At 41.3% G+C, this 144,179-nt stretch overlaps 2 protein-coding genes and 1 long non-coding RNA gene across 3 annotated transcripts; 2 read left to right on the forward strand and 1 right to left on the reverse strand.

Annotated features, from left to right (window-relative positions):
* The first annotated feature begins 39,810 nt into the window (after positions 1-39,810).
* Cep68 (centrosomal protein 68) lies at positions 39,811-65,407 on the forward strand. Its single transcript, XM_047523224.1, has 7 exons — positions 39,811-39,927; positions 49,191-49,568; positions 51,129-52,640; positions 54,011-54,133; positions 57,759-57,855; positions 64,022-64,195; positions 65,050-65,407. Exons 2-6 carry the CDS (start codon positions 49,233-49,235, stop codon positions 64,189-64,191), a joined length of 2,238 nt encoding a protein of 745 aa, XP_047379180.1. The 5' UTR covers positions 39,811-39,927; positions 49,191-49,232; the 3' UTR covers positions 64,192-64,195; positions 65,050-65,407.
* Positions 65,408-67,731: 2,324 nt separating this feature from the next.
* On the reverse strand, positions 67,732-97,246 carry Rab1a (RAB1A, member RAS oncogene family). Its single transcript, XM_047523226.1, has 6 exons — positions 97,013-97,246; positions 80,644-80,716; positions 77,258-77,353; positions 71,758-71,853; positions 69,802-69,933; positions 67,732-69,549 (listed from the first exon to the last, which is right to left on the reverse strand). The coding sequence occupies exons 1-6, from the start codon at positions 97,033-97,035 to the stop codon at positions 69,352-69,354; spliced, it is 618 nt and encodes a 205-aa protein (XP_047379182.1). The 5' UTR covers positions 97,036-97,246; the 3' UTR covers positions 67,732-69,351.
* A 254-nt stretch (positions 97,247-97,500) lies between these two features.
* On the forward strand, positions 97,501-120,355 carry LOC124963729 (uncharacterized). Its single transcript, XR_007104786.1, has 3 exons — positions 97,501-97,618; positions 113,571-113,679; positions 120,006-120,355. It is a non-coding gene; the product is annotated as an uncharacterized LOC124963729 (long non-coding RNA).
* The last annotated feature ends 23,824 nt before the right edge of the window (positions 120,356-144,179 follow it).

Consider the following 144,179-nt stretch of genomic DNA (forward strand, 5'->3'; position numbering starts at 1 on the left):
AAGCTCTCTGTGCTTTGGTCTGCTCATCTGTGAAGTGGGAATCATAACAGAAGCTTCACCACAAATGCAGTGAGGGTTACATGAATCAGCACATGCAAAGCACACAAAACCCTGGGCACCTGGGAAAGCACCTGATAGATAGAGCAAAGACATTCCTGCCAGGCTAGTCACAGGTGAACACAGGTGCCTGGCACCAAACTCTCAGATCTACCCAGGGTGGTTGGGTGGTTGGGATCAGTTTTTCCAACATAACACCCTCAGAGAAATGAGGGTAAAATGTCCTATAGACTCCCATTGTCCAGATCCTCCATTAGAAGAATCTTCATCCCTGAGCTGGCAACTTGGATAGGACCAGAGTCCTAGCAGAGACTCTTTCCTCATGCAAATGTCTCCGGTGGAAGGAGAAAGGCAACAGAGGGACTTGGCCAGGGGAGAAATAGGGCCCACACCAGCAGAGCCACCGAGACCATCCAGCCACCCATGCTCTCTGATCCCACATCCATGGCTTATGTCCTCTATTGCCCTCTGGGAGGATCACATTTTCTCCCCTCTCTTCAAAATGGGCCCAGTACCTTCTTTGAGCTGCAAGAACAGCAGGAATAGATATTGGACTCCTCTGTGGTAAATGAGCTTTTAGAAAGAATGGTGCTGTTGTTCTGTGGAAGGGTGTTGTTTGCCAGCAGCCATGGAATGCATGTGAGGGTCCCCAGCAGTGAAGTTAGGCCAAAATGAGAAGAGCTCAGTGTGACGCTGAGGGGAAGAAGAGATGAACCCAAAGCCATTGCTACTCTCTTCTCCCAGCTTTATGCAATTTTATATGCTGGTGTCTATTACATCTAAAAGACATTTGTAGAAAGATGTCTGGAAGGAACTACATCACAATGTTACTCCTGACTCATCCAGAGTTCTGGAATGTGGATAACTTGTTTGCTTCTTTATACTTCTCTTTTTTTCTTTTTTTTTTTTTGGCACTGGGTATTGAACCTAGGGTTGCTTAACCACTGAGCCACACTCCCAGCCCATTTCATTTTTTATTTTGAGACAGGGTTTCATTAAGTTGCTTAGGGCCTCGCTGAATTGCTGAGGTTGGCTTTGAATTTGTGATCCTCCTGCCTCAGCCTCCTGGGTCACAGGGATTACAGGTGTGCGTACCACACCCATCCCCTGGTCCTTTTTATTTTTATTTTGAGACAGGGTCTTGCCACGTTGCTGAGACTAGCCTCACATTTGCGATCCTCTTACCTCAGCCTCCTAGATTGTTGGGATTACAGACATAGGTCATCACTCCCATCTTACTTCTCTTTTTCCAGGTTTTCTTCAACCAGGGTCTGTTACTTTTATAGGAATAAATATTGTTCAAAGAAAATCAATTTGAAGTAAGACCCTTAGTAGCATGCCCTCCAGGAAACAAGGCTGCCCTCCTCATTACTTCCCCGGGGCCGTCCAGCCTGCCCGTGACAGGGCCAGCTCCCTGCTAGCTCCCAGTGGTGGTACTGGATGTGATGCTTGCCCTTTGCTTTCCCACCAGGGACCAGACCACCACCGTGGTGAATGTGGAAGGGGATGCCCTGGGCGCGGGCATCCTCCACCACCTGCATCCGAAGGCGATGAAGAGAGGGGAGCAGGAACTGAGCGAGGTGAAAGTGGAAGCTGTCCCCAACTCCAAGTCTGAGGAGGAGACGTCACCTCTGGTGACACACCAGAACCCTGCAGGCCCTGCAGCCAGCGCCCCAGACCTGGAATCCAAGGAGTCAGTGCTGTGAGGGGGCTGGCCGTGGGCTGGCCTGCCAGGCCGGCACCCCGCCCTGCTCCCCCTGTTTGACTCGGGCACAGCCCTCATGGACTTTTAATTTCCCCAGCAATGCTCTGGCCCAGTTGCTAGTCAGAGGAATTTCCTCAGCACAGGCACCAGGCTCCCCAGCAAGAACTGGCTCCCACGGACCAGGACACTGACGTTTGGCACCAAGGCTGTGTTTGGAAACACCCACTCAGCTCCCGGGCTTGGGAAGATCAGGGGCTCTCGAGGGCCTCTGGGTAAAACCTGGAAAAATGCAGACGTATTCTTCATTGCCCCCGGTCAGCCATCATCTGATGTTCTCTGAACAATCCAAGGACCTTTGTGGTCACCTCTCATGTTGCCACATGGACAGTAGTAATTGGAGAAATTCCCAAATTCTTAGCCTTGGCTGGAATTTGCTCAGCTGTGTCTCAGGTGTTTCAAGAGTTTGTATTCCGACTAGGTGTGGGTGACTTCTACGGGACCCGAGGCATTGCCAAGTGTCAAGTTAGAAATACTCCAGATGGGGGCTGGGGATGTAGCTCAGTGGTACGGTGCTTGCCCAGCCTGCACAAGACTCTTGGTTCAATTCCCAGTACCACAAAAGAGAAAAAATACTCCAGGTGGTGTTAGCACTGCTGGGGTCTCTGGTCAGTAGCACTAAGGAACTCATTTCATTTCCAAGGTCAACGAAGGGTGCAAGCAGCCTGAGGAGTGGGTACGGGGACCCTAATAAGAACAGGGCAAACACAGTTGTCCTGTTCCCATCCCAGACCTGAAATGCCTTTCTGCTTCAGAGGCCTGAGCCTCTGACATACTTCATCTCCAACCACTCTGATTTGACAATGGGCTAGAGGGACCTCTTTCTCTGGGGAGGTGAGTTGTGGTCATCACATTCACAATCCATGTTGGTTTATTAATCTAATTATAATTTAACTAGACCCTCCCTAAAATGCTGCTTGGCAGAAGAAACAAAACTATAAAAACAACCCCCCTCACAAATAAATCCATGCACTAATTGGGGTGGAGTGCCTTGACTCCCTGGTCCCCAGGCTTCGGCTGATTTCCACAGATGTGAACTCCTTTTCTGCTGGTGCATCAAAGTTTAAAATTATCAGCAAAATAGGCCATGTTCCTCTTGTTATGCCCCAGTTTTAGTCCAGGGAAGGGGTCTCTTAGAAGAGAGCATGCTGCTGGTAAGAGGGAAGACCCAAATCTGCTCCTTCACTGTGGCTATTGGTGTATTCATGGTGTGACCTGTGACAAGTCCTGGGGCCTCACTTTACCCCATTTATAAAATGGGGTTATTGTCACCTGCTTCTTACCTACCTCAGAGGTATCTGGTGAGGCAAATGAAATCTGTGAGAATGACCATTTCACCATTTTTGGTTTTTGGGGAGCAAATGCTAACCCACATGCACTTCTTTACCTAAGTGACAGCTTTCTTCATGGAGGCTCCTTCTGGTGGAGACAGTTCTCCTGAGCAGGGCTCTGTGCCCTAGAACCTCTATCCTGCCACCTGTTCTCTGTGTAGTTATTTGGTGACATTCCATGTGGCCTCTCCTGATGTCCTTTGGGCTGTGAGGAATTTGCTCTCCTCCTCCCACCACATTTCTGTGCCTGACTTCTCTGTGACCCCCAGGCCCAGGCACTGGTTTGGCCACCCCCCCACACACATATCAGGCCATTAAAGGACCCCAAGTGCTCAGTCTCATTCACTATTGGCTTTCCTGTTTGTGTCACCAGGGTCTTACAGGTAAATACCTTTATGATGCGTCTGACAATACCATGAGAAAGGCAGATGTACCAAAACAAGCACCCCTTGATTTTAGAATAGGGGGTCTGTGCCTGAGTGGAAAGGATGGGGAACGCCATGGGGTGCAGAGATGACCTGGTCAGCAAGAAGGCCAGCGCTCCTTTTTTTTAATATTTTTTTTAGATGGTGATAGACCTTTATTTTATTCATTTATTTATATGCGGTGCTGAGAATTGAACCCAGTGCTTCACACATGCTAGGCAAGTGCTCTACCACCGAGCCATAGCCCCAGCCTGGCCAGCACTCTTGAAACTAGCTAAACCACTTCAGTGTCCTGTGAAGCCAGGAGTGACCAGGAATTGAGCAGAGGCACCCCAAAACTTCTAGCCTGTGACTAGAGCTTGTTGCTAATGCCTTCTGTTTTCAAAGGGTCATGAGCACCTGTTGGATTCCATGCAGTAAATGAACATCTACTACCTTTCAGGCTTCAGTAAATCTTTTTTTATTCTATGTTTACATGTGTGTGTATACTAGTATTTATATATATATACTGTGTGTGTGTGTGTGTGTGTGTTAGTTTTAGCCCCAATCCAAGGTAGTTTGAGTTTGGATAGAGAACTAACCTACAGATATGTGTCTTTGGCTTCCTGATTTTCCATTTCTAAAGGTGAACCTTACAAAGTGCAGGGGTTCCAGATGGACAGTGAGGCCCATTGGTTGAACACTCATGTCCCAACCTGGCCCTGCAGTAAGGACAGTTCTGGAGAAGTCTGCTTCCATGTGATGAGCAGATGATCCCCCACTTGGAAGTTGGAAGATCAAAGAAGGTGCCATGTCTCCTGTCTTTCAGTCCACAGCAGAGTCAGCAGACCTGGGTAACCTACCAGGGAAAAATCCCACTGCACCCTGTCTGACTGTCTCCCCGGCCACTGTCTTTCTAACATGTCATAAATACTGTTTATTTCTGTTTTGTACATGTGACACTTGCCTTAAAAGCAGCACAGTCCTCAAAAATCAATACAGTATTTCTACTGGCATCTGCGAGTCCTTTGTTCCTGTCTTGTGTCTGAAGGGGCATTTGTTTTAGGGGTGCCCTGGAGTGACTGAGTGGAATTTTTTCCCGCTCCTTTCAGCCTGCATGAGCCCCTGAAGCAGGATAGGCTGGCTTAGGTGGGCAAAGCTTCAGAGATGGATGTCACTGATCCTTCCGTTACCACCAGCTTACACAGGTGAACGTCAAGCTGCCTGGGGCCTCCTGTCCACACTAGCAGGGTTCTTGCAAACCGTGTGCTGTCTTGCCACACGCCTCCATAAAATTATGTCTTGTCAGAACAACGAGGTTGACAGGTCTTTACTGAGCATCTACCGTAAGCCAAGTGCCAAGCCAGAAAAAAAGAAGAATGCCCCAGGCCTTACAGCTACTGAGAAAGTCCCTGAGGGTGGGCAGTGCCCATGCCTCTACCATGGTCCCCCCACACCCAGCCCATTCTTTTGTACCCTGTTTTCATGACACCACATTCCAGCACAATTAGAGATTCTAGGAGCCTCTAATAAAAGGATTATCCTGCCAACTCATACTGGAGCTATGGTTTCCGGACTAGGACTCTAAAGAAACAGAGAAACACCCATCACTGGATTGAGCTTCCAGCATCTTAATACCTCACAGTGAGGATCATATTCAACACATGAACTTTTAGGGGTCACAATCAAACTGCATCCCAAGCATAGCAGGCACAAGAACATTAGGCTGGATTCCAAGCAACTAAGATTATAGAACATGATCTTGGGAGTCTTAGGGTGATTTATAACAGGTAAATTTGTTCCAGGACCAAGGGCACGTCATGCCCAATATCTGCCTTTAAGGGAAGAGAAAACCATATATGAAGTTCAGAAGTGTTCCTTCTTTGAAACAAGAGATTCAGGGGTGTCCTAAGGTCAGTAGGTCAGTAAAGATTCAGTCTCTCTCTCTCTCTCTCTCTCTCTCTGTGTCTCTCTCTGTCTCTCTCTGTCTCTCTCTCTCTCTTGAATTTTTCTTTTTTTTTTTTTTTTTTTGCATGCTGAGAATCAAACTCAGAGCCTCACAGAAGTGGGGCAAGCGCTCTACCCCTGAGCTATATGCATAGCTCAAACTTTTTTTTTTTTTAACTATGGCTCTAATTCACATGCCATAAAATTCACCATTGTAAAATGCACGATGCTTGTAAGCAATTTTTTTCTTTTTTCTTTTTCTTTTTTTTTTTTTTTTTTTTGTGGGTTGGAGGTATTGAGGGTGGGGTGAGGTGGGTACTGGGGATTAAACCCAAAGGTGCTTACCCCTGAGCCACATCCCCAGCCCTTTTGAGAAAGGGTCTTACAGGCATACACCACTGCACCTGGCCTTCAGTTATGTTATAACTTCATTGATATACAATTTACCATACCATTTAAAAAGCATAATTCACAGCTCAGGAGGCTGAAGCAAGAGGATCACAAATTCAAGGCCAGCCTCAGCAACTTAGTCAGGTCCTAAGCAGCTTAGTGAGACCCTGTCTTAAAATTAAAAAAAAAAAAAAAGTTAAAAGGACTGTGGATGTAGCTTAGTGGTTAAATGCCTCTAGGTTCAATATCTGGTACCAAAAAAAAAAAAAAAAGCATAAGTCAATGGTTTTTAGTGTATTCAGAGTTGTACAAACAATAGGACAACAAATTTTAGAATATTTTTCTCAACTCCAAAACCAAAAACAAAACAAAAAACCCCACATCTATTAGTAATCATCCTTCATTCTGTCCTCTCCCAACACTCTACAGCATCAGAAATCCACTGTATACTTTTTTCCTCTAAAGATTAGCCTAGTCCAGACATTTCAAATAAATAAAATCATATGACCTTTTGTAACTGGCTTCTTTAAATTTACATACCTTGTAGCATGTTTTAATCCCTTTTTTTAAAAAAAAAAAATTTCTTTAGTTGTAGATGGACACAATACCTTTATTTTATTTATTTATTTTTATATGGTGCTGAGGATCAAACCCAGTGCCTCACACATTCTAGGCAAGTGCTCTACCACTGAGTCACAACCCCAGCACTCTCCCTTTTTTGGTAAATAATATTCCATTTTATGGACATACCATGTCTTGTTGGATAGTTATTTTCACTTTGGAGCTATTATGAATAATGTTGCTATGAACACTTGTGTAGAGTTTTTGTGTGATATGTTTTCTTTTGAGTATATTCTCAGGCATATTCCTAGGTTTTAATTTCTCTTGGGTATATAGATTCATAAAATTCCACCTTGAGTATAATTGCTAGGTTGAATGGTAACTCCGTGTTTAAACTTTTGAGGAACTGCCAGACTATTTTCCAAAGCAGCTACACTATTTTACATTCCCACCAGCAGTGTATAAGAGCTCTAATTTCTTTACATCCTCACCAACACTTTTATTACAATTATCCTAGTGGGTGGTACCTCACTCTGACATGAATGTGCATTTCCCCAATACCTAAAGATGCTCAGCATTTTTTCATGTGACCAATGACAATTTGCATACCTTCTTTGGTCAGCAAATTTTTTAGAATCATGTTATCATTTGCATTTTGAAGAGTAATAAATGCAAGATTGTATTTAATTTTTTTATTGATTGAAATTGGACATTCTTGTACTTTAAACTGGGTCCTTTTTTATCCAGTTCTGTATAAACTGATTGTAGATTTACACTTTCTCCTTTCAGAAGGTTAAAGTTCCTTTCACTGGCAGTCAGAATTGAACAAGTGTTTGAAATAATGAACTTATTCCTGGAAAACTTGTATTTCTAATTCTGAAATCAAATGTTTTTAAATTCTGATAGGTGTGATAAACTTATCATTTCAGCATGATAACACCTGGATCATCTTTTGCCATTGGTAGGGTCGACCTGGCAAAGATTCCAGACTCCAGAAAAAATTCCAACTCCCTCTGGAGTGGCCCAATCCTGAAACTAGTATGTCACTTACCTTATGATATTAATAGGCACAAAACAAACATCTAAAGAACAAGGGGAAGGACTGAGAAATGGATGAGAATTGGTCCCCACCCCCAGGACATTCAGATGATGCTAACAGGTGGCTTAAATCTAACAGTGGAAATTTGTGGAATAATTTCTGTTATCTGTTTTGTCCTCCATAAAATGAATCCTCTTCTACAAAATCAGGCAGTGAAGCTCTGATAGTACATTACTGGGTCTTAGGATGGCCATGTATAGTTGCAACCTTGCAGGGCCCCCCAGAGAAGCAACTGTCCCTAAACTACCCCACACCCCCACATGCATACATACAGGGAAGGGGTCACGTATCAGGGCCTCTTCTTCAATGTAATGCTAGTCATCATAAGAAGTTGTCCAGGATGCTCTGATCTGAGCACCTTCCACCTTGAAAGGTATAAGCCCCAGATATACAATATCTTGTACACATATTCCTGAGAAGATTTAAGAAATGAAAATAACAATAAACAGCTACAATACTTCCCTGGAAAGTCAAACCTCCATCAGAACCCCAATCCGATCTGCCTCTGACAGTGGGAGCCAGGGACAAGAGCACATCTATTTTTAATAATGAAACCTGGAAATAAATAACCAATTGCCCCTGGTACCCGGCATCCCTTTATAAATATGGAAGACAGTAGGAAGTTAAAAAACCAATGGGAAGCTTTAAAGATTCTGATGTTTTTTAGTACTTTGCTTTAGACAAAATCCCTTGTCTCCCAACAGGTGACATGGTTCAGACCCACGTCCTGCAGCTAACTCTGCTCTGGTTGTTTGTCCTTGGACTGTTCATCTGGCCTTCCTGGCCTCGGTTTTCTCATCTGTAAACCAAAGGAATTAGACTAAGTGGTCCCTGAGTTCCAAGTCTCTTCTCTTCTGCTGATGAAATGTGAAAGAAAATCAGCAAGGAAGACTTTCCAAGAGGAAAAAGGAGAGCTGGAATAAAAGTCTAAAGTAACATTTTTCTTGCCAGAGGTTGCCAACCCCGACTGCATGGTAGACTACTCTGGGAACTTCAGGAAATCTCCATGCCCAGGCCGTACCCCAAGCTAAATAATCAAAATTCCCAGGGAGTGGGGATCAAAGCACCAGTATTTATAAAACTGCCCAGGGATTCCAATGTACAGCCAAGGCTGAGAATCACTACAACTGGCTGTGGGTGGGCCTAGGAATTCTGCATTTAGCAAGCTCCCCACTTTGATCCATGGGCATGTGAATTTTGGAGAACCACAGGCCTAGAACCATCAGCATCTATGGGCACTTTTGGCTTGTGGTCTTTGCTAAAGGACTCCATTGCAGATAATTCCCCCCCAAAGACCCTTAAGTGAAGTGGCCAAGGATGACCTCATTTGAGGAGAAATCTGCTCTGGTTCACACTCTCACTGCTCAGGAGAAGATCTTGCCCTAGACTGTAAAGCAATTCGTATCCTGGGTTTTTGTGTGTGTTTCTGTGTTTGTGTTTTGAGGTACTAGGGATTGAACCCAGGGGCTTGCAAATACTTAACAAGTGCTCTACCACTGAGCTATATCCCGAGCCCTTTTCAAATTTTGTTTTGAGACAGAGTCTCACTAAGATGTTGAGGCTGGCCTTGAACTTGCCATCCTCTTGCCTCAGTCTCATGTGTAGCTAGGATTACAGGCAGGCATGCGCCACCACACCCAGCTCGTACCCTGGTTTTTATTATATGAACAATTATAGGATCATAATTTTCATTTTTCATTTTGCTGACTCTCCATGTTTCCACTAAGAGCAAAAGAGCTGGGCTGGGGATATAGCTCAGTTGGTAGAGTGCTCGCCTTGTGAGTACAAGGCCCTGGGTTCAATTCCCAGCACCAACCCCCCCCCCCGCAAAAAAAAAAAGAATAAAAGAGCTGGCACGGGGTTACACATCTATAATTCCAGAGACTCAGGAGGCTGAGGCAAGAGTTCAAGGCCAGCCTAAGCAACTTAGGGAGGACCTAAGCAAATTAGTAAAACCCTTTCTCAAAATAAAAAATAAAAAAGATTGGGGATGTGACTCAGTGGTTAAGCACCCTTGGGTTCAATCCCCAGTGCCAAAAAAATTTAAAAAATAAACCAGTGTGAATGAGAAGCTGCCCTTTAGCCACAGATGCTACTAACTAGGAAAACCTATGTGGTTACTTAGTCTTAAAACCTCAAAGGACACCTGCAAAGAGAGGAGAAAAAGCCTCATTCACAGGGATAAAGAGGGCAGAGTAGACAAACTCTACCCACGGTTCTTAACCTCAAAGGCTCATTAGGATCACCCAGACTCAAAAACTGTCTGAACCCCACCCACAAAGATTCTGATTCAATTGATCTAGGCTCGAGCATGGATATTGATATTTTACAAAAAGTTCAGGTGAGCCAGGCATGATGGCATTTACCTGTAATCCCAGTGACTCAGGAAATGAGGCAGGAGGGTCACAAGTTTGAGGCCACCCCAGGCAATTTAGCTAAACAAACAAACGAACAAATAAATAACAAATAAAAAAGAACTGGGGATGTGGCTCAGTAGTAGAGCGCACTTGGGTTCAATCTCTGGTACTGTAAAAAAAAAAAAAAAAAAAAAAAAAGGTCCAGGTTATTCTAATGAGCAGTCAAGGCTGCAAACCATGGACTTCACAGTCTTTCTTAACACAGGTGCTTCTCTCACTGTCTAGTCAGTGCTCTTGACAGGAAAAGCTCCAGATGGCATTCAATTTCCCTATATTCACATTTCCGGCCATTTGCCCTTTTTTACTTTGAAAGGGTACCACACTTAGTACTGTTGTAGCCAAAACTGACAGTGGCATTCACATGAGCGATTGCAGTACTGAGGAGTAGACTTGGCATGGATTTTTCAGAATACCCACCAGCCAGTACAACAAGCATTTTCAGATGCTGTCACCAATAAGCACTCTGGTGGCATTCTGCACCGTGGGCTCTGATTGACGTGTGTTTCATTCCCAGATGTCTGTGCTCTCATGGTAATAGCTGTCAAAAACATGCAAATGACGTTGGCAGCAGAGGAGCCACCAAAGTGCCAAGGAAGTATGTCAGGCGGGTATCAGAACAAACATCTCCAAAGAACTGAATGAGGAAATCGAGGATGAAGATCAACAGTCAAACAGGGAGTGCAGGAAACCCTCCAACTGAGAAACATCAGGGCAGTCCAAACAGAGGTCAAAAGCCTACAATATGTGTGATCAGAAAAACGAGAGATTACGCTCTATTTATGTCTGATTTATCAAAATGTATAAAAGCATTCTACTGTCATGGACAACTAAAGAGAACAAATAAAATTAAAAATTAAAAATAAATAAGTAAACTATGAACAAGACTTGAAGACAGGGTAACAGGAGATAGTCACTGCAGAGACATGTTTAAGCAGCTCTAAGATGGCGACTGGTGTTGAGCCAAGAGGTGGCGTATAATTAGTGTTAATATGGTGCGATCTCTTATGACCTTTTGCCTAATTAGTTAATGTCTCCTTTGTGCTAGTGGTCAACAGATGTTCCTCATTCTTTCTTGATTGGTACCGTGGGGCGTGCTTCAATTGTGCTAATCCTAAGCTGATTGGCTGCCTTAGGTATATAAGACATTCTCTTCACCTGGGTGGGGGTCGCAGATCGCAGAACGCAAGACTAAGCAGACACCTCTGGGTCGCAGGTTGCAGGACGCAGGTTGCAGGACACAGGCTGCAGGCTGCAGGCTGCATGCCGCACACCGCACACCGCATCCCACGCCCCGCACCCCGCACCTCCGAGAAGCAACTCACCTCTAAGAAGCAGACCTCTGAAAGCGTAGCCTCTCTGAAAGCATAGCACCTCTAAAATTAAGCAAAGCCTCTCTTCCTCTAAGCAAAACTTCTCTTCCTCTAAGCAAAGCCTCTCTTCCTCTATAAACTAACGAACAAGCAAGTAAGCAAGGAAGCAGCTCAGAAATAGAAGTAGTTCATTCCCAGTCCACCTCCAATAAATTCCTGCGGGATTGTTGCCGCGGGCGGCAATAAGTCACAACTTGAGATTTAAGGAGAATGATGTCAAAACATGTTTCCTTGTACTAGTGCCCAAGTCTGACTTGAAGTCAGGTGTATTTGCCTTAAATAAAGAGCTCTCTGGTAAGGATTTCAAATTGCAGACAACAGAATCCACTAGTTACCAAAAGCACAACAGCACTGATTATAGGGCACAACTAAGGAGCATATAGAACTTTGAGGAGGGAGAGGAAAGCAGGTGGGTTACTAATAACCAGGAATAGTGCAGCTAAGAGCTCCGAGTTCTAGAAGAACTACTCTAATGTCCATTCCACTGCTGCCACAGCCCACCACTCCACACCTGAGACCTTAGGAACCAGGCAGTGGAACCCACATCCCAAAGCTACTCCGGTGGGATTTCCCAGGGTAGCCCCACCCCATAATGCTCCTGTCCACCTTCCCAGGTCCACCTTCACACAGAAACCACTGCTTGACAGAACTGCTGGGCATCCTGGGAGAGTGGTGTCCTGGTTTCAGTCTTCCTAGTTCAGGAAGGCACAGCTGATGGGACCTGGACTGGCTTCGAGACGCAGACCTGCAGTGTCCGCCACCATTCCTATGGACAGGGCACATCCCTCTCTTCCCGACAAGGTCTGAATGCCTGTGATATGATAAATGCAGACTTCTGTGAATGACTACTTCAAGTCCTCTCATGGTGCTCCTCCTGCACACCAGCCAGTGGATCTACTTCTGCATTGCCACCATCTTTGTGGAGCAATATTTGTTTTACACCTCTTTGGGTGTTTTATTGTACTTGCCCTTGCTCTTCTCTCTCTTTCCCCTGAGTGGCAAACAGAGAAATGAAAGTAACGATATTTGTAATAAGAAGCATAGGTCCCATAAATTCAATGAAATGGAAATAAAGATTAAAATTATCCAGAGATGCAGGGCATGGTGCACGCCTATAATCCCAGTGGCTCAGGAGGTCGAGGCAGGAGGATTATGAGTTCAAAGCCAGTTTCAGCAACTTAGTGAGACCCTAAGCAACTCACTGAGACCCTGTCTCTAAAAAAATTATTTTAAAAATGGCTGGGGATGGTACTCAGTGGTTGCATACTCCTGTGTTTAATCCCTGGTACCAAAAAAAAAGAAAAAAAGAAAAAGAAATACCAGTAGAACCAGGCATGGTGACCCACAACTGTAATCTGAGTGATGCAGGAGGTGGAGGCAGGAGGATCACAAGTTTGAGGCCAAACTCAGCAACTTAGCAAGACCCTGTCTCAAAATAAAATAAAAAAGGGCTGTGTATGTAGCTCAGTGGTCAGGTACTCACTTAACATGCACGAGAGCTTGGTTTTAATCTCCAGTACTGAAAAAAAAAATTATCAGTAGTACCCTAAGCCTCAATAAGACTTTCACTGGGGTGAAAAATCTCTTCACATATAAACAGCACATCTATACTGCTAAGACGGTATTAATGGAGAATACGGCTTGTGAACAAAGTGTCTTTAGGAATTTCATAGTCTTTCTGCGAGAGGACCCCACCTTATAATATGGAAGGCTATTTTTAGGTTTTGTTCATTTTTACTTGGATGCGTTTTCAAGACTCCATCAATGTATGAGTCGGGGCTTCAGTCTGTAGGACAGGAGAAGAGTGCAAGGGGACACGGGAGGACCAGTAGGTTGGGTCCACTCCTGTTGCTCACCTCAGACAGCTCCCCAGCACTCAACCCCTGGGCCCATCCAGTTTCCCGTTCTCAGTACCAAGACCCTGCCAGGTACAACGGTCCAGGAAGGGGACATCCCCAGGCCCCCGGTCCTCCACTTTGTTGCTCATTCCTGCTTATCCTGGCCCCCTTGTCTGGCTGGTAATGAAGTGAAGACACTGGAGAGGGACAGCTGGAAGCTGAAGAGAGAGGTCCTCTTTGCAACAGTGGCAAGAGATTTGGAGGAACCTTCCAGGTGAGCAGCTGAGCCGTGCTTGGGGAGTATCCCTTGTAGGGCAGCAGGCACTCTTTGGGGGTGGGTATTAGTATTATGTGTAGCTCCTTCTTAGGTGGCTAAAATGAGACATTTCATTTTCTGATCTAATATCTTACACTTACAAACCTCCTTCCATGTCATTTCCATCTGGGTGGCAGTAGTGACTTTCAGCAGAGCACAGACCCACGTTGCTTGGGGAAACACCAGCATGTCCCATGAGGCTGCGAAGCTGCGAATGATAAATTGCTGGACTCAGACTACATTCACTGTTGTTGTTTTGTTTTTAAGAGAAATGGCTTGGAACTTCTCCAAATCACAAAAGATGTTTAATTGGAGACCAGTGGAATAATTACTGGAGCTAGAGGGCCACCCTGTGGTTAAGTGTTAAAAAATGAGGTCTGGAGTTCTTATCCTTTGCAATCCTTCAATCCTGCAATTAGAATGGTTTCCCCTTATCCCTGGTTTTGCTTTCCCAGGTTGCAATTACCTGAAATCAACCACATTTCAAAACAATTAAATGGAAAATTCCAGATATAAACAATTTATATTTTTGTTTGTTTGTTGCAGTACTAGGGGTTAAACCTAGGGGCACTCTACCACTGAGCTACATCCCCAGCCCCCCCCCCCCTTTTTTTTAAATATCAACACAGTCTCACTAAGTTGCTGAGGCTGGCCTCAAACTTGCATTCCTCCTGCCTCAGCCTCCCTGGTCACTGGGATTACAGGGGTGTGCCACTGTACCTGGCAAATGTGTAAGTTTTAAATAATTTTTTATTATAGTACATTTTGATAATTATTCTTTTATTAGTTATTGTTAACCTCTTACTGAGCCAAATTTATAAATTAAACTTTATCATAAGTATGTATGTATGGGAAAAAATGTAGTATTTGTGGTTTAGGTACTATCTGTAGTTTGGGGTCTTCACAGGAGGTCTTGAAACATCCCCTGAGGGTAAGGGCTACTATAATCTTTTCTCCCAAAGAGGCAGACAGGAACACTAAGCCAAATTTTTCCAATTTTTGGCTTAGAAAGGTCAATTAGCTTTCCAGACTATAATCATTAGGCCAAAGTACACACCTGGACCTTTACCTCACACCTACTCAATCAGATGCTCTGGGGTGGAATCCAACCACCTGAGTTTTAACTGAAGCTCACCAGTTTAGACCAGTTGGGTAACAAAAAATCTGCTCTGGGCTAGCATAACAGCCTAAACTAACTGAAATTGATTGTAATTATTGCAGAATTTATCCATTCAGCAACTACTGTATTTCTTTCATTTAACAAACATATTTTGTGCCCAGCTGGAAGGACTTGTGACCAGAGAAAAGTAGCAGGGGGAGAGAGTGGAGGAAATGAGTTCCGACCAATAGGCAGGGTCCAGATTGTATACAAGGAGAGCCTGATGAGGACTTGTATGTCACAGGCCATTGGACAGAACTGAGGAGGGAGCAGATATAAGACTGTCCTCCTATGAATAACCACTCCAACTGCTGCAGAGAGAACAGCCAGTGGTGGAGCAGGAGGCAGATGAGAGACCCACGCAAAGCTGAGGACTTGGCCTGGGCCTAGCCATGGATGCACCGAGAAGGCTGAATTCTGTGCAGATTTTGAAGGTAAAGCTAACTGGACTTACATATAGATTGGATATGAGATAAGACCAAGAAGAGCCTACAAAGACGCCGATGCTTGGAGCCTAAGCAAAACTATATTTAGGGAGACTGGGGTCATGTCTCAGTGATAGAGTGCTTGCCAACATGGTTGAGGCACTGGGTTCGATTCTCAGCACTGCATGTAAATAAATAAAATAAAGGTTCATTGATAACTAAAAAAAATTTTTTTAATTAAATTACAATTAATTATGGGCCAGGCACAGTGACGTATACCTGTAATCCCAGCCATTCAGGAGGCTGAGGCAGGAGGATTGCAAGTTCAAAACCAGCCTCAGCAACTTAGCAAGCCCCTGGGAAACTTAGCAAGACCCTGTCCCAAAATAAAAAATAAAAAGGCTGGAGATGTGGCTCAGAGGTAAAGTGCCTCTGGGTTCAATCCCTGGTACCAAAAAAAAAAAAAATAGGAATTAAGATTATGGATCATTTGGGGGTTCCACACAATTTGCCCAATTCTTTGTTTTTGTTTCAAACAATGGTTCATCTTCTGAAAAGGTGTTTGAACATCAGTAGATTGTTGAATTGCAGAGAGTACTTTCGTGTACTGGCACCCACAGTGAAGCGGGGGCTGTCCTGAAGGTCATTGCAGGTATTCCTCTTATAGATAGAGAAGTAGGATTCCTTGTTCAACTTGCTACTTTTATTCTTCCTGCTGTATAAAGGAGCAGCAATTATGCATGCCTGCAAATATACATTTTAATATATAGCAGAGCCCCACTCCCTCTTAGCAACCAGATTCCTGACATCCTCCACCTTTTGGAACTCAGGTATGAATTTCCAAGCCAAGGAATGTATCTAAAATTAAAGTTAATGATTTAACAAGTTTCATTATTTGGTTTCCTCTGGCAACCACCCAGATTTCCCCAGGTTGAATCTAATTCAGTATGTGGCCATTGAGTGCTCACTGTGTGCAGGGTACAACTGCAGCCAGCAGAGAGGACAGAGGAAGGTCTCCATCTAGAAGACAAAAGTCTCTGAATTTCTGAATTAGCACTGATAACACAAGACAATTAAATAGCCCCTCCGCTGGATTATGGCCAGGACAATGCCTAAATTACATAACAGTAACTCAAGTCATCAAATTAAAAAAAGGGAAAAATTTTTTTTAAAAAAAGTGAAGATGTTAGTAACTCTATTTCCTATGGCAGGCAATGGTATAAGACATTTTAGAAAAAAGTAATCAAAATAATTAGTACTTCCCTTAAAAGGGTTTTTGTTTGTTTGTGGTACTAGGGATTGAATTCAGAAGCACTCTGTCACTGAGCTTCACCCCCAACCCTGTTCATTCTTATTTTGAAACAGCGTTTCACTATGGCTTAGGTCCTCACTAAATTGCCAAGATTGGCCTTGAACTTGCAATCCTCCTGCCTTAGCCTCTGGAGTCGCAAGGATTTCAGGTGTGTGCCACCATGCCCAGCTACAGGGGTCATTTTTAGCAGTCTCAGTGATTAATTGAATCCAGATTATCTCATTTCCACAATTAACATGATGTTATTGTAAATGCGACTGGAAAGTTCCATTAAGAAAGAATTTGAGGCCAGGTGAGGGGGCACACACCTGTAATCCCAGCAGCTCAGGAGGCTGAAGCAGGAGGATCGCTGGTCCAAAGCCAGCCTCAGCAAAAGCAAGGCCCTAAGCAATTCAGTGAGATCCTGTCTCTAAATAAAACACAAAATAGGGCTGGGGATGTGGCTCAGTGGTTGAGTGCCCCTGAGTTCAATCCCTGGTACAAAAGCAAAAAAGAAAGAAAGAATTTGAAAATTGAATTTTGACTGGCCAAATAGACCCCTAGTCTTTGAATCTTTTTACATGAATGGGTTATCCTGAAGATGAGGGATTGGAAAGAGAATAATTGCTAGGTCTCCACTGCACCAGCCACCATGAATGCTCTCCTCTTCTTTTTCCTCCTACTTCTCTTTGTCTTCTTTTACTTTTTATTGAGGAAATTTTAAAATAGACACAAAAGAAAGCAAAATAGGATGAAAAAACTTTATATATTCATCACCCTGGGTCAGTCCTACCTCATCTAGACTCAACCACATCCCTCTCCTGAATTGTTTTGAAGTAAATATCAAACATCATATATTTTTGTCCATAAATATTTCACTATGTATTTTTAGCAACTAAGGAGTCATTTTCTGAAAGTCTCTCAAATTCCATTATTTTATCTAAAAAATTAAGATTTTTTTTCAGTGCTGGGGATTGAACCCAGGGCCTTGAGCATGCTAGGCAAGGACTCTACTACTAAGCTACATTCCCAGTGGCTAATGATAATTCTTTAATATAATCGAAGCTCTACTGAGTTCAGATTTCCAATTGCTTAATAAATTAAGCTATGAAAAAAGCTTAGCTTAAATTCTTTCAAATTCTTTCTTTATTTTGGCTTGTGATAGGTAATAACTTTTTCTAAGAATCAGACTCTGCCATTGAGACTTAGTCGACAAGTTCCCCCCAGTCCCTTAAAATTTTTTTCACTGGAATTAATTGGTTGAACTCGTCAGGGCCTTTGGCCTGGAGAATCCTCACAGTCTAGATTTTGCTGATTACAATTTCATGATGGCCTCATCTAATGTGTTCCTCTCGCCTCTCCTTTGAATAACTTTGAATTACTGGTTGGAACTAGTGGCTCTTTTTGATTCAGGTTCAGTGTTTGGGGAAGAATCCTTTGTGGGTAGTGATGTATTATTCTAGCAGGAGGCTCTTCGTGTCTGGTGGTCTCTCGTTTTGTTATGACAAAACAAAAAGATTGTGGGACTCAGAATCTGGGTCCTGAGACACAGAAGGGGTTGTGACACAGTGATAGTCTAATACCAAGTCCTTATACAGCACTTACAGAGGAAAGGGGCTGGGGATGCAGCTCAGTAGGTAACAGAATAAATGCTTGTATCTTTTTCTTTATCAACCAGTTTTCAAAATAATGAGTTGGCTTCCTAGCATTTTCAACAGGGAACAATACATTTCTTCTTAGGAATATCATTAACTCATGGCTTTAACTCTATTCGATGTGTTTTAATTCCTAGAAGTTTTATCCTCACTGATGCTGAAATCATCCTTCCTTTGTCAGTGGAGGCTTTCAGGTTGGCTCCTGAATTCTTTCGGCATGACCCTACTCATCTTTGAAAGCTTCCATACTCTCCTGTATGACAAGATCTTTCAGGTTCATCTGATATATTTCCTGCCAAAGACACAGACCCAAAGATTTCTCCCAGGGCTCCTGGTTTCTTTTGGTAGGAAATAATCATTTGGGTCCATAATGGCTATAGGCTCGATCATTGCTTCTAGGTCTGTTCCGATAGGGCCAGGAGATACATTCTGAACTCACACTGATGGTTTCCATTCAGAATCAGGACTATGGGGCTTTTACTTGATGCTTTTTCTCTTACATTCATATCTCCTTTCTCCTACACTGAAACTTCTAGTTTTCATTGACTTTGGGAATGACAGAATTATAAGGTTACAATAATGTGTTACCATTTGGGTTAAACATTAATCAGTGCCTAGGAAAGTTTGCAGTCAGAATTAAAAGGTCTTTAAAAGAATGTGGTAAGCCAGGCATGGTGGTGCACGCCTATAAGCCCGGGTACTCTGGAGGCTGAGTCAAAAGGATCACAAGTTCAAGGACAACCTTGGCAACTTAGTAAGATCCTAAGCATCTTAGCAAAGTCCTGTATGAAAATAAAAAATCAAAAGGACTGGGAATGTGGCTCAAAGGTAAAGCACCCCTCAGTTCAATTCTCAGTGCAAAAAAAAAAAAAAAAATTAGAAGTATGTGATAATGAGGGAGATGGAGAGGGGAGCTGGCCACTCCCTTATCTTCAATCCTTAGGAGAGGATCTGAATGAGTAACCTTGGTTGTGAAGTAAAGGAATGTACTCAAAACATCTGAAGACAGTCCCCTGCATAGTGGACATGCAACCTAATCTATATGTTCCCCCAGCTTGGTGGCCCTGTGGGGCCCTCCACTGTGGCCTCACCCCCGTTGCCAAGACGTGGATAAGTAATAAAATACCCAAACCTCTCCATTGAGTCCTCCAAGCTCTTTCTTTGGAATGGATAAAACAGTATGCTTGGGGTATTTGCAGGCTGGGGATTGAACAATTTATCACATATCAATAAAATTTAACAATCACGGAATAACACTTCTGAAAGCAAAAATATGATCATTTGATTTTTAAACATGTATTTTGTTTTGTTTTTCTGTCCTGAGGATTTAACCCAGGGACACTTTACCACTGAGCTACATCTCCAAATTTTTTATTCTTTATTTTGAGACAAGTTCTCACTAAGTGACTTAGGACCTCAATAAATTGCTAAGACTAGTCTCTAATTTGCCATCCTCCTGCCTCACTCTCCTGAGTCACTGGGATTATAGGCATCTGCCAATGTATCCAGCTGTTTGTATCCCTGGTACAAAAACAACTTTTTAACAACTCAATTGCATATTTGATAGACTTTTCTCTATCTCACTTTTTTTTACTTCACAATATATCTTAGAGATCCGTCCATGGTGTTATTTAGAGATATTCCTCATGTCTTTTTATGTGAATAGCTGCCAACTGTGATTGAGTGTTTGAGGTACCATATGCCAGTATTGTATCAAGTGATTTATACAAATTATACCATTTAATTTTCCTAACAACCTAGTGAGTTGAAACTATTATAATTGCCATTTTTCAAATGGGAAGTTGAAAGTTGAGTAATTTGTCCAAAGTGGCCTAGCTGAAAAGCTGTGAATAATATTTAAGATAGCAGGAGAAAAATGGACCAGGCATGGTGGCACATGCCTGAAATCCCAGTGGCTTGGGAAGCTGAGGCAGGAAGACTGAGAATTCAAAGCCAGCCTCAGCAACTTAGTGAAGCCCTGAGCAACTTAGCAAGATCCTGTCTCAAAATAAAACATAAAAAGGGTTAGTGTGGCTCATTGGTTAAGCATCCCAAGGTTTAATTCCTAGTACCAAAAAAAAAAAGAGAAAAATGGACAAATTTTACATTTTAATTTTTCATATGTTTCCTTATCTCTAGTTAGCAAAGTAATTTACACTATATACAATTAATAAACATCGGTGTCCCAGAATACTCAGAAGCCAGGCCTGATCACAAAGATTCCAGGAGAAGTTTCCATGGATGCACATGGCTGATGGAGCCAGCAGAACATTTAAATAGACACAGAAGGTAGTTTGAAAACCATTTTTAAAAGCTATTCTAGTATGTGAATAAAAAAGCAGCATAGATTAACTATACAAATGATGAGATGACAAGTACAAGGCCCTGGGTTCAATCCCCAGTACTGCCCCCCCACACACAAAAAAAAGTGATGAGATGACTTGGAATAAATGAGAAATCAAAGCAGGCACAATGTCACAGAAATCATCTGTGGGGTATAAACTCTTTGGGAACAGACACAGGGACATGTCTACTGATATGCTTCATCTCTTTCCCTACTTTGTTGTTCTTTTTTGTTTGTTTTTCCTTTTTTTTTTTTTTTTTTTTTTTTTGCGGTACTGGGGATTGAACTCAGGGCCTTGTGCTTGCAAGGCAAGCACTCTACCAGCTGAGCTATCTCCCCAGCCCTGTTTTTCCTTTTTATAGCAGGATCTCTTTCAGCCAACTTTCCACCCAGAGGAGATGGAAAAGTTCTAGACAGAGGGAAAGGCTGGTGGCCTGGGATGAGAGACCAAATGACATCTATTCCAGGCCTTATTATAATGCTTTTCATTCAAATTGCTTATATGCCTGGCTTCTCCTTTCTTTTATTTATTAATTTATCTAAGTACCAGGGATTGAACCCAGGGGACTTAATCACTGAGCCACATCCCCAGCCCTTTTTTACATTTTATTTAGAGACAGGGTCTCACTGAGTTACTCAGGACTTGACAGGCTCCCATAGTCTTTAAATATCCAAACTAACTCTAATCTAAGCTAGAAGTGCACTCTGATTTGATAAAGATGTTCTGCATGCTCTTTTTTGAAAATATTGTAGCAATGTAATTTTTTAAAAACTTCTGTTTTTTAAAATTCTACATTTTTGAGCTCATGATTTTATGGCGAATTCACATTTGATCTTGCATGCCTAAATTAATATATTTTTCTGATCTGTTTTATTTTATCTAACTATAAAGGTTTTTGTACTCTGTCTTTGTTCAGAAGCTAGATTTTCAAGGGTTAACTCTTAAAATACACTTTTAAAAAATCTCCTCTTACAAAATCTTAAGAAGGACATGGATATGGTGATGTTGGGAATAAATCTGATAGCCATCAAAGACAAATAGCCAGCTATCTGAAAACTTTGATTTCAGTGTTTGTCATGGGTATGAGAATTTACACCTGGCATTTCCAACATATTTAAGTCCTAATGTAAAAATCTGATGGACTCTATTTTAATTTCTAACAGGTTGAATCTAATAGAGCCTTTAACAAACATCTGTAACATTGCCTCCTACCTGTGGAGCACCACTTACAAAAAAGTTATAAAATCGTTGTTTCTTATCTGTTTTGTTTAATGTGTGCACACCTGTGTATTTTATTGTGTCTACATATGGGTTTCTAACATATATATTGTACATGGTGTCAAAATTGCCATATAGATAAATAAGTGCTCATAAATTAAAATTTAAGTAAGAAATGGATCCAAATATCTTTTAGTTTACATAACTTAAAAAAAGTTAAGAGACTGGGGTTCATAACTTAAAAAAAGAAGTTAAGGGGCTGGGGTTGTAGCACAGTGGTAGAGTGCTTGCCTAGCATGTGTGAGGCACCAGGTTCAATTTTCAGCACCGATATAAATAAATAAAGATCCATCAACAATGAAAAAGAAAATGAAAAAAAAAAAAGTTCAGTTTAAATTAGGTAAACAGATAAAAATAAAGATGTCCTTAAAATTACTAACATGAGTTTTTCTAGCTGGTCAGATGATAAAGTGTTGGTTTCTACAAAATGTAGTATCATTTATTCTAGGATTTTTCTTCAACAGGAAAGAGATGACTAATACTGATAACTACATTTGATCTTGGTTTTTGCAGTTGAAAATGAGTAAATTAGATTTATAAAAGAGATTAATCATAAATGTGTTTGTAAAGAAGACATTAATTTTCAAAGTTAAAGTGCTAAAATATCAACTACTAAATATAAAATGAATCACTCTTCTTAAATTCCATAAGAAAATATATTTAAACATAAAGTGTGTTTTTATAAATTGGCAAATGGAAAAAAGTTTCAGGTTCCTTTGTTTCTGTGTCTTCACTAATACATGATCACTAAAAGTTAAGATTCAGTCAAGTGTGATTCATATACAAAGAGTATAAGAGGATTCAGCTGGGTTTCAATTTAAGTACTATAAAAACAAAAGTAATTCATCTTACTAAGAAAATTTGGGGTTGGGTAGCTCAATGGTAGCATACTTGCCTAGCATGAGTGAGGCACTGGGTTTGATTCTCAGCACCACATAAAAATATATAAATAAAACAAAGGTATTGTGTCCATCTACAACTAAGAAAAAAATTTAGAAAGAAAGAAAATTACTAATCTCCAAACCTAAAAGCCTTGTATAGGGCCTCTGACATGGAGCATGCTTACAGAAACAGATAAAAAGAAAGGGCTCTTTTCGCAGACATCTATAACATTTCAGGAGAGAGTGGTCAGACTCCTAGGACAGTTATTTACAATCCAATAGGTAGGAACCCATGATTAATTAGGCTTCTTGAAAAAGGGCTGAGAGAGGGGCAGGGAACTGACCCTTTCCCCAGACACAAGTCAATATTAATGTACTGATGTAAACCAAAGTTTGATCCTCTATGTGTTAAAGTAATAAGAATTTCTTAAAACATTAATCTTTTCTTACTTATCAAGATAATTTCTTAGGTCTGTTAAATTTTGTTATTTAGAAAAAATAGTCTTAAAGGAATTATTTTTTGTCTAACTCTGGTTAAACAACTATTATTTTAGACTATTACACTACATTCTGGTTTCTAAATTTTTCTTCAAAAGCTAAATTTGGTTAGCATAAGAATATCAATGTTGGGGGCTGGGGATATAGCTCAGTTGGTAGAGTGCTTGCCTTGCAAGCACAAGGCCCTGAGTTCAATCCCCAGCACCACACATACACACACAAAAAAAAGCATATCAATGTCAGGCTGGGGTTGTGGCTCAGGGGTAGAGTGCTTGCCTAGCACGCATGAGGCACTGGGTTCAATCCCCAGCACGATATAAAAATAAAAAATAAGATAAACGTATTGTGTCCATCTACGACTAAAAAAATATTTTTAAAAAAAGAATAGTAATGTAATTGTGATGCTTTTACTGGCTTCTTTGTATACTGGATGTAGTCATATCTTCCAAGTGTACAGTCTTTAAAGTATGAGATTTAAAAGAACATTTTACCAAGCTGGTGTTCTCCAAACTAAAGTTCTCCATAACAGTGGTCACTTACAGACCTATATAAAAATAACAGATTTAGCTACACATTTATTTGTCATTTAATATTTTGCAATTAGATAAAAATAATCTGTCATCAGTTATAAAATTTTGTGTTACTCTTTACACTGGGATGGGAACTTGAATGTTTTCGAAAGGCAATAAGGAGAGCCTGGTTTATTTAAAGTTGACAATATGGGATGTAAAAACATGTTGCCACTTTCCCACAAAAGGGGGTTAAAACTCTCTTAACTTGTTTGATTCATGTTTCAGATATAATGTTAAATTATTTTAACTGATACATATAGACTCAGAAAATGATATACAAAAACTTTATAAAATAATATTTGAGAAAGAGACAAAGACCAGTTTCAGAAATAAAGTACCTTACCTAAGATTTGTCAAGAGGCCACCTCACCTGAGTTAAGACTCTGACTCTTACCTTATTCCATGTTAGGATAAGCACTTGAGTTCATTTAAAATTAAGCTCAAAAGATAGATTTTTGTTATAAGGATTATCATAATCTTAAACAGGAAATATAATATATATATATACATATTTATGTATATCTAAGTAAAGATTTGAGATTACAAAAAATTATGTTTCTTGGTTCATAGCTATTGTACAAACTAAATATGTTTTTACTCTCGTTAATCTCATTTTGTATTTTTCATATAAACTTTGTGACTATTGTCTGTTAGTGCCTTTCAGAAGTACAACTTCTAATGTAGCAACCTAAATGAATTTGAGATAATAAGACCATCACCTGTAGGACAAACAAGATGTATGGCTGACTTCCAGTACTTATACTGACCCCATTTCATAATTTCGTTGCTCAGCTTATTATTAAATGCAGAAGTCGAGTCATACAATTGGTGGGAGCTGAGCTTTCTTTCATTGTGGTACATTTTTCATTTCAACAACATTGGTTTCAGTAGTCCTCATATGTTTGAGAGGTGACTTTTGCTAATTTTCCCAGCCAAGTAGAAAACACACATCAAGTCATTTCTTGCCGTTTAGTTACTTTTACAGTGCCAGACCATCCTCTACAAATTAAAACTGGTAGTACTCTAGCTTATACCAGTTTTTCTTTTCAACAGTTTTATGACCAATATCATATTAATCACCAAACTGGTATTCCTTATCATCCCCAAGGCCAGGCCATTGTAGAAGGGGTTCACTTGTCCCTTCAGTTACAGTTACAAAACAAACAGGAGGAGATAGAACTCCACAAAATTGTTTAAATCATGCTCTCTTTGTTTTGAGTTCTTTTAAATGTGACACTGAGGGCGACACTGTTGCTGAAACGTGACTCCCACTGCAGGAGGCCCAGCAAGCCTGGTCTGGTGGAGAGACTCACAAGCAGGACAATGGAATGAAGCAGATCTGGTAATAATGTGGGGTACAGGTCATGCTTGTGTCTTTCCAGAAGGTGCAGCTCATCCTACCTGGGTACCTGAGCATGCTGTTCATCATATCTGTGGAGGATCTCAAGTCACAGTTCAAACAACTGAAGAACCTGACACATCAGGCTGAGAAATAGTCAAATAGCAGGGAGGTGCTAAATCTCCAGACACCATGTTTCTGGCTATGCTGGCTTTATCAAGCTGTCAAGGTAAGTAGGGTTCATGGGGAAACTTATTGGACTTATTTCCCAGATCCACCTGTAGTGTACACCCAGCTGTGTGGACTAGAGAATCCATTCCAGTATTTACAAATGATACACACATGATGGGAGTTTTTCAGATAAACATATTGTCCCTATTAATACAATTGGATTTAATTATAGTGGATATAGTGGGAGTCTACCTATATGTTGATCCCACAATGATTATGCTCACTGTTTATATATGACCCAAGAGAAAAAGTCAGCATATGGGGAACCCAGGGTAGCCATTATTGCTGGCCCCTGGGATTTAAAAATGTATGTCCAGACAATTACAAAACTGGGGCTCCCCAGTGACATAACTATTTTTCCCAAAGAACATCCCCCAGTACCTTACTACCCCAATCACACTACAACAGAATTGGGTGGAATGTGCCAATATTTTGCCAATGTGACATAATGTCTCTGGCAGTAGTGGATATATTTTGGACTGATATTGTAAATCTTATAAAAGGCACCCACATCAGGAATTTAAGACTCCTGGAGGATTCATTAGTAATGTTCTGACCTTCGGTGATAGTGGCATACAAAAAGATCTGTGGCATTTAATAGCTGCCCTAGATTTCATCAATTATACCAGGAGCTTCCTAACTTATATTATGGACAAGAGCTGTAAAGTAGCTCCCTGTTATGGCCTGTGGGCCTATGTACAATCTCCTTATGTTTTAATTTCTGGGACTATAAAAGTAAGTAGAACCAGAGGAAAATAGCATGTAACTTGTCAAAGTTGCAATCTGATCAATTGCATTACTGTGTATAATAAAGAACTAGGAATGCTTGTCTTACTCCAACCCTCCTTTATTTTAATCCCAGCTAACTTTTCAGAGCCCTGGTATTCTGATGCTGGAGTTCAAGTCCTACAACAGATTCATATCCAGCTGAATAGACTCCAGCATGCTCTTTGTCTTATTGCATTTGGAGTAGCCACTTTGATATCTGTCTTTGTCTCTCACATGACATCCACCATAGCCTTATCCAAAAGCATTCAAAATACACAGTTTCTTTTTTTTTTTTTTTTTTTTTGTGGGGGACAGGCAGTTACCAGGGATTGAACTCAGGGGTACTCAACCGTTAAGCCACATCCACAGTCTTTTTTCGTATTTTATTTAGAGACAGGATCTCACTGAGTTGCTTAACTCCTTGCTGTTGCTGAGGCTGGCTTTGAATTCACAATCCTCCTGCCTCAGCCTCCCAAGCAGGCATGCACCACTACACCTGGCTCAAAATGTACATTTTCTTAATTATTTGGTTCAAAATACTTCCAAAGACCTATAAAATCAGGTAAATATGGATGACAAGATAAAAACTAAAGTAAATGCCCTGGAATCTACAATATAGGAAATGAGATTGCTACTCTTGAATTCAAACAGTAGCTTAATTGCCACACTGGCTACAAATCTGTTTGTGTTACAGCAGCAAGATATAATACTTCTCAATGAAATTGGGAGAAAGTTAAAAATCATTTAGTCGGTATTTGGCAGATAAATAATGACAGTCTAGACCTTGGGGAGTTCCATCATCACATCCAGGATATTCAGGAGAACAGGAATGATCTTGTGGATCCCACATGGCTTGCTGAACAAATACTTAATGATTTAAATGGTTTTAATCCTTGGAATATGTTAAAACATACAATATGGTACATTTTTAGAATTATGTGTTTGCTACTAACACTCTTTTGTGTTATAATAATATGATGCCACATCTTCCAACAAGAAATCCAACTCCAGATAACAGCTCATCACTCACCCTCCAAAAATAAAAAAGGGATATATTGGGAGCAGTGATTCGAATCACAGTCCCTGACTCTCTGGAGTGCTCCTGTGCTAGGAATTCCTTGTGCAAAGGCACAAGTTGTGCCCAGTTATTATGGTGACACTTTGTTCAAAAGAGGTTCTGTGCATGGCAAGGCACTATCAGTCTTGACCCTGAATTCAGATACCAGCCTCCCAGGGTAAGAATTATGAGCACAAGTTGATAATTATAACTGGACTGCCCAGAACTTCATCCTTCATCCTGCATGCTTTAAAGAATCTTTCCCTCCCCCAAAAAAACACTTTTGGTGTTAAAATCTATATAATAAAATGCCAAGCTAACTCTGAGTCATTGTGTCTCCATCAGGGCATAATAATCCAACCAGTCTCAGTTTTTTCTCTGTCTGTTTATCTTTTCTGATTCTGCATCACCCCTCACTGGTTTTCTGAATCAACAGCTGTGCAGGTTTCTGCAAGAGACCAGCCAATGTGGCATGAAGGTGTATGCTCTAGAAGTGCTACAGACAAGCTCCCGGAAGGAAATTGAAGATACAGTCAAATCAGGCCATTAAAGGAGCAATTAATAAATGAACTCTACAAAGATGGGATTCAGATGCAGGGAAAACTCAAGGAATAGTGGAGTGTCTTAGGTCTATTACTGCCTTTGACCTATAGGGAGCAATTTCTGGAATCCAGAGACAGAGTCATGTATAGACATTCACCTCACAGGTGAGTCATCCACAAGAGTGGCTGTGTTTTGCATTGTGGAAGACAGAGGCTTAATAAGTACCCCAGTCTCTGCTGAGCTCATACTCCTCACTGGCCAAACCCCAGTGGAAGGCAGAGGGCAAGGGAACCCACCAACGTCATCCAGGTCAGCCTCCAAAGACACCAAGCAGGGTGGAAAAGAATGGAAAGATGAAAAGAGACAAAGGGAAGGTGTGGAACACACACCTACAACTGCTAGGAGAGGGCGAGGGAGCCAACGGGAGCATGAGTGAAGATAAGCTTGAACACAAGGACAGGAGCAGGGAGTAAAACCACATCACTTGGTTGGTTCACTGCCTGGACTGCTAGGTTGGACATCACCTGAAGCTAGATATTTCTCAGTCAATAGCGTCCCTTTATCAAATGTCACTTGAAACATAAAGGACCCTTGGGAGTCTTTGAGTATGGCTGAGATTTCAGCAAGCAGAAGTGTGTCTTTGAGTATGTCTTTGTGTCTTTGAGTATGGCTGAGATTTCAAGAAGCAGAAGTGGGGAAAGGACTTTCCAGAAATAAGGAGCAGGACTGGGGATATAGCTCAGTTGGTAGTGTGCTTGCCTCGTAAGCACAAGGCCCTGGGTTCAATCCCCAGCACCGCAAAAAAAAAAAAAACAGAAATAAGGAGCAGCCACACAAAGGCAAAGGGGGGAAAGGAGGAGAATGTCTGGAGATTGATCCACAAGCAGCTGACTGGGACATATAGACTAAGTACAAAAGCATGGAGAGAAGATACCAGAAAGCTTGGTTGGATCTGTGGAGTAGAGGTTCTAGCACTGCCAGGTCCCGGAGTTGGGAGCTCCTACCATAGGCAATGGGGAACCACGAAAACTTCAATGTGTTTATAATTGTTATCTCCTTTATGGTTCCTTCAGACTCCTGCGGGGTCTGGTATATCTAATAGTAATTAACTTGATAGATGAAAAATCAGTCACAAGGAGGTCAAGGTGAGAAAGACTCACCAGCAGAACTAGACCAAGGGCTCTGTGGCTGCAGCAGGAATCTGATACTGGACCCTGCTAAGCCCCTCTTCTACCCAGGGTAAGCCATTCCCACTTAATATGTCCTTCCGGGAGGAACAAATGGTTGCCCCCTGACAGCAAGGACAACTGTAACCATAACACCCAAGGCTATCCCTAGTGCTAAGGAAGTGCCCCTCGTGAACACTCATGGAAGTTGCCATCTAACCCTGTCTTACACTCCTTCTCCCAATAGCGACTCGACTACCTACTTCCAGGATTGAGAAGAAATATTCTGACCATCAAAATATAAGAGAAAAGTAATTAGAAGCTTTTAGTTTTTGGATATGAGGTGTTTGTTCCCCAAAAGCTCACATATAAGACAATGCAAGAAGGTTTGAAGGAGAAATGATTGGGTTAGAGTCTTAACCTAATCAGTTAGTTGATCACTGATGGAATTAACTGAGTGGCAACTGGAGGCAGGTAGGGTGTGGCTGGAGGAAGTGGTTCCCTGGGGGCGTGGCTATGGGGTATATATTTGTATCTGGAGAGTGGAGTCTCTCCCTCTCTCTGCTTTCTGATCAGTCTGTGAGCTGCTTTCCTCTCTTCTGCCACACTCTTCTGCCATGATGTCTTGCCTCACCTTGAGCCCAAGGAATGGAGTCTGCTGTCTATGGATTAAGACCTCTGAAACCATGAGCCCCTAAACAAATTTTTCCTCCTCTACAGTTGTTCTTGTTGGATCCTTCAGTCACAGTAGGGAAAAAGCTGACTAAAACAGAAGCTACTATCATTGTTGCGTTATTTCCAGAACAACCAATCCCTTAGAAACCAAACAACTCAAGTTATAGAATAAAACCATCAGTCTTTATTACCCTTCCCAGGTTGCAAAAACAAAATACCAGAAATGTATTTGGAAACACGGGAAATTTATTTCCTCACAGTTCCGGAGGCTAAGAAGTTCAAGATCAAGTTGCCAGCAGGATTGGTGTCTGGGAAGGACCCTCCCCTTGAGGGTGGCAGGTGTCTACCTTCTTGTTGTGCACTTACATGGCCTGTACTCAGTGTGTGGGGAGGGAACTCTTTGGTTCTTCTTTTTTTTTTTTTTTTTTTTTTTTTTTGCGCTACTGGGGATCGAACTCAGGGCCTTGTGCTTGCAAGGCAAGCACTCTACCAACTGAGCTATATCCGCAGCCCAGATTGTGAATATTAATGTGAGTTGGGAATCCTACCCTAGGATAGGACAGATCTGTTAGACAAATTACCTAGATTGAGAATCTGAGAGCACTGGCTGTCGGAAACAAAGACAGGGGGATGGCTGGAGCATTTCTTTGGAGGAATAAACAAGGTGTGTGCTGGTCATTAAACCATAAGCTTCAAACCCAACCTCTGCTGGGCCCTGTGGTTCTGGGGTGGGGACTCCACCAGCCACATTTTTTCTTTGCCAACAGGGGGCGATAGAGGGACATGACAGGGCTGTCTGTTTCAGAGCCCTGCCACCATCTCCCTAGCAACTCTGCTCCTTTTGGCAGGAATCATTGGCTATGGAAGCAGCAGTTGATTGTTGATTCCAATTTAATTTTTCCATCTCTCACGAATCCAACCTAATCACACCTAAAGGGCGTCCAGAACCAGTAGCTTGCCCCCCACCCAGGTCTGGTTGTCAGTTCTGCAGACCAGACTAACTGCTCCGCTTGTGCCCCAGCCCTAGGGGATATCACTGCTCCCTGCAGTTGCTAGGTCCATGGTACCTTAGTGGGGTTTCTTTTTGTGTTTGTTTGTTGTTCTTTTTGCCTTTTTAGTTCTTCAATGCCTAGTTAATGATTATGTTAAATTCTCAGTTAAAATAATTGATGTGTTGAGCTGGGGTTGTGGCTCAGTGGTCAAGTGCTTGTCTAGCATGTGTGAGGCACTGGGTTCAAGTCTCAGCACCATATATAAATAAATGAATAAAAATAAAGGTTCATCAACAGCTAAAATAATAAAATAATAATTGATGTGGTTTCTGTCTCCTTATGGCTTCTGACTGATGGGATGGGGTAGTACCCACCTTCACCCAACCTGAGAGGAGTGTTAAGATTTTGTTAAGATTTTCAGAGGTGAGGGGTGGGCACAGTCATGGTGGTACATACCTACAATCTCAGCTACTTGGGAGACTAAGGCAGAAGGATCATGTAACCAGGAGTTCAAGGTCAGCCTGGGGCGACATAGTGATCTCAAAAAAAGAAAGAAAGAAAGAGTCGTTAGAGACCCTGATTTAGACTGGGCACCTGCTCTGCCCTCAGCCCAATAGACCAAACCAATGTAGTTTTATCTTAGTAACAGCTTTAGCTGGTTGCAGTTAACTGTAAACAACTAGTTAAACTGTAACCAGTGGACCAGTTTATTCACAAGGCTACAGTCAATTTTCTATGCCTCTCTTCCATTTTTCTATAAATTCTGTCTTATTGAGGGATTGGTGGGAATTTTCAGATCCTGCTCCAGCCCTGGGAACTGCCTAATTTGTGAGTTGTGTTTGATTTTAGTTTTGTTCAAATAAATCCTACTAAAAGTTTAAATGGTCTAAGGAAGGTTCCATTTAATGAAGAATTCAGTCAGAGAATTGGAGAACTTGATATGTGTCCCCTACAGTTACTGGGATAGAGCAGAGTGTCCTTGTCCCCAGTCAGGGAATTCAGAGGTGAGGGGTGGGCACAGGAGCTGTGCAGGGAGGAAAGGGAAGAGCTGCCGGCACCTTGGAATGGATGGGCCTGTGCTCCTGGATTCTCAGGTCACAAGAAGTGAGAGTGGCTCGCAGACCCAATTCAAGCCACATTTGAGAAGGGAGGGTGGCAGAGATGGAGCCAGTGGGGTTGTCTAAGCCAACCACGAACAGGGCCAGCTAAAGGAGCAATGAATTCTCTGTCAAAAGGAGGCTGAAGTTGATTCTTAGGTCCTGTGGAGGGAGCGAAGAAATGACCAGCGTGTGAGTCAAGGGAACTCAGCGGGGCCCATCAGGGTTAGGGTTCTCAAAAGAAAACCCCAAGAGAAAATCAACTTTTAATACCTCCAAACCTGGGGAACACAACACCATCTTAAAATGGTACCAGTCAGGTGAAAAAGTTCCTGGCCCCCTCCCATTTTTACTTCCTCAGGGTACCATCCTGAAAGATTAGAAAATTGGGATAGAAACCAGGTGACTTGAGAGGCTGAGGCAGGAGGACCCCAAGTTTGAGACCAGCCTCAGCAACTTAGTGAGGCCCTAAGCAACTTAGAGAGTTCTGTCTCAAAATAAAAAACAGAAAGGACTGGGGAGGGAACTCAGTGGGAGAGAGTCCCTGGGTTCAATCCCCAGCACTAGGCGGGGAGAAAACGGGTGGAGGTGGGTGGACTTGAGCTGGAGACGGAAAATAGATTACACCTTTCCCCTTATCCCCATATCTCATAGCAGACCCTTGTAGGGAGAGGGGAGAAGGCTTGAAATCAAGTTAGGGCTTCTGAGTACTTCGAACAGACATAAGGGCTGAATTGAGACTGTGCTGATGACTTAAAGTGATGACCTCTTTTTACTTAAAAGTAATCAGAAAAATAATGGGCTTGCTGAGTTTAATGCAGGCAAAGGGAAAGAATTACTGCCCCACCCTGATGAGGGGATTTAAAACTAAAGTTAGGATTATAACTCACAAATCCTGCTTGTTCAACACACACTTAGATTAATAATATGATAGTCCTGTAATTTGTTAATAAGCACCTTATTTTTTGTCTGTAGAAGGTTACTGTCCCCCAACACTCTGCAGAAATTTGTGTCTTTGGTTAGCTTTGTCCTTTAAAATGTGTCAAGAGCAGGGTTTAGTGATACAAGCCTGCAATCCCAGTTACTCAGGAGGCAGATCACAAGTTCAAGGTCAGCCTGGGCAACTTAGTGAGAGCTGGTTTAGGATAAAAAGGCCCAGGGATGTAGCTTGGTGGTAAAGTATTGGCCTAACATGCAGAAGACCCTGGGTTCAATCCCTAGTACCATTAATAAGAAAAATAAAAGAAAAGTCAATGTCCTAATTTTTTTTAAAAAATAGGGCATCTCTCACAGACCTTCACTTCAAGGCCCCAGGAAATCTCTTGAACTTTGTTGAATGTTCCTTTTCACTACATGCATTTTCAGAAACAGAAAAGTATCTCCAACTCCTAGGGACCCCAGTTTTCAGCTGACTCTGGCACTGGTAGTGATCTACAAGAGATACCTGTGACCCTGCCTTCCAAATACACCATCATGGAAGGAAACTTTCCTGATCAGGTCAAGGTGTCAAACTCTGCAGCAATGCTAATAGAATCTGTCCTCCAACCCAACCATACAAGTCAGGGAACTTCTGGAAGGCAGAGTCTAACACAGAGATGCTCAGCCTATTTTGCAGATGAATACATTTCTACCATTTTTAAGTTAGTCAACAGTCTTAAGAAGCTCTTTAGGGCACAATGGACTCCACCTTGTGGTCATACTTGGGAACTGCACCACTATTGTTCATGATCCTATCCTTGAGAGCATGATTACCATTCACTCTTTCCTGGTCCCTCTCATACATTCAGGTCTCTTAAAAAAATAAAAACATACTAAGATAAAGTCTATTTCATGGGACCCTCACTCATCTTAAACATAATTGACCTCAAATCAAATATATATTTCCTGTACATACTCTTCAATCAAAATCCTATTTTCATTAATTTTTACAAAGCCACCTGGCCAGGTAGGTAAAACATTTTCACACTTAATCCTTATAGTAACTGGGAGACACAAATGTTATTATCCTCATTTCACGAATGAGGAAATTTAGCCCTACAGAGTCAGTGAGTTTCAGGAACTCACCCAAGGTCACCACACATTTTATTTTGGGGGAAGTAGAAACTTGAATGAGATCTAATAGGTCCAGAATACGGACTTTTCCCACCAAACCACACTGACTCTTAGTTGGGAATATTTGCATCTACTTTGATTTTCAAGCTGGAAAATAGTAAAGGGATCTTTTTTTAAGTTGGATTCTTTTGATTTGATCTTTTTAGTTGTACATGACAGAATGTATTATGACATATTATACATGCATAAAGTATAACTTCCCATTCTTTTTAAAGTTTTTTTAGTTGTAGATGGACACAACACCTTTATTTTATTTATCTATTTTTATGTGGTGCTCAGGGTCAAACCCAGAGCCTCACACGTGCTAAGTGAGCACTCTGACGCTGAGTCACAACCCCAGCCCTAATTTCTCATTCTTGTGGTTGTGGATGATGTGGAGTTACCCTGGTCATGTATTCATATATGAACACAGGAACATTATGTCCTATTCATTCTACTGTCTTTCCTATTCCCATCCTCGCCCCTTTCTCTTCACTCCCCTTTGTCTAGTCCAATGAATTTCTATTCTCCCCCTCCCACTGTGTATTTGCATTTGCATATCAGAGAGAACATTTAGCCTTTGGTTTTTTTGGTGTTGGCTTATTTTATTTAGCTTGACAGTCTCCAGTTTCTTCCATTCACCTGCAAATGCTATAATTTTATTCTTTATTATGGCTGAGTAATATTCCATCGTGTACATATACCACATTTTCTTTATCCATTCAACTGTTGAAGGGCACGTAGGTTGATTCCATAGCTTAGCTGTTGTGAATTGAGCTGCTATGAACATTGATGTGGCCATGTCACCATAGCATGCTGATTTTAAGTCCTCTGGGTATATGCTGAGGAGTGGGATAACTGGGTCACAGAGTGGTACCATTCCAAGTTTTCTGTGGAATCTCCATACTGTTTTCCAGAGTGGTTGCACCAATTTGCATTCCCACCAGCAATGTATGAGTGTACCTTTTTACCCACATCCTCGCCAACACCTGTTGTTGCTTGTATTCTTGTTGATTGCCATTCTGCCTGAAGTGAGATATAATCTCAGTGTAGTTTTTAAAATATTTTTTGAGTTGTGGATGGACACAATACCTTCATTTTATTTATTTATGTTTCTGTGGTGCTGAGGATCCAACCCAGTGCTCACACGTGCCAGCAAGGGCTCTACCACTGAGCCACAACCCCAGCCCTCAGTGTATTTAATTTGCATTTCTCTAATTGCTGGTGATGTTGAACATTTTTTCATATATTTGTTGACTGATGGTATTTCTTCTGCTGTGAAGTGTCTGTTCAACTCCTTAGACCATTTATTGATTGGGTTATTTGGATTTTTGGTGTTAAGTACACCTATCCTTTATGACTATCTAAATACTCCATATAGAATAAATTATTTAAATTAACTTAATTTCAACTCCAAAACAACAGGATTTTCCACCTCAGGCTATCCTTGGGAAGTCCACAGAAGACCATTATGGATCATCATTTGTCACTGCCAAGGTTATCCGTGTCCCAGTTTACCTGGTTCCCTCAGTTCTGGTAGCCCTTCAGCTTTAGTGCCACCCTTGAGAACATGGCTACTTGGTGAGTCTAGAAACAGCTGTGGAGACAGCTGTTCCTCTTTGAGGTCTGGCCACTCCCTTGGGATAGTGTCCGAAAGCCAGACATGGGACTCAGCTGTTGCAGGACGCTGGAACCACCACCTCCGCTTAAAGCAACATTTTAGCGTGGGCAGAATCCACCACCCCAGCCTGTTTAACTTCCCTTGAAGCCATTTCCCTCTCTCTCCATATACTCAAGGGGTTTAGATTTTTGAAAACAAAGCCAGGAAGGGAGGTGTTTTGCTGGCAACTTCTGCTTTCAGCCTGCCACAAAGCACCCCTGAGGAAAGCAAAACAAAGCCGGCTACCTGCTTGAGGAGGGGAAAGATATGGGAAAACACGGGGGGGGGGGGGGGGGGGGCGGGGGAACACCACATTCACAGCTCAAAAAATTACCACACTTAAAGAAGCCCCAGGATGATACAATTTCATAAAACGTTAGCTTAGACATGAAGTCTGTGGGTCACACATGGATGCTAACACAGTCTGGCACCATCAATGGGCAAAATTCTGTTTATTTTAGATGTGCATTTCCAAAGTTTTGGTGAAAACGGGTGAATGAGTAGACATTATTACAGCAACTGCCTTGGCTTTTCCAGCCTTACACTCTCTCCCACCCCTAGGGAAATCTCTTTCCTGACTGTTGTTTTATCTAGTACATCTATAGGATCAATCTGTTGCTGCGAGGGAGACCGAGGAGGTCCGAAGGAGATCTCTATTTGAACTTTTCAGGTCCATTGCAGAAAAGAATTTAAGGATGACTCAAGTTTTAGTAAAGCGAGGAAGAGCTTTATTAGAAATGAAGAGCAAAGCTGCGTGCTCTCAGAACAGAATGTGGGCGATCTCACATGGTGCTGGCCAGCTACAGTGGTGCACGCCTGTAATCCTGGCAACTTGGGAGACTGAGGCAGGAGGACTTACAAGTTCAAAACCAGGCTCAGCAACTCAGTGAGACCCTGTCTGAAAATACAAAATAAAAAGGACTGGTGAGGTAACTCAGTGGATGAGCACACTGTCCTCACTCAGGTCAGTTTCCTATGCACACATTTCCCTTTCTCTCAGTGAAACAGGAGGATAAGGGCCAAGCAAAGTTCATTCCTCTTCACTGTCCCCTTGTGCAAGTTTCCAAATGCCTGCTGAAGTCCTTGACATAGGGTTTCCTTTGCAGAAGTTGCCACTTGCTACTACCAGCTCACAGACAAATGGATTGGAATGAGCCCCCGTCCTATGTGCAAACATTCTATTGGCCAACTAGTCCTTCTGAAGTAACTTGGAATGAAAGTTCTGACCAGCAAGTCTATTAAATAGTGACCAGTTGAACAATCTGCTCATCTCTCCAAGGCTTTAAAGACACAAGGGGGGGTTGGGGATATAGCTCAGTTGGTGGAGTGCTTGCCTTGTGAGCACAAGGCCCTGGGTTCAATCCCCAGCACCCAAAAAAAAAAAAAAAAAAAAGACACAAGGGGGTTGATATTGAAGGAGGGTAAAAGCAGAGGTAGAAAGAAATAGTTTAGGTACCATACTGAGTCTCTAAGAAAGTAAATCAGGTCATCAGGAACTCTGTTGGTCTAATGCACTCCTATAGCAGGTGAGCGTTCCAGTGGTTGGGGAATAGATGAAGTAAGTATAGATGTTTTTTCTCTTCTCCCTCCCTTCCTACCACTCCCTCTTCACTTTTCTTTTTTTTTTTTTTTTTTTTTTTTTGTTCGTTTCTTTGTTTTTTGACGGTGGTGGTAATGGGGGGGCGAATGACCTCCCTATTTGAGTTTGAGGTGAATCCCCCACAAGAGTCTTGGCAGAAGGGAAGACTACAGTTCCCACTATGGAAGCTGAGAGGGTCAGGCACTTTCCAGCCCCACATCCTGGAAGTGGGAGCTTGAGCACATGATGATTGTGATAGCAAATCAGAGACTCAGAGCCCACTGAGAAAAACTTTACTACAGCAGCATCAAATGTAAACAGTGGCAGTATTTGTAGGTAGTGGCCATGATGCCAATCATAGTATGCTAGCCAGAGAAAAGCTGCAAGCCTATAGAAAAGTTGAAAGAGTATACAGTGATTAGTAAATAGTTATCTATTGCTGAAAAAAAAATCTCCAAACATTGTAGCTAAACAGAACAATGCTGGGGTATATATCTCAGTGGTAGAATACATGCCCTGGGTTCAATTTCCAGTACAAAAATAAAGTACATCATGATGGTTGACTTTAAAACTTAGTCTACACATTACAACATTAGGATGGGAAGGTTTTAGCTGAGTATCTTGCTGTCTGATCTCCCTGGGTTTGTTTCTAGGCCTGGTTCTCTAACTTTCCTGGTACAAGGAGTATAACCAGGCACAGTCTCCAGGCTTACTTTACCTGCACTTCCTTTACTTTACACTTACCAGAGGAAACAAAGAAGCTCTCTCTTCCTTCCTCATTCTCAGATATCCCTAACAAAGGCTCAAACCATATTAGGTAGGCTCATATACCCAGTCCTTGGGAAATCTTTGCAGACAAGAGGAAAGGGATTATCATTGGTTAGGCCTGGGCTCCCTGCTGCCCCTTCTCCATACCAGCCCAAAGAAGTGTCCTACTAAGGAACCACCTCAGTAACTGAATGCAGACAATTCCTCAAAGGAAAGATTACTTGTCAGGCAAAAACAAAAGATGCTCACAACACAAATTATAGAATTTCAGAGCTAAAAGGAAGCAGGGAACTCATCTATTTCTTCTTTCACAGGTGAGGAAGACATACAGGGTATAAAATGATAAAGGCCATGAGAAAAGTTGAGGACTACCAGAGGCAAAGGAGGAGAGAGAATGACTCTGATTGAGAATCTAAAGGAAGGTTAGATGAAGGTGGGGAGACTTGACTTGGGACCTGACATACACAAAGTGTTATGTGTTTGTCTTATACTTACAGCAGAATTACTAACTTCCTTTCTGGTCATAGTCTGTTTATCTCAAGTTGTTCCAGCATCCATAACTTCCTTGGCTTTTTGAGTTCTTACTCACTGGGCTTTGATTTCTCTTTGAAGTTCCCTTCATGACTTAGGGCCCCAGTTTCTACTGGCCAGACCTGGCTGCCTGTTTGAACTTGGTCCAGGTCTCTGTTCAGCCAGGGGTATTAAGTGGAAAAGTCCCAAATCTCAGCTTGTGGCATTAAATGACTCGCCTGGATGTCTTCCCTACGTGTACTGAGATGAAGGGTCACAAACACAAATGCCTTCAGGTGTCAGGAAAGTAACAAATGTGTGAAGTATCTAGCTGCTACTTAACACGCAAATGGTTTATTTATTTATTTATTGGCACTAGGAATGAACCCAGGGCCTCACACAGGCTAATAAAGTCTTACTTAAAAACAAAAGCAGCCAAGAAAGATTACTTGTCAGTGACTTGGGAGACTGAGACAAGAGGATTCCAAGTTCAAAGCCGGATTTAGCAACTTAGTGAGGCTCTAAGCAACTTAGATTCTGTCTCAAGACAAAAAATTAAGAGGGCTGGAGATGTAGCTCAGTGGTTAAGGCACCACTGGATTCAATTCATAGTACTAAAAAAAAAAAAAAAGCAAACAAAACCATCTGAGGGCTAATTGCCGCTTTTGCTATAAGAAGTTTGTGATTCTTGGACTAGATAAATTGATACTCTGAGTTGTAGTGACAGGTTCAAGAAAACCTAAGTCCTTTATCTCCTAACTGCATGGGATCAAAAGAAACTGCAAAGGAATTCCAATCCTGTCCAAGGTTTACATTTACAGACTGGTTTTATGAACTGTTGGGGCATTCTGTAGAAATCAAAAAATGTTGCTGGGAGAAAATCATAAGGGAGGGTCTGACATAGGTTACAAAGTGACCCCCTTCCCCACAACTGCCGGGTAATAGTTCCTCTATGCTTCAGGGGCTCAGTGGCAGAGCATTTGCGTAGAACGCGTGAGCCCCTGGGTTCAATCCCTAGTACCTTCCCAAATTACAAAAACCACCCTCTATGCTTCAGGATTCTGCTCAGCGGTAATGAGGCTCCTAGGTATCAGGGCTCCCACGTCCCCTCGGCCTCCATCACCGACTTCCCATTAGCCCAGGCTGCTCAGATGTTCATTTGTCCCTCCTCTCCCTCCTTTTCTGAGCCTGCCTGCGTCCCACCTCTTCCCTGAAGCTGTCCCCTGTCGCCGGGCCGAGCGCTCGCCCTGCGGCGCCTGCCGCTGACAGACCACAGCACCTGTCGCGATCTGCGTCAGGCCACCAGGTTTGGACGCGAATGTAAACAGACGCTCACTAAGCACGGGCCCGCCTCCCCGGCGGCGGCGTGTCCAGAGCACGTCCGCGCGCCCCGAGCAAAACAAATGAATGAACGCCTGACTCGCCGCCCCGCCGACAAACCAGGAGAAGGCGCCTCTGGCCTCGTAACTCCGGAGAGCTCTCCCGCGCCAGCCCCTAGTCCACGAGCCCTCCCACGACCCCACACGCCGCGAAGAGGTGAACCCGAGCTGTGACCGCCTAAGGCAGAGACGGCCGGCCGCCAAAGAAGACACGGTCTCCCATAGGCCAGGGCGATGTAAGGGGCGGGCTCTTTTCGTCGAAGCGGGCTGTGTATTGGTGGATTCTCCACACTGAAGGCTGGGATTGGCTGCTCGGGGGAGTGAGAGATAGCGGGCCGAAGGGCGTGGCCGGTGCGTGGTCCCGCCCCGCGTTACGGGCACTGGCGGGAGGGCCACGGTCGTTGCCGAGGACCCCCGCCTCGGGCTGCCGCATGGGACTGCGGGGCTGCTCAGGAGGTGCGAAGGTTCGCGGTGCGGTGAGTAGGCTGTGTCTGACGTACGTGTCGGGGTGCTGGTCGTTGGGAATAGCGCCCCGGACAGCCCCCCCGCGCGTGCGGTCCGGCTTCCTCCGCTCCCTCCGGTCTCTCCCGGGCGGCCTGCGAGGCCCGGGCCGTGCGGTCTGGAGGGCACAAAGGCTTCCCGGGGGTGGGGGCGCTCCCTGCCTTCGCCTCCATGTTGCATACCGAACCGGGCCGAGGTGAGGGGCGGGAGGCGCGCTGGGGAACGGCCGTGCGCGGCAAAGGCCTGCGGAGCGAGCGCGTGTCCACACATCTGGCGGCCGCGCGGCTGCGCCGGCGGTCGGCCTCCGCGCGGGGGAACCCTGCTGCGCGATCGCGGAGAACGCAGCCCAGCGTCGTTCCCACTGGAAAGATCGAGACGAACGATTGTCTCTCGCTCGCTCCCTGGGGATTGATGCCAGGGCTAGGAAGAGCGATACCTTCCTATCGCCGAGAAAAACAAAATGTCTCACTTTTTAGCTACCCTTTCCAGCTGTCATCACTAGAACTGCCCTTAGCAGCCCAGGGGTGCTCGTCCAAAACCTATTACAGACCCTTTATAATTACTAGGTTGGATTCAGTGTATTGTTTGTAATAAAAGTGAGCGGAAACCTGCCAGAGGCAGAGCCGATTGGACCTCCCTGGGAACCCGTGGTGGCGAGGGCAGGGAGGGAAGTAGTTTTGGCTTAACCCAAACAGCTCTCAGACGTTGAGGGATGACAAAGGGTTTGGGCCAGTTTGCTCTGGGTTTGGTTAAAGGAAATACAAGTCTACTTTTCACCTTGTTCCCTCCACGCCCTTTCTTCAACATCTGGGTAAATTCTGGTCCACTCAGTATAGAAAAGAGCAAGGGACTCAATTTCACCTCTTTTTAAAGTTCTTCCCCTTTCTGAAACTGGTAATCACTGCCCTCTTTTTGGCCACTTTTACACATATCTCTGTGTTGTGGTTTCCCCAGCCCCTCGGATGATGAAGGCACTCGGTAATGTAAGGAACCCGGTAGAAAATAAAAGCAGCAGTGGAGCCAAAAGTGGGTAAAACAAAAACTTTTATTCCTTTCAACTTGTTGGACCAATTAATTCTCTCAGGATAGGGAGGTAGCTGAGTTCAGGCTAAGTCAAATCAGACTAAAGCTCTGCCGATTTGCTGAGTTAACAACTCTGGGTAAATTAACTTCTCTTAAGCCTCAGTTTCCTCGTTTGTAAAATGGGAGTAGTAATAGTACCTATCCCGTGGGTTATGAAGATTAAGTTAAATACTGATAATAAAATGCCTAAGATAGTTCGTGGCATAAAGGAAATTTAGTAGCTATTAGCAGGATAAAAACAAACAGATACTGAACAGACTCACCAATACTAAATCTGTATAGTACTTTACCCTTCAGACTCTTCTTTTGGGGCTTTATCTGATCCTTGAATTAAAAAAAGAAAAAAAATCCCTTAAACCTTTGCTGATTCTCTCCTCGTGGTAAAAATATTCCTTAGATTATCCGTTTATGTTTCTACAGTCTTACCACCTACTAGAGATTGATTGGGTGCCAAATAACAGTTTGACCAAGTAACACAGTAGACTTTTATTCTTCTTATTATTATTGTTATTGTTATTTTGATATGGGAGATTGAACCCAAGGGAACTTATCCACTGAGCTATACCCCCAGTCCCTTTTTATTCTTTATTTTGAAACAAGGTCTTGCTAAGTTGCTGAGGCTGGTCTCGAATTTGCAATCCTCCTCCTTCAGCCTCCAGAGGCTGTGATTACAGGTGTGCGCCCCCAAGTCTGGCCACTGATGTGATCTGTTACTCGAATTGGTCGTGTGACAACAGAGGCGTGAAATAGATGGGTCCTGATGTGACTAACAAAAAGTCTTTAGGATGAGAGACAGAAAAAGTCTTTTTTTTATTTTGAGACAGGGTCTCACCAAGTTCCTTAGGGCCTTGCTAAATTGGTGAGACTGACATTGAACTTGCCATTCTTCTGCTTCAGCCTCCTTAGTTGCTGGGATTTCAGAAGTATACCACCACATCCAGCTAGAAAAAGTCTTTGGCAAGAGGCGAGTTTATGTAGGTGAACTTTGAGTGGCTTCCCTCCTGAGAACTAAATCTATTCTCATGAAGAAACTGCTTCCTGTCTTTAAATTTGTTCATAGACATGTGAAAAGTGAAGAAGTCTTCCTGTTGGCTTTAGATCTTTTGGCTGACCTGCAGGTGCCAGATGCAACCCATGGGGGGTACTACCCCTCTTCCAGGTTTTCCTGTACCTCATCTGTACAGGAAACAGGCTGAAGTGTAATTTCCTTCCAGCTGTAAGTCCCCCTTGGCATGTTGGCTTCTCTTTAAATTCTTTGGCATCTCCAAAACAAGTACCTTCTTTCCCCTTCTTTCTTGTAATTCACAGGAGAAGTTCAAATATGTGATTATGTTTTTAGTATAGCCACATGTATGTTTTTATATAGGCACAATAGTGTTTTTCTGGAAATACCCTTAAGCTGAGACATTTCATAATTAGCCATTAAAAAATTGCCACCAGGTGTGTGACCTTTTTCAAGTGCCTTGTTACAGAGGCCTTCAGGACAAGGACCATTTCCTTCTGTGTGCCTGGCATGTGTGTACTTGTTCAGTGGTTATAAAACCATTGTGCAAGACCATCCTACTTACCAGCCTGGTGTTTCTGAACCATTAGTGTGGTTAACAGGTCATCAGGAGATTCTGCTAAAATGCAGGTTCTGGTTCCAAGGCTGTAGGAAAGACCTGGCTGCATTTCCAAAAAGCTCTGAAGGGATATGGATGCTGCTGGTCCTGGATCACACTTTGGAATAGTGAAGTACTAACCTACGTATCTGTTTGCCTTTTTTGTGTGTTTAAAGATTGATTTTATTTTGGGAGTTCTCGAATTGGACAGCACTTCATTCCATAAAATAGAGTAAGTATTTCTTCTGTGTTTACCTTTTAGAAGGTAAATAGGTTTTATTGGGGTGATGGTGGTGGTGGCCATGGTGATTATTTGGAACTGGGGTTAAACCCAGGGCCAGGTACATGTGAAGCATGCACCCTGCCACCAAGCTACACCCCCAATCCATTATGGTTTTTTTGTTTTTTGTTTTTTGCGGTGCTGAGGGTTGAACCCAGGGCCTTTTGCTTGTAAGACAAGCACTCTACAAAGTGAGCTATATCCCCAGCCCCATCATGTTTTATTTTCTAATGGTATTGGAATAAAATCTTATACTTAGGATTTTCTCTTTATTGTTTTATTCTGTTCTTAGCAAGTCCATTATCTTGTTAAATGATTTGAGGAATTTGAGGTACTTGTATTATAACAGGATTTTTAATAAAAGTAATTGAGACAGGTAGGTTGAAAGGAAAGTAAGAGGAAATCAAGGGAGAGATTAGCACCAAAGGGGTGTGCCTCTGTCTTGTACATTTTAGTTAGATGGGACTGCCTCTTTAGCTCTGACCTTCCTGGCAGCCAAAGCAAAGAGGGAAATTTTTATACATTCTGCTAATACCTATAAAGTAAAAACTGACTGTTTCTATTATTGAGATCATAGAATTATTCTTTCATGGGTTCCCCAAAGAGGACATTATAGTACACTTAGTGGCATTCTTCATAGTATCTCTTGAGAAAATCAATATGATTCTTATTAGTCTTATTTGTGTAGCCTGATAGCCTCCTAGAAAACTGTCAGTATAGTAAATACAGTGGCCTGTGAAACACAGCCATGTGGTCCCAGTACAGCTCCTGACAGCAGGAGTGAATTGTGTTACAGGAAAGCTATTTTTCTGCTTGCTCTTTGGTGGGAAAAATTAATTTGAACACATTTATTTCAGTATTTAGTCCTCAGCTTCCTTGTTCTTTGAACTTTGATCCAGATACTCTACTGACTGGGGAGAAGGCCCAAGAACTCGGGATTGGGGGGTGGTGACTAGGAGCTCAGCCATGCTTCTTGTAGATACAGCAGTTGCATGTCTCTGAAGCCATTTACAGACCTTGGCCTTGCTGTGAGGCTGGCTGGTGGTTCTAGTCAGTCAGCCAAGAGGTGAGTGGGTGAGAAAGTGAGGAGACAGGCAGCCTGGCTCATGCCCTCCCCAGCATAATGATCTACAGGGACCCAGTGTCTCCTCCCATAGCTCCTTCTGTTCTGTGGATCCAAAGCAGAACTTAAAGAAGTAGCCTCAGGGAAGAAGAGAAGGAGGATATCAGTGCCTAAGGGTTCAGGAAGTGCCTCACTCTATCCCTCTGTAGCTTTGCGCCTTGTCTTCATTTTCACTGTGCTTTGATTTCACCTGCAGGGAAGGATGGGCTGGTCTGGAGGACTGAGGGATGGCAGCCAGGGAAGCAGCAGGTGAAACAGCAGTTGCTCTTGACTGTTGACCTCCATTGTCCAGCCTGCAGTCACAGTTTTCCTGGTACCAATTCTGCTCTGAGGTGGACCTCAAAATCACCTCTTGTGACTATTTCCCTTTCATGCTGCTATCCTGTCTGGATTGGCCTCTGCCTTGACACTCTTTTTTCTCCTATAAATCCAGTTCCCCCAGAAGTATTGAGCACAGCTACCTGCCCTGTGGATCCTACCTCCCACCTGTCCCCTTGCCTTTGTTCATACTCATGGAGGAGGAGGAGCAGGGAGAGCCTCTTCATATGGCTCATTGGCCACGTTCTGCCACTGTGTATTCATGGCATTTTTATCTATACCTGTGGCTCCTGTGAAAACATGTTAGGAGCCCAGAACTGGTAAGTCTTACTCTGTGAAGCAATACATGGCCCCAGCAAAGGTGGCCATCAGTTGACTCAGATGCACAGATAGACCCCTGCCGGAAAGGAATGTCCTGGACAAAGTTGGGATAAATGGGATTGTTATAAAGGGAGTTCATGATTGAAAGAATCCTTAGAAGAGTCCTATTTTGTTGTGAAAATGGCTCCCTAGTGGATTATTTTTCTATTTGAATGATCTAGTCAAGAGTGGATCAGCTTCCATGCCTCATTCCCAGTCCTCTTTTCTCTGTCCTGGACAGGAATGAGTGGGAGCTAGCCTGGCAGCTGTGACAGGACTGCCTGAGGGTGATTAGCAGATAGCAGGAAGGGTCAGATGGCCGGGCTTACAGAGTGAACGTTACCACATACGTGGTGCTGAGCGTTTTTTTACTGTAGGGCAAGAGTAAGCCAAGCCTACCTCACTCCTAATTATATCTTGTGGGTCATAGCCTCTGGATCCTGGAAACTAATGGAGGATTTTAATAGCAAAGTCCAGGTTGTCCCTAGAATATGCAAAGCTTATGTGGCCTGTCTCTTGGTTTGGAGAGGGACAGGGCAGTTGTAGTATGTTCATACATTCTCAGGTGATGGTGTGATTCATTGCTTATTGTCTGTATTCTGATGCCTCTTTGTCACTCAGCACCATCTCCTGAAGCTTTTCCACTAGGAAGGAGGCCAGATAAGGTCTCTGCTCCATCTTGGAACTACTGTAGTCCAGAACACTTTGAATTTGTGGCCTGAGAACACATAGACCCCACGCTAAAGCTGATCAGCCAACGTAGCAAGTGGTGCTCTTCAGTGTGAGCACTCTGTTGGGCTGCTCCAAGAGGGACACACTCTGTCTAGAAGGAGGGTCCAAGCAGAAGCCCCACCCCCATGCAACAGTTAATACATCCAGGACTTTCCCCTCATTATCTCTATCCCTGTCAGTTTCTCCCTTTCTTTGTTTTTAGTAGCATTTCATGTACAATTTGGAAGGTATACTTGCTTTTGTTCTTTTCTTTCACATCGTGTCTGTGTTCTGTTTTTCTTTTATAAGTACTGTTTTCATGAAAATCATTGAATTTCAGACCTCCTTACCCGGTTGATGAAGGACCTCTGGCCACACTGGTAAATCTAGTGTAGGTTTGTGTATGCCCTTGTGAACTACTTAAGGGTGTCTCCTGAACAGCTTAGAACAGTTACTATAGCTCTCCACGCTCCTTTCCCCAGGATAAGAGGGTCTCCTCTTTTGAACAGTGAGGTCCAGACAAGACAGTACATCCTCAAAGCAAAGTGTTCCCCAGCACTTGTCTTCCCCAGCTTCATCTTACTCGAGCACAGTCTCAGCCCTCTTAATGAAGGTCATAGGGTGGCCACATTGAGAGAGTTTTTAGGAATGGAGCAAGAGTAGCGATCAGGGCTTGTGGGTTAGATTCAGCCCGTCCCCTAATTTCTCCAGCTTGTGGACTCAGCTTATTCCCACAGTTGTGAAATCAGAACTTACCGGCAAATGTCTTCATGTGCAGTTTCTTGAAGAGCCACAAGGTGAGGATGTAGCTTCGTGAAAATCACTGTTTCAGCAGGGCTTGGTCCCTCTGTCCTTCTACCAGTCTTCTCCTCCTACTCTGTGCTTTTCTTCTGTCACTGATTTCCCGGTTGGTTCATAAAGAGCTTGAGTTCTGGAGTCAGACAACCCTGGACTTGACCCCTGAGCCTTGGTTTCCCCATCCATGAAGTGAGAGGACGCCCTGCCTGCAATGGAGTGCTGCGCTGGTGGGAATCTGGATTGACAGCACCCAGAGGCTCCTGGCAACGTATGCAGGTCCTCTGCACCTCAGCATTTCTGCTTCTGGCTGGCTGTGCTGTGGATGCACCAGCATGTGTGTGGATGATGTGTTATTCACGACAGCATTATTTGTAGAAGCAAAGATTCATCATAACCCAAATACCCATTAATAAGGGTCTGGTGAAATAAACTAGAGCATATCCTGTGCAGTGATGAATAAGAATAAGGAAGCCTGTGTGTTGATATGCAACAGTTTCCAAAATGTTTTGTTTTTGAAAAGCAACTAAAATAGATAATTATGTTTGTGTACACATGCTGCAGGAGTCATACAGAAAAAGCAAGATGGCTTACCTGTGTTTGTGGGAGTATCTAGTGATAAATATTTTGATTTATATGAAAGGTTGACTGCTCTTTCTCCTGGGTCACTCCTTTGTTCCTTCCTTGTAAAGTGACCTGTTAACACTGATTCTGCCAGTGCCCCCACGACACTGTTGATAGAGCTGACTCTTAGTGCATGTGCTGTGCCAGCCAGTGTTTGAAATGTTCTGCATGCACCAACTCATTGCAGTGGAGGAACAGGGGACGTGGGCAGAGAGAGACTGTTACATCTGTAGTGCATTTTATATTTGAGCCATGTATTACCTTTCCAAAACCAGAATTGGTTTTCTGACTAACTCCTGCCTTATCTGCTACTTATGAGCATTAAATGAGTGTGCCTGTGAAGTGCTTGCTCTTCTGAAGGGTCACTTCTCAAGTGGGCCGGAGCCTCATGTGCCTAGGAAGGACTCCCGTATCTCTCGTATTCTAGTATGGGGTGGTCTCAGGTGTATGTGGTTCTCACCCTTGTGTGTTTCCTGGCATGTGAGCCAAGCATGATGAACTTGCAGCTGTGGCCTCCTCCCCCTTGGCAGCCTCCCCTGCTGCCAGCAGCGCCTGCCCTTTCATGCTTTGCCTCCAGTCTCTGAGGAAACAAAGCTATTTCTGTCCACGTTTGAGCTTTGAGGTTGGTCTGAGTGCATTGCAGGTGGCTGCCGACATCCTGCGTCTTCCCAGTTACCTTACCTCCCTTCCAAGTCCTCCCAGATTTGGTCTTCTTTTTCAGCCCAGCACCATCCTACCCTAGCAGCAGCCCTGGCTGACCAGCTTGGACCAAAAGTTGTCCTAGATATCTTTTCATTTGCGGGTCCAGCTCCAATTTCTTTCCTTTTCCCTGAGTGCCCAACTTGTGTTCTTCTGCCCACCTGGATCTCCCTCTCACATGGACTAACCCCAGTCTCACCATTACCACCTGGTGTTCAGAGCTTCCATCAGCCATCAACATCAACCCAGGCTAGCTCTAGGCACAATGAGTGCACACCTGTAATCCCAGTGACTTGGGAAGCTGAAGCAGGAGAACAGCAAGTTCAAGGCCAGCCTCAGCAGATTTGCAAGACTTTCAGCATTTTAGCCAGACCTGGTCTGAAAATAAAAAGGACTGGGGATATAGCTCAGTGGTAGAGTGCTGGATCTAATTCCTAGTAACAATGACCAAAAAAAAAAAAAAAAAACAGGCTAGCTTGAAAAGCGTTACTGATCTCTACTCTAGGTCCCTGGCCATTCTTAGAATGAGAAGCCCAACCTGGTTCACAGTCTGGGCATGTGGTTCTATGCTCTGAGAGGGCCCTGCCTCCTCTGCCGGGCAGAGCTAAGCCCCATAAAAAGTATCCTTTCCTTGGGTCCAGAGTAGGGCAGGGCATGCCCTGACTTGCTATTCTCTAGGGTAGAAGGGCTAGAGATAGGCCCAACCGCCTGCCAAAGGGCAGACAAGCTGTTGTGACACAGAATCACTGTAGGGTTGTGCACCTAGAGGACCCAGCTGGGTCTCTGATTCACTGGGGTTGAGTCAAAGTGACTGCATGAAAAGATGACGTGGACAGGGCACTAACCTTGACTCTGACTTGGATTTGAGAAGCTGAGCACTCAGGCAGTATCCTCCAGACACCCTATCAAACTTCATGTGACCCCCACAGTAAACAGGTGAAGTATGTTTTCTTTCATTGCTGTGAGTTCGGTGCTCAGCAAGGGGGTCTGGGGCCGCTGCCCCCTCTAGCCTGTCCTTTGTGTAATATGTCAGGAACTGCATGTGGGCAAACCAAGCAGTGACAAGAATAGCCTAAGGAAATTAAAACCTTTGTTCTTTGTTCTTCAGAGTTGCAGAACTGAAGAAATGTCTAGTGATTAGGATAGGATTGTATCTTTTGACCACAAACCTCCACCTGTCTGAAGGCACCCACCAGCCTACCATCATCCATCTCCTACATAAGCTGCCCCTAAATCAGCCTCACAGGAGCATGGCATTTCAGGACAAGATGGTCCTCCATCTCCCGATCAGCTAGCTTATCATCATACATAAAGTTCCTTCTCTACCACTGCCCGACATCTCCACTGATCGGCTACTGTCGGGCTGCAGGCAGACCAAGCCTTTTGTACCTTAACACCTCTACTGACCCTCCTGGGTTCCTCCTGCTGGGGACAATAGTACCAGCCACTATAAAAGCAGAGGACAAAATGTGCTTCTATGTCCCCTTTGAAACTTCTGAAGCCGAGGAAAACCTAGCACTCCCTGTGGATGTAATCACCATTTTCTTTTTTCCTTTGGCCAAAATGTTTGCCTTAAACATTAAAAACCAAGGTTTCCTGGATATAGAAAAATCTGTTTTTCTCTCCTTTTGCCCTGTTCTGTAGGGAGTGGAAGGCTTCAGGGGAGCCCTGACCTAGGACTGCTCCATGGCCCTGGGTGAAGAAAAAGCAGAGCTGGAAGTATCTGCAGATGCCAAGGCCCAGTCCTGTGGGAGATGGAGCCATGGGGAGCAAACTGTGGATGTGCCGGGGCCCATGAACCAGGAGCAGCCCTTGTGCCTAGAGGCTGAGGGAGGGCCAGCCTCTCCTGTGTGGGGGGCAGAGGGACTGCCTGCCCCTGCTGGCACCTGCAGAGCTTACCTGCCACAGGCCAATGCTGCCAGCAGAGCCTTGGTAGCTGATAGGTCTAGGCCTGTCCCCAGTGGCCTGCTTCCTCCTGCCAGCCTGGGAACCGGAGACCTCTTGCACTCTGTGGAAAGCCAGGTAGGTAGTAAGGCAAACAGGACTGTGCACTGACACAGTGCTGTCCTTGGAGCGTGTGTGCCTTTCCTCACCATCGGACATCCTTTCCCAGCCATGGTGCAGGTTGGAGAGTTGGAGGAGCTGGGAATGAGGCTCACCGTCTCAGGCTCTCTTAGAGAGATGGGCCTCTGGGCCAGCAGGGCAGTTTGTCCATGGTGTCTCCTGTTCCTCAAGAACTCAACTGGTGATTTTTGAGGACTGGTAATGGTATGGCCAAGAACTTGCTACCCAGAGGGCTATGCCAGGGGACCTTTGACAGGAGGAGCCCTGTTGTGTTTCTGAGTTGGTGATTTGAAGGATTCAGGAGGACCCTGGGACATTTGGGCTTCTGAGGGCACTGAGACTTGAATTCCATTGGGACCAGGAGACTTGTCAGAACCTTGGAGCCCCGGTGATGGGCAGCACTCTGTGGCTAAGGAGAATCTCTTGGGCCTCTGACTACAAGGGACCCTAAGAGGTTACCTGGGACAGGGAATCCTAGTAGGTTCTGAGAATGTGGCCAAGTCACATTCAAGGCCTCTTTATAATTGGAAGGTGACCCCAATGATCTGTCCCTTCCAGTTCTGACATTCTATATCCTGCTTGCCAAAACCTTTCCTAGGAATGGCTTTGATGTTCTTTATGTCATTGTGACCTTGGCTTCTACTTGCTTCCTCCATGGGCCACCTACTGTGGTGGGACTCCCGAGTGTAACTGGGAGGAAACGAGGCTGGAAAGCCTGTAACTGGGAGCAAGGGGCTGGGAGCTGTAGGTACCTGAGCTGATGTGGTGGGACAGGAGGTAGGCCAGCCAGCCCAGATGTGGGCAGTTTCACCAGAGTGAGTTTGCTCACTATCATAGTGCCTGATGGCATTGGGTTCTTCCCGCATGCTTTGCTCCATGAAATCAGTGACCCTTTCCTCCCTCCCCACTCTACACACCAGAGAAGTGAGGCTCAGTCTTAGCTCTGGAAGGCGACAGAGTTTAGGAGTTGAGACTGGTTCAGGTCTGGTTCCAAAGCCCATCCCTTAAAAGCTGTTCTTTGAGGCCGAATTTCTCACTGAACTGATTAAACATACAAAGTGAAGAAGCTGAGGTGAGGGACTATTTTGCCAGAGTTCACTTACCACTGGGGAGCAAGTTAAGCAGGGTGCAGCCTGGTGGGGCCTGCTGGGTTTGGATCTCCTTAAGCAGCAGAATGATTGCCCAGGACTCAATTCACAAAGAATGGGCAGTGCTTTCCAGTATTAACATGACAGAGCTGGGTTTTGCTTGCTCACAAACTGGGTATCCATGGAGGAAGAACTGTTTGAAAGGACTAGGGACATGGATATCCACTGTGGGGAAGACTGCTTAGGGCAGGCTCAGTCTGCTAGGCCACTAGCAGCAGGCACTCTGCTTCTTGGCCACAGACTTTAACATTTTAAGATCTTCCCTGAATACCATAATGATCCACAGGAAGACTCCTGGGTGGTCATGTGAAAAGAAATTGGTTTTGATTATTTTCACCTGAGTGCCTCTTTGTCCCTCTTACCATTGCAGATGGAGGAGACCAAGCCTTCTGCCTCCCGGGAGCTACCTCAGAATGTTGACATCCCCAGAACTACAGCTCTTTGCTCAGGACATGACACTGATACTGAAGATGACCCTTCCCCAGTTGATTCCCCCTGGGTGCTCAGCCAACAGCCTCGAATCTCGCATTTCCCTTTCCCATCACGGTGGAAATCCGTGGTAAGCCCAGGGGCTGCTGCCCCTCAGCTGTCTAGCTACAGCGACTCTGCCTCTTCCTCAGGCAGCAGTCTCCAGAGTCAGCAGGAAAATGTGGAAACTCATGGTCTTGCCAAGACCCACTCCTCCCCAGAGCTGGCTGCCCCTCAGAATTCCCCTTCTCTAGCGGGGTCAGGGCCTCAGCTTCAGTGGTCATCACAGTCTGCGGCTTCTGGGTGTGATGCTACTGGCTTGGGCCGGAGGCGCCTCTCCTTCCAGGCTGAGTACTGGGCCTGTGTGCTTCCGGATTCTTTGCCTCCTTCCCCTGATCGCCACTCCCCGCTCTGGAACCCAAATAAAGAATACGAAGACCTGTTGAACTATACTTACCCACTGAGGCCTGGGCCTCAGCTCCCAAAGCAACTTGATAGCCATGTGCCGGCTGACCCTGTCCTGCAGGACTCAGGTGTAGACTTGGATAGCTTCTCGGTCTCTCCAGCAAGTACTCTCAAATCACCCCCTAATGTCTCCCCCAGTTGCCCACCAGCACAGGCCCCTACCTTGCCATTTTCTGGGCCCAGAGAGCCAAGCCTTAAGCAGTGTCCCTCTGGAGTGCCCCAGAAGCAGGGCAGAGTGAGCCTAGCATCTTGCAGCCCGCTTGCATCTACCCCTAGAGTCCCAGGAAGTAGAGCTGCCTCTTGGGAAAGCAGAGAGACAGCCCTGAGCGGTGTAAAGGACAGGCTTCCTGGGGGTAAACACCTTGAGTTGGGCTCTCCCCAGCTGAGGACAAGAGACAGAAGGTGGCCGTCACCCAGGCCAGAGAGGGAGAAGAAGACCAGCCAGAGTGTCCACTGCCCTAACTGCATGGAGTCTGGATGGAAACCAGAAGAAGAGATGGAGAGTGATGATGAGTATCTTGCCCTGCCCACTCAGCTGACGCAGGTTTCCAGTTTGGTTTCCTATCTAAGTGCCATTTCCACCTTGGTGACTCTGCCCACTGGAGTTGCTGAGGGGCAGAGCTCCCTGGAAGTATCAGATACTGATGGGCCAGCTTCCTTCCCATCGGACTCCAGCCAGAGTCAACTTCCTTCTGGGACTGTCCTCCAAGGACCTGGAGGTCCCAAGGGCCAGAATCACTGCTGCCTGCATAACTTTGTTCAGGCCCGAGACTCTGCAGGGGAAGGCAGTCTGGTGAGCAGCCAGGTGCTTGGGGTCTCCTCTAGACTGCTGAAAACACACCCCTCCTTGCCAGCAATGCTGGACAGGTGGCCATACTCAGACCCAGATGCTGAAAGGAAGGATCCCAGAAAAGAGCAGGAGAAAGCCTCGCTGGTGCAGTGTGTGCAGGTAAGGACCTGGGGCGGGGTAGGGGTCAGGGGGTTGTCTTATCTTCTTCCCCTGTCCACAAACTTCACAATAAAACTTGCTGACAGTGACTGGTACTTTTCATGTTCCCAGCACTGTGCTTACAGTTCAATAAGTACTGTTATCATTTTACTATTTGGAGAAGAAGGCAGAGAGTTTAGGACCAAGGCCAGGAATCAGACCCAGATGGATTCTGCAGAGCCTGACTCTTAACCACTAGCCCTGGCTGCTTTTTCCTCTCAGGTATTCTGCACAAAGGGTTCTTGTGCAGATACCCTTAGGAAACACTGGGCTTTGCAAAGGTAGTGGGTCTCAACTACAGGACTTCTCAGCGCTTCCTTTGCCACAGTGGTGTACTCCACAAAGTAAGGGGTGACCCATGTCCTAGACTTCTCTGCCTCTGAACCTCCTTTCATTAGCTGCTATTGGAATCTGAAGATGCAGTTAATCCTGGCTGGAATAGTATGGTCAGGTCAGGCAGATCTGGATTGTGAATCACGGCACTGCTACCTCTGGAATTTTGGCTCAGTCTCTTTTTGAGTTTGCTTCTTTGTGAAATGTGGAACCCTGCCTCTTTGGGATATTGTATGGATTAATTTAAATAATCCACATTAGGACTTTGCGTAGTCCTGACACTGGGTGAAGGTTCAGGAGTGTGCCTTTCCTCACTCTCAGGGCATCTACTGCCCTGCTTCCCCACCAAACAGCAGAAGAGCTCGCCCACCACGCATCCACACTGCAGCCTGGCACCCGGCCTGTGAGCCCATGCTACCAACATGTCCTAGTGTTCAAGGGGGGCTCTGACCTGCGTGAAGTCACATGGTTTATCTTTGTCCTGTGTGGCAGGTAGGACCAATGTTACCAGACATGCTATCTTCTGTGGTAAAAGATGGAATACCATGTGGTAAAAATTTTCAGCTATGGGTTCATCCGGGTCAGGATTTAGTCATTTATTTAGCCTTCTCTTTTCCCATAGAAACAGTTTGAAAGTAATGCTGCTGCTCCATGAATTGGTTTCCGTGACCCACATGCGTCTTCTAGGCTGTCCCAGTCCATTGCCTTTGCAGCTTCCACCCCGACTGCAGGGCTGGATTTTCTTAGCCTCTCATATTTGGTGTCACATCTGATTAAAAAAGAGACAGAATCAAGTGGGGCTTCTTATTCCCCTGGGGGGCAGAGGGAGGTCGGGTGTCATGGGATGGGAACAGGCAGGGGAGGAGGACAGAGGAGTCTGAAGGAAAGCTCTAAAAAGGTGTGTGCCACTCCCAGCATCATCCTGATATTTTTAACCTTTTGATTACAAACAGGAGTTTGGCTGCTAATCCCAAGTGTTCATTTATTTGTCTCTACAGACGTTTTGCTGTCAGCTGGAAGAGCTGATCCACTGGCTGTATAATGTCACAGATGTCACTGACCTTGGGTCTCCATCCAGGTCCAGTCTTACGGGTCTCAAGTCTTCTCTGCAGCTTTACCGGGTAATGTGTGGTCCTGGCTAATGACCTTTTCTCTCCCGAGAGTGGTTGCAAAAATACTTAATCACAAAACAAAATCTCAAATAACTGTAGCTCAATTGACTATTTTACCTGAAACTAATTAGAGGGGCTTTTCAAATTCTAAGTGCTAAAAACTTTGTAAAATGCATTAGTTGATTCCCAAGCCAGAGAGAATTAAGAAAATATACACTGTAAATATTTTAGGGTGTTCTGCATTATGATTTTCCAAATGTCTTAGGGTTTATAAGTTTTTAAAAAATTTATATATGGGTCTGAGTATCAAACTCGGTACCTCACACGTGCTAGGTGAGCACTGTACCACTAAGCCACAACCCACCGAATCCCAAGGGTTTATAATTATTGATCTGCACTGTTACAGAGCTACTAGTCATGTATGATTGTTGAAATTATGATTTTTCATTTGTATTAGCTGCGTGCCCAGTGGCCACAATGTCTAGTGGCTACCACTCTAAGCAATGCAGATATAGACGTTCTGATGGGCTTTGCTAGTTTTTAAGTGTCTGAACTGAAATTGTACTGACTTCAGAATGTCAACAGGGCATTCAGATGAAGCAGATTTAAATAAAAACCTGACATCAGTTTGCTTCTGTGTGTCTGTGAGCTTGGTTTTTTTTTTTTTTTTTTTTAATTTTTGGTACCACCTTTTCATTAAGGTTCTATTATTTTAAAAATACCTCTTTGTGAGAGTATTAAGCATATTGAATTGGATTAAGCGTATTGAAATTATGTAATTTTTACCCTGAAGCTGGTGGAGCAAATCAGACTCCACTAAAATTCAGGGGGAAATTTGGTGAGGAAAAAGCAGGTTTTATTCTACACCAGTTTTGTGGAGGTTGGAGGAGACCTTTCTGTCTCAACGTCCACCTTTGGAGAATGGAAAGCTTTTATGAGAGAGGAAGGGATACAGTGGGACAAAGGTCAGGGATCCCCTCTTCCAAGACAACCTGGCCTTTCTTATCTGAGTCCCTGTTGCCTCCTTATCACATCAAAGGGAACCTCTACCTCCTGGGACCAGCATCTGCATCTTTTTAGATAAACCTGTTACCTTTTGAACTGAGGGAGGGAGAGGGCTTTCTTCAGAATACCCATGAGAAAGAGAGGTTGAAGACTGAGAAATAGTTCAGGAAAAGTGGGGAGGAGAGGAGACAGTAGCTCCAAGAGAAAAAAAAAAAAAGGTAAAAGACCTCCCCAGAAAGTTCTGTCACAACAGCTAATACAGTTAAGCCTTTGTAACTTCTTCCTGAGGGGCAGAGACAGCATTTGTGGTCTGAGCCTGATGCTGGTCTAAGAAAGGGTTTTTTCTAAAATTGTACAACCTTAAAACCTGACCTTATCTTCCACAGAAGAGGGTGTGATTTACTAGTTCCTGGCACCACCCTGACTCAGAGCCTGTTTGGGACCACACCCAGGCTGGAGGGAGGGCCTTTGTTTTCTATCTCAGAGCCAACCAAAATCTGGCCTGGGCTTGGGCAGGCAGGCCAGCTCCCCACCTCAGGAATGCTGTTTGCTTCAGTATAGAGGGAGGCAGTCTGAGTTCCAGAAAGAGCTTGAGGAAGGCTGAGTCTCAGGGTCTTCTGTAAACAGACTCCCCCACGTGTGCATGTATCTATAGAGGAGGAGAGGAATTGCCCTTTGACTTATCTCAGTGACCTTTCCTAGCCTGTCGTGACAGGCACTGATAGGCTAACCCCATTCCCTCCATTTTGTCCCTCATGCCATCTTCTGTACCTCATCTTCCAGGCTACCCGAAGCAACTGTCTTGCTCAGATGAGATCTGAGCCAGGACTTGCTCCTGCAGATCAGTGAGGCCTAAGCCTATGTCACACAACTGTGAAAAGTGAGATAGCATCAATCCCTTCCCCACACAGAATGCCGCGTGGTTCATGCACATGTGTGAGTTAACCTTGGGTCCTACTTAGATCAAGACCTAGTATAACAGGGCTGAGGTGGTGCCTGCCTATAATTTCAGCTACTCTGAGGCTGAGGCCTTGAAAAGCTGGGAGGTCAAACCACAGTGGTGGGTCTGTAATCCACATGACTCAGGAGGCTGAGGCAGGAGGATTGTAAGTTTGAGGCCAACCTGGGCAATTTAGTAAGATTCTGTCTCAAAATAAAAAATAAAAAAGGCTGGGGATGTAGATCAGTGATAAATCACCCCTAGTTTAATCCCCAGTTTAAAAAAAAAAAAAAATTCAACTAGTATAAATAAGTGTGCATGTTCACATATTAGATTTACTTATTTTTAAGGTGACAGCTGGGGTGACCTTTTTTTGTATGAAGTGACAAGCTCATTGAGTTCTTGAGGCAGAAAGAGGACATTGGAATATTAGTCATTAGTGTGTTCTTGAGTAGAGCCAAGAATATTTCTCCCACTACCTCACAGATTCTCCATGTTGAAAGAATACTTCCCATGTTCATCAGAGTCTGGGATCCCTGACCCTGAATATGTTTCTGTGCTTGCAGGTCATGTTTCTCGAATGTGTCACAGAAACAATTCTTGTTGTCATAATGGAATGAAATGAAATGACCCAACCCTTTTATTTTTTTGAGACAGGGTCTTGCTAAGTTGCCCAGGCTGACCTCAAACTTGTAATCCTCCTGCCTCAACCTCCTGAGTTACTGGAATTACGGACATAAGCCACCACACCCAGTCCTGTGTTCACATATTTTAACTGAGGCTTTCCCAGACCCTTTTGCACTATCCTAACGTGGCCAGCATCTAAACTACATAGAGTATCAGGGAATAAAATAAGTATAGGTATCAGGGTAAAGGAAGACTGAAGCCAGGAAAATAGTAAATCCAAGAATGAAATTATGCTCAAAAAGTTAAGCACCAAGCAGGGTGTGGAGGCTCATGCTTGTAATCCCAGCGATTTGGGAGGCTAAAGCAGGAAGATCTGTATGTTTAGTACCAGCCTCAGCAACATAATGAGACCCTGTCTTGAAAAATAAAAAGGACCGGGGATGTGGTTCAGTGGTTAAGTGCCCCTGGGTCATTCCATAGTACCAAAAAAACAACAAAAAAAAACCAGAGTTAAACACTGAATTATGCCCCATGGATTAAAGGTGGTCAGTTTTGACCTAACACTCCTTAGTGGCTAAAGGAAGATTAAAACAATCGACTACAAAGCTTGTAGCTGTGAGGGAAAAACAGATGAGCTGCTTGGGGAACTTGCCAGTTCCCTGGTGTTGAGGCAGTTACCCCGGGTCTGCTGAGGTGGAGGCAGAAGCTGCCAGCAGTCACTAATGCCACATTCGTTGCTTGTTTTTACTTACCAGGTTCAGTACAAGAGTTTATTTTGGGAATCTCATACTCTTGGGAGTTGATGAGAACCCCATAAGATAGGGCACAACAAGAAATCTGTTCATGAGCCAGCCTCAGTCAAACTAAACGGGAAAAAAAATGGGGCTCAAAGAAGATGAAGTTAAACTAGTGCACTGTTTACTTGAGGAATTCCACAGACCAGCTGGTATCTTCCATTTTAGGGGAATCAAGCCACTTTGCATGGTGTTCATTTTAAATAAGTTTTATAAAACCATAATAATGAAGTTTTGTTTATCCTTTTCTTTCCCTATATGTCTTAAGCAATTTAAGAAAGATATAGATGAACATCAGTCTCTGACAGACAGTGTCTTACAGAAGGGGGAGATTCTTCTTCAGTGCCTATTGGATAATACCCCAGGTGAGATGCTTAAGGGATTTTTGTTTAACATGATTTTTTCATTTTTGATTGACATACAGTTGTACCTATTTATGGGATACAGTGTGGCATTTCAATGTGTGTGTACGATGTGATGACCAGATCAGGGTAATTGGTATATTCATCATCTCAAACACTTATCATTTCTTAGTGCTGGGAACATTTAAAATCCTCCGTACAAGCTATTTTGAAATAATAGTTAGTTATTGTCAACCACAGTGATCTTTCTGTGCTGTAGAACACTAGAAGCGGAGTTGGGGATATATAGCCCAGTGGCATAGGCAAGGCTGTAGGTTAAATCATTGGCACTGCAGCTGTACTCCATACCCATTAATCATTCTGTGATTAAAGAGATACCTACCCTTTTGTAAGATTGTTTTAGCTTCCACAGGAGAACATGCAGAATTAGGTTTTTGTTGTTGTTGTTGTTTCCTTTGTGTGTGTTGAGCTGAAGATCGAATCCAGGGTTTCATGAACTCTGGGCAAGCTCTCTACCACTGAGCTACAACCCCAGGCCCCAGAATTTGCATCTGACTTATTTCACTTAATGTTCTATCAGTGAATATGAAATGACAGACTTTCATTCTTTTTTATACTTTTAATAGTCCACTCTGTATATGTACTCTTTTTATCCATTCATCCATCAGTGGACACCTAGGTTGATTATGAATTGTGCTGAATGAACATGAACATGTGAGTGCAGGCGCCTCTGACACGCTTTCGTTTCCCAGTAGTAGGACTGCTGGATCACATGGCAGTAGCATTTTGGGGAACTTCCATACTGTTTGCCATAGTAACTCTGCTGATGTACATCCCTACCAGCAGTATGAGTGTTCCCCCTTTTCCAAATACTCACCTTTATTTTTTATTTTGTTTCTTTTTGGTAATAGTCATTTTAACTACAGTGAGATTATATCTCATGGTGCTTCTAAGTTGTATTTTCATCATGATTAATAATACTGAGCATTTTTTCATATATTTCTTCCCATTTGTGTATCTTTTTTAAAAAATGTCAACATTCAGGTGTTTTAACCATTTTTAAATGAGATTATTATTATTTTTTTGTTGTTGTTGTTATTTGAATTCCTTGTATACTCTGGGAGTTAATCCCTTGTCAGATGACTAGTTTATAAATACCTTTTCCATTCTGTAGGTCTGTCCATTCTGTTGTTTCCTTTGCTGTACAGAAGCTTTTCATCAACATAATCATTTGTCAGTTTTTGCTTTTATTGCCTGTGCTTTTAGGGTCATATCCAAAATGGCCCAGTCCAATGTCCTGAAGCCTTTTCTCATGTTTTATTCTACTAGTTTCATAGTTTTAGGTCTTATGTTTAAGTCTGTGATCCATTTGGGGTTGATTTTTGTACAAGGTGAAAGATGGGGATCATGTTTCAGTCTTCTACATGTGGATATCCAGTTTCCCAGCACCATTTATTGAAGAGACTTTCACCAGCATTCTTGCTGCCTTTGTCAAAAATCAACTGACTGGGGGCTGGGGTTGTGGCTGGGGTTGTGGCTCAGTGGTAGTGCACCTGCCTGGCCCACCTGAGGCACTGGGTCCAATCCTCAGCACTACATAAAAATAGATAGAGGCATTGTGTCCATCTACAACTAAATATTAAAAAAAAAAAAAAAATCAATTGACTGTAGATGTGTAAATTTCCAATTCTCTATTCTGTTCCATTGGGTCTATGAGTGTGTTTTTGTGCTTGAGGGGCTTTTGTTGTTGTTGTTGTTTTTATTTTGATGGTTTTTTTGGTTGTCGTTGTTTTGTTTTTGTCTATTTTGTTTGCAGTCCTGGGGATTGAACCCAGGGTCTCACACATGCTAGGCAACCACTCTACCTTTGAGCTGTGTCCTCAGCCATTTCATTTTATTTTGACAGAGCTCAAAGTTGCCCACGCTGGCCTCAAACTTGAGATTCTCCTGCCTCAGCATCCAGAGTAGCTGGAATTACAGGCATGTACATCTGTGCCCAGCTTCTTGGGCTTCTAATTTAACTAGAGCTTAATCCTTCTTAGCAGCAGGCCCAGGGACCCATGCTGTCCCTGATGAGAATCCGGTGTTGCAGGAAGCACCCCCCACCTGCCTTAGAGTCACATGGGGACTTCTGCCAGCTCCTTAAGTCATCGTCATCATCCCTGAAAAACCAGGTTGGGGTAGCTGTCATTAGAAGTAAGCCTATCAGAAACGGAACTTAAGTTTTTAAAGGAAAAAAAAAAAAATTAGGCATTACACTTGCAAGAATGGCACTTATTTGCTTATGTAGTTCCCTGGTAGTGTTCTGGGTGGGAATCCTGGTTATATCCTAACAATCCTTATTTGTGGCTGGGGTATTCCATGGGTAACACTTCAGGGTTCCCCACTTTATTCAGCTCAGGTTAAACTCTGGTTTATCTGCCTTATATTCTGCTTTGGGGAAGGATTTGTTCCATCAAGAGGAGTTTGAGAAGAACCTATTTTCATGGATTAGACTGAATGAAGAATTAAATTGATGAGAGGGAACAGGGTGGCAGTGGCATGCAAACCAAGCTCAAGCCATTGTGCAGGATGGGTTCCCAACTGGTGCTGTGAGAATCAGAGACTAAGAGTACTTCTAGCTGGCCATGATGGTGCACGCCTGCAATCCCAGCAATTCGGGAGGCCGAGGCAGGAGGATCACAGGTTCAGAGCCAGCCTCAGCAACTTAGCAAGACCCTGTCTCAAAATAAAAAGGGCTAAGCAAAAAACCAAAGGCCGGATGTTTTCTCTGATAAGTGCATGACAGTATATAACAAGGGGGGATGGCAGGGGAAGAGAAGAATGAAGGAACTTTAGATGGTAGAGAGGAAAATGGGGTGGGAGGGGGTGGGGGATGGAAAGATAGAATGAAACAGTATTACCCTGCGTATATTTATGATTACATGAACGGTGTGAATCTACATTGTGTACAACCACAGAAATGAAAAGCTGTACCCCATTTGTGTACAATGAATCAAAATGCAGTCTGTAAAAATAAAAAAAATTTTTAATAAGAAAAAATATATATTAAAAAAAGGGGGGAGGTCTGGGGATGTAGCTCAGTGGTAAAGCACCCTGGGTTCAATCCCCAGTGCCAAAAAAAGAAGAGAACTTCTGAGTGTGCCAGGTGCCTGCGATTTATATCCATCTTTGTCCTTATAGGGAAAGAGGTATGATATGGAGGTTAAAGCCTTGAACTGATGAACTCCCCAAAGTAGCCCCTCGTTTCCTGTAAGACTGTGTACAAACAAATGCTTAAAGATCCCATCTGTCTTTTGCCTCAGCTTTGGAGTGATAAGAGATTTACACTGGAATCCAACAGTATAAGCAAAGCTGAGCAGGAGCTTTGAGAAGGCATCTTTTTTTGAGGCACACGTAAAAGAGTAGTGGGCATGTACTAGGGAGGTGGTGTAGAACAAGGTTTCTCAGCCCCAGCACAGTTGCTGTATGTTGTAGAGGGTTTTCCTATGCAATTGTGGGAAGTTTAGCAGCATCCCTGACCCCACTAGATGCCAGTAAGCCTTCTCACTCCCACAGTGTGATAACCCAAAGCACTTCCAGACATTGTCAGTGGTACCCAGGGAAGTCACTGAGTCGACAGAGGGGTCCTAATGGACAGTGACCCCTGAAGGGTTTAAAGCAGGGAAATGATCTCTTGTTATGTGCACCCTTTGCAATTCTCTGCCTCGTGAAGGCCTTTGTTCAGGCTCTTCCCTTGTTCCCTTGTTCTTTAGGTTTTATATCAGGGCACAAACTCAGTATGCCAAGCTTCTTTGCTGCTATAATTACACCAGCATTTTACTGAACACTTAGCATGGGCTGAAACAGTTGGCTTTTTTTTTTTTTTTTTTTTTTTTTCATTTAATCACAGCTCTGTGAGATAGATGCTATTATTACCTTACAGAGTTGTGAATTGGCCTCAGGCAGCCCCTGCGAACTGACTCTATACTGCCATACTGCCGTCAGAGTCTGGAGGTGTGGGGGCCTGAGCAGGAAGGGAGAGAGCTCAAAAGCAGGAGCCTCTTTTCTCATGGAAGCCGTATGTGAAAGTGGGACTGACCTTCACTTTAAAGTTTGCCAGCAGTTTTCAGTAGCTGGCGTGTAATAAGAACACCCCACTTGACACTGCTGCTCTCAGAAGGGATCGTGGGGTAATTTAGGGGCCAGAAGAGGAGATTTTCCATTAGAATCTGTCATTCTTAGATACACATCCAGGCTCTCAGATTGGTTCAGTGCCCTTCCCTGTCCTCTGCCTGGAATCATCAGTACACTTGGCTGTTTTGTGAAGATCACAAGCTTCTCCTGATGCTTCACACTTTTCTTCCTCCTGGAGCACCCTGTCCAAGGGAGCGAGCCAGCGCACATCCACTCCTGCCCAGCTTCAGAGCCCACTCTTACTTGGCCTCAAGTATAACCCTAGGGTTGTGAGGCCTAAATTTACTTTTCCCTCGAAGAGATCCCCATCTTAGCCTCCTGCCAAAGGCCTCCACACTTTTACATAGTTCCTTGTACAGGTTAACAGTTCTGTCTTGCACCTCAACTCCTTATGGGTCAAATGACCAGAACCTGTTTGCATTAGCTAAACAAGGCCCCTTTTTATTTTGAGACAGGATCTTGCTAAGTTGCTGAGGCTGGCTCTGAACCTTTGATCTTCCTGCCTCAGCCTCCTGAATTGCTGGGATTGCAAGTGTGGACCATCATGGCCAGCTAGAAGTACTCTTATTTATTCCATTAAAACACAAAAGTTAGGAGCTGGGTGTGGTGGCACATGCCATTGACCTGGGAGGCTGAGGCAGAGGAGGATCACAAGTTCAAGACCAGCATGAACAATTTAGCGAGACCCTGTCTCAAAATACACAATAAAAGGGGTGGGGGTGTAGCTCAATGGTTGAGTGTCCCTGGATTCCATCCCCAATACTGCAAAAATGAAAGCCATCCTGGGAAATGATTCTCTTCTTCATTTCCCTTTCCAGCTTCTCTCTTCCTTCACCCCTATGGTCTAAAATTAAAGTACAGTCAAAAAGTTGCCCTGAATTCCACTGACAACACACAGGAAGGCTGAGCAAAGTCTGAAGGTGGCGGGGGACACCCAGTTCATCCACCCTTACGGCCAAGCTCTACTGCACATCGCTGCCACGCCAGCTCTCTAGAGTTGTCAGGACAGCACTTTGCCTGGTGACGTAGCGATGCGGCTTCCCCAGGGGCTGATCTCAACACAGCCAGCCTGTATTCCTCCTTCCGCCCATCCAGTCAGCATTGTCTGCAGACAGCAGCTTCCCCCTTTCCCTTCCTCTGTTGGCAGATGTTGCAGCTGTGGCAGGAAACCAGGGAGCATGTTAACACAGCTGATAAAGGCACCGGAAGCTAAGGCAGCCTTTGTGCTTAACTAAATTCTTTTTTGAAGGAAAAAAAGTCTACCGTGTGCGAAGTACTGACCATAGCCCATCCCTTCCTCACATGAACACAGCAATACTAAGTGAAGCCTGGCCTAACAGTTTTGCCTCAGCCTGCTCTCAGATCATTTTAAGTCTTTTTTCACTTAGGACCCACAGAAGGGTTCATAAGCATCCCCCAGTACATTACCAAACCCCCATATGTGAAATGGTAGTCCCAAGGCCAATGAAAGTTGATAGGAGCTGTTATCTTGGCGTGTTTTTATTTAAGCTTTATGCCCGACAGGATGTGAATGTGCCCTATCTCGTCTTTATAAAGTTAAATTATATCATTCAACAGAAAGCCATGTCTCTGTGCTCTACTGTCAATTATGAAATTCCAAAGTATAGCCAGTGAATTCTTAGCTTTAATTGGAAGTTACCAATGTAGCCAGGTGTGGTAGTACATGCCTGTGAATCTGAACTACTCGGGAGGCTGAGGCAGGAGGATTCCAAGTTCTAGGTCAGCCTGGATAACTTAGCAAGACCCTGTCCCAAAATAATAATAAAAAGAGCTGAGGAAGTACTCAAAGGTAGAATGTGCCCCTGGATTAATTACCCAGTACTGCAATAACAAAAGAAAATTAACAGATCCTCCAGTGCCACATAAGTCCTTGGAGCACCACTGTTTTAAAAAAATGGGTGGGCATTCTGAAACTATTGCCACTGCCCTGTTTCAAGCAAAATGCTGTATCTTTGTATAACCTCCTTGTTAGTTTTAAAGGATGTCCTTGGGAGGATCGCAAAGCAGTCTGACGAGCTGGAGAGCCATGCAGATCGCCTTTACGACTCTATCTTAGCCTCTCTGGACATGCTGGCTGGCTGCACCCTTCTCCCTGACAGTAAGCCAGTGGCAGCAAAGGACCGTCCATGTGAAGGGGTTTAATCTGGTAAGTAGAGGAACCCAGAAGAAAGTCTGCCTTCTAACCCCAGGGCTGATTAGGGATAAGAGCTGCTGAAAGTGCTGGAGGAAGGCTGCCTGTGGAGCTGAAAAAGGAGTCGCTAACATTGCCAGGAAAGAGGGTGTGCGTCTTCCTGTGGCAGTGAAAGCCCACTTCGGTGTCTTCATTGCCTGGTCTCACCCCTGCTGCCGGCTGAGAACAAAAGTGCCCTGTGCTTCCATTCCTATTGCATTCTCCCCCATTCCTACCCGTCAGCAGCAAAGCTGTCCCGTACTTTGTTTCTGCACAGTACACTTCGCCATTACAGGGCCTGCAGGCTCTTCTCACCCACCTAATTTTGTGCTCATCTCCAAGCATCTCTGCCCATGGAAACCTAGAGTTACTGCTACCTCACCACACCACAACCCCCTTGCCACGAAGGGTCTCTGCAAATTTCCCACATCACTCCTTCCAACAAGGGCTGGGGGACAGAATAAAACACATCTTCGAGACTTAAATTGTACAACTTTTAATTTTTCATTCCTCGAAAGGTCAAACAGGGAGAGTTAGGAAAGGAGGTAAGAGAAAAGAGGGGCTGACTGACACCCACCCTGGGTTTCCACTGCCCAAAACTCCACAATTTCACAACTTTACTTTCTCTGAAACTTCCTCCCCTGCAAAATGATTTTCTAGAAGTGAATTCACTGTAGCTGTGTTAACAGCAGTGAGTCCCTGCATTTTTACTTAAAAGCAATTTTAGTAATCATTTTAGTTATCATTTTAGTTCTGAAATGGATGCATGTGATTGCCATTATTTCTTCCTGCAACATCATGCCTGTAACAAATGCTGCTTTCTCTTTCAGGCATCTTCTCAGGCAGAGATGAAACTTTCAGACAAAAGTTGACCCTTGGGAATGAAACTGTCAAGAAGTACTTCCAAGAGCCATTTAACAGTTAAGTCAAGGGGAAAGCATAACTCTAATGTATTTTTAGCTTTAAATGCCTTTCTCTTCTCTGAAGTAAGGGCTACTAAATTACTGTTTTTATTTACAAAGAACCCTTCCAAACTAAAGTTTTCTTTTTGGTGCTTCTCTAAAGAAAGCATGTGACTTTGAAACGTCTGTTAAAGTAAGATTTACAGGTCTTGCCTCCCTGTATCCTGTTTAAAAAAAAAAAAAAAGAAAAGAAACGAAACAGCAAAGCTCCTAAACTCTTCTGCCTGCTGAGATCATTCATAGAAGGCTGCTTTGAGAAAGAAGGTTCCAAACACTTGGTATTCTCAGGCATACAAAGGGATCAAGTGAGGCTTAGGTTTGTAAATTCCTTTTTGAAAATTTTATATACATGAGATTTTAGTCCTCAGTCTGCAGAAGAAAAGGGGTAAATGAATAGAACCTCTATAAACTACTGCAGGCAATTATGACATATTTTGCCATCTTCAGGGCTTGGGTCTTCACCTTCCTGCATAGTATCTTAAAGAAAATGTGAGGGAATTCTCTGGGAGGATCATGTCCCTCCACTCCTACTCCCTTGGAGACTAGTCCAAGGTCAGGGAAGTGAATGGATAGGATCACACAGTCTGGTTCACTACAAAAACTAAAGCTGTCAATAAAGGATAAAAGGGAATTCTTTGTTGCTTAGGAGTTGGCGTGTTAAAGTACCTTGTCAGAAAAGGGAAAAATATACATGGATATAAATATATTAAAGCATTAATTCTACAACTTTTTGAGATTCTCAAAAAAATACCTAAAAAGTTGTTTTGACCTTGAATGAATGTCAAAGAAACACATTAATAGGATCTAAAGTCCCTATTATTAAATGTGATTTTTCTGCTTCTAAATTTCTCAGACTTTATAGTCACCAGAAAATTACTGTAAATTCTAATAATGAAAAGTTAACCATTCACAATTAACTATTCAATAGTAGCTTTCTATCCCAAAAAATAAGTTCTTAAAAAGACAGGTATGCCCAATGGACTCTATTTTTAAATTGACGCATTTTACCTTTTCATTGATGTGGCTATAAACTGGAACATGGTTTTCCACTGAGTATGTAGAGTAACCTTTAGTGAATTAAACCCGTTCACTTACTAGTGTTTGACAATCATCAAAATTAGTCTGGGGCTGGGGCTGAGTGGTAGAGTATTTGCCTAGCATGTGTAAAGGACTGGGTTAGATTCTCAGCACCACATATAAATGAATAAAATAAAGGTCTATCAGCAACTAAAAGAAAATTTTTTCATTAGTCTGTATTATTAAAAAATTGAGATAACCTTATAGAAGCAAACTGGCCAATATACCAATCGAGCTCATATTGTGGCATTCTCAAGGTAATATCAGCTTCAACTGACAAATTTGCAGATTCTATTATTTTGGAATATCCTGTTTCTCAAAGAAGGTGCTGCCTTAGCTATAAGTGATACTTTTGTTCATCCTCTTTGAAATAAGGTGTGACTAAAAGGGTGCTAACTTTAGAAGCTGGCTCTAGCCACTGAGGAATAGCAACACAACTGTTAACGGTAACCTTCACTTTGAGGCCCCACCCCCTCTTACAACTCAAATTGTTTCAACCTAGGAAGATGCTGGCTGGGTTAGGTCCAATCAGCCAGCCTGGCTGGCACATTGTGAAATACTAAAAATTAACTTTCTTAGTAGTCCTCTAACAATGAATGGAATTTGTATCCATAGGGAGGTGGCAAAACAAAAGGCTGGATTGGCAGTTTTTGAGATTTTTTTGTCGTACCTCCAGGGTGAAGTGCTAACAAATGGGAGACTGTTACAGTACAGGGCTATTTTAAAACTTAAACGGGAATGTGAAGGGTTTATGTAAGATATGCCAGAATGGTAATGTATATGCTAAAGGAAATTTCTATCCAAGGGCAGACAGCAGGAAGTTAACTGCTCAAACCATAATGGCTGTTACTCTGTAAGGATTTCCCAGAGCTTGCACAGCTCAGAACACTCTTCAGATAACAGCTAATTTATGGCACCCAGTCATATTTACATTGTGGCAAGTGATAATTCCTTTAATTTGTGAACAGGCCCATAGTAGCCTTGAAATGTTTGTACTTGAAATAGGGTTAGAAATGGGAATTTATTTTTTCTCAACACTACAATTATTGGCTTATACATAAAAGCAAATAGTGCAGCATGCTGAAATACGTTGTGGTGAGTCCCAGTTTTTGACCGCCCCAGGGGAAAGAACACTAGACTTCTCCAAACCAAGTCTGTGCATATGCTCACATTAAAATAAATTCATGTAATGTTTTCTGCTAACTCACCAATTAGACATCTTTTGCTGTATGAAACTAAAGTGCATGGTGTCACATTATCTAATATCTGTTTTGTATCATTTAGCTATTTTAGAAAATGCTTTCTGAACTTCATACTGTACTGATAAGGCAAGGCAAAAGAAATGTTTTCTTTTTTAAACATTAAGAAAAAAAAAAAAAAGAAGAGATCTTCACCCAAATAACTATTAGTGACTTCAGGAATTTGTCAGTTGCCTTATGTAAGGATGAATAGATCCAACAAGCACATCTATAATACAAAGTAAACTATGATTTTATTGTGAAATTCTCATAGATGGAAAATTAAATTGAATATTTATTCTGTCCATTTCATTTTTACAATAATCTTACCACTTATTTTTGTACCATGTATTTCAATTGCCTGTTTAGTGAAAAATAAAAAACCTATAATTTTTGGCTTGTTTTTAACTTAAATTTTCTCATTAAAGACCCCCACAATAAAATGTGTTGCCAACAGCCACATCCAAGCCCCTATGTGAAGAATGTTTTGGCTGCTGCTTCAACCTAAAGAAACAATCCTTGACTTCTGTCACCTTAAAATGGTAGTGTCAGCAAAAGACTTGTTTCCCATAATAAAATAAAAACAAACCCTAGGATCTTGAAGGTCCTATTTAACAAAATTTTCACACATGCAAAATTTCACTGAAATAAATATATTTCTCTCATTTATAATTCCCACCCAGCATTCATGTTTTCAGTTAATTTTTAGGAATATAATTTCTAAAATTAGGGCACTCAAGTTTCCTGCTTTCTACTTTAATGCTTAAACTCTCCAACATGAGTATACAATTGTGAAGGACAAAATAGTTGACATCTGACTCGGCATGGAAGAAACTTCAGCACATTATCTGATCATCTGCCAATGAGGAAGGTGTGTGCCGCTCTTCACTGCTACCACAGATGAATTAACAAAAAACTCTTGATCAGTGGAGCCATTTCAAATGGTTTTAGAGAAGGATCAGAAATGATGGGCTAGACAGCATACATTCTAAACTTGTTTTCCATACAATTTGAGCTTCTTGAACCACTGAAGCTGATTAAATCCCTACACAGCACAGAAGCTGCCCTAGGTCATTTATTAGGTCTATTATCTAGAAAGCAAATAACTGGATGCTGCACTACAGGTAGGCCTACAAGTGCCTTGGTTGCACACACAAATGGCTGTTTTCAGCATAATGCAAGGCTCTATTTCCCTTTAACCATAAGAATTAAAACAATACTTATCACCATACAGTTTGATATTACTTCCAATAAGTACAATATTTATTAAACATATCTTCAGTTGTTTTGTTACATAGTGTGCAACAAATTACAATATTCTGCAGCCACAAATTATATGCAGAGTATGAAGAAACTATTAATCAGATAGTGTAATCTTTCCATTTATAACTCTACAAGGAAGAACTAGCAAATCAGATCTTACATAGAACATCTCACTAAACTTTATGCATGGAAAGTGACAGACACTGGTTGTGCTGTTTGATACAAAATGGCTGAACTTCATCTTCAGAAGACTAAACCCGACATCTAAACATGCCAATATAAACATCAAAACAAAATATATTCTAACCAACCACGGGAAACAGTCTGGTATCAGGAAAGCAACAAGGATTACACACATTATTTTATAAACCAGCACACAAAGGTTTAAAACAGTTCTGAAAATGAAGTTAGCTGTCTTGAGTCAAGGGAATAAAAAAAAAGTCAGTATTGACCATTTACAATCTCTGACCTTTGTGGAGACGGTAAGAATCTGTTGTAGTGCAGCTACATACAGTACAATTCAGGCAATTTTGTTTTTCACTTGGGTTCAGATTGCAAATTCATTGCTGTGAGAAAAGGACGGAGGCAAATTTTAGCAGCAACCTCCACCCGACTGCTTGACTGGAGTGCTCTGAATTTTAACATTGGACTTCTCTGCGCCACCAGCTGTCGCTCCAGGGCCCATTCGCTTTTTAATCTCAGCTGCCATCGTCATGAAAGACTGTTCTACATTCGTTGCATTCTTAGCACTGGTTTCCAAAAATGGAATTCCAAGGGAATCAGCAAATTCCTAAGAGAAATAAGGCATAATGAACATTGAAAAACCTTTTTCACTTAGTCCATTCCTGCCATCTAAAATGGGAGTGACAAGAGTCTAAAAGTTGAATGGATCCAAAAAGACACCCACTACATGAATAACTGTCAGCATTCTAGTACACATTTTTAAGTGTTAAGTAGTTGTATGGCCATCATGTGACTCCATACCCATAACTAAAATTCAACCACTTCAAATTCAATTTGAAAAAACAAACTTTAAACATACCTTTGCTGTTGTGTAGTCTACTACTTTCTTTGTGGTCAGATCACATTTGTTCCCTACCAACAACTTGTTGACATTTTCACTGGCATAACGATCTATTTCCTGCAGCCACTGTTTGACATTATTGAAGGACTCCTAAAAAGACATTTTTAAGAATGATCATACAGTTCTGGACAGGCTTGAATATGAATGAAAGTAACTTGAGAGGAAAATACAGCTTAATATTTAAACTGGCAAACCCGACTGGTTTTGGAATATGCAATTTGAATGTACTACTATAAAAGTTTTTGAAATTCAATAAAATTTTAGTTTATGAACAACAGTGTTAATGAGTATTACTCCCAGATGCATCGAGAGATGCTATTTGGGCCAGGCATGGTGGTGCACATCTGTAATCCCAGAGGTTCAGGAGTCTGAGACAGGATCTTGAGTTCAAAGCCAGTCTCAACAATAGCGAGGCACTAAGCAACTGAGATTATCTCTAAATAAAATACCTAGGACTGGGGATGTGGCTCAGTGGTTGAGTTCCCCTGTGTTCAATCCCTGGTACCCAAAAATAAAGCTATTTGGGCTGGGGGTGTGTAGTTCAGTGACAGAGGGCTTGCCTGACGTGAGGTCCTGGATTTGATGTGCACTGGGGAAAAAATATAAATATACTTTTCCACTCATTTAGAGGATGAAGTTTTTTATTTTAGAACATATCATGGTAATGTGAAGAGATTTTTGAAATTAGGACCTTCCCCTGCTTTTCTGGAGATAGGGTCTTGCTATGTTGCCCAGGCTGGCCCCAAATTCCAGACCTCCCACAACCCTCCCACTTTAATGACTTCTGGTATCTGGGACTACAGGTGGCTGCCCTGCCATTTTTTCCCTATTGGTAATGACCCACACCCAGTGCTTCTAGTGGCACTGACTATGTGTAAGTTATCTTAATCCACGGCTCAGATGAGATTTTGAGATTTAACATTTGCTGCAAGAAAAATGAATTCAGGGCTGGGGATGTAGCCCAGTGTCAGAATGCTTGCCTAGCATGCACAGGGCCTGCCACAAATATGGGTTTTTATTCTTTCTGATAGGGGGAAAAAAAAAAAAGATGATCCTGAAATCTGCTATGTTTCTGATCAACAGAAAACTTATGGCCCTTGGATCACATTCTCCCCACCATTCTATATTCTTTCTACATCTTCCTACCTTCTCTCAGACATTCACTCTCCTAAAATCCTCCTATAGCACATTCCATTCAAATTCTGTTTCTGAACCCTAACCAACACAGGCAGAGTTCCCTAATCTCCCCTTTGGCAGTTCTAGGAAGATTCTAATCATCAGGTACATTCTTGTTAATACATAAAATGAACACAACATAAGAAACCATACAGGCCATAATTCCGTACAATTCTTTCCCTAGATCAGTTATTTAGTTGATGACTACTTTCTCTTGAAAGCAAATGTAAAATTGTCTATTTACTAAAAGGAAATAAATATCTAAATGGTTCACCGGGGGAGAGAGGGCAGTACTAGGAATCAAATCCAGAGCCTTAAGCATGCTAGGCAAGTGCTCTACTACTGAGCTACATCCCCAGCCCATGATTCACATTTTTCTTTGAGAGTTGTCAAGGTTTTTGTTTTTTGTTTTTTTGTTTTTTTTTTTTTTTTTGGAACCAGGGATTAAACCTAGAAGTACTTAACATCTCCAGCCCTTTTATTTTTTGAGACAGGGACTCACAAAATAGCTTAGGCCCTCGCTAAATTGTTGAGGCTGGCTTTGAACTCACAATCCCCCTGCCTCAGCCTCCAGAGATGCTGGGATTACAAGTGTGCAGCACAGTGCCCATGATGAAGAAAGTCTTCTGCCATGAAAATAATACTGATGTCTTACATTAAAGTAAAAGAATCTGACATTAGTCAAATAGTAATAACTTTTACTTTGTCACCGTAACACCGTCTTCTCTTGGAACTTACCTGATCTGTCACATCATACACAACTATGATGCCATGGGCTCCTCTGTAATAACTGGAGGTGATTGTTCGAAATCTTTCTTGGCCTGCTGTGTCCCACTATTACAAAACAATCAAGAAACCAAACAATTCCATTAAGACAGTTGCAGGAAGGGAAGGTACAGGAGAAGGGAAAATAATCTAGATTTTATAGTTGTACAGATTATTAGGATTTGATATGGACACAACAACAACAACATTATGGTCACATTAAACTGCACTAATACATGGAAGTCCAAACAGAAGGTAATACCTGCAATTTAGCTGGTGGTAATGCTAACCAAAATTATAAGCTCTTTGTGATCAGAAACCATGTAATGCTATTCATATTCTCCACAGCCCTTAACACTATGCTAGGCATACATGTTGACTTGGTTAAGAAAGTGAATGTCCCAAAGCACCATGAACAGAAATATACCCACATGAGGCCCTGGTTAGCACATTTTATGATCATGGAAAGAAAGAAAAGGATCTATTTCAGGTAACTACCCATCCAGATAGCATTTCAACCACTGCAGCTAGGAACTATCTTAATCCTAGAAAAAATAATGAATGAAAGACACAACATTAATACTATGAGTTTTAAAAAACAAATTTTTAAAAATACCAAGAAGCAAACTCAGTTTTTACAAAGCCTTGGTTTTTATGCAAGCACAGGGAAATAAGCACAAAATTGTGTAAACTACACCCTAATTCTAGTTCAGCCCCAATTACTGTCTGTTGCTCTATCAATATTAGCATCCCAGACCAAGAGATTGCCGTTTCTCCCTCTGGACTTAGCCTGCATTCTCCTTTGAATGTTTATATGCTTTCCAAAATAAAAATGTGTGCATGTCTAGAAGAGTGGAAAAAGAAAATGGCCCTGGTTTTAACAAGGATGATGGGCATTTTTGTTTAAGTTGCTCCTAAACAATGGCCTCTTCTTTAAAAAGTGTATAATAAACTGGGTGCAGTGGCCCATGCCTGTAATCCCAGCAACCTGGAAGATTGAGACAGGAGGATCACAAGGTTCAAAGCCAGCCTTAGCAACTTAGTGAGACCCTGTCTCAAAATAAAAAAATAAGGGCTAGAGATGTAGCTCAGTGGTAAAGTGCCCCTGGGTTCAGTCCACAGTACCAAAAACAAAGAAAAGTATAATTAGAATAGTTACTAAAAGTTACTGATAGGGCTGGGGAGGTAGCTCAGTGTTCTAGCATGCCACAAAGCCCCAGGGTTTGATCCTGAGCACCCCGAAACACACCAAAAAACCCTGTAATTTTGGTAAAATCTGAAGACCAACTGGATATTAACATGTCAATATTGTTAGATGTGATTTAAAAAATAGTAATAGAGTAAAAGACAGTTGCATTCTGGAGGGAAAAAAAAGTCAGTAATTTTTTGGGGGGCACGAAGGGTATGATACTAGGGATGGAACCCAGGGGCACCTATTTCCCAAGCCATTTTTATGATTCATTTTTTAAAATTTGAAAACAGGGTCTTCACTAAGTTACTTAGGGTCTTGCTAAGTTGCTAAGACCAGTCTTGAACCTGAAATCTTTCTGCCTCCTCCCAAATCACTGGGATCACAAGCATACACCACCACCAACTGGCTGGTGATTAACTTTAATATACTTAATTCCCAGGAGATTCCCAGGAGAAAAAAAATACATATAATGAAGCAAATAACCTAAAAGGTTAACAGTCATTATCTAAAAGCAAAAACATGAGGCTTCATTTCTTTTTCTATCCAAATGACTAAGTCTGAGAGCCCAAAGACTAATTTGAGCTATTGTTATCAGTAAGGAGCCTCAAAGTCTATAAGAATATCATGGAGAAGCATGACCTCTGAAGCCAAACCAACCTGACTGCAAAAACTCAAATCTAATTTCATGGTTCCTATTTATTTAACACCAAAGAATCACCTACCAGTTTCTTCAGCTGTAAATCATAGATACCACTTACCTCATATAACTGCTAAAGTTTAAATTAACCAATTTTTAAAATGCAAAGCATGGTGCCTGACTATAGAAGCTATTCGATAAAATATTAATTTCTTTCCCTTCTATGCCCAAGGAAGTCCTTTCATAAGATAGCATAAGAAAAGAAAACTTTCTGACTAAGAGTTTAACATGGAATCATAGCTAACTAAGAAATGGCATCCAAAGAGTGTAATTTCTGATGGCTCTTTGCTACTCTGAAGATTTTCCTTACTCAATACACCAACAACAGAGTACCCTCTCTTTTTTAACTGGATCATCATTTTTATATAATTCTCAATAACCCTCATTATCACAGGGTAACTGATTTTTCTCTTCCATTGAAACATGGTCTTAAGGCTACATGTCTTTCTGTAACTTCAACTATTCAGTGCCTGGTATAATGTAGGCATTTCCTGGCACGCTCCATGAATAAATGAACAATTACAGAAAGTGGTCTTTCATGGTATAACTAGACTCCATACCTGCCCTACCCTCCTGAATGTTTTGTAAAATCTTTTTTGGGGAGAGTGGGGGTGGGGAATTAAGCCCAGAGGCACTTTATCACTAAGTCATATTCCCAGCCCTTATTTTTTATTTTGAGTTAAGAGTCTCAGTAAGTTGTTTAGAGCCTCATTCAATTACTGAGACTGGCCTTGAACTTATGATTCTCCTGCCTCAGGAGTCTCTGGGATCACAGGTGTGCACCACCACACCCAGCTAAGATAACTAATTTTGATTAAGACCCAGATGTCAAAATTGAACAAGAAAAGTCACAATGAAAAGATAATTAAAATATAAATCAAAAGAATCAAGCCTGTGGAAGACCTAGAATACTTGGAAAGATAAATGAAGCCAAGCAAGATGAAATGTAACAGAGTTAAAAGAAATTCTGCATGTAGATTTTAAAAGCACTAGTCACAGAAATGTAAGATAAGACCTCTATTTTTTAAATATATTTTTAGTTGTAGATGGACATAATACATTTATTTTATTTATTCATTTTTATGTAGTGCTGAGAATAGAAGCCAGTGCCTCACACATGCCAGGCAAGCACTACCACTGAGCCACAACCCCAGCCCAAGACCTCTATTTTCTTTTCTTTTTTTTTTTTTTTTTTTTTTTTTTTATTAAAAACAAGCAAACCAAAATCTTAAGATATGCCCTAGGTGATATAGCTATTGGGACAACAAAAGTAAACTTTCTTTTTACTCCTCCAGCAGATTAATGATGAGTAGGGACATGAGCTCCTGAAGTCCAGAAAGAAAACTACTATAATCGGAGTTAAAGGGTTTAAAAACATATATCCAAAAAGGAATGGATGACCCACTTTACAGACAGAAAGGTTGTGTGAAATGCTCAATCAAAATGGCAGCGTGCCCCAGTAGAAGAGGAATCAGTCTGCTTCAAGTAGCTTCAAAAGGGCAGAAGAATAAATTTAAGGAAACTGGCTTTAGCTCAACAGAATTAGAAACTAGAGGTTATAAATAGGAACAGATGCTTTTAAAAAGGGTGAGCCTCCCAAAAATATTCAAAAAAAAAAGCTAGGTATAGGAAGGAAATTCCTAATGAAAATGAAAGGCAGAAGGAGTGACCTGTAAGATCCTTTCCAGTCAGTATCAAGAAACAAAATGTGAATGTTTCACAGACTCTCAAATCTTGTTATGATGATCGATCATCACACATCACTTTACTATCAATACTTAACCTACAGGCTTAGGCAGATCTTTTTGCAGTATTCTCTATAATAACACCTATAAAGCTGATACTCCAGCTATAATGTGAAAATCAATATGGAAGGTAACCTGTACACTGGTTCAAAACATTTCTAGCTACTTCTGATAACTATATATCCTTTAGAGTATCAAATGTGTCCACTTTTACCAAAATCAACAGAACTTTTGCCATGTAACTTCTTTTCCTCAGGGAGCCATTAAATAAACCTATCAAATATCCATTTACCTGAACATGCATCAAAACATCTATATACTGCCCAAAAGTTCAAAATGGGTATTCACATCTCTCATATGCACACATAGCTACTGCATTTGATTCTCACGACTATCTTATGAATTGGTAATTAGGGATCATCAGACCCATTTTTTAGAGGTACTGCAGACTGAACTCAGGGCAGCTTTACCAATGAACTCCATTCTCAGCCTCCACACCCACTACCCCCCAACCACTTTAATTAAGTCAGGGTCTCGGTAAGTTACTCAGGTCTTGAACCTTGAACTTGTGATCCTCCTCCCTTGGGAGTCATCTCTGGGATTATAAGCATGTGCCTCTGCGCCCAACTCATTAGACTTATTTTAGAGAGGAAACTGAGTTATCAGAGGAAATAAGTTAAACCCATGACTAACATAATTATCAGAACCAAGACAATAAATATAAACTCTTACTCAAAATTCAGGACTGCTTCTAGTTCAGTTGTGGCATCAGCTCCAAGAAAAGAGCAGTTACTGGTTTTCTAGTTTATCTCATACCAAGAGCCTACTCTAAAAGATACTGGTTTTTTGTTTTTTTGTTTTTTTTTTTAAGTTTACAGATATGTCCACAATGGCAGTACTCAGATCCATATTAAAGAGATGCAAGTAAACTTACAATTGCCTGTATTTAATGAGGGGTAGAGGATAGAAGGATGGATAAGAGACAAGGATGACACAGGGACAGAACATACTAAGACAGAGAGATAGGTCCCTTGGTTCTGCCAGTAACTTTAGCCAATCATTAAATCTCTCAGCATCCATTTTGAGACTAAAATGACCATGTTAGAAGTTTCCTTCCAACCAAATTTTGTTTCTATAAAATTGGTACATACTATCTAAGAAAAAAATACAGAAGAACTGAATACTTCTTTTCAACTAAGCTACATATGAAGAACCTCTCCTAGGTTTCTTTTAATGTTCCACAGAACTATTACAAAGTCATACAGAAAATGCTCAGTAATATGTTCACTATAAACAAAGTAAACTTTAACTTAGCTCTCCACCAATGAAAAAAAAGTGAGACTAAGAACAAGTTTGACTTAAAATGGGAAATTCTCTGCTTTATGAAAATCCTAATCCTTGGAAATTATTTTTAGTCTAAACAGTTATTCTACCATCCTATCATAGGTGCATGATTCTTAAGATATTTCACATTCAATTTTGTTAGCGTATTAAATATGCACATAACATTCTGAATTACCAAAATAATGAGGACTAGGGATGTAGCTCAGTGATAGAATGCCTGCTTAGCATTCAAGAGGCCCTGAGTTCAGTACCCAGCACAAAGGTCTGAACAAACAGGGAGGGAGAAAGAAAGGATAGGAAGGGGAAGGTGGAAGGAGAAAATGTCAATGAGAAAACTAATCGTAGGAAATTTTAAGTATAAACAATTATTCTACCACTTTTATCATAAAAGCATGATTCTTAAAATAGTTTCAGTTTTGTATATGTATATAAAATAGTACATTCTAAATTTACCAAAAATTTTTCCAAAAGAATTTCCAACTGAAAACCACTTACTATTTGAAGCTTGATTGTTTTCCCATCTAACTCTATAGTTCTTATTTTGAAATCCACACCAATTGTGCTGATGTAGCTTTCTGTGTATGTGTCATCCTGTAGTGGGAAAAAAGTTAATAATGAACATTGTTCGGTAGAATAAATTTTAAAACATTTACTTCTCCTATAGTCCAAGTGTATTGTTTCCGTTTTTTGTGGAGCTAGGGATTACCCCAGAACCTCACATATGCTAAGCAAGCGCTCTACTACTAACCTTTATTCCTAACTCTGTGAAGTTAATAAACAAAGTTTATAAGTATAAAATGTTGACAACAACCCTCTACCCTGCTCCAGTACTCACTTCATGTTCTGAATACAAAGTGTTGACTAGTTAACAGTAGTTTCATTTGTCATTAAGGTTTTTTTTTTTAATAGCTATTCATTTTTTCCCCAAATATCTTTTTACCAGTTCTTACATATTTCATACAAGAAAATATTTTATAAGTTTTTGATTATAAATTATTTTTCTCTTTATTCCATCCATGCATCCATCCACCTACATTTCTAAGACAGGATCTTGCTACATCACCCAGGCTGGTCTCTTAACTCTTAGGCTCAAGTGATTCCTCCACCTCAGCCTCCCAAGTGCTGGGACCACAGATGCATGCCCAGTATAAATGCTTTCTCTAATTGCCAACCAACAAAACTCTTGCTCCCCACCCAATTTATTCACCACAAAGTAATGATTATACTTCATTCCCTTCTTCTAGATGTTTTTTACATATCAACTGTTATTTGCTAGTTATGATTTCCACCCCCAATACTGGGGATTGAACCTAGGGATGGTCTACCCCTGAGCTACATCCTCAACTCTTTTATTTTTTGAGACAGGGTCCTGCTAAGTTGCCTAGGTTGGCCAATAAATTACAGATCCTCCTGCCTTAGCCTCTTAAACAGCTGGATTACCAGTATGCACCACAGTGTCTAGTTATGGTGATTCTTTTTTTTTTTTTTTTTGCTGTATTGGAGTTTGAACCCAAGGCATCACAGGTCCTAGACAAGCACTCTACTGCTGAGCTGTCACCAGCCCTCTAGTTATGATTTTTTAAATTGAGATGTAATACCCAAAAGATTCACCAAGTTTACCCAACTATCACCACTATTTAATTTCATAATATTTTATGACCCCAAAAGGAACCCTGTACTCATTAACAGTTCCTCTCCATTTCTACTTTGCCTCTATGGACTTGGACATCATGAACATTTCATATAAATGGCATCATAATATATGGTGTTTTGTATCTAGTTTTTTTAATTTAGCATGTTTTCAAGCTTAGTCCATGTTGTAACATGTATCAGAACTTCATTTTTATGGCTGAATAGCACTGCACTGCAGGGATATATCGCATTTTGTTTAACCATTCACCAGCTGGCAGATATTTGGGTTGCTTCCACTTTTTGCCCATTGTGAATAATGCTGCCATGAACACATGTATAACAGTTTTCATGTGAACACATTATTTGTCAATTTTTTAACCTAACTTTAAACTTTAAAAATTGCACCTGTTTCTCTAAAGTCATGACATTTTACTTAGAATGAAAACATTTTTAAGTGTGTGTGGGGGAGGGATCTTGTAAAGCCAGGTAAGGTGGGTGCATGCCTATAATTCCAGCAACTTGGGAGGCTGAGAAAGGAGGGTCACAAGTTTGAGGTCAGCCTGGACAATTTAGCAAGACCTTGTCTTAAAATAAAAATTAAAAGGGCTGGGAATGTAATTCAGTAGTAGAGTACATAAGAAAATGTCTAAAACGGAGCACAGTGGTGCACACCTTTAATCCCAGAGACTCAGGAGGCTCAGGCAGGAATATCTCAAGTTTGAGGTCAGTCTGAGCAACTCAGTGAGACCCTGTCTCAAATAAAAAATAAAAAGGACTGAGGATATAGCTCGGTGGTAAAGCACCCCTGGTTTCAATGCCCAGTACCCCAAATGAAGAAAAAGACAATCTCAACCCATTTGAAAAATGTCTGCCAGTTACCCAATTCTGCATAACTATAGTTTGTCTGTCAGTTGGCTTTTTAAAGTTTATTGGAAAAAAAGGTCTTCCATTAAAAAAAAACTAATAACAACAACAACAAAAAAGCTAGTTCAGCCTGCAACTCAAAACACTTAAGTACTTTTGAGACAACCAAAATACCCTGGTATGCAGTAAAGTGCTTTTATGTGAACTTCCTGTTTCTTCACATAAGTCTTTAAGAATAAAATTTTTTTTAAAAATTAATAATATATACTGTTAAGAACAGTCTTGGTGAAAATGGCTTTTTTCTTTGGGGGGGGTACATGTGAGTGCACAGAGGTGAAGAATATCATGACTATGAGTACAGTGTGGTTTTTAGCACTGCCTTAATATGTACCAAGGTACAAGCAGCAGTTTTATCCACCATTGCTTTTGCAACATCAGAGGAAATATCAACACAGTGAAAAAGGCAAATGGGATTTCTTACTTATTCCTAATATTTACTTGTGGTTTGGGGGTGTAGTTCAGTGATAAGAGACTGCCTAGCATGCATGAGGCCGTAAGTTTGATCTCCCGCACCTTAAAAAAACAAATCTAACATGCTTTTATTATTAGGATAATACTATAAAGACCCTAAGAGGGTCTTGATAACCCATAGCAGTCTTTAAGTCCATATTCTAAAAACCAAAGATCTATACAGTGAGAAGGGAAACATATGCTAAATTTAAAGGTTATTTTTATCATTAAAAATTACGGGGCTGAGGATATAGCTCAGTTGGTAACTCACAAGCACAAGGCCCTGGGTTCAATCCTCAGCACTGCAAAAAAAAAAAAAAATTACGTAGGCTATGGATTGTATTATGCCAAAAGTCATTTTTCTTTGAGTTTCTGCATACAAAACACCATGCCATTATCCAACAAAATTTGTACCAGGCCCCACCTTTTCTCTTTATTCTAATAAAATTTAACCTGAAGATTTCTTTTCACATCACTTTGAAGACAAGCCAATTATTTCCCCTTACTTTAAAATGAACCACTGTTTGACTTCTTCCAAAAGCATTAGATACTCTGATTTTATAATCACACTTTGTTGAATTTCTTTTTTTTTTTTTTTGGTGGTGCTGAGGATTGAACCCAAGGTCTTGTGCTTGTGAGGCAAGCACTCTACCAACTGACTTATATCCCCAGCCCCTGTTGAATTTCTTTAAAGGGCAACATTTATTAAAGAATCCAGTACACCACTGGGGATATACAACTGGAGATTTTAAATATATATAAATTCTGGGAAGAATTAATTTACTGAGAATAAAAATCTTTTTTTTTTTTTTTTAGTCTACCTAGAAAACATAACATTAACTGTACTATTATAAAGCATTTAAAATTCAACTTACTGCAAACCTAAGAAGGAGGCAAGACTTTCCAACCCCAGAGTCGCCAATCAGAAGTAACTTGAATAAATAATCACTGCAAAAAGAAAAAAAAAAAAATCACATTAATAAGTATATTGAATTATAATTTCCATAATGATAAGAACATGGCTTTAAAAAATAAAACAAAATTAAAAAACATGGATAAGATTGACAGCTCACTGTAAAGACTATAGGCTCCTGAGAAGCCCATGCATGGCTTAAAAGAAGCAAAAGCTAGAACCCAAAGCAACCCTTACTAAACATGACAGAATTACATAAAAGGAAGATAGTCAATAAAATCCATAATCACTGAGACCACTGAACTTCCATTTCCAAGGAAAGAATGGAAGGAAACATACGTGATACACATCCCAGGAGAGTCCAAGTGCCTTCCCACTCCTTTTACAGTATTAGAAGATAAAGTTAACTGTCTATTGTTCTAGTCAATGAACCTATCAGTCTCCTTCAAATTCTAAAACCAAAATTTTCATGACATTCCTCCGATGAAGGGAATTTTATGACCCTTTCCTAGCATCTCATCTGGAATTTTCCTCTCAATACACAGATAATTTCTGAAGGACCATATTATAAATTTTTATGCTACAAATGTTGATAAAATCAAAGGCTATTTATGAAAGCACAGAACTTCACCAACAGTCTGAGCTTGTGTTCAAATATCCTTCAGAAACACTGAAAACTAGGCGCTGCTTATGTCCATCTATTATTGCCAGGTCTAGCTCAAAAACCAGCCCCCAGAATTCCTCCCTGGACCAGAATACACCAGATTAGGACTCCAAAGGAATCTCTAATAAATCATTATCAACTCAATTTCCATATGTTCTCAAAAGGACAGGGCTGGGGTTCTTAGCATGTTTGAGGCCCTGAAGTCAATTCTCAGCACCACATATAAATAAATAAAGGCCCACTAACAACTAAAACATATATATTTTTAAAAAATCAAAAGGATACCAGATCAAGAATTTACATATTGTTTTTATTTAGAAGGTATATATGACTTTCAATTTTTTTGTTTGTGATTTAATTTCAAAAGCTAGTATCTACTTAAAAATTGAAACCCAAATGTCACAAATTTAAATTTAGGTTGTTAGCATTATTTACATAAGCAAGATGTAAAACTTTTACAACTGATTATCTTTGTGAATATTCAGAGAATGTTACCTAGGTTTATTCAGAGTAATGTATTATTTGAAATATCAACTTGGTAAAACTTACTGTTTTACCTTGGTATACTTATTGTTCCCTAATTATAGCTAAGGAAAAGAATTAAAAAATCCAAGTTTCTAGCCAGTAGCAAAATAGACATACAAAAGCATATTAAAGGTTTTTAAACAAGTAAATCAGAAGAGGAACTAGGGTTGTAGATCAATGGTAGAGTCAATCGCTAATGCCACAAAAATAAAAACAACAGACTGAAGTATAATATGACTAAATAATTAACATCCTTTCCAATTTTAGGTTATTTGAATGAACACTCAATAAACACCCTGAGCCAGATGGACTGAACCCCACTGTAATAAAAAGAATGCATTCGTCCACAGATGATGCCTAAGGTATATATATTACCTTAAAGATCAAATTCTCTACTTTCAGAGCAACTGTAAGGCTGGAAAAAAATGAGTAATTCTGAATTGTTACAAGTAACATAGCTTCTAAAACTTAGTTTTTAGCCTGATGCAAATGCAAGGCCTGTAACCCCAGTGACCTGGGAGGCTAAAGCAAGAGGATCATATATTCAAGGCCAGCCTGGGCAACTTAGTGAGATGGTATCACAAAATAAAATTTTTAAAAAGGGCAAGGAATGTGGCTCAGTGGTAGAGTGCTTACCTAGCATACAAAAGGCCCCAGGTTTGATCCCCAGTGACATAAAAAGGGAAAGTGAAAGGAGGAAAGAAACAAAAAAATAGTCAAAATCTTTAAGTTGCTTTTTTCAGTTAACATTTTTTTTGTTTTAAAAACATAGTAATTTTATTAGAGATAGAGTTTCTAGATATTTCTGTAACTATAATTTACAAAACAACAATAAAACTGTTCATATAAAATATGCAATTCTAGTAAGCTAGGCCCAGTGGCACATGCCTATAACTCCAGTGACTTGGGAAAGGCATGAAGATCGCAAAGTTCAAGGCCAACCTCAGCAACTTAGTAAGACCTGGTCTCAAACTAAAAACTAAAAAGGACTGGGGATATACCTCAATGGTAAAGTGCCATTCAATCGCCATTACCCTCCCCTACCAAAAAAAAAAAAAAAAAAAAAAAAAAAAACCCACAGGAACTAACCTGAAAATTTGTTCAATGGATAAACCAAAATAATTTGAGCCACAACCAGGTGTGGTGGCACATTCCTACAATCCCAGCAGTTTGGGAAGCTGAGGCAGGAGGATCACAAGTTCAAAGCCAACCTCAGCAATTTAGTGAGGCCCTAAGCAATTTATCAAGACCCTGTCTCAAAATAAAATGTAAGAAGGGCTGGAGATGTGGTTCAGTAGTTAAGTATCCCTGTGTTCAATCCCTGGTACCAAAATAACAACAACAACAATAATGATAATTTGAACCACAGAGTAAATAACCATGTATTACTGGATTGTAACTCAAAGAACAAATATCCTTGAATCTACACTAGCATAAATGATTAAATAAATGGGAGAGGAGACAAATCTTCACTACAGGAGAATTCCCATAATACATGAAGAAGAAATGAGAGAAACAGAAGATCAGCAGATCTCCACATTAACTTCTGTGTAGAAGATCTACTGCCAAGTGCTGAAATTAGTGGATGAAACTTAAAAGGAGAAGCAAGGTGCAGTGGTGCATGTGTGTAATCCCAGCTACTCATGAGGCTGGTGCAGGAGGATTGCAAGTTCAAGACCAGCCTGGACAACTTAGTGAGCTCCTATTTCAAAGTTTTTAAAAAGGGTTGGGGATGTGACTCAATGGCACAGCACTTGCCTAGCATACCAAAGGTCCCTTGGGTCAATCCCCAGTACCACAAAAATAAATAAAAAAGGAGAAACAGGATGTTTGCATAGCAAAGTATGTCCCCCGAAATGTTTATTACTTTGATGGGTTTAACATACCCCACAAGTTATCTGAATATCCTCCCATTAGGAAGAATATGTGCTGTACAATACTTGATTGGTTTCTAATAGTGTATGAAAAGGGGAAAACGGTAACTTCACTGTGGAGAAACCTGACAATGTCTTAAGTATATAATCAAGGTGAACATCACCAGTAATGTTCCAGTAACAAGTCTAAAAATAATATTCCAGTAATATCATCAGCATGACCAATATATCATATTGATATTACATACCTTCTGATGATGTGATGTGATGAACAGACTTCTGTGGTTCATGTTATTTTCCCCAAAAATCTATAAACCCCATCTAATCATAAAAAACACACACAAACTGATGGACAGTCTACAAAATACAGTGCCTATCAGCACTCTCAAAAGTGTCAAGATCAGCAATTTGGGAGGCTGAGGCAGAAGGATCTGAAGTTGAAGATGAGCCTCAGCAATTTAGCAAGGCCCTAAGCAAATTAGCAAGACCGTGTCTCAAAATAAAGATTTAAAAAGGGGCTGGAGATGTGGCTCAGTGGTATAACACCCCTGGGCTCAATACTCAGTATCAAAAAAAAAAGTGTCAAGGTCATTTTTATATTGTGTGCGTGTACAGATACGAAACAACAAATTCCATCATTATGTACAACTATTATACACCAATACAAAAAAAAAAATGTGGGGAAAAAGAGTCAAGATCACGAAAAAAGGAGAGACTAAGAAATTTAGATTGAAGGTGGCTAACCTGACAAAACACCTAAATACAACATGGTATTCTGAAGTAGGTCCTAGCACAGTATAAATAGAAAACTGAACAAATCAGTATAAAGTCTACATTTAAGGGAACAATGAACCAATGTTAATTTCTTAATTTGACAAATGTGCCATGTACACAAGTTTTTAATACTGTGGGAAGCTGGATGAAGAGCACACAGGAACTCTACATTGTTTCCTCAACTCTTTGATAAATCTAAATTTAGTTCAAAATAAAGGGTTTAAAGAACCATTAACAATGATGAGGAAATGCACAAAATAGGTACAACCAACAATCCCTTCAAAAAGCAGCCCCTCTGGGCACAATGGCATACCCATGTAATCCCAGCAACTCAGGAGGCTGAGACAGGGGACTACAATTTCCAGACCACCCTGGGCAACTAAGGGACAACCTGTCTCAAAATAAAAAATATTCACTGGAAGCATACGCCTGGATTCGACCCCAGTACTGGGGGGAAAAAAATAAAAGCAGCTCCTGATAATTTTTTTACATGAAACATTTCGTTTTTCATTTTGTAAATCAAATCAAATCATAAATCATGAATTTGTAAAACCGCTTTTAAAAGTTGCTTTTGAGGTACATTTTTATTATCAATGAAAATTCTTTTCAACTGCTTGAATTTATATTACCTTAAGCAATGACATTAAATTTAAATATCAAATTCCCAAAAAAGACAGGGGTTAGTGATGTGGCTCAGTGGTAAGGCACCTGCTTATTAGCTGCTTAAAGGCCTTGGTTCCATCCCAGCACTACAAAAAACAGAGATTATTCAATGAGGAAGTTCAAACCATGAAGGTAGGAATGGCACCAATTAAGGCTGAATGAGAAGGTGAAGGCCGCAGAAAATTAGTAGGCTTTTCACAATTGAATGGCTGAGCATCAAAGACAATAACAAGTGAAAAATTACTTTTGCCATCAATTCCTCCTGAAGTTAGCTCATGATCTACTTCAGTGATATTGGAGATTTCCACAGTAAAACAAAAACAATGTTAATCAGTAAGAATGAATTTTATTCTACCCAGTTTCCATGAAGTTGAATGATAATAGCAGAATGTGTGCTATTTTTTTGGCTAACATGTTAGAATGATCTTTTGCTTAATAAGATGAGAAAAACACGAACTATACATTCTATTTCAGATCAACGAAAGGCTCATCCCAGAATGCTTGATTCAACTTTCAGATTAGACCTCTACTTCCAGTATTTATATAATATTCTTTAAAAAGCTACTAAAGCAATTCAAGCATGGTGGCTCACACCTGTAATCCAGTTATTCAGGATGCTGAGACAGAAGGAACCCAAGTTCAAAGCCATCCTGGGTAACTTAAGATTTTTAAAAACTTAGACACACATTAAAAAAAAAGATTTGGAAAAATGCACGCTTGTAAATTGTAGCATTACAGCTAACTGACATCCCCCCCTCCTCAGGGTGAGGTACTGGGAATGGAACTCAGGGGCACTCGACCACTGAGCCACATCCACAGCCCTATTTTTATTTAGAGACAGGATCTCAACTAGTTGCTTAGCACCTCGCCCGTTGCTGAGGCTGACTTTGAATTCTGAATTAAAGGTTCCTCCTGCCTCAGACTCCAGAGGCACTGGGATTACAAGTGTGTGCCACCACGCCCAGCTTGACATTTCTTTTTTACACCTTTTTTAAACAACCTATGTAGCCTTACCTCTATTCCTGTTATGTCACCATCTTAGAAGTTGCAGGAGCCAGGAGCTCTCAAACAGTTCTTTTTTTCTTTTATGGTAATAGAATCAAAATCAGGGTCTTGCACATGCTAAGCACATAGTCTCTCACTGAGCTACACACCTCAGCCTCTCCCTCACTTTTTTTTTGAAGACTGGATTGAGACAGGATCTCCCTGTGTTGCCTAAACTGGCCTTGAATTCCTGGGCTCAAAGATCCTCCCAAGTAGCTAGGACTGCTCAAGTGTGTACCACCTTGCCAAACAAGAACAGTTTGACATAACACTTTCTCACAATACAGCCTCTAAAAAACAACCAGGCTGGTGGAAAGGGGATGTAGGCCAGTGGCAGAACATTACCTAGCATGACAAGGCCATGGGTTCAATTCCCAACCATAAAAGAAAAATTTTAAAAATAAAATAAATAGAAAATTAGGTTGTCCTGAACCTCTGATAATAGAATTCTTTACCTTCATATCAAGGAGGCTGAAAAAGCACCAAAATCCATAGGTATTATGTGCCCATGCTTCCAAGGATGCTGTGAGACCTAAAGTTTTTATGAGATTGCCTAAAATAAAAAACATGTCAGCCAGGCCTACAGTGGGGTTCCATGTGTTAAAAAGTGTCCATGATAAACTCAAGCATATTTTTCTTACTGAGGAACAGAAAATCAATGCAGAAGTGTCAAAGGACAAGCAGAGCCAGAACTAAACATAAAAATGAAGCTCATCGATCAGTGGTACATTTGCCTAGCATACATAGGACCCTGGGTTCAATCCCTAGTGTGTGTGTATCATATCTAATATATAAATCCCTGTTCCTATGATCAACCACTAAAATTACTTGTTTTTCTTTGGTATTCAGAGACAACAGCTTAATTTTCCAAGTTTTATTTAAGTTGTGTTTAGAATAATATTTCAGAAGTTCCAAGCTGAATTCTGAAAGTGAAGGAAGTTTTGGTAAGGCAGAAGGAAGTGGCCAGTGATGCAAGAGAACAAAAGATTAGACAGCTTTATAATATATATATATAATAAACATTTGCTGAAAAACACCAATGAGGGAACGAATGGATATAACCATGCTCCACGACTTTACCTCTCAAAGCCTGCATGGTTTTTAGAGCTAGAAACACCTTTATTGGATTCAGGTTCTATCCAAAACTAGCAATGACTTTGGTGCAAGTTACTCAAAAGTTTGATTAGCACACACTACCACCTAAATTAGGCTTATCAGGATTAGGAATAAGGTCTCTAAGCAATGTAGTGGCACACACCTGTAATATCAGCTACTTGGGAGATTGAGGCAGAAGGACATTACGTTCAAGGCCAGACTGGACAACTTAGCAAGATACTGTCTCAAAATAAAAAATAAAAAGGACTGGGGATGAGCTCAGTGGTAGAGCGCTCCTGGGTTCAATCCTCAGTAACATGAAAAAAAAAAAAAAGGAAAAAAGGTCTCTAAAACATCTATCCCAGTGTCTGTCACCTGATATGTAGCAATAAGTGGGGCAAGTATTATTTCCTTCCTCCCTCTTAAACACAAGATAACTTATTAAAAAACTTTCAAAGTTATAGACAAAAATTTTGAGGCTATTTTACTCAAAGCTTCTGTTTGGATGATGAGTGACAAAGGATCACAGGAGTTTACCAATTTAAAGTGAAAGTTTAAAAATCACTGGCTAATAGTTCTAAATACTATGATCATATCAGGCCTAACTATCTAAGCCTAGTAACAAAATACTAACATGGTCTATAGCAAGTGTGCCCTCTACAAGAAGGCAGTTCTCTGCTTCACTTGCTTTTTAATCACAAAAACTTCCATGACTTCTAAGAACCCCATTTTAAATATCCAAGAGCAGTTAAGAGCACAGAAAAACTGAAAATGGATACAAATAACTTCAACCCTAGAGAAACCATAATTATCAACCAACACAAGACCTGAAAGACAAAGTAAAAAGTCCATTCAAACATAACACGCATTCTTACAAACACTTAGAAAAAATTTTGGGGGGGCAGGGGAGTAAACTAGGGACTGAACCCAGGGGTACTTTACCACTGAGCTACATCCCCAGTCCTTTTTTCAAATTTTTATTTTGAGACAGGGTCTTACTAAGTTGCCAAGGGCCTTGTTAAATTGTTGAAGTTGGCTTTGAACTTTCCATACCTCTGCCTGAGCCTCCCAAGTTGATGGGATTACAGGTATGCACCACATCTCGGGGCAAACTTTTAACATTTTTAAAGAGACCTCTCTATTGTACTGTTATTATACAAGGAAACACATTTAGAAAAGTTAATCATAAATTCTTAAATTAAGAGTCAAGCCAGGCGCAGTGGCACGCGCCTGTAATTCCAATGGCTTGGGAAGCTGAGGCAGCAGGATTGTGAGTTCGAAGCCAGCCTCAGCAACCTCAGCAATTTAGCAAGGCCCTAAGCAACTCAGTGAGACCCTGTATCTAAATAAGGTACAAAAAAGGGCTGAGGATGTGGCTCAATAGCTGAGTGTCCCTGGGTTCAATCCCTGGTACCAAGTGGGAAAAAAAAAAAAAGTCCACAGAAATGGCAAGGGCCTAATTACCTGACTTGGATTTTAGATTCCTAGGGCTGGGAATATAGTTCAGTGGTTGAGCATTTTGAGGCCCTGGGTTCAATCCCCACCACTGCCAAAAAAAAAAAAAAAAAAAAAAAATTAAATTCCTAGAAGCAACCAACCACACATAGTAAAGTAGAAACAGCATATCTGGACTAAAATATCACAGGCCCTTGAGTTAAAATTCCAATTCTGTTGCCTACTCCAAATGCCGTTGGGCAAGTCTTTTAACTCTTCTTTGTTTCTTCATCTTTAAAACTAGGACATTATGAAGGCTAGGGTGTAGCCTTCATGTAGAGTGCATGCTTAGAATATGTGAGGCCCAGAGTTTATTCCCTAATACCAAACAAACATACAAAAACCCTATGATACTTTCTTCAAAGAATTATTATGAGGATCAAAGGAAATAATGTACATATTTAAACTTACTGGCTAGTGGAGAAAACTCAAATTGTCCCCTTTTTTCCCTCAAATTGTCTTTGACTCCACCACAAGACTAGCATCAAGGTTTCTAAAGAATCCTCCTCAGTGTTCTGTTCCTCGCCACTTAACACAAGTAAAACTTCCTGTAAATGACAGAAATCACAGGCCCTTTCTCCAAATTTTTTGCACTGTTATGCCACCCTATTCTTTAAATTATCACGGTATTTAACTTGTTGGGTGGGGGTGTAGCTCAGTGGTACAGCACTTGCCTAGCATTCACAAGGCCCTGGGTTTGATCCCTAGTGCCAGGAAAACAAATAAATAAATGTGGATAGAACCAATTTTTTTGAGGGAAAAGGGGAGAACCAGATCATCAAAATAAAATCATGTCCAACAAACGCCACATTTTAAAATTCAAATGAGGCTGGGAATATAGCTGAGTACTTGCCTAGGGTTACATCCCCAACACCATAAAAAATATGTATTTTTCAGTGTTCCTAGGGATCATAGGGGTATATAACTATAAATGGGTTAAGAATATGTGCCCTGGAGCTCCAGTGGCGTAATTGGTTAGCACAGTACTTATAAGAATATGTGCCCAAAAAGCAATAAAATGGAAAATATCTATAGGGAAAGTAGAAAAAAAAATAAATATTTCTACTTAGGTACTATTATTATACAAGGAAACACATTAGGAAAAGTTAAATGGATCCTTATACTTGGAAAATTCAATTATATAATTCACTTAGTTTTATTTTAAAGTTAATTTTAGGGGGCTAACTCCATTAAATGCTCTGTATAAAGACCCTAGTCAAGAGGCTGGCACAAAGAATAGTGGATACTCCTTAAAAAGGGCTAAAGATGCAGCTCAGTGGTTAAAGCACCCCTGGGTTCAATCTCTGGTACCAAAAAAGTTAAAAAGGTGATTGTTCACCTATGAGCAAAAGCAACATGACTTGTCAGAATTAAGAATCTGCAAACAGAACAAAATAAATTTAACTGGAACTTATCATAATCTTGGATTTAATAAGGCAGGATGTTCTGGCCAACTGAGCCAACCAGTCACAAAAGTACCAAGGAAAACTTAATTTCCTAGTTATCCTTCCAAACGCTATTTCTTATGTTTAAGTCAGTCAACCAAGAAACACTTTGTTCTCTGGCTCCTCAGGGGCTCAGAACCCCACCACCACAACTTACATATGTCATTCCACCATTATCCTTTTATAATGTGAAACACTCCCAAGGTGGTGCCAAAGAAAAACCAAGGCCTAGGTTTTCTTCCCTAAATTCTATTTCCAACATCAAAGCAGCAATCTCAGCCCCACCTTCTACAGGAAAACAGGCATAGCCTGACCAACCTCTCCCTCCAATGGGGGAAAAAAAATCTGGGCACTTTGCCCAAATCTCTTAGCTAAAACTCCAAAGTGAAGTTTAAGCAAAAAATGATAAAATGCTGATAAGCTGCATGTCTAAAATATCTATGCATTAGCACCCTATTTTCAATTTTTTGGTTTGTCTTAGGGCATTCTAAGTTGATAATTAAGCAAATCTTTAAAAAATCTCAGTTTTAAAAAGCATTTTATTTTACCCTAAACATCTTCAAATTATTATGACACAAGCAAAAGTAGATAGCATTTGCAAAAGGAAATTATTCTTTACTATCAGAAATAAAACTTAGCTGGAGCTGGGCACGGAGGCACACACCTATAATCCCAGTGGCTCAGGAGGCCAGCCTCAACAATTTAGTGATGCCCTAAACAACTCAGCAAGACCCTGTCTCCAACTAAAATATAAAAAAGGACTGGGGAATGTGGCTCGGTGGAGTTAAGCACCCCTGGATTCAATTCCCAGTATCCAAAAATTAAATAAACAAATAAAACTTAGCTGAGGACAGCAGCACAAGCCCCAGCTACTCAGGTGGCTAAGACAAGAGGATACCAAGTTCGAGGCAACTTATGGAGACCCTATCAAAAAAAAAAAAAAAACCATGTAAAACACACTGGGGATCCAGTTTAGTGGTAAATCCACTAAGGTTCAATCCTTAGTACACCAAACTAGAAAACTGCCAAGATACGTTAAGGCAACCTTTTTTCGGTTAACTGGATGTGCAGCTGTGATTCAGTGGTAGAATGTTGTAGGCGCTGGTTCAATTTCAATTCCACAACACAAAAAAAAATTAATAAAAATAAATTAATTTGATGACACAAGACTAACAACATTCCTATTTTAATTGTGAAGAAAAAGAAAATTTTTTGGAACCAAGGACTGAACCCAGGGGCACTTAACCACTGACCAACATCTCCAGTCCTTTTTATTTTTATTTTGAGACAGGGTCTCGCTAAGTTGCTGAAGCTGGCTTTGAATTTGTAATCCTCCTACTCAGCCTCTTAAGTAGTTGGGATTACAGGTATGCACCACCACACCCAGCAAAAAAGGAAATTTTTAAATACAAAATTTCGGCTTTTATCTTTAAATGATCCCATAAGATCATCCCATTCTCACACACACACACACAAACTCTGTAAGTACACTTTGTGGAGATTCTATAGTTACTACAAACTTAAATTACCCTAAGAATTACAGATTTGATTCTTTGCCGACAATCATATTCTGGACCAAGAGAATACAGTTATAGGGCTGTGGTTGTGTCTCAATGGTACAGCACTTGCCTAGCACATGTGAGGCACTGGGTTTGATCCTCAGCACTACATAAAAATAAGTAAATAAAAACAAACTTATTTTTTAAAAAATGACTTTATAAAAAAAAAGAATATAGTTATTTTTCTTTAAACTTTTTGGAAGGGAGGGGGGTACAGCTTAGTGGTAGAGATCTTTACCTAGCATATTCGAGTCCTGTGGTGGACCCCAGCACCACAAAAGTAATTAAATAAATAAATGAAAATCTCTAACCAAAAAAAAAAAAAAAAAAAAAAAAACCTGTATAAAAGCCAGGAATATTATTAATGAAACCATATTGTCAGATAACAAAACTGACCTCCTTTTTACTTTCAAATACTTAAGTTTAAAGGAAATAATTTGAGGGCTGAGAATGTAGCTCAATAGTAGAGTGCTCACCAAGCAAGCCCAAGAACCTGGATTCAATCCCCAGTACTGCAAAAAATAAAACAAGATTTATTTCAAACAGCTTTGGCAAAAAAATAAAGGTCAAATGTTCCTTGAATTCACCATTGCAGAAAAGTTCGAAAGACAAAATTTTGAGGGGAGTCATACTTTTAAAGAGGAGAAGAAAAGTTAGAAACAAAGTGATCCCTTTAAAATCTGTCTGCATTTCAAATCTACAATTTAAAAAAAGAAAGTCGGGCAGAGCAACACACACCTGTAATCCCAGCAGCTCAAGAGGCTGACAAGAGGATCCCAAGTTCAAAGCCAGCCTCAGGAACTTCAGTGAGGCTCTATCTAAGCAACTTAGCAAGACCCTGTCTCAAAAAAAATAAAAAAGGGCTGAAGATGGGGCTCAGTGGTTAAGTGCCCTTGGGTTCAATCCCAGTGTCAAAAATAAAAATAAATTACGATAGATCAAAGTAGACTACTAATTTTCTACTATATAGTTCACTGGTACATTCAAGATAGGTCCACATGTTTTATGTTCAATACATTTTCTGTCATGTTATTTTTATTTTTTAATTTTATTTTTCAATACATTTCTTTAGACATATCTAATATATTCTTTTAGACAAAATTATTTTGACACTAAAAAAAATTCACTAGAAGCCAATGCATTATGAAAAATGTTTCTGGTATGAAAATAATGTTAAGTACTTCTTAACTAGTGTGCTGAAATAATCACTGCTTCATCACCTAGCTCAGAATATCAAATATTTTTCAGATCTCGAGAAAAAGGAAAGCTTTGACCCTTTCTGACTACTTTTCCACTGTGAAGATTACACTTCCAGTTGCTTTTTTTTTTTTTGCAGTTAAAATGCAAACAAGCCGGTCATTATCTTTAATTTCTACCTTAAAGATAACCCTGGGTTGTCATTTATCCCCAAATCAGTCTAATAAAACAGAAAGCAGTCAAGGGACAGATTAAAGTCAATCATTATTTTGGGGCAGACTAATGGGGACTGAACTCAGGGATGTTTCACCAGTAAACAACATCCCCAGTCCTTTTTACTGAGACAGGGTCTCACCAAGTAGGTGAGACCTTGAACTTAGCAATCTTCCTGCCTCAGTCTCCTGAGTAGCTGGGATCACAGACATGTACCACCATACCCACCATAAAATTCTATCAGTGGTAAACAGTTTTTTTTCTCCTCACCCCTAAACCAAAAGTTTACAAATTAAAGATCATAAAAGTAAAAAGCATTCCATAATAAAACTAGCAGTAAGTAATGTCATGTCAACGAATACAAATCTACAATCCTATTCCTCCTTAAAGAACAAATTTTTTTCTTTTGTCGAGATCATATTTTCATCACAAAAATTCTTACCAGCACCATAAGGTAGACTTTTAAGTTTCTAAAAAGAATGAGACAAATTATTGGCTGATAAACCAAAGTGAGTGAAGGAACATTTGGGATACAATTTTAAGCATTAGCTACTATACCATTCATTAGTTACTAAATCAAAATTCCAAAATCAGGAAAGGCCCTTGCCCCAACCAAAAGTTTAATTTAAGAAAAAGTGTAAGATTTTAAAGTTCAGACAAGATGTTAAAGAAAATGGACTTCTATCTGGATGATAAAATGCTAAGAACAGCCTGACACAGTGGCACATGCCTGTATCCAGCTACTCAGGAGGCTGAAGGATGAGGATCACAATTTCAAGTCCAGTCTCAGCAATTCAACAAAAATCCTGTATCAAAATAAATAAAAAGATGTAATCCCAGAGGCTTAGGAGACTGAGGCAAGAGGATCTTGAGTTCAAAGCCAGCCTCAGCAAAAGCAAGGCGCTAAGCAACGCGGTGAGACCCTGTCTCTAAATAAAATACAAAATAGGGCTGTGGATGTGGCTCACTGGTCCAGTGCTGGAGTTTAAACCCCAGTACTCCCCAAAATTTTAAAAATAATAATAGTAAAAAAGATATGGGAATGTGGCCCAGTGGTTAAGCACCCCTGGGTTCAATTCCAATACAAAAAATAAATAAAAATCTTAAAAATAACTTTTCTCTATTTTCTAAATTTTCTCTAATCACTTTTACACAGGTAACAAACTTCATCAAAGATAAGAAACAGTTGAAGACAGACTGTTAAAAGGCTGGCTGTCCTTGTGATGTTACCTATAAAATACCTATCACCTCTTATCACCTTAAGCCATTTTCACTAACATTTTTACAAAGGTTTTCCCAAACTCCTGATTACTTTATTAGGCAGTCTAGAATACCAGATAGAGTAGAAAGAGTAAGCCAGATATCGGAATACTTGATGCTAGAAAAAATATAAAAGCCATTCCTGGAGCCAGGCAAAGTAGCCCAAGTCTGTAATCTCAACACTCAGGAGGTTAAGGAAAGAGGCTTCAGGCCAGCATCAGCAATTTAGTAAGATACTGTCTCAAAACAAAAAATAAAAAGGGTTAGGGATTTAGCACAGTGGTAAGGTGCCCTGAGTTCAAGCCCCAGCACCCTAAAACAATTAAAAATTGTCTGGGTTTGATTCTGTTGAGGTCATTAGAGTTCTCAAAAGAAAGGATGATTTGGCACAATCTTATATTTAAGAATTATTGTCCTTGCCATTTATTAATTGTTCCTCTTCCTTCTCCCTCTTGAAAAATTCTCCTTAATCTTCTACAAATGTAATTGCTAATAATTCTCTTACAGGTTTCTCTTCTACAGTTTTCCAAAAATCAACAGCCAACCAGAAGCCACTATCCTCCTTTGAAATGTTATTGCTCTGATCCATGCCAAACATCTGGAACTTTCTGTGTCTACTGATATTCAACAAGGATAAAAAACTATTTTCTATATTGCATTACAACCTCCTTGAAGTTAAGGATTATGTTCCTAAATCCTAGCACCACTAGGATGATTTACACCACCTAAAGAGTATTAGCAGTTTTCCAAATTTGTTTACATACTTTCAAATCTCACCACTACCTTAATATTAATATTAGGAATAATGACTCCTATACTATTTTACAAAAAAGAGAAACATTCGGAAACTGAGTAGCTTATCAAATTTCTGTTCAACTAATTAATCTTCAAGATTTATTTATAGTACTAAATATATTTAACAAATACAGGAAATAACAGAGGTTTACAAACCTCCATAAAATGGTCAATCCATGCTCTTTACTACCAGGAAAACTACTAATTAGGAACCCCAAATTCTTCTCTGCTCAATTATGTCAAACCCACGGTCCTTGGAACCCTTGATAAAGGAAGAAAAAACTGCCAACACTGCAAATATGTCACTGTAAGAAAACTATCCTCAACTTCTTAAAAGTTTACAGAATTCTAATAAAATACTATGGCTTTTGTTTAGTGCAAAAGAAAGGGGACATTTCAGCATCAAACCACAGTATTACAAAACTTGAAATCAGAATGTATTTTGCAAGAGCCATGTGATACACACATGACCGTCAGCTAAACTGATGGGTGGACCTTTTAGGGGAAAATCTTTAGCAGTAATTGACCAAAGCAACAATTTGCCTTTAAGACAAACACTGATTTTGCTTTAAAAAAACTTCCCCTCACCCCTAAAGGCTTCTGACACTAAAGAGAAATACCAACTAAATCTCCTCTAGTTATTCATTAATTTATACCTATGTAAACTGGAGGATTTTTTTTTTAAGAGCCACTGAGCAGCGCCTAACAAGGTCTTTCCAAAGGAAAGTGAATACCAGTTCCCATGAAATGTGCCAGGTGTGTCACATCTGCTGTGGTGACTTCTTGAGTAATCAAGAAAAAGGAATGCATTAACTTTTCATGACACGTCATGGAGCCTCATTCCCTATCTGCAAGCATTCAAGTAGGTAATCCAAAACCTACATATCTATCATAGGTCCCACTCGTTTCTTTCAACTTGACAGCAACCTCTTCCTTTTAATTTGGTAGTATCGGAAAGGCATTCCTTGGTTTCGGTTGTTTTGCTGACCTACAGAAAACAAAATGACTTAAGTGTCCTCTAAAAAAAAAACAAACTCACAAATGCTCAGGTGTTTAAGAGGGCAATGGACCGGCCAGTTCTTCGAGAACTCTTCCAAGAAACAACTCAAAAAGAGGACTAAACATTTTTAAATCGCTCTCACCATCTACTCATTCCCCTCAATCCCACGCAGTCCCGAGAAACATCCATATTACCTGAAACCTGGCGGGGAGGGTGGAAGAGGAGAGAGCCAACTAGCTCAGGATTTACAAGTAAAGCTGGTTTCCACCCCGACGATCCTGACAGCTCCTCAGAGTGCGTGCGGGGGGTCTGCCAGTGTCCCCTCGGAGACCGCCCAGCCCTGCCCCCGCCCCTTAAAAACAAGTCCGCCTTCAAAAGTCACTGCCCCCGGGGAAAAGCTACCCCTTCAGACCGCCCTCCACCCGAGTCCCCAACGCCTGGACCCCGCAGTACACCGTTCCTCCGCAGCGGCCCCGCACCCGGCCCCCCAACCTGACCCCGGCCAGGCCCCGGAGGCTTACCACCCCCCCGGCCCGGCCCGACCCCTCCCCCCGGCCGCCCCTCCGCCGTCAGACAATGGGGCCCGACTCCCGGACGCCAGCCTCTCCCGCCCCAACACCCCCGCCTCACCCCGGCCGATGCCCCGACTCCGGCCCCAGTCCTCCTGACCCTTTAAGCTTCCCCAAGCTGGCCCACAGACCCAGCCGAACGGTGCTCTCCTGCACTCACTATTCGGGATTCATGCTGGACATGTCACTGCAGCTGCCGCCGCCGCCACCGCCGCCCTTGCTGCTGCAGCCGCCGCCCTGACTCTCCGCGCCACGGGTAATTGAAGGAAAGGAATGAGATAGGCTGTTCCGGGAGAGCAAACGTCTTCCCCCACTCCGTCCCCTTAGAACACAATCAGCAGCCGCCGCCACTCAGCTATCGCTTCCACCCAAAATGGCCGCCGGCGAACCAGGAAATAGGGAAGCCTTAGACCAAAGGGCCTTTACATAGCCCAGAAGACGGCCGTACCGCGTGGCACGCCGGGAAACAGAGTCGCGAGCGCGCCTATGCTTGCTGAGGACCGACGGTATGGCTCCGCGACCAGCACTCAGCTTCCCGCCAAGCCCTGCGGTTCTGGCGCATGCGCACTTTGAGGGCTTGTAGCCCACCCCATTCCCCACTCCCTCACCCACTAACCTCCTCCCCTCCCTGCACCCCTCCCGCTGACTCGCTGGCTAGGACTTCGCTCGCACTCCCCCTAGCGGATTGGCTAAGGCCGAGCGGCCCTGGTGATGTCATCAGTGAGACGTGGCAGCCGGGCGAGTCAGTGCCCCACCAGGGAGGGGGGTAAGGAGGGGCGAAGGGCGGTTCCCGCCGCGACAGAGGATGGGGGTGGGGGGAGACCTGGGTACTGGAGGGGGAAGGAGGGAGGGGTCAGAGCCAAAGGAACGACCCGAGTGTGGGCGCTGGCAGGGAAGGGGGCTCCGGGACAAGCCTGACCGGTGCTTCCGCTTGTGCGGCTTCTGCTGACTTGACCAGCTTGAGGCCTGCGGCTCCTAGCTGATCTGAGATTGTCGGATCAAAGGACGGAAGGAAAGTCAAGGGGCCTCTGCCAAAGACTCGGGCTCTCTGGACAGCACGAAGCCGTTCTTTCACCCAACCCCTACTAGGTTGGATCATCTCCAGTATAGGCCTCACGCACTTTTTTTTTCCTTACCATTCCTATTTCAGCTCCTGGATATTGCAATAGCCAACAAATGGACTCTGCCACTGTCTCTTCCCCACCCCACCCCATTTACACATATAGCCAGATTTATCTTTCTGAAACCACCTCTATCACAACCCACAACCTTCAGTGGTTCCACATTCTGGATGGGACACAGTCCTGAGTCAGCCTAAATTTCCACTCTTCCTGTTCAGGCACTAGCCTTCAAGTTGAATTGTACAGGGTTTTTTATTATTATTTTCTAGCCGCTCTGCAAGATTAGAAAATAATAAGTGATAAGAATATGCAATTCATCACTATATAGACCTATAAACCCCAGAAGTAACATTAACACCTTATTTTTAAACCATGTGGTCATAACTAATCAGCTCAAGAATTTAAATCTCCACTAAACTTTAACACATTATCTTGGGTTACTAAATTGCAAAGGGCATAGTATAATACTTTGTCCAAAGTTTATCTTCCAAGTTGTTCTAAGAACCAAGAAAATTATCTCCTGAGACTGATCACAAAATCACTTAAAATTCCTATGACACCAAACGGGGTATGGTAGCTCAAGACTGTAATCCCAGCAATAAGGTAGGCTGAAGCAGAAGTACCCTAAATTGTGGGACAATTTGGGCAACTTAATGAGACCCATTCTCAAAGTAAAAAATAAAGCCAGATGCAGGGGCACAGGTGTATAATTCCAGCGACTGGGGAGGCTGAGTCAGAAAAACTTAGAAAGTTGAGGCAGGAGGATTGCAAGTTTGAGGGCCAGTCTCAGCAATTTAGCAAGACCCTGTCCCAAGATAAAAAGAAGGGGGGGGGGGGTTATAGCTCAGTTGGTGAGTGCTGACCATGCAAACATAATCCCCTGGCTTTGATCCCCAGCACCATGCAAAAAGATAAAAAGAACTGGGGTTGCACCTCAATGGTACAGTACCCTGGTTTTAATCCCTCGTACCAAAAAAATTGTTTTCTATGATACCAAAATATGGGAAAAAGATGGGTTCTCATTTTATTTTGAAGGTGCTTTTTTAACTTTTTTTTTTTTTATCTATAGATGGGCACAATATTTTATTTATTTTTCTGTGGTGCTGAGGATCAAACCCAGTTCCTTACATATGTGAGGCAAGCACTCTACCACTGAGCACAACCCCAGCCCCAAGTTCTCATTTCTACTAATACACCAGCTATACCCCTACCCCCCAAGTCCTCCATATGCCTTAGTTGACAACTCATCAAACAGTACACAGCAGTTCTTTTATATCATATTGACTTTTTTCCCCTCCTACTGGGGACTGAAGCCAGGGCTCTCTACCACTGAGGTACATCCCCAGTCCTTTTTATTTTTTATTTTGAGGCAGGCTGGTGCCAAATTGCTGAGGCTGGCCTCAAACCTGTGGTACTCCTGCCTCAGCCTCCTGAGTAGCTGCAGTTACAGATGTGTACCACTACACCCCAGCGAAATGTATTTTTTATTGTAGTTATAGATGAACAGAATGCCTTTATTTTCTTTGTTTACTTTTATGTGATGCTGAGGATTGAACCCAGGCCTCATGCTAGGCAAGCACTCTGCCATTGAGCTACAGCCCCAGCCCCACCAGCAAAATATCTTAAACTCCTACTTTTAAAAAGTTTTGCTGATTTAAACTTTAATATATTTCATGTTTAGATGTTTAGGAATAGCTATGGTTATAGTTCAGATTCATAACTAAGAATAATTCATTAACATGAGCTCTGTTGGCTGCCCTATTGTTGAACCAGAAGACTTCTTGAGGGGCTAGGATCGAAACTTGGTGGTAGAATACTTGCCTAGCAAAAACAAGGCCCTGAATATTCAATCACCACGGGAAAAAAAAAAAAAAAAAAAAAAAACTTTTCCTAGGGCTGTTTGGACATTGGACATTTGGACATTTGTTGGCTTTCTTTTCTTTATTTAATTAATTAATTTATATTTTGTGGTGCTGAGGATTGAACCCAGTGCTTCACAAGTGCTAGGCAAGCACTCTCCCACGGAGCTACAACCCCAGCCCCTGAGCTACAACCCCAGCCCCTTCTTTTCTTTTTTTCCTTCTTCCTTTTCCTTTTTCTTTCATCACATATTTATGACCTGACACATGATAACTGTATTTGGAACTTGGGTTTGAATATCTTTGAGCAATACAAAGATAGATGATTACAGCTGTCTTCGAGATTTCCATTCAGTCAGAGAGAGAGAACACAGATAAGATCTATAAAGGAATAACACAAAAATAGGTTAAAATGATATCAACTGTATAGGGACAGAAATCAGATCAGTGATTTCCAGGAACTAGGAACAGAAGAGAATTATTCAAAGAGCGACACAGGAACTTTTTGGTTTAATGGAAACATTGTATATCTTCATTGTGGTGATAATAACTCAGCTATGTGTGCTTGTCAAAACTTAGAGTACTGCGTGTTGCAGTGGCACCCAGTCTGTACTCCCAGCAACTCAGGGAGCTGAGGCAGGAAGGTCACAAGTTCCAGGCCAACTTGGGAAACTTAGTGAAACCCTGTCTCAAAATAAAAAAATTGAAAACACAGCGGATATAGTTCAGTGGTAGAGTAATCCCCAGTACTGCAAAACCAAAAACTTAAGTACTGTGCACCTAACACAGTATATAAAATATATATAGTATATTTTAATTATATATAAATTATACCTGTTATGAACCAGACATTTTAAAAATGATAAGAAGTAGAAATATCAAGGAAGGAAACAATTCCAACTCAAACAACTGGGGACATTTCTATGAAAGAGGTGGTATTGCAATCAGGCTCTGACAACTATTAAAAATTTGATCATTGACAGAAATGGGAGGGAGGGAGCCATTTATCCCAGAATAAGAAACTGTGAGCAAAGCCATGTAAGAATGAAAAAGAGAGCTGGGGCTGGGGTCAGAGGTAGAGCGCTGGCCTGGCATTCGTGAGGCACTGCGTTCAATTCTCAGTACCACATATGAATAAATGAATAAAATAAAGGTCTGTCAACATCTAGAAAATTTTTTTAAAAAGAATGAAAATGCACATGGGGGCTGGGACTGTAGCTCAGTGGCAGAGCGCTTGCCTAGCATGTGTGAAGCACTGGGTTCCATCCTCAGCACCACATTAAAAATAAATAAATAATAAAATAAAGACATTCTGTCCATCTACAACTACAAGATTTTTTTTTTTTAAAGAAAGAAAATGCACATGAGTTTAAGGGATAGTTCCATGGGATCACAGGGTTCAAGAGAGATAAGATTGAGAATTTAGATGAAGGTGAGATGGAGCGGAGCCCCCAAATGCCTGTTAAAATGTTTAGACTCTGGCTAGGGGGGTAGTGAACAGTAATTCCATGACTTGGGAGGCAAGAGATTTGCATGTATGAGGGCTTTATTTAGCAATTTAGCAAGACCCTATCTTAAAAGAAAAATTAAAGCCAGGCACTGTGGCGCATGCCTGTAATCCCAATAACTTGGGAGGCTGAGACAGGAGGATGGCAAGTTCAAAGCCAGCCTCAGCAAAAAGTGAGACACTAAGTAACTCAGTGAGATTATGTCTCTAAATTAAAAAGTACAAAGTCGGTCTGAGGATGTAGCTCAGTGGTCAAGTGCCCCTGAGTTCAACCCCCGGTACCAAAAAAAGAAAAGAAATAAGAAAAGGGGCTGGGGATGTAGCTCAGTGGTAAAGCCTCAATCCCCAGTACCAAAAAAAAAAAAAAAAAAAAAAGACTCTGGCTATAACAGTGGTCCACTTTATGCTTTGAGTATAACCTTCGCTGCTCTTCCACTGCAACTTATTTTTTAAATGGACATGTTTCTTTCACTTCCTCTCTCCTGCTCCTCCCTAATCTCTCCCCATCCCCTTTCTTGGGAAGCAGTATTACCTTTCTTCCCCAACCAAGGCAGAGTTATCTGTCCCTGAGTACACACCACCATAGGAAAGGAAGTATTCCAAACTTTGGGGATGTTACCAAAAGATCTCAGACATGACTATCTCCCAAATTAACAAGTGAATTACAACTCCAGAGAGAATGCATGGAATGTAGCCTTTGAGTCACCTCTTTAAAAGACCCCCTGTTCCTGCTAATGGGCATAATCACAGCTTTTGGGTCAGGAATCCTCTGTGCTTCTCCTTTGCTAGCAAAGCAATAAAGCTTCTTTTTCTTTTTTCTCAAAACCATGTCCTCATTATTGGATTGGCATCAGAGACAAGGACCAAGCTTTCAACAACATGGCTAGGAATGTAGCTCAGTGGTAGAGTGCTTGTCTATCAGGTGAGAGGCCCTAGGTTTGAGTGAAATGTCAAGAAAAGTAATGGGGAGAAAAGTGAACTGAGCAGCTCAGGGTTTTAGGAACACTGTGTAGCTATTTGCAACCTGGAGGTAGGAAGATTAGTTAGTTAAAAGGTAATTATATTCCTTTAGGCAAAAGCTGATGTGTCCTGGGCTAGATCAGTTGCATCAAGAATGCAAAGGAAGGGAGAAAGGAGGAGATAGAATCTGACACCATGGAGGGAAGAGAGGCACTAACCCTAACCCAGAAAGATCCAGTTTTCCTGCCAACAGGAAGCAAAGCCCAACAAAGTCAGAGAACAGGGTGAGAAGGACATGTGCAGAGGAGCAGAGAATGAAGAAGACAGGCAAGTCATGTGGTTGGAAGTGAGACTTAGAGCTACCCTGGTGTGGCAGTACTAGGACTACCAGAAACTGTTCTGAATTGGCATGTGGCAGCGCCTGCATGCGCGCGCACACACACGCACACACACGTAAGTCTGTCAAAGGTAAACAGTTATGTAACAGTGGCCCACTTTATGCTTTGAATATGTCCCTTGCTGCTCTAACACTGGCATGTGTTTTTCCTCCTTCTTGACCTTCTCTCTACTGACCTTCTCCTTCCTGACCTTCTCACCACTGACCTTTTCCTACCTGCTCTTCTTCTCCCTGATCTTCTCTTTGGTTTTCTCCTTGCTCATCTCTCCTCCCTAATCTTGGGAAACAGTATTCTTCTGAGTCCCCTCTTTAAAGGTCCCCTATTCCCCTTCATAGGCAGAATTACAGCCTCAGGGACATGAGTCTCTTATGTTTCTCCTTTGCTACCAAAGCAACACAACTTTTTTCCTTTCTGTCAATGCTGTGTCCTCCTTATTGGATTTGCATTGAGGACAAGGACCAAACTTTTAGTAATACTAGTTAAAGTGGTTAGACAAACTTTATTCAGGAATAACCATGCAACAGGAAGAGGTCCCAGTGGGAATTGAGCTTAAATTGAGGTGGGGGACAACAAAAGACAAAAGACTTTTTAAAGGTAGAGGTATACTCCTGGAAAGGCTGTTTTTTCTTTCTTTCTTCCTTCCTTCCTTCCTTTCTTTCCTTTTTTATTTCTTTCTTTATTTTTCACACACGTATATAGAGTAATAATGTCTGTCTCATTGGACCATCCTTCCCATTCCCACTGCCTCACCCCTCCCCTCACTCCCCTCTGCATATTCCAAGTTTCTTTATTCTTCCCTACCCACCCTCCACTATGGATCAGCATCCACTTATCAGAGAAAACATTCGGCCTTCGTTTTTTTGGGATTCGCTTATTTCACTTAGCATGATAGTCTCCAGTTCTTTCCATTTACCTGCAAATGTCATAATTTCATTCTTCTTTAAGGCTGAGTAATATTCCATTGTGTATATGTTCCACAGTTTCTTTATCCATTCACCTATTGAAGTGCATCTAGGTTGGTTCCATAGTTTTGCTCTCCTGAATTGAGCTGCTATAAACATTGATGTGGTTGCATCACTTTAATATGCTGATTTTAAGTCCTTTGGGTATAAACTGAAGAATGGGATAGCTGGGTCAAATAATGTTTCCATTCCCAGTTTTCTGAATAATCTCCATTCTGCTTTCCAAAGTGGTTGCACCAATCTGCAATCCCACTAACAATGTATGAGTGTACCTTTTCCCCCACATCCTTGCCAACAATTTATTATTGCTTGTATTCTTGATAATTGCCATTCTGACTGGAGTGAGATGAAATCTTAGAGTAGATTTGATATGCATTTCTCTAATTGCTAGAGATGATGAACATTTTTTTCATGTTTGTTGATCCATCATATTTCTTCTTCTGTGAAGTCACTGTTCAGTTCCTTAGTCCATTTATTGATTGGGTTAAATTTGTTTTTTTGGTGCTAAGTTTTTTGAATTCTTTATGTATCCTGGAAATTAGTGCTCTATCTGAGGGGTGTGTGGTAAAGATTTTTTCCCATTCTGAAGACTCTCTTCAAATTTTTGGTTATTTCCTTTGCTGAGAAGAAGCTTGTTAGTTTGAATCCATCCCATTTATCAATTCTTAATTTTACTTCTTGTGCTTTAGAAGTCTTAAGGAAGTTTGGTCCTAAACAGACATGAGGAAGATTTGGGCCTGTTTTTCTTCTATTAGGCACAGGGTCTCTGTTCTAGTGCCTAAGTCTTTGATCCATTTTGAGTTGATTTATGTGCAGGGTGAGAGATAGAGGCTTAATTTCATTTTGTTACATATGGATTTCCAGTTTTCTCAGAACCATTCATTGAATAGGCAATCTTTTCTCCAGTGTATATTTTTGGCACCTTTGTCTAGTATGAGACCAAGCAGCTATGTGGGTTTGTCTCTGTGTCTTCTGTTCTGTACCATTGGCCTACATGTCTATTTTGGTGCCAATACCATGCCGTTTTTGTTAATATTGCTCTGCAGTATAGATTAAGGTCTGGTAGTGTGGTGCCTCCTGCTTCACTATTCTTGCTAAGGTTTGCCTTGGCTATTCTGGGTCTCTTATTTTTCCCAATGAATTTCATGATTGCTTTCTCTAGTTCTGTGAAGAATGTCATTGGGATTTTAACAGGAATTGCTTTGAATCTGTATTTTTGGTAGTATGGCCATTTTGACAATATTAATTCTGCCTATCCAAGAGCATAGGATCTTTCCATCTTCTAAGGTCTTCTTCAATTTCTTTCTTTAGTGTTCTGTAGTTTTCATTGTAGAGGTCTTTCACCTCTTCTGTTAGATTGATTCCCAAGTATTTTATTTTTGTTGAGGCTATTGTGAATGGGGCAGTTTTCCTAATTTTTCTTGCAGTGTTTTGTCGTTTATGTATAGAAGCGCATTTGATTTATGAGTATTGATTTTATATCCTGCTACTGTGCTGAATTCATTTATGAGTTCTAGAAGTTTTCTGGTGGAATTTTTTGGATCTTCTAAATATAGAATCATATCATGGGCAAATAGTGATAGTTTGAGTTCTTCTTTTCCTCGTCATATCCCTTTTATTTCTTTGTGAAATCATCTCTGTGATTGCTCTGGCTAGAGTTTGAAGGAAAGCGTTGAGTAGAAGTGGTGAAAGAGGGCATCCCGGTCTTGTTCCAGTTCTTAAAGGGACCTGGAAATGTTTTGAAGACTGCTCAAGAGAGTGACTAGAAGGCCCTAGTATGTCATCGGGGTTTGTTCATTGATTCTTACCTGGAGGAGAAGCAAACTTTTTGCATCTTTATGACAAGTTAGAGCAAGTACCCACTGGACTGTGAGTGAGAGGGAGAGAGTTGTCTCCTTGAATGTTTGTTCACATTTCAAAAAGAGGCTCTCAGTCCTAGGAGAAACCATTCAGGTAGTAGATGTACATATCAAAGGACAGAAAAAAAGATTTCTAACCACAAACATTCTAAAGTAAGTGCTCCAAGGGAAGGTTCAGGTTTGGGCTAGAAGAAATTGTAAATTTCCCCAGTAGCAAGGCAGGCCTGTAAGGTGGCGGTGGGTAGGGGTTATCCTGAGGATGCCACCTTGAGTTATTAGGAATTACACCAGGACTGGACGTTGTGGCACATGCCTGTAGTTCCAGCAACTCTTTGAGGCTGAGGCAGAAGGATCACAAGTTTGAGGCTAGCCTGGGCAACTTGGCAAGACCCTGTCTTGAAATAAAAAATGAAAAGAGCCAGGGATATAGCTCAGTGGTAAAAACAGAACCCCGGATTGACAGGCTCAGTTCTTGAAATATAGTCTCTGAGACTCATTACCGAACAAGAGCTGAACCATACCTCCTTATCTTATGGTCAGGCTAGTATTTTCTTTCTTTTTTATTTTTATTTTACTTATTTTGGCACTAGGGGTTGAACCCAGTGGGGCACTTTACTACTAAGCTACAGTCCCGATGCTTTTTTTTTTTTTTTTTTTTTCTTGAGGTGCTGGGGATTGAACCCAGGGCCTTGTGCTTGCAAGGTAAGCACTCTACTAGCTGAGCTATCCCCAACCCTACAGTCCCAATTCTTTCTAAATTTTTTTTAGTTGTTGATGGATCTTTATTTTATTCATTTATTTATATGCGGTGCCAAGAATCGAACCCAATACCTCACAGATGCAACGCAAGCACTCTACCACTGAGCCACAACCCCAGCACCCCCAATTCTTTCTATTTTTTATTTCGAGACCAGGTTAACTAGCTGAGGATCATGCTAAATTGCTGAGACTGGCCTTGAACTTGAGATCCTTCTGCCTCAGTCTCTAGAGGAGCTGGGATGACAGATCTGCTTCATCTCACACAGCTCATTCCAGTATTTTTCTTAATACCTTCAATTGTTTTTTTAAATGTTCTAAGTGCTTGATCCCTTTAGATCAGAGCACTAACTGCCCTTTGTGGGAATGAGGATTGAAACCAGAGCCTCGCACATACTAGGAAAGTGCTCTACCACTGAGCTACATCCCAGCCCCTTTTGTTTCTCATTTTAAGAGAGGGTCTTGCAGAGTTACCCAGGCTGTCCTCAAACTTCTGATCCTTCTGCCTCAGCCTACCAGATGGCTAGGATTACAGGTGTGAGCCACTGTGTCCCTCTTGTCCTACCCCTTATGATTCAATGAAGCCAATGTTTGTGGCAGTACCTTCCCTGAAGGAGGCCTCAAAAATATAAACTTCCTGTTTTTGTTACCCTTCTTAGAATCTAGCCCTGAAGCAACCTTCTTTCTCTGTTTCTCCAAGTCTTTTTGTATTTTCAGAACTCCTGCCCAGAGGCAAAAGGATCTCAGGGATGGCCAAGTCTTGCCCATTGTAATGATTCAGTTTAAAGTCCCAGTTCCCTTCCTAAAAATGTGTCCTGAATGCCACAATGAGAAACAATCCCTCTCTCTGAACCTCCACCTCCACACCACTGAGTACCCTGCCAGTGGCATGCTTCTTGTGTCTCCTTCTACTTCTTTGTGTCTCCAGGGTTTAGCCCTCAACTGATTTTCCTCAAATATCTGATGTTTGCTTTGTTTGTAAAATCAACAAATACATTTTAAAAATTACTTTGTCAATTATATTAATCACATAAGCACTGGTCATCTGTCTACATAAAAGACTATATTCAGGATGAAGACTCTTAAAGTGCCTTTAAAAATATTCATATTTTTGGGGGGTTCAGGGAATGATCACAGAGGTACTTAACCACTGACCCACATCCCCAGCCATTTTTTATTTCGCGACAGGGTCTCACTAAGTTGCTTAGGGCCTCGCTGAGTTGCTGAAGCTGGCTTTGAACCCTCAATCCTCCTTGCCTTAGCCTCCCAAGTCGCTGGGATTACAGGTGTGCACCACTGCGCCTGGCAAAATGTTTTAAATGCTGAGCCGGTGAAATTTCTAGATAAACCTTATATAAAAGCAAGTCACAGCCTTCTGGTTACTTGTATTCCAATGTGTATACCAATAACAAGCTTTTATAAACCAAACCATTGATTGGTAAATCTCAATAATGGTTTTAGTTGTGGAGGATCACTGTGGGCATGGCACCATAGTCTTGCCCACTGGGTTACTCAGGTGTCAGTTGCTCTTCAATTAGCTTAACCCTAAGCCAATGCTTTCAAGAATTCATTTATTCTCTTTCAAACAATGGCAACCGTGTGGACAACCTCCCTTTCACCTATGGCCATACCACATAACTAAGCCAGGTAAATCAAAATCTCAGAACTAAAAAAACTCCTCCAGAAAACTTCTAGACCTCACCAATGAATTCAGCAAAATAGCAGGCTATAAAATCAACACACATAAATCTAAAGCATTTTTATATGCAAGCGACGAAACAGCTGAAAGGGAAATGAGGAAAACAACTCCATTTGCAATCGCCTCAAAAAAAATAAAATACTTGGGCATCAATCTAACCAAAGAGGTAAAAGATCTCTACAATGAAAACTACAAAACATTGAAGAAAGAAATTGAGGAAGACCTTAGAAGATGGAAAATCTCCCATGTTCTTGGATAGGAAGAATTAATATTGTCAAAATGGCCATACTACCAAAAGTGCTATACACATTCAATGCAATTCCAATTAAAATCCCAATGATGTACCTTACAGAAATAGAGCAAACAATCATGAAATTCATATGGAAGAATAAGAAAGCCAGAATAGCTAAAACAATCCTTAGCAGGAAGAATGAAGCAGGGGGTATCGCAATACCAGAACTTCAACTATACTACAAAGCAATAGTAACAAAAACGGCATGGTATTGGCACCAAAATAGACAGGTAGATCAATGGTACAGAATAGAGGACACGGACACAAACCCAAATAAATACAATTTTCTCATACTAGACAAAGGTGCCAAAAATATGCAATGGAGAAAAGATAACCTCTTCAACAAATGGTGCTGGAAAACTGGAAATCCATATGCAACAGAATGAAACTAAACCCCTATCTCTCACCCTGCACAAAAATCAACTCACAATGGATCAAGGACCTTGAAATCAGACCAGAGACCTTGCATCTTATAGAAGAAAAAGTAGGTCCAAATCTTCACCTTGTTGGCTTAGGATCAGACTTCCTTAACAGGACTCCCATAGCACAAGAAATAAAAAAAGCAAGAATCAACAACTGGGATAGATTCAAACTAAATAGCTTTCTCTCAGCAAAGGAAACTATCAGCAATGCGAAGAGAGAGCCTACAGAGTGGGAGAATATCTTTGCCACTCATACTTCAGATAGAGTACTAATTTCCAGAATATATAAAGAACTCAAAAAACTCTACACCAAGAATACAAATAACCCAATCAACAAATGGGCTAAGGATATGAACAGACACTTCACAGAAAAAGATCTACAAGCAATCAACAAACATATAAAAAAATGTTCACCATCTTTAGTAATAAGAGAAATGCAAATCAAAACTACACTAAGATTCCATCTCACCCCAATAGAATGGCGATTATCAAGAATACAAGCAACAATAGGTGTTGGAGAGGATGTGGGGAAAAAGGTACACTCATACATTGCTGGTGGGGCTGCAAATTAGTGCAGCCACTCTGGAAAGCAGTGTGGAGATTCCTTAGAAAACTTGGAATGGACCCACCATTTGACCCAGCTATCCCACTCCTTGGCCTATACCCAAAGGACTTAAAATCAGCATGCTACAGAGATACAGCCACATCAATGTTCATAGCTGCTCAATTCACAATAGCCAGACTGTGGAACCAACCTAGATGTCCTTCAATTGATGAATGGATAAAGAATCTGTGGTATATATACACAATGGAATATTAGTTAGCTATAAAGAAGAATAAAATTATGGCATTTGCAGGCAAATGGATGAAATTTGAGAATATCATGCTAAGTGAGATATGCCAATCTAAAAAAACCAAAGGACGAATGATCTCGCTGATAAGCGAATGATGACACATAATGGGGGGTTGGAGCGGGGCAAGAATGGAGGAAGGAGGAACTGTATGGAAGGAAAAGAGGGGTGGGAGGGTTGGGGTGGAAGGGAAAAATAACAGAATGAATCAAACATCATTACCCTATGTAAATGTATGACTATGCAAATGGTAGGCTGTTACTCCATGTACAAACAGAAACAACATGTATCCATTTGTTTACAATAAAAATAAATTAAAATTTTTAAAAAATCTCAGAACTAGTAGATAAGCAGCTACATAACAATAGGAAGTCGCCATCAAAGCTCTAGACAAAATCCTATGTAGCCAGGCATGGTGGTGCACACCAGTGATCCCAGAAATTTAGGGGCTGAGACAAGAGGATCACAAATTCAATGCCAAACCTTGGCAATTTAGCAAGATCTTGTGTCAAAATAAAAGAAACAAAAAGGATTGAGAATGTAGTTCAGTGGTAAAGCTCCCTGTATTCAACTGCCAGTATCAAAGAGGAAAAAAAGAAAGAAAATCCTACATAGACGCTAGGCATGATGGTGGTGCACACCTGTAATCCCAGCAACTCAGGTAGCTGAGGCAGGAGGATCACAAGTCCAAATCCAGACTGGGTAATTTAGTGAGCCTGTTTCAAATTAAAAAGATAAAAAGGACTGGGGATGCAGCTCAGCGGCAGAGGCAATAGAGTACTTGCCTAGCATGTGTGAGGCCCTGGGTTCGGTTTCCAGGGTTGCAAAAACAAAAGAATCAAAATAAACAGAAAATCCTGCGCAGCTGGGTGATGTTCCCTGGAATTGGATAAGAAGAGAGGTGTGAGAAAGTGGAGTTATCGCTGGGCACAGTGGTGCACGTCTGTAATCCCAGCAGCTAGGGAGGCTGAGGCAGGAGGTTGGTGAGATCAAAGCCAGGCTCAGCAAACATGAGATGCTAAGCAGCTCAGTGAGACTCAGCGAGACCCTGTCTCTAAATAAAATACAAAATAGGGCTGTGGATGTGGCTCAGTGGCTGAGTGCCCCTGAGTTCAATCCCCTATATCTGCCCCCCCCCAAAATGAAAGTGGAGTTATCTTTTTCTACTCACTTTGCCACAAAAGACTCACCCAGGAAGTCTTATCAAGAGGAATTGTCTTTGCAGACTCCATGAACTCCATCTTGGTCTTTGATCTATTCATTGATCCACTTATTCATTCAGTAATTATGTTAAGTAAATATGTTAATTCATTTAGCACCTATTCATTAAGCACCTATTCTGCTCTGACATGGAGATATATCTGTGTTCAAAGCTGACCAGGTATGTGCCCTCATGGAGAATGTAAATTCTCATGAGAGAGATCAGTCAATCAACTACTATTTCCTGAAATCTAAAAATCTAAGGCATCATTGATTTCTATTATAGGTTTAATAACCGTTTTCTTTTTTCTTTCTTTTTTTTTTTTTTTTTGTACCAGAGATTGAGGCCAGAGGTGCTTAACCACTGAACCATATCCCCAGCTTCTCTTAATTTTTTTTTTTTTTTTTTTTTTTTTTGAGTCAGAGTCTCACTGAGTTGCTTAGGGCTTCCATAAGTTGCTGAGGCTGGCTTTGAACTTGGGAACCTCCTGCCTCAGCCTCCCAAGACTGGGACCACAGGCGTGCATCACCATGCCTAGCTAATAACAGCTTTTCAGGAAAGAAGAAGTGCTAAAATACTAAATATACACATTGATTAGATGTTAGAATTTAAAATGCCTCTGGCCTGGTACATACCTGTAACCCCAGAGTATAGGGAGGCTGATCCAGGAGGATGAGAGTTCAAAGTCAACCTAAGCAACTCAGTGAGACTCTGACTCTAAATAAAATACAAAAAAGGGCTGGGATGTGGCTCAGTGGTTAAGCACCCTTGGGTTCAATCCCTGGTACCAAGAAAAAAAAAAAATGCCTCCCCTAAAATATCTCCAAAGCAACATGTTACTAAGAAAAAATTCAGTTTATTGCTTACCTGGTAAGAGAGAATGCTATCTAAACAGACTTTGTAATAGCTCAGAATGGGATAAGGGCAAGGTTGGGCTATTCATTGAACTTGAAAATTCTGGTTTAATGTGTGTCTTTCAATGAGGGAAATAGTTTAGGATTGGTGGACTCAACAATTTAAGAATTTGGGATATATATTTCTTTATTTTGAAGAGTTGATAGATCTTCCTGAAAATCAACAATGAATTCATTACAACTTTTATCTTTCTGGGTAAGAGTTTCCTGGAATAGTAGTTTTCTTGATGAAGGCAGAAGAATAATAATCATGTTATTAAGAGTAAACTATGAAGATGGTCTCAAAAGCATGTAAAAAATGTGTTTAAGAGAAATAATTACCCAATTAAGTATACGTAATTATAATTATATAAAATATGTTGTGGAGAAATACAGGATGCCATGGGAGCATATTACTGGAGCATTTTAACTACTCTGCAAAGGTCAGTAAAAGCATTTTTTAGGAACTTGTGTTAGTACTGAGGCAAAATGATGTTTGACTACATGAAGGAATGGAGAAGTGGGAAGATGAGAGAATACATGCAAAGGTCCTATGGCAGAAAGAACCATAGTATACTTAAGGATTTGAAATATCAGCAAGGTAGAGCACAGAGTTAGAGGTACACTGTGTAGGTTGTTAGAGAAGAGCATTTCCACCCATTTGTAAGTTTCACAGTAACCATTTTTGAGACAAAGCCAGAACAAAACAGTTTATGCTCTGAGATCTACAAGTGGTATTCCCAGAGTCATGATCAACATTTTCAAATCCTAGAAACCAATGAACGAGCCTCCATTCCAAACTGCCATAATCAAATCAGATTCAAACTGTTGCCCAACGATAGCAAAACCAGTTCCAGACTCTCCTCCTACATGAGTTCAAACTTGTGGTCAAACAGGTTGTCTGGATTCTGGTCTGGAGGTCTGGTCATGCCCAAAAGGAAGCCAAGAGTAACCAGATGAATTTAAATTAAGGAATAAGAGTTCTTCCTAAGTGTTTGATCTGAACGTGAGCAAAACAACTTTTTTTTTTTTTTTCTTTTTTAATTTGGGCTTACGGGGCTACAGGTATGGCTCCATGGTAGAGTGCTTGCATACCAAGTAGTTTCCTATCCCTAGCACTTGAGAAACCACACAAAAAAGCAATTTGGATTTAAGACATTTTTTTTTTTTTTTGTGATTTCAGTTTTATATACAATCATTCATTAATTCAAATAAATGTTTAAATAATGCCTAGTAGATACAAGCTGCCATGCTGGGTCTTAATTTTCCTTTTTAAAATTCATTATTTTTGTGGAACTGGGAATTGAACCCAGGGCCACACCCATGCTAGCAAGGGTACTTTTTTGCAGGGTGGGTACCAGGGATTGAACCCAAAGGTGCTTAATCACTGAGCAACATCCCAAAACCTTTTCTGCTTTTTATTTTGAGACAGGGTCTCACTAAGTTGCTAAGGATCTTACTAAATTGCTAAGGCTGTCCTTGAACTTGAAATCCTTCTTCCTCAGTCTCCTGAGTTGCTGGGATTATAGGCGTGCACCTCTGCATCTGTCTAAATAATTTTCTTTCTTTCCTTTTCTTTTTTTCTTTTCTTTCTTTCTTTCTTTTTATTTATTTATTTTTTGATGCTGGGGAATGGACTCTGGGGTGCTGAACCACTGAGCCACATCCCCAGCCTTTTTTCTATATTTTATTTTGAGACAGAGTCTTGCTAAATTGCTCAGGACCTCGCTAAATTGCTGAGACTGGCTTTGAACTTGCAATCCTCCTGCCTCGGTCTTCTGAGTCACTGGGATTACAGGCTAATAATGTTCTCTATACTAGCTTTTCCACCTTATTGCCTTCCTCATTACAAACAAAGTGAGTAAAACCTTTGACACATCATTTTATATGTATAAGTTATGGTTTTAAACATTTTTGAAAGTTATACTTTGTCCCTAGAAGTGCAGCCTCATGAACACCAAGGGAATCCTTTATTTTCAAGAAGAATGATGAATTACTACGAAATACCACTTCCTGCCCACTAAAATGGCAAGAGTCAAAAATTCAGGTAATGCTAAATGTTGTCAAGAATGTGGGAAAATGGGACCTTATGCTTTTGCTGCTTTGCTGCAAATTGGTGCAGCTACTTTGGAAAACAATCTAACAGTTCCTCAAATGACTATACAGAGAGTTAACATGTGACCCAGCTGGTGCACTTCTAGGTAGTTACTAAAGAGAAAAGAAAATGTATGTCCACATAAAAGCTTGTCCACAAATGTTTGCAGCAACATTATCACAATAGCCAAAAGGTGGAGACAACCCAAATATTCATCTACTGATGAATATATGAACAAAATATGGTGTATCCATTTAATGCACTATTATTTAGCTATAAGAGAAACGAAATACTAGCACAGGGCTGGGGATGTAGCTCAGTGGTAGAGCATTTGCCTAGTATGTGCGAGGCACAGGGTCAGTGTGGGGGGAAAAAAAAAGAAGAAGAAGAAGAAGAAGAAGCTGGGTGCGGTGGCACACATCTGTGATCCCAGCAACTCAGAAGGCTGAGGCAGGAGGATCACAAGTTTGAGGTCAGCCTCAGCAATTCAGGAGACCCTGCCTCAAAATTAAAAATTTTTAAAAAAGGACCAGGCATGTGGCTCAGTGGTTGAGCACTCCTGGGTTCAATCCCTGGTACCAAGAAGAAAAAAATAAAAGTAAAACAAAATACTGATATATGCTATAATTTGGAATGAAATTTTCTAAGTGAAGGAAGCCAGTCATAAAAGTCCACACACTATGTGATTCCAGTCATATGAAAACCCAGAATCGGCTAATCTACCAAGATGGAAAGTAGATTAGAGAAGGGCAAGGGACCTCCTAGTTAAACATTACTGGATTTCTTTGTGAAGTGAAGAAAATGATCTAAAATGGGCTGGGGTGATGGTTGTATCTGTTTATGAAAACACTAAAAAACACTGACTCAGATACTCTAAGTGGATGAACTGTATCTCAATAATGCAGTTTCTAAAAAAGAGGAATGGGGCGGGGCACAGTGGCCCACACCTGTAATCCTAGCAGCTCAGGAGGCTGAGGCAGGAGGATCGAAAGTTCAAAGCCAACTTCAGCAACTCGGCAAGGCCCTGTTGCCAAATAAAGTATAAAAAAAGGGCTGGGAATGTGGCTCAGTGGTTAAGCGACCCTGGGTTCAATCCCCGGTACCAAAAGAAGAAGGACGAGAGGGGGGAGGGGGAGGGAGGAAGGGGAGGGAGGAAGGGGAGGGAGGAAGGGGAGGGAGGAGGGGGAGGGGGGAGGGGAAGGTGGAAGGGGAAGGGGGAAGGGAGTGGGGAGTGGGAGGGGAGGGGAGGGGGGAGTGGGAGGGGAGGGGAGGGGGGAGGGAGAGGGGAGGGGGGAACGAATGATGCCAGGTATGGTGACACACACCTATAATCTGCGCAACCAAGGAGACTGAGGCAGGAGGCTCACAAGTTCAAGGCCAGCCTCAGCAATTTATTGAGACTCAATCTCAAAATAAAATAAAAAATAAAAATAAATAACAGGTTTGGGGATGTAGCACAGTAATTATGTGCCCCTGGGTTCAATCCCCAACAACCCCCACCAAAAAAAAATGAATAGTGTGGTTACTAATGTCAAATGCTCAGAGAAATCAAACTGGAGAAGAATACAGAAATGGGAGATGAAGGAGAGAGGAGTTAAATAACTTTTTCATGAAGTTCATCTGTGAAGGAAGGGCAAAGCACACACGTGGTAGATGGAGCATTGAGGAATTGTTTTTAAGACTGAAGACAACAATAAAGATGTTCATAGAGAGAGAGACCTTGGAAAGGCAGGAGTGTGATTGTTGCTGAATAGAGGTAGTAACAACAGGCCCAGTCCAGGACACAGGTGTCATCTGCGACAGCATGGGGAATATTTCCTCTGGTCAAATGGGAGGGATGGAGAAAGGCAGGTTCACCTGGGCTTGCAGGTTGGGTCATAGAAGATGAGGAAATTCTCTGATGGCTTATGCTCTTGCTGTGAAGTCGGCCTGGCCATCTGAGGGAGTGAGGAGGAGCGGTGGGGTCAGGGAATGAGGTGGTTGCTCCTGAGGATGAGAGCGTGGGTTTGCTGTATTAGTAGAGTGTCACGTGAGCATTTGGGCTTGCTTTGTTTTCGGCGTTAGGGATCAGAGCCAGGGCCAAATGCTAGGCACTTAAGTTTTCAGCCACTGAGCTGCCCACTCCCAGCCCTAAGCATTTGTTAAAATAAATAAGTGCAAAAACAGAGACAGGAAGTGTACCTGCCAGTTTCATAAACGTTAAGGCACCTGGGAATAGAGGGGAGAAGGTGGAGACCAGAGAGGCCTTAATGTGTAAGTTATTTAAACACAAACAAAAACTATATGGGGCCTGGACTAGTGGCACACACCTGAAATCCCAGCAACTTGGGAGACCAAGGCAGGAGGGTTGCAAGTTCAAGGCCAGCCTCAGCAAATTAGTGAGGCCCTAAGTAATTTAGCAAGACTGTGTCTCCAAATAAAAAATTAAAGAGCTGCAGCTGTAGCTCAGTGGTAAAGTGCCCTGGGTTCAATTTCCAGTGCCCCAAACAACAACAAAAACCTATCAGTGGGGGTGGGGAAGATAAAATGAGCATTTGTTGATTCTAGGCTCCTAATTTTTTATTTTTAAAAATTTCTTTTTTGGTTGTAGGTTGACATAATACCTTTATTTTTATGTGGTGCTGAGGATTGAACCCAGGGCCTCACACGTGCCAGGCAAGTGCTCTACCACTGAGCCACAACCCCAGCTCCCTAATTAAAAAAAAAAAAAAAAAAAATATATATATATATATATATATATATATATATATATATTTATATTTTAGCTGTAGTTGAATGCAATACCTTTATTTTATTTATTTGTTTTTATGTGGTGCTGAGAATCAAACCCAGTGCCTTACATGTTCTAGTAAGAGCCTCTACTGCTGAGCCACAACCCCAACCCCTGGGAAATTTTTTAATAAAAAAACATAACTGTGGTCAGGCATGGTGGCTCCTGCCTGTAATCCTAGCAATTCAGTAGGCCGAGATAAGAGGATTGTAAGCTTAAGGACAGCAGGGGCAAATTAGGGAGAGAACCTGTCTTTCTGCACCCCTCAACACCGACAATTGAACCCAGGACTTATCACATGCTAGACAAGTGTCCCACTACTGAATGACATCCCTAGTACTCTTTTTTTTTTTTTGGGTACTGGGGATTGAACTCAGGGCCTTGTGCTTACGAGGCAAGCACTCTACCAGCTGAGCTATCTCCCCAGCCCCCTAGTACTCTTTTTTAAAAAAAAGTTTTTTGGGGGAGGGTCTTACTAAATTACCCAGACTGGCCTCAAACTTGCAATCCTGCAGCCTCAGCCTCCAGAGTTGCTAGGATTACAGCTGTGCATCGCCCCCTGTCTCCAAAAAACAAGGTGGATGAGGCTAGGGTATAGCTTAGTGGTAGTGTGCTGGCCTGGTATGTGGAAGGCCCTGTTTCTGATCCCAAGTGCCACACGCACACACAAAATAAATTGTCCAGTTCTTCCTTACACACACACAAAATCCATCTCTCTCTCTCTCTCTCTCTCTCTCTCTCTCTCTCTCTCTCTCTCTCTCTCTCTCTCTCTCTCTCTCTCTCCCTAAAAGTAGAACTTAAAAGGCAAAAGGGACTATAGGCCCATCAGGTCCTCAGATCTCTGCTGCCTTCCTGAGGAAACCTGGAGCCCTCTGCAGCTCTCTTCTGTGCTTGCCAAGGTCCAGCAGAGCCTGGAGACCAGAAGGAAAAGCCAAGGGTCAGGGAGGTGCTGGTCAGGCTGCTTCCTTCACCATCTGCGGCCCACAGAGAAGAAGGAAAGTCATCTCCTATCCTGTATCTCAGGGGACCTAAGGCATCTCTGATGCAAGAACGATAGTGACACACTAATGCCTCGGGGAATGGCAGGGAGGAAGCAGAGGCCTGGAGAGGGAAGGTCCTCCTCAGCACCCCTCTCCACCTAGGGGCACGGCCAAAATATCACAAGCGCCTTAGGCAGGGCACGCTTTTCTGTTGCATAAGAACGGGCAGGAAATGAATCCTATCTGGAAAGGATTAAGGACACCAGCAGAGAGGCAGGAGGAGGGCACATTGAAGGCCAGCCTCAGCAAACTTAGGGAGGCCCTAAACAACTTAGGCAGATGCTGTCTCAAAATAAAAAATAAAAAGGGCTGGGAATGTAGCTCATTGGTAAAGCACCTCTGAGTTTAATCTCTAGTCCCCACCTCAAAAAAAAAAAAAAAAAAAAAAAAAAGGGAAAAGGAAAAAAAATACATCCATCTCCTTTGATTTATTTTTTATTGCTGCATTAAAAAAATATATATAGGCTCACTCTAAGTAAATACATTTAAAATGGTTTTGGTAGAATAAATTAGGACAGGCTTCTTTTTTTTTTTTTTTTTTTCTTTTTTTCTTTTTTGGGTGCTGGGGATCGAATCCAGCGCCTTGTGCTTACAAGGCAAGCACTCTACCAACTGAGATATCTCCCCAGGCCCTAGGACAGGCTTCTTAAATATAGAGTAAGAGAGTCTGTCCCAAGTCTCAGGAGCCAAAATACTTTTTTCTATCTGGTAATTTTTATTAATGGGTCCAACAGTTAAAGAGAAAAAAGAAGAAGAAAAACCTTAATAGTTAATCTAGAACGTGGATTGTCAAAACAATGAGCATGTAAATTCACTCTTCTTGTGACACCTGGCACCTGCCTAAAATTGAGCCAGATGCACCTGTTTTCCAAGAGCACTCCAGAGACAGTACATCTAGTCAGGCTGGCAAGGAAAGGAATGAGTTTCACACAGAAAGCGTATTTATGGCTTAATGAGGCACAAAGGATTATTATTTATAACACAATCAACATATGCAATTTATGAAGTGATTAAATCTTGTCCCCAAAGAACTCACATGGATCCAAGCCATGATGACCCAATTATTTAGAATACTTTTTTTTCCTCTTTTGTCATAATCTGTTCTCCAGTGACCAGAAAAGGATTTGAACTACTCTGAGATAAAATTCAAGGCCATAAAGGCCTTTGTTTCCTCTGAAATTACATGGAAACAAAAACAGACTTAGTTTTAAAAATTAAAATATAAATATAAATAACCTCACCCTAAACCCCCAGATAGAACCATGCACATTTTGGGGTTTTGATTACCAAAGTTTTTATCCCTAGTATTGAAAATATCCTTCCATTTCTTTAGGCCCTTCCATGTATGTGGTTGTCTTTCTTTTGAAAGTATTTTCAGTTACTGTTCAAGATCCTTCCAAACCCTTTGGGGTGAGCAATATTCACTTTCTATGGCAATAGTAAAAATATTTGGCTTGGGCACTAACCAGTTCAATGAGGCATGAGCCAATCAGTGTTGAGCTCTCAGTAAAGCCAGGGCAGAATCCACAAGAAAAACTAACTGTACCTACTTGTAAGAGGAGGAGATGGATGGTTAGGAAAACTATGCCTGAGTTCACATGCTCAATATTCCCGACTTCAAGGTAGCAGAACTGGTTCCAGGTTACCTGATTTCCAATCTGAAGTCACCCGCCCCCGCCTTTTTTTTTTGCCACTTTAAAAGAATGATGGAATTCCAAAATGAGTAGAGAAGTTTCCTTCATGTCACTATGAAAAGAAAGGAGCCAGGTGTGGTGGTGCATGTCTGTAATCCCAGAACTCAGGAGGCTAAGACAGGAGGATCACAAGTTGGAGGCCAGTCTCAGCAACTTAGTGAAGCCCTAAGCATTTTAGGGAAACCCTGCCTCAGAATAAAATATAAAAAGGACTGGGGATGTAGCTCAGTGGTACTGGGTTCAATCCCTAGTACCAAAAAAAGAAAAAGAAAATTAAAAAAAAAAAAAAAAAGGAAAGAAAGGAAGAAAACAAGGGAGAATGGGAGAGGGAAATAATAAGAGCCTCACTCTCAGCATTCAGTATTTATGCACACTTTATGAGTGCTGGAAGTACAGCCTCACTGTGATCCATTATTTTCAAATACCAATTTTTTTTTTTGGCAGTGGGGAATGGTTGGGATTAAACCCAGAGGTGCTTTGCCACTTATCTACATCCCCAGCCCTTTTTATTTTTTTATTTTGAGACAGGGTCTCACTAAGTTGATTAGGTCTTCACTAAATTGCAGAGGCTGGCTTCAAACTTGCAATCCTTCTGTCTCAAATACCAATTCTTTTTGGGTTGATTATGTTTGTTTGTTCGTTCTTTTTTTTTTTTTTTTGGGGGGGGGGTGCTGGGGATTGAACCCAGGGCCTTGTGCTTACAAGGCAAGCACTCTACCGACTGAGCCATCTCTCCAGCCCCCTAATTATGTTTGTTTGGTATATTTGTTTTAGTTCTGCATTTCTCAACAGTAGCATTATTGACATCTTGAGCTGGATCACCCTTCTTCCTTCTCCTCTTCTTTTGTGTGCAATGTGAGGAATATGGACCAGGACCTCCTGCGTGCTCAACAAGCCCTACTACTGAGCTACACCACCAGCCTCTGAATAAATTGTTTTTTTTTTTTTTTGAGAATTTAAAAAATTTTATTAGAAATAACTTTATATTAAAATTTTACTTGTATGGAATTTTTACTTCACTTTTCAGTCACAAAAACAATGAATCTTCCCCGCCCTCTCAGGAGAGATCTGTTATTGAAATGCCAACAAATAATATTAAAAAAATAAAAGTTATTCCTCCTCCTTCCATTTTATTCCGCTTATTTTACATATTACTTTTCACTTATATACATTTTATATGACTGTACTTAGTGAATGTACTATTTTATATTTTATTATACCCCCTTAATAATACATGGAATTTTTTTCCATGTATCTATATACCATCATAATATTTGTGGTGTTGATAATAAATACCATGTTTAAAAATTATTTTGGTTATTATATAGTTGGTTGCATAAATAAATAAATAAATAAATAAGTTAATTTCTTATTTCTTTTGTTTCTTAGGATAAATTCCTAGGAAGAAAATTACTGAGCTAGAGAGTTCAAACATACTAATATTAATGACCCTTGATATATTTTACCACGTTGCTTTTCAAATGAATTATTTCAGTTTATGCCACAACTTGTAAATGAGTGCCCTTGTTCCATCACATTTTTTTAAAGTGTGGAAACAATTACATTGATTCAAAAGAGAATCATTTTCTTTTTCCCATGGATATTTCCTCTAATGGCTGCATGGGAGATGACAATTCAAGGTTAGTAGGTGCTCACTGTGGGTGGAATTGAGAATAGAGTCAGGTGTAGGGGAAGCCATTCTAGGTAGAAAAGTTAACCGAGCAACTTCATGGTAGAGGTCATGGAAGAACTCCATATGAAGACAGCCATAGACATTTTGAGCTATGATGACCTTATAGAAATCATCCTGTCTAATTCCTTCAGGTGACAGAAACTAAGTACATAGAAGTGGAAATGAGTTGCTTAGTTCATTTAGCTGAGTAGTAGCAGAATTGAGAACTTGATACAGTGATTTTTCTTTTAGACCAGGCTTTAACTAAAATGCTTTACCTCCAAAACAGAAGGATAAAAGAGAGGCAGTGAATAAATTTTTCTTGTGGTGACTGTCTTATGGATTATTGGATGATCAGCAGCATCCTGGCCTCTATGCCGTAGATGCCAGTAGCACTATCCTACTTTTGTGATAACCAAAAACTGTCTTCTGACGTGGCCAAAGCTTTCAGATGGTTCTCCAGGTGAAAACCAGGGGTTTGCTGGGCACAGTGGTACTTGTCTGTAATCCCAGTGACTCTGCAGGCTAAGACAGAAGGATCAGAAATTTAGCAAGGCCTTAAGCAACTTAGGGAGACCTTGTTAAAATAAAAATAAAAAGGGCTGGGGATGTAGTTTAGTGGTAAAATACCAATGGATTAAATCCCCAGTATCAAAAAAAAAAAGCAAAATAAAATGAAAAAAAAAACTGGTTTACTGGATTTGTTCTGACAGAATTTTGGATACAGATGGAATTATTAAATCAGTTAGGTGCCAGTAGCAGACATCTTTGAATTGTGTGATGCAAGACCCAACAATAAGATTGCATTTTTTTTTTTTCAGTACTACAGATTGAACCAAGGACCTGCATATGCTAGGCAAGTGCTCTATCACTGAGCTACTCCCCCAACCTTTTTTATTTTATTTTGAGATGAGGTCCCACTAAGTTGGCCAGGCTGACCTTGAACTTGTATTTTCCTGCCTCAGTCTCCCAAGTAACAAGGATTACAGGTATGTGCCACCTTGCATGGCCAGATTCACATTTTTTAAACATTGATAATATATAGAATCCCATTTCTTGATATTTTTCTAACACATCCAATAATTTCTTTCTTTCTTTGTAGAATAGGGGATTGAACTTTAGTTGTTTTTTTTTTAATTTTTATTTTTACAGACTGTGTTTCGATTCATTATACACAAATGGGGTACAACTTTTCATTTCTATGGTTGTACACAATGTAGATTCACACCATTCATGTAATCATACACATACATAGGGTAATACTGTCTCAGTCCACTATCTTTTATTCCCCCCCATCTCCTCCCACTCCATTTTCCTCTATACCATCCAAAGTTAATCCATTCTTCTCTTGCCCCCCACCCCCATTAAGTGTCATCATTCACTTATCAGAGAAAACACCCAGTCTTTGGTTTTTGGGGATTGGTTTATTTCACTTAGCATGATATTCTCCACCTCCAACATTTACCAGCAAATGCCATAATTTTATTCTTCTTTATGGCTGAGTAATATTCCATTCTGTATATATACCACAGTTTCTTTATCTATTCATCAATTGAAGGGCACATAGGTTGGTTCTATAGTTTAGCTATTGTGAGTTGAGCTGCTGTAAACATTGATGTGGGTGCATAACTGCAGTATGCTGATTTTAAGTCCTTTGGGTATAAACTGAGGAGTGGGATAGCTGGGCCAATGGTAGGTCCATTCCAAGTTTTCTGAGGAATCTCTATACTGCTTTCCAGAATGGCTGCACCCATTTGCAGCTCCACCAGCAATGTACGAGTGTACCTTTTCCCCACATCCACGCCAATATTTATTACTGCTTGTGTTCTTGATAGTAGCCATTCTAATTGGAGTTAGATGAAATCTTAGGGTGGTTTTAATTTGCATTTCTCTAATTACTAGAGATGATGACTACCAATTTTTCATATATTTGTTGATCACCTTCATATCTTCTTCTGTGAAGTGTCTGCCTAGTTCCTTAGTCCATTTATTGATTGGGTTCTTTGTATTTTTTGGTGTAAAGTTTTTTAAGTTCTTTATAAATTTTGGAGATGAGTGCTCTGTCTGAAGTGTGGTGGAAAAGATTTTCTCCCACTATGTAGGCTCTCTTTTTATTTTATTGATTGTTTCCTTTGCTGAGAAAAAGCTTTTTAGTTTGAATCTATCCCATTTATTTATTCTTGCTTTTATTTCTTGCTCTCTGAACTCAGAGTTTTACACATGCTAGGCAAGAACTCTACCTCTGAGCTACATCTCCCTAGCCCCTCCCTTTATATTTATTTTGAGACAGTGTCTCCTTAAGTTGCCCAGGTTGGCCTTGAACTTGTGATATGTACCACTATGCCTGGCTTACATGTCTTGTATTTATTTTAGAGTTATAATATGTCATCTTATTTTTTTTCCCTTAATTATAACAACTCCACATTATCTTGGGAAGTTTATTTAAAATTCTTTTGCATTTCCTCATACAAAAGTTATTTTCAACCGGATGCAGTGGTGCACACCTATAATCTCAGAGACTCAGGAGGCTGAGGAAGGAAGATTACAAATTCAAAGACAGCCTCAACAAACTTAGTGAGGCGCTAAGCAACTCAATGAGACACTGTCTCTAAATAAAATACAAAAATTGACTGGGGATATGGCCCACTTGTTAAGCACCCCTAGGTTCAATCCCTGGTACCAAAAAAAAAAAAAAAAAGTTATTTTCGAAATGCTTAGACAACTGAAAAGTGCTCCAAGATCAGAAATGTACTGTTCACAGCAGTATTATTCATAATAGGCAAAAGTGGGGTCAACCCAAGTGTCCAGCCAACGGATGGATGGACAAAGAAGATGTGGTATATTCCTACAATAGAATATTCTTCACCCTTGAGGAGGAATGAAATTCTGCCACATGCTGTCACACGAATGAACCTTGAAGACTTTATGCCAGCTGAAGGAAGCAGTTACATAGAACAAATATTGTATGATTCCAGATGATTCTACTTATGTGAATTGCCTGGAATCGTGAAGTTCATAGAGACTAAAGCAGAATGGAGATTACCAAGGGCTGGAGGGAGAGGGGAGCGAGGAGTTATCAAGTAGCAGGTTCAGAATTTCTCTTCAAGATGATGAAGTGCCAGGCAGTCAGTGGTAATGTAGCTCAGGGGTAAAGTGCCCCTGGGTTTAATCCCTAGTACTCCCCAGCCAGCAAAAAAAAAAAAAAAAAAAAAAATATATATATATATATATATATATATATATAAAAGAATCTCTGAATATGGCTCGTGGTGATGGTTTGTATAAGAATGTGAATGTACTTCATGCCACTGACTTGTACACTTAACGTGCTTAAAATGGTACATTTTTTACATACATTTCACTTATTAAAAAAAAAAATCAGCTGCACATGGTAGTACATGTTTGTGTCCCAGCTACTGGGGAGACTGGTGTAAGATTGCTTAGATCAGGAGTTTGAGACCAGCCTGGGCAACATAGTGAGACCCCCCATCTCAAGGGAAAAAAAATCAAAACAAAATATTCAGAAATACATGAATACTCTGTGTACACAGGAAACATTCAACCTTGCTGGGTATGGTGGCCCATGCCTATAATCGCAACTACTTGGGAGGCTGAGGTAGGAGAATCCCGAGTTTGAAGCCAGTCTAGACAGCTTAGTGGGAGCCTCAGCAACTTAGTGAGACCCTCAAAATAAAAAATAAAAAGAAGTGGCAATGCAGCACCGTAGTGAAGCATCCCTGAATTTAATCCTCAGTACAGGAAAAAAAAAAGCAAATTTGCATCTCACTTATGAAAAGTTCTCTTCTCTGTGGTAGCACTTGACAGACCCACTGTTCCTTGGAATTTGGTTGAGTGTGTTTTCAGATATCCTTCTGGACTGTATTATGGCTAATCCAGTCTTTTCCCTGAAATCCTACTTCTGAGGTCACTCAGTCCCAGAGAGGCTCACTGAGCTGATTCTAGCATTTAGAAGAAGGAATTACTCTTCTGTATTATTTTTTTTTCCCTCATAGTTCCCACCTTAAATTCAGTTCATGAGCCTCAAAAATCATTCAGATCATTAAGAGCTGGGAATTAATATTGTTTTTTTCTCATCTACTGGGCAAACAAGGTGGAAGAGGCACCCCATTTCTTTTCTTTGCAAAAAACCCTACGAATACCAATTTTACACTACCTCTGTGAAATTGACTTGTTCTGTTGGTAATAGAAAAAAAAAATGAGTGTCTGTCATAGAGTATGCTGAATACAAACTTACGCTGCTTGATTCAATTAAAAGTTGAGGAAAAGTTGTCATGTGAGATGAAGTGCAACCAATATCCGAGCACATATAAAACAGGGCATGTGTTGTCTGGTTGCTGTAAACAGTGTAGACAACCTTGCACCATGTGCCCCCCACACCCAGGTTAGCATCAGTGGGCCTGGATGTGTTTATATATAAGGCAATTTTATTTTGTAACTAAGACTCCTGAGAGGAAGTCTGGGGATGAGGGAGGGTCTGAGGTTAAGGAATTGGAGAGTGGAAAGAGAGAGAAAGGATTCCAGCATCCACCTCATTCTTTGAACAGGTTTTGAGCTCATTAATGAGAGTAAGAAGCAGAAGTTGATGGGTTATTCCAGATGGTCTTAGAGAGACCTCTCAGTAACAGAGAAGGAAGAGGAGGCTCCATTCTTCCACTTCTGTTGGTCCCCACCTGTTCTGGGATTCTTTTTTTTTTCCAGCATGTTCAGCTTTATTTTTGTTGTTGTTGTTGTTGTTGTTTATTTAAACAAGGAGAATCTGTTCTTGGATTCTGAGACCTGGAAGCATTGCGAGCTCCCAGAGACTGTAGCTTGGTGATAAGGAATCAAGGGATACCACCATGAGGCCACAGTCAGCAACTGTGGATCAAGGGGATCTGGAGAAGATATGCGGGGTGGCGTCATGACAGGCATGATCAGAGCATTCCTTTGGTTGCTCCCCATAGTAATGCAGGGTCACGCTGGAGGCAGGGGATGGGAGTCTCTTTTTATGAGGATAGCAATTCATAAATGCTAGTAGATACTGACTGACACATAGGCTATTTTACTTCGTTCCTACAATAATTCTGAGAAAGTAGGATTATTGTTATTCTCTTTTTATGGAGAAAGAAACTCACAGAGATTAAATAACTTTCCAAAGGCTACATGGGTCCTAAGAGGCAGAACTGTGATTAGAACCAAATTATATTTGACTCTAAAATCTGTTATTTTTTTTTTCTTTTCTGCATACTGGGGATGGAACCCAGGGATGCCTTACTCCTGAGACACATCCCCAGGCCTTTTTATTTTTTATTTTGTTATTTTAAGACAGGGTCTCACTAAGTTGCTTAGGGCCTCTGTAAATTGCTGAGGCTGGCCTCAAACGTGTGATTCTCCTACTGCAGCCTCTGGAGTCACTGGGGTTACACTTAAGCATGTGACTATCTTTTGTGTGCTTCAATAGTAACTTTTAAAATGTTCATAGTAAGAGTGGGGGTCAAAAACAATTCTAAAACATTTTCAGATAAAGCAGTTTAAAAACAGACATTCTCTAAAGTATAATTGTGAAAAAAATTAAAAAAAAAAAAAAAACTTCCACACATCTCCCACTTTCTTTGCCATCTAGACGTATATGTAATTCATTGAAGATAGTTGCTGAGCTCAGTGGTTGAGCACTTGCCTTGCATGTTTGAGGCCCTGGGCTCAATTCTCAGCACAGAAAAAGAAAAAGAAAAAAAGAAAGAAAGCAATGATTTCAAGGTTAGTTATTTTGTATGACCCTTCTGTTACATGCTGATACTTCTGGCTCTCACAATGTCTTCCAGAACACATTCCTCTAACTTGGTTAACACATTCCAAAAGTTCAGCAGAACATGGCAAAGTGATCCTGGTGGCATCTAGTGGGATGTCTTTTGTGTTTAATTTAGTTGCCTATTTGGTTGCAAAGAAAACCCTAGAATGGAAACTCTCTGAGGTCAGGGACCTTCATTGTTCTCTGCCATATGTCTGGAGCCCAGAACCATATGAACAGAGTAGAGTAGATGTTGAATGAGTAAATGAGTGAATGTATCCAGTAAGATTGACTTAATGCTACCTTCATACATGAAAAATTTAAGTTTAGTTGAAAGGTTTTTCCATACTTAGTGAATTGTAACCTATCTTCATCATGGGACAGGGATCTGAGGAGGTCCCTCCAAGTGGGTGTGGAATTTTGATTCAGCCTGGGCAAGTTTTCAGCTTATGTGTCACTGAACAGAATTTCATGATGCCCTGAAGGCAAGGCACAGCAAAGATTTTTAAAGAACAAAGGTATACACACCCCAAAGGTGGATGCCCCTTACCTCTCACACAAGAGAAGATGAATAATGCACCCAGGGTCGAGCTCTCTGACTATAAATTATTTTCCTGGGAAGGAATGTCCAAAAAAGAAAGAAAAAGAAATGTGCAGGTTCCCAGGAAAGCTGTGAAAATCAAATCCCAGTCAATCATTTGATATTTGGGGTTTAGAATGTTTCTTCTTGGTTAAGCAGTCTAGTCATAAATCAGTTGTGGGCACACTGTGTAGGTCTTTAAACCTGATGACATTTAAGTTGATTGTGTTTTTTGTTCCAGTGGATCTGATTCAAGCACATGCTGGAGGTTTGGTTCATCTGACTGGAGACAAGCATGGCTAGTCATGCTCATAGTCGGGTCTCCATCTCTCTCTCTCCCTGAGAGCCCTTCAACTTGATGTGTAAACATACTGTAACCCAACTGCAACAAGTTAACTGAGTCTCAGTCAATCATAAGAGACCAAGAGTTGAAACCATGCTCAAATAAGACAGGTGGGAGCCCCAACCAATCAGAAAGTCACTGCACCTCACTTTCTTCTCCTCCATGTCATTTCCTTTTATCTGACTATTATCTATAACTCGCTCATGTGGCGGGGTGGAGCATTTTAAACGATATTGGGTCTAGACTGCTGCCTGATTAAAGAATGGCAAATAAAGCCAACTAAGATCTGCAAAACCACATTTAAAAAAAAATTTTAATTTTAATACCAGACTATGTGAAGAAAAGGGGAGAGGTGTTTTGGACACACAGAAAATGGAACTATAGAGCCCATCTGACCTCTTGAGAGTTAAAGGCACTTCCTTTGGAGCATGGCCTGTGCTTATGCAAATTCCTGGTCTTAGTGGTCTAGCTAATGACCGCGGTCCCAATGTACCTTCCCCCAATCTTGTGTTTTGTACCCTAGCCTATGGATGAGTTCTCCTTTATCAGAGGCATGCGTCATCAATATCCTCTCCTTTCACCTCCTCACAAAAATCCTGCATGGAGGACAGGAGTGGAGCACAGTTAGTTTAGTTAGGAGGGGTCACTGGGTAAGGCAGTTACTGTGGTTGATGTGTCCTGTACTTTGCTGTTTAGGGTGGTCCCTGGAATCAGCAGCACTGACATCACCCAAAAGCTTATTAGAAACACAGACTCTCACCCAATGCCGGGGTGCAAACCTGTAACCCAAGCTACTTGGGAGGCTGAGGAAGGAGGATTGAAAATTTGAGGCCAGCCTGGCCTCAAAAACTTAGAGAGACCCTCAGCAACTCAGCAAGACTCAAAGTAAAAATTAAAAAGGGCTGGGGATGTAGCTCAGTGGTAAAGCACCCCTGAGTTCAACCCTGAGTACCAAAATAAGAATCTTAACCCCAACACAATCCCAGGAGATTTGTGAGAACATTGAAGTTTATGAAGCACGGTTATTCTAGGCCATTCTTGTTGCACTCCTGTTAGACACCATGTAGCTTTTCTGTATCTTTTTTTTTTTTTAACCTTGGTAGCACTGTGTTGGGACTCTTATTTTGCCTCTTAATTTATTTTTATTATTTTAAAACTAGAAAAGCTGCTATTTATTTGCTTATTTAATATCTATTTATTTATGTGGCACTGGGGATAAAACCCAGGGCTTACGGCATACAAGGCAAGTGTTCTACCACTGAGCTACACCCCAGCCCCCAGCTGCTATTTATTGACCACTATAATCTTTTTATCCCCTTTATAGATGAGGAAACTGAGGCTAAGAGATGTTACATATTTGTTCAAGGTTTTAAACCTAAAGCCAGTGCTACTGCATAATTCCTAAGCATTCCTTGCCACGTTTAAAAGGTAAGTCATTAAAATATAAGCATATGTCAATTTCCTCAGAAGGAAAAATATCAGTAGATTTTGTTGCTTCATTTCCAGGTTCTCAGAAAGAAACTCCCAGCTAAATGGCCTAACCAGATCAAATACAGACTCTCAGGCCGGGGCCACAAGTGCACCCAAAGATTCAAATAAGAGTATTGTAAGATGAGGAACCAGATAGGGATACCCACTTGTACCAGTTCTATTCAATTTTGTACTGGAAGTTTTAGCCAGAGCAATTAGGTAAGAAAAAGAAATGTAAAGCAGTTATACGGCAAGAAAGGGATAAAATTCTCTTTTTTGCAGATGACATAACCTGATATGTAGAAAATCCTAAATCTCACACACACACACACACACACACACACACACACAATTATAGGTAATAAATGAATTTAGCAAAATTTCATGATATAAGATCAACACACAAGTGTTATGGTTTGGATCTGAAATGTTCCCCAGAGCTCGTGTGTTGAAGGCGTGGTGCCCAATGCAACAATGTTCAGAGGTGGGGCTTTTGGAAAGTGATAGGATCATGAGGGCTCCGACCTCATCAGTGGATTAATAATTCGATGGCATTACTGGGATGTGGTGGAAACTAGGAGGTCGGGCCTACTTGAAGAAAGCAGGGGTGTGCTCCAACAGGATACATCACGTCCTTGGCTCCTCTCTCTCTGCTCTGCTTCCTGCCTGACGAGGTGATCAACTTTCCTCTACATTGTACTTCTGCCATGGTGTTCCACCTCACATCAGGCCCAAAGCAAGGGAGTCAGTCCACCATGGACTGACTGAAACTTCTGAAACCCTGAGTCGAAATAAATCTTTGCTCCTCTACCTGTTTTTCTCGGATATTTTGTCCTAGAAACAGAAAACTAACACAAAAGTGTTAGTTGTATTTCTATAAACTAGCAAAGAACAATTCCAAAATTAAGAAAAAAATTATATTTACAATAGAATCAGAAAAAATAAAATACTTAGGAATAAGTTTAACCAAGAAAGTGCAAGACTTATATGCTGCAAAGTACAAAATGTTTTTGAAATTAAAGGAAATCTAAATAAATGAACAGATATTCTGTGTTTATGGATTGGAAAACAGTATTGTCAAGATAGTAACACTACCCAAAGTGATCTAGAATTCAATGCAATCCCTATCAAAATCTCATTAGACCTTTTTGCACAAAAGGAAAAGCTGATAAAAAATTCACACAGAATTGCAAGGAACTTCAAATAGCCCAAACCATCAAAAAAGAAAACAAAAGGGCTGGGGAGATAGCTCAGCTGGTAGAGTGCTTGCCTCGCAAGCACAAGGCCCTGAGTTCGATCCCCAGTACCGCAAAAACAAAACAAACAAACAAAAAAAAAAAAAACAAAGAAAACAAAAATTTGTAGGACTCACACTTCCGATTTCAAAAATTTCTACAAAACTATGATAATCAAGACAGAAATAAAGATAGACAAAGATTAATGGAATATAATTGAAGTCTAGAAATAAACTATACAAGTGATTTTCAACAATGGTTCCAAATGATTTTCAACAACAGGGCCAACACTAATCAATAAAGAATAATCTCTTAATACCTGGTGGTAGGACAACTCTGTGTCCACATGCAAAAGAAGCTGGACCTGTACCTCACCTCATATACAAAGATCAACTCAAAACAGCTCAAAGGCCTAAATATAAGAGCTAAAAATAGAAAACTTTTGGAAGAGAACATTGAGGAAATTTTCATGACCTTGGATCAGACAATGATTTCTTAGATATATAACAACAAAAGCACAATAAAAAAAAATAAGTAAATTGAACTTCATCACAATTAACATCTTTGTGTATTAAATGACACAATAGAGAAAATGAAAGGTGGGCCGGGGCTGTAGCTCGGTGGTAGAGTGCTTACCTAGTACGCCCGAGGTCCAGCGTTCAAGTCTCAGACCCACACACACAAAAAAAGGCGAAAAGGTAAAACCTACAAAATGGGGGAAAGATTTGTAAATCACCTGATAAACATCCAAATCTAGGATATATATTTTTAAAAAACCCCTATAAATCAACAACAAAAAGTCCAATCAAATAAGAGCAGATACCTAAGGATTCACAGAGGGAAGCTTCTAATGTCAATGAGGTTTCTAATAATGTGGACCAGGACAAAGAAATGGGGGAAAACAATGTGTAAGAAACAGAGATAATATAGGGAGAAGGCAATCAGCAACCATGAAATAAAAACAGGATACTACTGGGGGAAGAGCCAAAAAAATAAAAAAAAAAAACGTATTCCAAGAATAGTCCTAGAAATCAAAAAGTGAAACTACTCAGTAGCAGATTCATAAAATAAAGCAGAAATTGTCTAAACTGTCATCTGAACCCAAGTTAGCTTGACCCCAAAGCCCATAGAAACAAAGATACCTTATCTAAATTATTAACATTGATGCATATTTTTTTTGATGATAGGGCATCTTATATCGCCACACTTACTAAAAATTAGCCTCAGACTCTAATTATTTGGAATCTACTCAATCAGTAGAGCCAGTGGCAACCTAGTGCTTTTTCTGGAAATATAAACGATAGCAATAATTCTTAGTTTTAATCTCTTTACTTTATGTAATCATCATAAGCGATTGTAAACTGCAATGCAGTCTCAAGTCCTCACTTCCAAGATGACAAAAATAAATAAATAATAATAATAATGGTGGTTCCAAAAAAGGCTGCGGCGGCAGAAAGTGGTAGCCACGCCTGTAATCCCAGCAGTTTGAGAGGCAGAGGCAAGAAGATCGCGAATTCAAAGTCAGCCTCAGCTTCTCAGCGAGGCCCCAAGCAAATTAGTGAGACCCTGTCTCAAAAAAAAAAAAAAAAAAAAAGCGGGTGGGGGCGGAGACTGGGGATGTGGTTCAGTAGTTAAGAGCCACGTGCAGCCAACCTATTTGTTGCACGAACTGCACCCAGTGCACACAGTGCCTGTGCCCAAGGACAAGGCCATGAAGAAGTTCCTCATTTGAAACATAGTAGATGCCACAGCCATCAGAGACATTTCCAAAGCAAATGTTTTCGACTCTTACGCACTTTCCAAGCTCTATGTGAAGCTGCATTACTGCATAAGTAGTGCCATTCACAGCAAGGTGGCCAGGAAGGACCTCAACCCCACCTGATATGATTTAGACCAGCTAGTGCTGCCCCACGATCTCCACCAAAGGATCCTTAAAGACTGAAGAAAAACCATCCTCTGGGAAAAAAAGAAAAGAAAAGAAAGGGAATTATACTTTTTAAAAAATATGAAAGGCATACAAAATACTATAGAGAAATATATATGAGATTTTATTGTTCATTTGTTTTGGCTTGGAGAATTCATTTTGAGTAAAATTTATTTACTTATTTTATTGTATTTTATTTTTTGCAGTGCTGGGAATCACACACTAAGCAAGCACTCTAGCATCACTGAGCTACGGCCGTAGCCCTTTAAGAGTTCAGATTTTTTTCATGGTCCTATATTTTCCTAGCTTTTCAAAGATTCTATAATAAAAACAGCCAAATGCTGTTGCAACACAGAATAAACTGCCATTTGTGAAAACATCTTATGTGTAATTGTCAGCATCAGCCTCCCAGAAACAACGGTAGCCATAAATACTCCTTCACCCCTTTTTTTCCCCCGTCACTAAACTTCTCGTACCACCATTTTATACACCAGTCAAATTCCATTTCTTTTCACTTATCTGTTTTTTTCCCCCTCCTGGCACCAGGGACTGAATGCAGGGGCACTCTGCCAATGAGTTATATCTCAGCCTTTTTGGTTTTTATTTTGAGACAGGGTCTGGCGAAGTTGCCTCTAGCTAAATTTATTCTTTATTAAAAAGTAAAAAGGGCTGGGGATGTAGCTGAGTGGTAGAGCACTACTGAGTTCAATCCCCAGTCCCACCCTCATGCATATATAAGAATGTAAACGGGAGGAATCCTAAATGTCATCTAGCCTTTTTTTTTTTTTTTTTTTTTTGGTCTAAAAAATATGTGAGAAACTGGAATTCAAGTATGCTAGCTCCAAGTCCTCCACCACTTCTGTTTCATAGAACTGTCAGAAGTAGATATTGCGATAGCTCTGATACCAGCATATAATTACTTTAAAACTTTAAAAGCTCCGTGTGGTGGTGCAGTGGTGCATGCCATAATCCCAGTAGCTCAGGAGGCTGAGAGACGAAGATCACGAGTTCAATACCAACTTCAGCAATTTAGCAGGGTCTTCAGCAACTTAGCGAGACCCTGCATCAAAATAAAACACATTAAAAAAAAAAAAAAAAAGCGGGGATGTGGCTCAGTGGTTAAGCACCCTGGGCTCAATCCTTAGTACAAAACAAAAAGAACAACAACAAAAACCAAACTTTAAAGTCAGGAAGCAGTAACTGAGTCATCTGCTACAACCACAGCATAAAAAAATGAAACACGTGATTTTGCCTCTTAACTGCAGTGCTGCTGGAAAAGGAAGATCAAATCTTCCAATCTCACATCTACATATAATAATCAACTAGTATTTCTTGAATAGTTGCAAAATGCACGACAACAAATAAAGCAGCTCAGAGCACAGCGTGAAGCACAAGTAGAACCGCAGTGAACACTGCGCAACACCACTGGGCGCAATTAATTTCACCAAATAGCGTTAATTTAGAAATGTTATATATGAAGTTGAATTCTCAAAATTAAACAACGGTCATTTTTGTAGCTGATTATTTTATTATCGTGAGTAAACTGTCAGAAGTCATAGGACTTGGGGATGAAATGGAGTAGAATTCAGACTATTGAAGACAAAAAAAAAGTTTTGTTTTGGTGCTGGTAATGGAACAGAGGGCCTTGCTCCTGCTAGGCAAGCCCTGTACCACTAAGCCACATCCCCAGCGGTTTTTTGTTCGTTTGCTTGTTTTGTACTAGCGATAGGACCCAGGGGTGCTTTATCATTGAACTACATCCCTAACCCTTTTATTTTTTTATTTGGAGACCGGGTCTCACTAAGTTGCTGGGCCTGGCTTTGAATTTGCATCCCTCAGCCTCCTGAATAGCTGGGATCACAGGAGTGCACCACTGTGCCCAGCGGGAGATTATTCTTATACTGACTTTAACCTACACCAATTCTCCTGTATTGAGTCATGTCTTTTCACTCTAAGGGAAGTGCTAAGTGAAATCAATGAAACAGCTGAATTGATACAAGTTCCAAGAATTGCAACATGCAGAACAATGAAATCATTCATAGAAGAAGTCATTCACACACAGCCTAGTACCCACTGTAGAAAGAAAATAAGGAATGGGGCTGGGGGTGTAGAACTTGTTTAGCACGCATGAGGCTCTGGGTTCCATTCCCAGCACTGCAAGAAAAGAGCAAAACAGGAGTGGAAGGAAAGAGTCTCAGGAGTCTCTATTTAGAAGAGTTTTTAATTTTGTTTAATTTATGACCTAATGAAGTTCACATTAAAGGGTTTTTTCTCTTTTGTTTTGGTACTGGGGATTGAACCCAAGGGTGTTTTACCACTTGTTGGGGACCGTTTCCGCCATGCTGCTTGACAAGGTCTGAGCATGGGGAAGGGTTTGGCAAGGACACCATTCCAGGAAATTGCCGCTGTCATTTCTCCTAGGAATTGGGTGTTTTCTTGTAATTATCATACTTACAACTATACAACAGCAAATCATATTCCCTGGATCATTGTGATAAGAATTTAAACTCAATGAGTCTGCGGAGCTTGGGGGAAGATGAGGAATGTTTTTAAAAAATGTACCAATATCACACATAAGTCTGAAGGCACAGAGTTTGAGAAATTCTTCAAGAAAACTAGTTACTGGAATTGCCTGCTCCTATGCTGACCACACCTGCCCCAGTTAATGCTTTATCAGCAAAATAGCCTGACGAACAAAACAGGAGACTTGTCCCCACAGTGCAAGGACCGCCCTACTTAGCTTACAGGATTGGGGGACATTTGTGGTATCCACCTAGAGGGAAGCAAGTAAATAAGTTTAAGGACCCACCTCCCACAGATCCACCTCTTCCCTATACAGGAGTGTACAATGAAAATGGTGAACGAATAATTAATATTAATGGTAAATGGACAAATGTCCAATATTTGTCCTTCCTTCAAAGGCTTGGACGTCAAGGGCCACCCTGGAAATGTAGGCCTAAAGATCAAAGAAACAGCATACGCAAACAACTAGAAAAATATTATCTTAAGATCAAATGCCCTCGTTGCACGTTAATTGGTTATGAGTAGTGTATGCTGGCTTAGGTCTCACATATGTATTACAATAGGTAGAGGATAAATCAATGACATAAAAAATAATAGAATAAAATTAGGTACTCACACTGATTGGCAGTAAATAAGCTAACTTAGTCTTAACTGAGCTTGTTTAGATAATAGAGTCGACCTTTAAGGTTAAATCAAAAACATAATAATATGAGCTAAAGATTAAGTGCTTGCTCTGCTTAGCAGTCCAGTAAATTTAGCTTAAAATAAAATAGAGTCATTATGCTGGCAATAGGTCTGACACCAAAGGGTAAACAAAGGCCAGTAGGATGAAAAGAGGAAAATATCTCTCACTGTAATATGCCTATGTGAGTAACTTTATGTAAATATAGAAAGTTGACCTTAATGTACCCGCTATGTGTTAGACACCTGCTGGAAAGTGTGGTTAATGACAAATCTTGTGGTAATTTCTCTACAATTTGTATCTTGTTTAATCTGCTTTACTTAATACTATAAAAGAAGAGCTAAAATAAATCTGAGCAGCACTTGCTTCAAGTCGCTCCAGGGGCTTGAGTTGTTCCTCCGTGCTGACTCTACCCATCCTTCGGGGAACCCAGGAGTTGCTAGGGCTGGCTCCCAGCAATCGCTGATCTACATCCCCAATCCTTTAATTTTTTTTTTTTTTTTAAGACAGTGTCTGGTGCTAAGTTGCTGATTCTGGGCTATTCTCTTGCCACAGTCTCCTGAATCACTAGGATTGCATATGTGCACCACTGCACCCCACACACCATAGCTTCTTTTACTGAAGAAATGTAACCAAAGTGTGACCATTCAATTCATTCATTGCACAAATATTTATTGCATGGCACCTCAAACTGCATTAATGTAGTAGGCACATGGCATGTAATAGCCAGCAAAACATCCCTATCCTCACCCAGCTGACATTTAGATGATAAACATCATGTGTAAGGAAGTTAGGTAACGCGTTAGAAGGTGGTGACTGCTGTAGGGAAATAAGGGCAAGGTTAAATGGACCCAGCATATGTAGAGGTACAGGTTGGGATCTTAAAGGGTAGGCTTTGCTGAGAAGCGAATTTATTTATTTAGTTAGTTACTAAGGATTGAAGCCAGGGGGACTTTACCAGTAGATCTCCAGTCCTTTTTATTTTTTATTTTGAGATAGGGCCTCACTACATTGCCAAGGCTGACTTTGAACTTGGATCTTCCTGCCTCACCTCTCTGGGATTACAGGTGACTTCTACCACGCCTACCTTGAGAATTGACTTTAAAAGAAGATCTGGAAAAGGTGTTAATGTTTGGGAGAAAAGCATTCCAGGAAGAGGTAACAGCTGGTACAGTTCCAAGAAAGCAGGAACATCTTAACTTTTCCCAGAAACATCAAGGTAGCCAGAGTGAAAGAAGCAGAGAGGGCTAGGAGGGAAGTGGAGGGAGATCTCAGAGGGCCTGGAGCTGTTACAAGGTCTCTGCTTCCATTTTCCTTGTTTACTCTGAAACTTTGCTTTTGAACAGAGAAGGAATTCAATTTAACTTTCATTTTAAAACAGTCTCTCTAGCTTCTCTATTGAGAATAGATTAAAGGTAACAAAGCCCAAACAGAGGTCAGTGGGGAGACCATTGCAATAATCCAAGCAAGAGCTGGTAGTGGGTCAGGCCAGGTGGACAGTGGAAGTGGAGAAAAGTGATCACATTATGGATGAGTTCTGCACAGGATTTCCAGAAAAATCAGATGTGGGCCGGGGGAAAAAAAAGTCAGAGTGAGCTGAAGGTTTTGGGCCTGAACAACTACAAAAGGTAGAGTTGTCATGAACAGAGGTGAGGCTTGGTTAGAGGAGGTGAGTCAGGAGTTTTGGATATAGTACTTTGACATCCAAGTGGGAAGTCAGTGAATAGTTGGATGTGTGAGTCTGGAGTTCAGGAAAGAATTCTGGGATAGGAGACACAATTTGGGTGTTGTAAGTATATGGGTAATATTTATATACTTATCATTCTCTTAGCATGAACCTTTTTTAATATATAGATAGGGTCATATGCTGGGTACAGTGGTACATGACTACAATCCCAGTGACTCAGGAGGCTGAGGCAGGAGAATTTCAAGGTCCAAGACAGTCTGGACAACTCAGCAAGATCCTGTATCAAAATAAAAAATATAAAGGACTGGGAATGTAGCTCAGTGGTAGAGCGCCCTTAGCATCAACACCTAGTAGCAAAAAAAAAAAAAAAAAGAGAGTTTCATTATATTGCTCAGGCTGGCCTTGAACTTGTGATCCTTCTGCCTCAGCCTTCTGGATTGCTGAAACTAAAGTCACACACCACCATGCCCAGCCTAATGTGAACTTTTTCAAACACACAGAAATGTATACAGATTTAGTACATATACCGTCTACCTCCGTTCAAATATTAGCCATATTAGCTCTCTGTTTCTCTATTTATACATGCTTTTACTTTGTTGGTTAAACAGAACCATTTGGAAACATCTTGTTACTTCATTCTTGAATAATCTCCCCCCCCAATCCGCAACACGGGGAATGAAATCCAGGGTTGCACTACCACTGAGTTACAACCCTAATGCTTTTTTAAAAACTTATTTCTTATTTTGAGACAGAAGTCCTTTAAGTTGCTCAGGCTGCCTTGAACTTGTGATCCTCCTGCCTCAGTCTCCAATCACTGGGATTACAGGTGTGCACCACTGCACCTGGCTCACAGATTGTTTTAAATGAACCTAATAAACATGGGTTTCATAAAGGAAACTCCCACCCTGTACTGGTTTTTAGACCTAATTCTGAAAAGATTAACTTGTACATTAGAGATTGCTAAGGAGTCAGGAAAATCTCATTCATTTTCGGGCTTCCTGAACATTGGGCCACTTCCCTTCATGAATCAGGAAATAACAAAACAAATAAATTGTGTGTGGAACCAAGATCAAACAGGCACTTTATAATAAAAAATAAAATAGTTGACATTGGCCACAGCTAGAAACCCAGAGATAAAAGACACTGGATTGAAGATTCGATGGTACTGGGATAAATTGTGAATTTCATCTGACTCTCAGAAAAACAGTCTGGCCCCTCCTGGGGAAGCAGAGTTAGGTTCCAGGAAAGCACTAATTGGCTTGGGATGGCTCTAACCCCTTTCCCTAAGTCAGAGCTTCTCTCTCTACCTCTAGTTCTTTGCCCAAGAACCTTTCCTGTCTCATTTTTCAACCAAGCACCAAGTTCAGTAAATACTATACCGGACTTCAATCTGTGTGTTTCAGACCAATATCAAATCCAGAAGAAAATCAGCTCCATTCTGAGCCATGAGGAGGTATTTTAAACATCAGAGGGAAAAGAAAATAAGAAAAAAATGAGACTCAGAAGGAAAGAGAAGGAGTACACAGAAGGGAAGAAAATGGAAGAATTAATTACGATGAATATTTTCCCACTTAGTATAGCTACACTAAGTGTAGCAGTACTAAAGTAAAAAAGGTCCTATTTAAAAATGGGCAGCATTCCACATTCCAGGAGGATCACCAAGGAATATATCTTTAAAATTTTTTTTCTTTTTCTTTTGTACTAGAGATTGAGCCTAGGGATGCTTTACCAGAGCTACATCCCCAGCCCTTTTTATTTTCTTTGAGACAGGATCTCACTAAGCTACTTAGGATCTCAGTAAATTACTGAGGCTGGCTTTGAACTTGAGATCCTCCCGCCTCAGCCTCCCGAGTCACTGGGATTACACACGTGCACTGCTGCGCCCAGCAAAAAGTGTATTTTGTTGAAGAGAAAGGCACTGAAATGGGCTCTGTTATGCAACGGTTGATCCCTAGGCCAAGTTCAGAAGCAGGAAGTTTGGAAAAGAAGTCTGGAACCAGTCTGTATAATGACCTCAGAGGTTATCTATAATCAGGCCAGGGAAACCTGTGCACGTTTGTTCCTTTGACGCAGATTTCCTTTTTCCGGTTAACATGAACTTAAATTGTTGTCATTAGGAATTATTGTTAGTCTTGGGAGATTGAGGATGTTGAGTTTTGTCCAAAAGCTACCCACAGTCACCAGGAACAGAGCTGCAGAAGGGAACTGAGAGAATTAAGCAGTCCTATCTGACAGTGGCAGAGGGTTCCCCAAATACATAGGGTGTTTGTTTATGGGTGACACTCTGCTTGAGGGCTTTATCCACATTAACTACTTTATTTCTCACAATAAAACCTTATGAAATAATCATTGCTTCACTTTGTGGAAGAGGCAACAGAAACAGAGAAGTTAAAGGACCTGTTCGAGGTCACTCAAATGGTAAGTGGGAAAGCCAGGTTGAAGTCAGGCAGACTGAACCTGGATTTTTACCATTTCCACAGCCTTTTTTTTTTGAGACAGGGCCTCGCTAAGTTGCTCAGGGCCTTGCTAAGGTGTGGAGGGTTGCAATCCTCCTCCTGCCTCAGTCTTTGGAGTCGCTGGATCAGAGGCTTGTGCCACTGAGCCCATCAACACCTGTTTCTTGTAAAAGCCCACACACAAGCCCTTTATGAGCCTCCCTGCAGGGACAGGCAGCCCAACACGGAGCACACGGTGATTGGTTCTACTGCCCTTGCTCCCTCCCCACCAGCCTCACTACCGTTTCCTGCCTCAGCTTCACAATTCCTGATATGGAAGAACTTTGAACTTCACTTGATCTATAAGCCTAACATTAAGAAACAACACTACTAGAACCTAGGTGTATTCTATGATCTAGCAATTCTGCTCCTAAGTTCTCTCCTAGAGAAGCAAATACGTGCTAAAGATGCAGCTCAACTTTGAGAATGCTCAACCATTTTATCAGGTTCACCTTAAACCTTAAAATGTTTTAATAAAGGAAATAAAGCATTGCAGTGGAAGCTGAAGCCCCCTTTGCCTTCCAATCCCAGTTCCATTACCCTTCCTCAGACCCCTCAGCCGATTATAAATTGTTATGTGTTTATACCCTTATATAAACATACTTGTATTAATGAATTTGTTACATTTTTCTTACTCTGTGAGACTGAGCACCCTTCCCTATTTCCTCTTCTAAGAATTTCCTTGTGGTACTGGTTCCTTTTCTGTTGTATTGTTCTTTGTTTATTAATTTCAGGAGCTTTGCTTATTAGGGTATTTAAAAAACATTTTCTGTCATATTAATTGCAAATATTTTTCCTCACTCTTTTTTTTCACGTTGTTTGTAGTGTTTTTGCTTGGCCAAAAAAATTTTTTTTTTAGTGTACTCAAACATGTCTTTTTTTTTGGTTTGGAATGGGTATTGGGAATCAAACTCAGGACCCCCCACATTAGACAAGTGCTCTTTAGCACTGAGCTACATCCTTAGCCCCTACTTTTTTCTTTTACTTGTCTGTGTTTTTGTCTTGTTTAAGGAGATTTCCCATCCCCCCAAATATGCAAATATCCTCTCATTTGTTCTTTCAATGTTTCATTTCGTGTTTAGATTTATTCACAAAGTTCCATATCAGACACTTCCTGGAATACCTAAGAATACACTGGAGTGAATAGGGAGAGTTTCCCATTTTGAAAAGATGAATTTGGAAAATAAGTTGGAACTGGTTTTTGTCTTCAAACTTTTCCTATGTAGTGATTAAAAGGAAATATGAATGCTACAGAAATAATTAGTCCAGCAGCTAGCCCATTTGATATCTTGTTAGCAGGAAGTGGAAAAATTAATATTAACTATTTTATAAAATAAAATCTGATGAGGATTTTTAAATCTGTGACTTCTTTTTTCCAGTGTTACTCAAAGAATGTGATAGTCTCAGAAAATATTCTAGTTTCTTTCCAGGTATTGACAAGGCCTAGGGATGAGTGTTGAGAATAGCTGAAAATAATTGCTTAAATTAAAATACAAGAGGCTGGGTGTGATGGCACAAGCCTGTGACCCCCAGAGACTAGGAAGGCTGAGGCAGGAAGATCAAAAGTTCAAGGGCAGCCTGGGCGAAAACCATTTTTGGTGTTTGGTCACAAAGCTCTCTTTGCTTTGTTCTCATCAGACCCTCCTTCCAGAGCAGGAGGACATGAGGTTGCCAAACAAAAGCTGTCATTGCTCCCACGACCCACTCTCCTACCACTCTCCTACCATGTATCGTATCGTATTTCAGGCTTTTCCAACAAGGATCAAAATACATCATCATCCTTAATTGAATCAGTCGTCTTGAGCTAAGCTTGAATTTATGGAGTGCAGAGTTTGCCCTTAACTTATAAAATGGTGGAAAGCCGCTTAGAAGTCTTTGAGGCTGGGTGCAGTGGCACATGCCTGTAATCCCAGTGACTCGGGAGGCTGAGGCAGGAGGATCATAAATTCAAGGCCAGCCTCAGCAATTTAGGCCCTAAGCAATTTAGTGAGATGCTGTCTCAGAAATAAAAATAAAAAGGGCAGGTAATGTAGCTCAGGGGTAAAGTGCCTCTGGATTCAATCCCCAGTACCACCCTTCCTCCCCCTGCAAAAAAAGTCTTTAAGGAAGTCTATCCTAACTCATTTCAGGTAGTTTAATCTGACAGTTCAAAATGGAATAGAAACAAGATATCAGACCGTGTTGGGTTGCTGATTCCTCTCGCCCCCTTCTGGCTGAGTGAGCTCTGCTCACCATGATCTGTTTTATTACTTGGCAGCTGCGGAGAATGCAGCTGACTGGAGCAGAAATCGCTGCTATCAGCCATGGCAGGGAGGAGGGGGCGCTCATTTCGAAAAAGGATAAAATGTGAACGTTCATTAGATTATTTTTCAACATTTGCTGGTAGATAAACCAACAGCCCGATCCAACTCCCTGAAAAATTCTTACAGGTTAAACTGAGGAGGTTGGGGAAGGACTTTTCTTTTCAGCCATTCCAAAATATTTCTTGAAGGTGTTTTCTCTCAAACAGATCAGAGAAAAGATATTTTTAGTGAGGAGAACCAAAAGCTGGACTAGGGACATGTGAGGAGCTTGGAACTCCTCACGTTCTCTTTTCCTGTTCCTTCCAGGAGGAAGGCAGTCACAGCCTCTACTTTTGTTCTCTGGCTCGGTTTATAAGGTTAGTCAAATACCCTGTACAGCAGAGTTCCTGGGTTAATGATTGATCTAACTGGGGTAAAAGCCATATGCTACTGTCACACTGCATTTTATACTATGTTTCCAAAGTCGTTAGCTGTTGCTCACTGGTGATGCAGCTTAATGCTGTGTCACCAGACTGTTCTAGAACATATGTATATATTATGTTCACACAGTTCAACGAGAAACAGAGAATTTCCCTTCAAGATAGTACTATGATTATTCCGATAACCCTGAAAGGAAAAAAGAAAAAGTGACCCAAAGAATCAAGATAGCATTTGGGTAATATTTAAATCAGGTTGCCTCTCTGATTTGAAGGTTTTTTTTGTTTTTGTTTTTTTTTTTTTTTTGGTGCTGGGGGTTGAACCCAGGGCCTTATGTATGCAAGGTAAGCATTCTACCAACTGAGCTATCTCCCCAGCCCCAGGAAGGCATTTTTAAAGTGAATTTTGCTTGAGGTATAATAGACATGCTGAAAAGTGAACTGTAGTGATAGATCATTGGTGTTCAGCTTAACTCTGGTGTGCTGCTCAGAGATCATAAAACAGAACATTATTACAATCCCAGGAAATCTCTGGATCTGTACCAGTCACAAAATCTCAAAGGTTATCTTCTTCCCCTTTTCTTTTCTTTCTTTTTCTTTCTTTCTTTCTTTCTTTCTTTCTTTCTTTCTTTTTTTTTTTTTTTTTTTTTTTTTTTTTTTTTTTTTTTTTTTTGCAAGCACTCTACCACTGAGCTTTATTCCCAGCCCCAGTTTAGCTTATTTTGGAACTTTATATATGGAATCATATATTTTGATATCTGAGCTCTCAAAGTGTGAAGTTGATCCATGTTGTGTGCAGCTGTAGTTGGTTCATTTTCACTGATACAAACATTCCATCATGTGCACCTGCCATAATTTATCCCTTCTGCCACTGATGGGCATTTGGAGTTTCTAGCTTTTGGTTATCACGGATACTGCGGCTATCATAATTCTTTTGGTGCTGGGAATGGAACTCAGGGCCTCTCACCAGCTAGGCAAGTGCTCTACCACTGAGCTACACCCTCAGCCCATGACGTTTCTTTTTCCCTTCCTTCCTTCCTCTCTCCCTCTCTTCTTTCCTTCCTTCCTGTGGGGATTGAACCCAATGGCACGCCACCATTGAACCACATTCTCAGTTCTTTTAATTTATTTTTTATTTTGAGACAGGTTCTCATAAAATTGCCCAATGTGGCCTTGAACTTGAAATCCTCCTTGTTGGGAGGTCTGAGCAGCTGTATGGAGGCGGGGCATCAGGTAGCCCGCCCACGCCAAATAACAACCAATCATTCTCCAGCTGATAAACCCTAGTGGTATCTCGAAACTGCCAGTCAATGAAAGTGTCCCTAGCCAACCCCAAGGGGACACTAAATCCTCAAGCCTTCTCAGCCCTCTACCCTGGCCTTCACCCTGGCGGACTAGTGAATCTTGCCTGAGAGCCAACCTCAATAAAGCCTTGTTCAACCGCTTTTGGTCTGACTCCTTTTGGCCATACATATCCGACCTTAGACTCCTACCTCAGCCTCCTGAATTAGCTGGGGTTACTGGTGTGCACCATTAGTGTCCAGATAGGATGAATTCTAGAAAGCAATGAAATCATCAGAGATTTCTAGGATCATGTCAGAATGACTCAGGAAAAAACTGGGTTCTCATTAGCCAAAGATGGGATAATTTAAGCATCAATCAGAATAATAGCTACAATGAATTAAAACACATTTAGTATGTATAAATACCAAGCCCAAAATTATTCCTGAAAAAATCTCATTGGGAGCATCATGCTAAGTGAAATAAACTAGACTCAGAAAGTCAAGGGTCAAATGTTTTCTCTCACATGTGGAAGGAAGAGAAAGAAAG

This window comes from Sciurus carolinensis, chromosome 13 (assembly GCF_902686445.1).
Source record: "Sciurus carolinensis chromosome 13, mSciCar1.2, whole genome shotgun sequence".
In the NCBI taxonomy this organism is placed as follows: Eukaryota; Metazoa; Chordata; class Mammalia; order Rodentia; family Sciuridae; genus Sciurus; species Sciurus carolinensis.

Bases quoted from the DNA above. Each gene is read 5' to 3' on its own strand.
- Cep68 (XM_047523224.1), top strand. From the start codon at position 49,233: ATGGCCCTGGGTGAAGAAAAAGCAGAGCTGGAAGTATCTGCAGATGCC. The intron at 52,641-54,010 runs GTAAGGACCTGG...TTGTCTCTACAG, and splicing joins CGCTGGTGCAGTGTGTGCAG to ACGTTTTGCTGTCAGCTGGA. The intron at 57,856-64,021 runs GTGAGATGCTTA...CCTCCTTGTTAG, and splicing joins CCTATTGGATAATACCCCAG to TTTTAAAGGATGTCCTTGGG.
- Rab1a (XM_047523226.1), bottom strand. From the start codon at position 97,035: ATGTCCAGCATGAATCCCGAATA. The intron at 77,354-80,643 runs GTAAGTTGAATT...TTCCCACTACAG, and splicing joins GCCTCCTTCTTAGGTTTGCA to GATGACACATACACAGAAAG. The intron at 69,550-69,801 runs GTATGTTTAAAG...TATTTCTCTTAG, and splicing joins TAGACTACACAACAGCAAAG to GAATTTGCTGATTCCCTTGG.